Source organism: Rhinoderma darwinii, chromosome 13 (genome assembly GCF_050947455.1).
Source record: "Rhinoderma darwinii isolate aRhiDar2 chromosome 13, aRhiDar2.hap1, whole genome shotgun sequence".
NCBI classification, from domain to species: domain Eukaryota; kingdom Metazoa; phylum Chordata; class Amphibia; order Anura; family Rhinodermatidae; genus Rhinoderma; species Rhinoderma darwinii.
In genome coordinates, this window is record NC_134699.1 from 46,454,716 (window position 1) to 46,598,894 (window position 144,179).

General features: G+C 43.3%; 1 protein-coding gene, 1 long non-coding RNA gene and 1 other non-coding gene across 9 annotated transcripts; all 3 read right to left on the reverse strand.

Moving 5' to 3' along the window:
* Window positions 1-16,506: 16,506 nt before the first annotated feature.
* SEC14L1 (SEC14 like lipid binding 1) lies at window positions 16,507-94,512 on the reverse strand. Of its 6 annotated transcripts, none has more exons than XM_075846322.1 (19): window positions 94,420-94,512; window positions 83,628-83,719; window positions 78,662-78,754; window positions 63,505-63,654; window positions 59,801-59,932; window positions 59,261-59,389; window positions 58,941-59,175; window positions 56,981-57,090; window positions 56,673-56,862; window positions 55,017-55,105; window positions 54,255-54,325; window positions 53,587-53,758; window positions 53,366-53,500; window positions 53,134-53,268; window positions 52,727-52,978; window positions 52,463-52,641; window positions 51,575-51,676; window positions 37,215-37,323; window positions 16,507-16,601 (listed from the first exon to the last, which is right to left on the reverse strand). In XM_075846322.1, the coding sequence occupies exons 3-19, from the start codon at window positions 78,722-78,724 to the stop codon at window positions 16,578-16,580; spliced, it is 2,277 nt and encodes a 758-aa protein (XP_075702437.1). In that variant the 5' UTR covers window positions 78,725-78,754; window positions 83,628-83,719; window positions 94,420-94,512; the 3' UTR covers window positions 16,507-16,577. The 6 variants fall into 6 exon arrangements, with proteins under 6 accessions (XP_075702437.1, XP_075702438.1, XP_075702435.1 ...); XM_075846323.1 differs by lacking the exon at window positions 16,507-16,601 and adding an exon at window positions 18,131-18,151; XM_075846320.1 differs by lacking the exon at window positions 16,507-16,601 and adding an exon at window positions 36,763-36,961 and having other exon boundaries at window positions 37,215-37,320.
* Window positions 94,513-102,688: 8,176 nt separating this feature from the next.
* LOC142665420 (uncharacterized) lies at window positions 102,689-110,000 on the reverse strand. Of its 2 annotated transcripts, XR_012851499.1 has the most exons (5): window positions 109,911-110,000; window positions 108,423-108,467; window positions 106,707-106,751; window positions 104,018-104,589; window positions 102,689-103,538 (listed from the first exon to the last, which is right to left on the reverse strand). It is a non-coding gene; the product is annotated as an uncharacterized LOC142665420 (long non-coding RNA). The 2 variants fall into 2 exon arrangements; XR_012851498.1 differs by having other exon boundaries at window positions 102,689-104,589.
* On the reverse strand, window positions 109,732-109,874 carry LOC142666866 (small Cajal body-specific RNA 16). Its single transcript, XR_012851756.1, has one exon.
* Window positions 110,001-144,179: the final 34,179 nt, after the last annotated feature.

Genomic DNA, 144,179 nt, shown 5'->3' on the forward strand with positions numbered 1-144,179 from the left:
CTTTGGGAAAGAGGGGAGCTGCCCAAGGTCACAAGGAGGACAATGTGGGGGTAGAACCCACATTGTACAGAAGCGATTCCTGTGTTCAACTCAGATCACACAAGTTGAGAGCTAGCTGCACAGCAGCTTTACAAGCGTGCATTTTTCACATCTTTTAAAAACGGGTAATAGGACCTTCAACAACAAAAAACTTTCAATCACATTGGGGAAGAGGTGGGCAGTATGACAGTGTGGTGGCTTGGGGCTTAAAGAGGCTCTGTCACCAGATTTTGCAACCCCTATCTGCTATTGCAGCAGATAGGCGCTGCAATGTAGATTACAGTAACGTTTTTATTTTAAAAAAACTAGCATTTTTGGCCAAGTTATGACCATTTTTGTAGTTATGCAAATGAGGCTTGCAAAAGTCCAAGTGGGTGTGTTTAAAAGTAAAAGTCCAAGTGGGTGTGTATTATGTGCGTACATCGGGGCGTTTTTAATACTTTCACTAGCTGGGCGCTCTGATGAGAAGTAACATCCTCTTCTCTTCAGAACGCCCAGCTTGTGACAGTGCAGATCTGTGACGTCACTCACAGGTCCTGCATCGTGACGGCCACATCGGCACCAGAGGCTACAGTTGATTCTGCAGCAGCAACAGCGTTTGCAGGTAAGTCGATCTTACCTGCAAACGCTGATGCTGCTGCAGAATCAACTGTAGCCTCTGCTGCCGATGTGGCCGTCACGATGCAGGACCTGTGAGTGACGTCACAGATCTGCACTGTCAGAAGCTGGGCGTTCTGAAGAGAAGAGGATGTTACTTCTCTTCACAGCGCCCAGCTAGTAAAAGTATTAAAAACGCCCCGATGTACGCACCTAATACACGCCCACTTGGACTTTTACTTTTAAACACACCCACTTGGACTTTTGCAAGCCTCATTTGCATAATTACAAAAATGGTCATAACTTGGCCAAAAATGCTCGTTTTTTAAAAATAAAAACGTTACTGTAATCTACATTGCAGCGCCTATCTGCTGCAATAGCAGATAGGGGTTGCAAAATCTGGTGACAGAGCCTCTTTAAGTGCCTAGGTCTGGTTTGCTATGGAGTTAGCCCATGTCCCTAGGTTCAAAGCATCCTGCATGCTGTTTGTGTGGTAGATGGTGGTCTCCACACTTATACAAATTTGTTGCTTGTGCTTGGTGACGTTTTTCCAACAATTTTGGCAAGCGGCTGACGCTCAACAGGGCAATGCATTTCTCCTTTAAAAGGATGCCTCGCCTTGTGAACCTGCACTGGTGAAAGACTTTCAAAACTGAGACACAAAGAGGAGATTCTGGGGATAGAACCAACACGTCCCTGACACTTCTAGTTTGTTAGCAGAGAACATTACTAGTGTGCTACATCTCATGTTGAGAGCCAGCCACAAACTCTTCCAAAGATGACATGTTCTTACTCCTGATGGAAGTAATGATTTCATTTGGTCTTAAGGGGACAATAAAAGAGCCAGGATTCCACTGTGAGGTGGTGGTGTGATGATTAAGTGGTGTCTGAATGTTGGGAGTCTTCTGTGTAACCCCTGGTACTTTGCTGTGTTGAGGCAGTGCAGGTTGATTGCTGCTGTGTAAAGAAGTTAATTATGTAAAGAAAGTTACTAATACAGCTGTCTCTTTTGAGACAGCTGTATTTATATAGTAGATTATTACAGATTTCAGTAATATACTCATCACTCAAACAGTTATCATAATCCATTCCTACATAGGTCGAACTTTGGGAAAGGGGGAGCTGCCCAAGGTCAGTAGGAGGACAATGTGGGGGTAGAACCTACATTGTACAGAAGTGATTCCTGCACTCAACTCGGATCACGCAAGCTGTGAGCTAGCTGCACGGTAGCTTTACAAGGATGCATTTTTCACCTCTTTTAAAAATGGATAATCGGACCTTCAACAAGAAAAACCTTGGATGACATTGGGACGTGACAGCACTGTGGCTTGGGGGTTAACTGCTTGTAAAGCTGGAGATCCTGGAGATAGAACTCATATGGTCTGAAGATGACATGTTCTTATTCCTGCTGGAAGTAATGATTTCATTTGGTCTTATGGGGACAATAAGAGAGATAAATTTTTAATGTGAGCTGGTGGTGTGGTGATTAAGTGGCGTCTGAATGGTGGGTGTCTTCTGTGCAGCCCCTGGTTCAAGTCCTGAAGAGTGGATTGTCCAAAATGGTACTTTGCTGTGTGGAGGCAGTGCAGGTTGATTGTTGCTGTGTAAAGAAAGTTACTGATACAGCTGTATTTATATAGTAAATTATTACAGACTTCAGTAATATACTCATCACTCAAACAGTTATCATAATCCATTCCTACATAGGTGGCACTTTGGGAAAGGGGGAGCTGCCCAAGGTCACCAGGAGGACAATGTGGGGGTAGAACCCACATTGTAGAGAAGTGACTCCTGCACTCAACTCAGATCACGCAAGCTATGAGCTAGCTGCACAGCAGCTTTACAAGGACACATTTTTCACCTCTTTTAAAAATGGATAATCGGACCTTTAACAAGAAAAACCTTAGATGACATTGGGACGTGACAGCGCTGTGGCTTGGGGATTAACTGCTTGTAAGTCTGGAGATCGAACTCACATGGTGCGCACACATCGAATTTATTAGCAGAGATCTTTACCAGTGCGCTACCTCTGTTTTCAACTGTTGACAGCAAATTCTTCCAAAGATGAAATGTTCTTATTCCTGCTGGAAGTGACGTTTACATTTGGTCTTATGTGGACAATAAGAAAGTTGTGAGATCAACAAGAGCTGGTGGTCTGGCTCTTAAAGGAACAGTGTCATGGCAAATAATTTTTTTTATATGTTAAAGATGTTAGTGCTTTAATAAAAACGTTTTTATTCATTTGTGTGTTTGTGTTTTACTTTTTCTTATTTTTACACTTTTTCTTCCCTATGGGGGCTGCCATTTTTTGTTCCATTTCTGTGTGTGTCGATTAACGACACACACAGACATGGAGTACGGCAGCCACAGTCCCATAGGGACTGCGAACGGCTCCCGTCCCATTGACTGCCGTGTACGGCGTCTGTGTGGGAACTGCGCATGCGCCGCTCCCACACAGTCCTATTCGAAATTGGCGCCATCCGGCGCCATTTTCCTGTGGACCGGAAGTCGCGGCCGGACAGTAATATTACTACTTCCGGTCGCGGCTTCCGGACTTGTGCACATGGAACAGCGGCAGCAAAGGGAGCGGACGGGCCGGAGGGAGCCGCGGCGGCAGGAGCAGGTAAGAGATTTCAATGTATGTTAGTGTTTGTGTGTGTTTACTACTGTATGTAAACCTACTACACTGTGGGTTACCTCAAAAAATGGCGACACACAGTGTAGGAGGTTAAACCTTTCAAACCCCTCGTTTATCCCGGCACTAGCCAGGATAAAGGAGGGGGGGATGCTGAGAGCTCACTAGAGCGAGGGCTTTTAACCCAATGTTGCAATGCTGCAATTTTGGGAACTAGCTCCATCTAGTGACCAAAAATGGGTAGTATTATAAATTAGAATTAATTTATAATATTTCCTGACTATTTCCTGACTCGTGAAAAAAATAAAAAAAATTTGAACCATGTTTAATCACCCACACACTAAATGTTTAATTTTTTTTAAAAAAACATGTTTTTCTGGCAACACATTCCCTTTAAGCTGCACCCTAAACAGTGAGTGTTTTCAGTGCAGCCCCTAGTTCAAATCCTAAAGTGTGCCCTTCTCTGAAAGGGAGCTTTGCTGGGTGGTATTTATATTGGTGTGGAGGCAGTGCAGTGCTGCATAAGGAAGTTACTTATGCAGCTGTCTCTTTTGAGACAGCTGTATTTATATAGTAGATTATTACAGATTTCAGCAATATATTCATCACTCAAACAGGTATCATAATCCACTCCACCATGGGTGGCACTTTGGCAAAAGGGCAGCAGCCCAAGGTCACCTGAAGGACAATATAGGGATTGGACCCCACATTGTACAGAAGGGATTCCTGTGCTCAACACAGATCATGCAAGCTGTGAGCTAGCTGCACTGCACCATTACAAGGACACATTGTTCACCTCTTTTAAAAAAAGGGGTATGTGGACCTATAACAAGAAAAACTTTAGATCACATTAGGGAGGGTGGGGGCAATATGACAGCATGGGGGCTTAAGTGCTTAGGCCTTGTTTGCTATGGAGCCCATGTCCCTAGGTTCAAAGCACCCTGAGTGCCACTGGTGTGGTAGACTGCAGGCTCCTCACTTATAAGAGTTTGCTGCTTGTGCTTGGTTACATTTTCCCAACAATTTTGGCAAGAGGTTGACGCTCAACAGGGCAATGCATTTCTCCTTTAGGGTATGTTCACACGTAGTCAACAAAAACGTCTGAAAATCCAGAGCTGTTTTCAAGGGAAAACAGACCCTGCTTTTCAGACGTTTTTTTACCAACTCGCATTTTTCGCGGCGTTTTCACGCCGTTTTCGCGGCGTTTTTTACGTCCGTTTTTGGAGCTCTTTTCATTGGAGTCTATGAGAAAACAGCTCCAAAAACGTCCAAAGAAGTGTCCTGCACTTCTTTTTACGAGGCGTAATTTTACGCGTCGTAATTGCCGTACGACGCGTAAAATTACGCGTCGTGTGGACAATACAGCGTTATACCCATAGAAAGTAATGGGCAGATGTTTGACGACGTATTTGAGACGTATTTCCAGACGTATAACGAGGCAAAACACGCCTCGTCTACGTCTGAAATTTGGCCGTGTGAACATACCCTTAAAGTGATGCCTCGCCTTGTGAACCTGCATTGGTGAAAGACTTTCAAAACTGAGACACAAAGAGGAGATCCTGGAGATAGAACCAACAAATCCGTGACACTGCTAGCTTATCAGCAGAGAACATTACTAGTGCATTACCTCTGCTGCCAAGTGACAACCACTAAGGCTGGGTTCACACAACCTATTTTCAGACGTAAACGACGCGTATTATGCCTCGTTTTACGTCTGAAAATACGGCTACAATACGTTGGCAAACATCTGCCCATTCATTTGAATGGGTTTGCCGACGTACTGTGCAGACAACCTGTCATTTACGCGTCGTCGTTTGACAGCTGTCAAACGACGACGCGTAAAAATACAGCCTCGTCAAAAGAAGTGCAGGACACTTCTTTCAGACGTAATTTGAGCCGTTCTTCATTGAACTCAATGAAGCACAGCTCAAAATTTACGGCTGTCAGAGAAGCCTCGCAAAATGCGAGGAGGAGGAATTACGGCTGAAACGAGGCAGCTGTTTTCTCCTGAAAACAGTCTGTCATTTCAGCCGTAAAAGCCTCTCATCGTGTGCACATACCAAAACTCTTCCAAAGATGACAAGTTCTTACTCCTGATGAAAGTAATATTTTCATTTGGTCTTATGGGGACAATAAGAAAGCTAAGGTGCCAATGTGAGATGGTGGTGTGGTGATTAAGTGGTGTCTAAACAGTGAGTATCTTCTGTGCAGCTACTGGCTCAAATCCTGATGTGTGGATTTTCCAAAATGGTACTTTGCTGGGTGGTGTTTTTAGTGGTGTGGAGGCAGTACAGTGAGATTGTTGCTGCATAAGAAAGTTAATTATGTAAAGAAAAAGTTAATTCTGTAAAGAACGTTACTGTCTCTTCTTGTTGAAGGTCCGATTACCCTTTTTAAAAGAGGTGAAAAATGCATCCTCTTTTGAGACAGCTGTATTTATATAGTAGATTATTACAGATTTCAGCAATATACTCATCACTCAAACAGGTATCATAATCCATCCCTCCATGGGTGGCACTTTGGGAAAGGGGGGAGCCACCCAAGGTCACCAGGAGGACAACACAGGGGTTAGAACCCACATTGTACAGAAGTGATTCCTGTGTTTAACTCAGATCATACAAGCTGTGAGCTAGCTGCACGGCAGCTTTACAAGGATGCATTTTTCAGCTCTTTTAAAAACGGGTAATCGGACCTTCAACAAGAAAAACCTTGGATGACATTGGGACACAAAAGCACAGTGGCTTGGGCGTTAACTGCTCTTAAGGGTGGTGATCCTGGAGATAGAACTCACATGGTCCTCACGCCTCGAGTTTATTAGCAGAGATCTTTACCAGTTCGCTACCTCTGCTTTGGCAACAAATTCTTCCAAAGATGACATGTTCTTATTCCTGCTGGAAGTACCGTTTACATTTGGTCTTATGGGGACAATAAGAAAGCTTAGAGATCAGCCTGAGCTGGTGCTTAAAGAGGCTCTGTCACCACATTATAAGTGCCCTATCTTGTACATGATGCGATTGGCGCTGTAATGTAGATTACAGCAGTGTTTTTTATTTAGAAAAACGATCATTTTTATGAGTTATGACCTATTTTAGCTTTATGCTAATGAGTTTCTTAATGACCAACTGGGTGTGTTTTACTTTTTGACCAAGTGGGCGTTGTGGAGAGAAGTGTATGATGCTGACAAATCAGCGTCATACACTTGTAGGTGAGTGCTGTAGTAGTGGACAGTAGATACGACACCGATGTTGGGTTAACTTTTATTTTCCTGTAGACAATCAGAATCGGATCTCTTTCTCGGGATGAAACATTGACTTCAAATAACACAGACCCTCATAAATGGGTGCCGGTACCCGGCCATGAGGTAGCCACGGGCGGGAAGTTGGGACGTGGAAGTGCGCAGCTCAATGTCTCCCCGTGTGGGAAAGTCTCTGGTGCACGACTACGGGATTTGGGCCTCTGTGCTCGCCCAGGGGAAAAACAAGTCCGGTACCTGTGCTCCTCAGCGTAGTCTCCCTCGTCTTTGGGCTGCTTCCAAAGTCTGGCTGCTGCACCACCGCACTGCTGGACCTCTGTCTGGCTGAACCTCTGCACGGTTGGACCTCTGGACACCGCACTGCTGGACCTCTGTCCGGCTGAACCTCTGTCAGGCTGAACCTCTGCACGGCTGGACCTCTGGACACCGCACGGCTGGACCTCTGGGCACCGCACGGCTGGACCTCTGCACGGCTGGACCTCTGGACACAGCAATGCTGGACCTCTGCACGGCTGGACCTCTGGACACCGCACTGCTGGACCTCTGTCCGGCTGAACCTCTGGACACCACACGGCTGGACCTCTGGACACCGAACTGCTGGACCTCTGGACACCGCACGGCTGGACCTCTGGACACTGCACGGCTGGACCTCTGGACACTGCACGGCTGGATCTCTGCACGGCTGGGCCTCTACCGTTGGTGGCTGCTAGGCGGTTAATGCTGGTGGCTGCAGGGTTGGGGCTGAATACTCACTGCGGTCTCTTTCCTGGACAAACTCGTCCTGCCCGGGTCTCCTCCTCCTGCTGTGTCTCTCCTCTTTCTGCTTCCTGCCGCCGCTTCTCTCGGCTGCCGCTTCTCTCTGCTGCTGCCCCACACGTTCACCGCTTCTCTCCGCCGCCGCCACTCTGCTCTCCTCTCTCTTCCCTCCCTACTCTTACACTCCCGGTCGCGCGTCCCTCTCTCCTCTTCCTTCTTCGCGCACTTCTGACCACTTCTGGTCGCGCGTCACTTCCACTTCCTCCGCTCCGGACAGGTAAGTCCACGGTGGTGTCGACCACCCTTACACACTTCTCCCCATTCATTTACACAGCACATAGTAATCTTACTAGATCAGTATGTGCAGCCACATACACACACATTAATGTTAATCAAGTGTCCTGACAATGAATAGACATTACCTCCAGCCAGGACGGGATGTGTATTCAGAATCCTAACCACTTCTCTGCACTTCTCTGTGATTTACAGCATAGCAGGCGTAGTCTCGCGAGATTACGCTGTAAACTGTCATTTACAGCGAGATCTCGCTGTGCTGTGCTGTATTCTCACACAGACGCCTCAGAAGTGGTCAGGATTCTGAATACACATCCCGTCCTGGCTGGAGGTAATGTATATTCATTGTCAGGACACTGCAGTAACGTTAATGTGTGTGTATGTGGCTGCACATATCTATATTGCTATGTGCTGTGTAAATAAATGGGGAGAAGTGTATGATGCTGATTAGTCACTGATTGGTCAGCGTCATATACTTCTCTCCACAACACCCACTTGGTCAAAAAGTAAAACACGCCCAGTTGTCCATTAAGAAACTCATTAGCATAAAGCTAATATAGGTCATAACTCCGTCAAACATGATAGTTTTTCTAAATAAAAAACACTGCTGTAATCTACATTACAGCGCCGATCACATCATGTACAATATAGGCCACTTACAATGTGGTGACAGAGCCTCTTTAAGCAGTGTCTTCTGTGTGAACCCTGGCTTAATTCCTGAAGTGTGGCCTTGTCTGAGAGGATACCACGCTGGGTGGAGGTGGTGTAGTGAGGAGATTGCTGCATAAGAAAATTACTTATACGGCTGAACCAGTTCTCTTTTACAGAACATTATTGCAGATTTCAGCAATATACTTATCACTCAATCAAGTATCACCTTCCGTCACCCTGTAGGTGTTGCTCTATGGGGAAGGGGGAAAGCTGAATGTTGAGCACATAAGCTGTGAGCTCGCTGCTCCACCGGAACGCATTTTCACCTCATAAAAAAGTGCGGTGATCTGACATTCAACAGAAATCACTTTGGACCCAATCGACCGACGTGCTGTAATTGCAGGCACCCATTTCCCTTCCTCATCCCCTTTCACAGCCTGATAGATGTAAGTCCACCTACATGAGACATCTTGTAGGCAATGAACCCTTTAGGGAAAGTTCCGGGGACTGCAATGGACAGAGGAGGAGAGCTGAAAAGTTCATGAAATGCCCAGGGTTCCAGGATTGGTTACAGGGTGGTGCGAGGGGTATGGTAAAGTTAATAAATGTGAAGGTTCAAGTGCAGTTCCCCCTCTTACTTTCTGCTCCAATGAGAGGTACACCCACCCTCCCTCCCCTGTGGTTATTACGGTTTTGAGTGTGGTTATGTTCTGTGGTTTTTGGCGTTTTCTTCTGCTCTTTTTCTTGTTGCAGATGTCACAGCTGGCGGAGTTTTTAGCTATGAAGACAGTTTAGTATCCTACATGCCCGCTGGCATCTCAGGCTTTGGAACATTAAAGAGGATAAAGCCTTCAAGCGGATTCAATTTTATTTTATTATTCAAAATACATTGTTTTGAAAATAAAGCTGTGGCCACTTCTACTTCCCAATACAACGTGTCTTGGTTTTATTTTAGAATTAAGAGTTAATGAAACCTGGGTGGTATGATGGTAAGAAGGTGAATATCCTTGCAGTCTTGGGTACACACAATCCAGTCAGCACATCTGCCTCACCTGCTGCTGGATCTGTGCCAAGAGATCCTGTATTAGGGTATGTGCACACGATAACTGCAATTACGTCTGAAATTACGGAGCTGTTTTCAGGAGAAAACAGCTCCTGAATTTCAGACGTAATTGCACATACTAGAGTTTTGCGGAGCGTCTTTTACGGACGGAATTTGGAGCTGTTCTTCATTGGAGTCAATGAAAAACAGCTCCAATTACGTCCCAAGAAGTGTCCTACACTTCTTTTGACGAGGCTGTATTTTTACGCGCCGTCTTTTAACAGCGACGCGTAAAATGACAGGTCGTCGGCACAGTACATCGTAAAGCCCATTGAAAGTAATGGGCAGATGTTTGCCGACGTATTGGAGCACTTTTTTCAGACGTAAATCGAGGCGTAAAACGCCTCCATTACGTCTGAAAATAGGTTGTGTGAACCCAGCCTTACAGTGAAGCAAACACCAAACACTACTTCAAGGTTTTTTTTTTACATAATTTACCATAAATGTATGTAAGTCTCTGTCTGTCTCCATACCTCCCAAATTTCAGGTATCACAAAGAGGGACAACCGATGCTGCTCGCGTAGCACTGCACAGAAATTTTTCCTTTCAAGCCATGCCTCTAACCCCGTCCATACACACCCCATTCAGCCCACATAGTATCATGCTCCCATAGTTCCTCCCCACAGTATAATGCCCTCATAGAACCCCCCACACAATATAATGCCCCTACAGCTGCCCCCCACACAGTATAATGCCAAATAGCTGAACACACAGTATAATGCACCCTAGCTGACTCCATACAGTGTAATGCCCCATAGCTGCCCCATGCAGTATAATGCCCCATAGCTGCCCCATGCAGTATAATGCCCACACAGCTGCCCCATACAGTATAATACCAATATAGATGCCCCCGTCCATTATAATGCCCCATACAGAATAATGCCCCCATAGCTGCCCCATACAGTGTAATGCCCATTAGTTGCCCCCAAAGTTTAATGCCCCATACAGTGTAATGCCCCCTTAGCCGCCCCTAGTACCAATGCCCACATATAAAGTGGCAGTGCTCATGTAGATAGTGCCCATGTAGATAGCGCATTCTCCCCTGTAGATAGTGCCCATGTAGATAGCGCCACACACCCCTCAAATATAGTGCCACCCCCTGTAGATAGAACTACTTCCTTCTAGATGACGCTATCGGGGATTCCTCTAAGAGCGGAATCCCCAGCCAGAGAATCAGCCACGCTGTGGCTAGGGATTCCGCTCCAGGAGTAGCTCCTGATGTCACTGTCTATATATGGACAGTGACATCAGGGGTTCCATCTAGTAACGGAATCCGCGGCCAGAGCGTCGTCAACGCTCTGATAGGGGATGTCGCTCCAGAAGTAGCTCTTGACTTCACTGTCCATACATTTCACTCTGCTCTTCACTGACGATGCTCTCGTCAGAGACCCTGAGAAGTGTCAGAAGCGATGGACCATCACAGGGCAGTAAGGGAGGATGAGGGTGTGTGTCTCAGCCAGTAATTACCAACCGGGGCGTTGTCATAGCAATGCGCCCTTCTGTTCTCTGTGATTGGCTGCAGAAGCCACGTGGGATGAAACTTCATGAAAGGAGGCCAGCCTAGGTGGAAAACAGATGCAAAGCGTTGCTATGACACCAGATGGTAAGGATTAACCTAAAACAAAAAATATGTTTTTTGGTTTATTTTCCAATTTGCAATTTTTCTTGCAGAATTGCAGCTTTTCCGCCACAAATATTGCAACATTTGCAATTTGTTGCAGGTCTTACCTCCCTATGGCATTCAATGGGAATAATCTGCAACAAAAGAGCAGCGATTCTGCAGCATAAATTGGCATGTTGCGTATTAAAAAGTGTTTGAATAATGTTTGTTGAAATCTCATCCACTCCGCTACGACTGTAATACGCTGCAAATTTTCTGTAATGAAATCTGTTGTGGAAAATCCACAGTGTTATGCTATGTGTAAACATTCCCTAAGCATCCATCCAAAAAAATAAAGCTGCGTACGCTTTGCTGGAATATTTCTGTATGGAATTAGAACTATGTGCCCCAACAAGTCCTTTGTGGAAGTTTCTGTTCACATCTGCACCGTGGATATTGTTTATAATGGAAGCAACGACGCACTTCAAGATCCATCCCAGAACAGATACCAGCAGCTCCCCGATGGACTCCACTGACTTACAATGGGGTTCATCGTGTCTACCTAATTTTCCTGTGAAATTTGACGGAACTTACAGAGCCTCCAAGTTGGCATCCATTTGACGTATCTGTGGGTTGTTCCTGCACGATTCCATATAGAGTCATCCCGCAAAGACTGTCTGTAAGATTCGGAGGACGTAGTTTTAGTGATTTATACCAAGGTCCAATTGTATAAATCTCGGCCTGTCCTTAAAACTGAGGGGTGCCCTAAGATGTTATTGATTATGGCATTTGTTCTTATTCTGTAAACATTAAAAGGGACAATCCGGGCAAAACCCATCCAGTGTTATGCCTAGTGAGGGGGCGGTGCATGACACAGGGATTCTCTCTGTTCTTTCAGTCAATCGCCGCCCCTCCTCAGGTACTGCACACTGCATGTAATTTGACAAAAGAGCTTCTTTAAAATGTATTTGCTTAAGGGATTTATTGGATTGAATATACCACATATTGTAGTCTCTGTGGTCTTCACACATTGTTACATTACTGCCTGACATTTATAAATGTTTTATACTTTCAAAAATTACATCTAAAGGTTCACTCTTTTTCTGTGAAATGGTGAGAGTAAAGCAATGATGAATCACAGATGATTCTGTATTCCATTACAACATGAGGATTATATTACTATGTTTGTCTACTTTGATCCACCTGATAAAGAGGAAGAGAAAACGTATTGAATTCTAATATAATTCTGTTCGTCTAGAGCCGCCACGCTCCCTGTTATCTGGCTACATGGTAGAGTGATAACGGTTTATCTGACAGGAGCCTGCAGCTGCCTCATTATCCTCTCCTGCTCCTGAAAACAGTCGAAGCCCCTGATATAAGCCAAATGGGGGAGGGGAATAATCTTAAATTCAACCACTATCAGCAGGAGTAGAAGGCAAGAGTAAGGTACTAACACCAGCTATGTATCTACCATTTCTCGTGAAGTATGTATGTATGTATGTATGTATGTATGTATGTATGTATGTATGTATGTGTGTGTGTGTGTGTGTGTGTATGTATGTATATATTTATATATATATATATATTGATATGTTTTGTATTTAAGACAATGACTGTACAGTATTGTTATTAGAAGTGCCCCCTCTGCAGTGTGAATCTGTCAGCAGACTACACTCCGCAACATTTCAATCTCAACTGCTGCATTCCATATGGAGACGTTCACAAAACTGTCAGAAATACCCACTGTTTGCAAATTGACATAAACTCTGCCCCTTTTGCCTTCCAAGTTCACGGGACAGTCCTCCGTATGTGTGTGTGTATATATATATATATATATATATATATATATATATATATATATATATATATATATATATTATATGGCACTACATGTGGATTATTGGAATTCAAAAATATAAAGTGTATAATGCAGCCAGGGGTGTACATAGAATACATGGTCATGGACTCCCACCTTGTTGGCAGTAAGGCTGAACTGTAGTAATACAAGCAGCATAACTACATTTAATTGAGCATTAACCAAGGGAGGAATAATAGTGTCATATCAAATCTTCTGCTCAGAGAAGAACCCACTGACCACACCACTATGTCATTTCATCACGAAATAGAATAGGGAGAGTAAATGCCCTTTTAGACCAACCAAAAAATGGTTACGATTGAACGATTAGCGATTCGTTAGCGAGTCATTCCATAGCAAACGATCGTTATTTTATTTGCCACATCGTCATTATCGTTTAAATAGTCGTTATTGCGATCGGTGTTTACGTCGCTTGTCTGGCATCTTTTGCCCATTTTCACCTCAAGATAATAGAATATGTAGGTGTAGTCTTGCAGTCTACTTTTTCAGAAAGGTGTGAAAATGTTTTTTAGCGGAATTTAGTGGAATTGGACTGTGAAAATGAAAATCTATTTTTTGTCTGAAAAAACATAGAAATGTTTACTTTTTACAATGAATAAAGGAGAAAAAGAACCCCAAAATTTGTAAAGCAATTTCTCCTGATTACGGCAATACCCCATATGTGGTAATAAACTGCTGTTTGGACCCACAGCACAGCTCATACAGGGAAGGAGCACTGTTTGGCTTTTGTAGCTCAAATTTAGCTGAAATAGTTTTCGGGTGTCATGTTGCATTCGTATAGCCCCTGAGGTACCAAAACAGTGGAAACACTCCAAAACTTACCCAGTTTGAGAAATTACACCCCATTAGGAATCTTCCTAGGGGTATAGTGAGCATTTAGCCCCCATAGGTCGTTTGTTTATTTATTTATTTATTAGAATTACTAAGCACAGAAGTTGTCAAACCAACCTGATTTGTTTTTATGAAGAGATGAGCAGAAGCCTAGACAGAGGGGCCGCTGTGGATATATTGTTTTTGGACTTATGTAAAGGCATTTGACACTGTCCCTCATAGACGTCTAATGGGTAAATTAAGGTCTATAGGTTTAGAAAGTATAGTTTGTAATGGATTGAGAATTGGCTCAAGGACCGTATCCTGAGAGTTGTGGTCAATGATTCCTACTCTGAATGGTCCCCGGTTATAAGTGGTGTACCCCAGGGTTCAGTGCTGGGATCATTATTATTCAACTTATTTATTCATGATATAGAGGATGGGATTAATAGCATTGTTCAGTCTATGGAAGATGTTCGTAAATTACAAGCTGAAATGGACACACTAAGTGTTTGGGCATCCACCTGGCAAATGAAGTTTAATGTAGATAAATGTAAAGTTATGCACCTGGGTACGAACAACCTGCGTGTATCATATGTCCTAGGGGGAGCTACACTGGGGGAGTTACTTGTTGAGAAGGATATGGGTGTACTTGTAGATCATAGACTAAATAACAGCTTGCAATGTCAGTCAGCTGCTTCTAAGGCCAGCAATATATTGTCGTGTATTAAAAGAGGCATGGACTCGCGGGACAGGGATGTAATATTACCACTTTACAAAGCATTAGTGAGGCCTCATCTAGAATATGCAGTTCAGTTTTGGGCTCCAGTTCATAAAAAGGATGCCCTGGAGTTTGGAAAAATACAAAGAAGAGCAACTAAACTAATAAGAGGCATGGACTTGCAGGACAGGGATATAATCAAACCACTTTACAAAGCATTAGTGCAGCCTTCTCTTGAATATGCAGTTCAGTTCTGGGCTCCAGTTCATAGAAAAGATGCCCTGGAGTTGGAAAAAATACAAAGAAGAGCAACAAAGCTAATAATGGGCATGGAGAATCTAAGTTATGAGGAAAGAGTAAAAGAATTAAACCTATTTAGCCATCCCTTGTTTGAACTTGATGCACGTGTGTCTTTTTTCAACCGAACTTACTATGTAACTATGTAGCTCTGTTAACTTGATGACGTCTTCTTTTCCTTGGACGTGTGGATGCAGGAGGAGGTACAGCGGCCAGTACGACAGTAGAAATTTCAGCTGCATTTTCGTGAATAACGTCATTTTTTTGAGAAATGGAAGTCTGCAAAGTTTAGAAAATTTTCAGAATAGTTTTTACACATGACTCTGCAAACATAACAAAAAACATTATTCACTCTATTGACAACTTATTAGAGCCTGTTATCAGCGTTGCTAATCAGTTTATGGGTTCCATCGCAGCTTTCCATGGGAGGAACCCATGAACGGAAAAGCAAATGTAAACCATAGCTTCTGTTTGCATTACCATTAATTTCAATAGCAATGCTTCCATTTGTTTCTGTAAAGTTTCAGCATTTGTTTTCACGGAAACAACAGCATAGTCAACTGCCCTATTGTGTTGCCCCAAAAAACAAAACCTTATGGAATGAAAAAAAAACAAAAAAAACATTGGCAATGGAAGCATTACCATTAGGCTAAAATAAATTGGCATTACACCATTAGCATTGATTTCAATGGTAACGAATAAGTTGCAGATGGTTTCCGTTTGTCACTGTAGTGTAAGGTTTCCGTTGTTTTGCCAGAATCAATCGTGTAGTTGACTATTCAGAGGCCTTACAAAATAGTGACAAACGGAAAACCATTTGCAACAATTACGTTACCATTGAAATCAATGGTACTGCAAATGGAAAGCTATGGTTTCCGTTTGGTTCATGTTCATGGGTTCCCGTGACAGAAATGTGCGACGGAACCGTGACTCAGATGTGAACAGAGCAATACAACCTTAACATAACCTTAACAATACACTTACATGCAGACTATTGATGTTCTCCAAAGTTCCTGGATTGTCGTTACATGCATCTGCGATTTCTCCATTTGATAAAATAGTATGTGAAGACCTTGATACCTGTTGCTCCCTTGTGAATTCAAGTAGATGAAAGTACCACAAACTTGGTGTGTACACTTCATCCACCCCGACTCAAGATTTTTTGGATGCTTCAACTTTGTTGAGTTCATTTTTGTACACTGTGCGTATATTTTGAATTTTCCTCTTCACAAATGTCACGTCCGCCATTGGATAGTACTTTTGAGATATATCTAAAAGCTTTTGATAGGTCTCAGACATAATATATTATATATATTATATTTCTATTGCAATACTAGAGTATTTAAATTTTCCACAAACACGGCACAGACCGATAAGTTTCAATGAATTCTTTCATAAATTCCTTATTATGCTTTTCCATTGTAAGAGCTCAAAAGAAGATAGCAATTTATTCATTTCCATCAGGTAAAAATAATAATAAAAAAAAAATATGTAGCCAAAACCAAAAATGTTTTAATAAATCGCAGTAGGAGGGTACTTGTTTACATTTCCCAGCCTGTATAGGGTAATTGAAAGATCCATTCGAAATATAGAATTAAAGTTCGATATAACAATCGGCATATCACGATTAACCATTTACAACATTTGTAATGGCGAATATAAATACGCACTAGCCATACCTTTGGGTTTTGTAAGTGCTGAAGGGCTAGATGAGTATCCTCTTTGTTCGTAGCTTTCGAACGTGTATTCGCAGTTTCAAAGCCTCGTGAGGTTTATATACCCACGTGTTGCGTACGTAATTCCGGTTTCCTGAGACCAATAGAAGCAGTGTGTTGGTCCTTCAAATGTTTTATTGTTGCGCCTCACAGTATTCGAAACATGATTCGTTCTTTCTTTTGCACGTATGTCCGGTCTGTTCTAACCAATAACTGAATTTGGTGGGATGTTCAACAGTTATGGAACACACCTCTCTGAAAAATAAAACGCCTGCTGCTTTGTGGTTGAAAGACGAGTAATACCTGTTTACACTTGCACATATACTGACGACTAACTATTATATAATCGGTCATCCAAAAAGATGCAATCGCCGATTTACGAAGGATATATCATTAATCGTTCGATCGCTGACAGTGTTTACACCTAGACTGATTGATCACTTTTTGCTCAATTAAACGAGTATCTAGTCTTCTAAAAGGCCCTTTACTTAGCAAAATGTGCAAGAGTTCTTGCACAAATTGCAGCAAAAAAGTTAGATACTCTTTACACCTCACTTGGGAAAAAGGGCGTGGCTAAGAGGCATAAAATGCCCCCAATTATTTAACGGTGTGCGCTATTTAATCTTTGCAAAACATTGATAAGGTGACATAAGGAAAAGAAAACTCATGTAGCAAGATGCGCCAAATTTATCATACAGCTTGCGCCACTGTTATTAAGAGGTTGTCTGCTCTTGACTTTTTTTTTCTAAAGAAGGTCCCCTGATAATAAGCTGATCATAAGGTGTCCGACTTCTGGTACCCGCAGTAATTTGTTGGGAAACCTAGAGGTGTATAATTTTCTCCCCACTACTGGGGGAATTAAGAATTACACAGTTCTCATTGAGACTAATGACTGTCGGTGTGATGCGCGAATAGACCAAGTCTTCCAATGCTCTTTATAGCTGCTCTCTGTTCTGGCTAATAGAGGAGTGTCCTGAACGGGGGAATCCCCACTTTTAATTTTGAATTCCCTAAATAGGTATTTGCAAATGGGTCGTCTAAACCAAAGAACCTTTTTAAGGTCAATAAAGAATGGATAGGGCAAGTGATGGAAAAAATGTCAGTCTTTAATCCTTTTTCTCATTTACATATTAAAACATATTTTTGGTGACACACATTTTTAAAAACGATTGAAACACATGGAAGTTTACATCACTTGGTCAATCCATTTTGAACTGTGGTAAGAAAACAGACAGTGATGGGGGTCAGGAGTGAAAAAAACTGTGGTAAGAAAACAGACAGTGACGGGGGTCGGAAATAACCATGTAGCATTTTATATATTCTATATATGTATCATCGGGGCACTCCTGCTTAATAATCTATATAATACAAATAGATCAATAATAATGCATAAGGTCAATTTCTCTTTCAATTTTCTAGCCTTGGTTTTTCCTTTTCGGTGACATAAAACATCTGGTGGGAAATCATTACCACTAGCAGCTTTTTTATTTTAGACCATCGTCTTAATCCCATCTTTTATTTATGGTGTATACTTGGAAAAGACTGAATCCCTGTGGCATGGCACAGAAATGTAATGATTAAAAGATCTGTAAAGTTCCAAGTTCTCTGAAGATGCCTCCACTGTTTTTAAGCAGAACATGCCTAATTAAAACTTTGAATGGCTTCTGTCTAGAATCCAGGTCATGGCAAAGTCCCTGAAGACTGATGCCATTGATTTAAGTAAGAAACAAGACAATGTTCTGTAGTATGGGGCACTGAACCCAGGTTCCTGCTTCAATATAGAGGTTTCAGCATCAAATCTACCACTGAAAGACAAAGAAAGGGTAAGGCTGTGTCAATGAATCCGTGAAAGTTGACAAAGTTAAAGCTATCCACTGGGAAACCTTCGTCATGCGGTTTTCTCTGGGATCTGTTCTGCTTTCTTACTAATAAAAAATAAAAGGGGATATGATTTATTTAGAGTGATTATCTCAGGGCCTTCTGGGACTGGTTCCAGTATACGGGTGCCCTTATCAGGCAGGGAAGTTTTTTTTGTGAAGACCCTTCTTTTATCCAGAACTGATGATTGGAACGATCCCTTTGCATTTTGCCCATATGCCCTTCTACAACATATGCCAGGTCTGACCCATTATTATCTGTATGACAGTATTTTGGAATATAAAACGGTCGCACCCAATATGGAGGGAGCACACGTTTCGTTGTTTTTGCCCCACATACAGAAAACCATTGCAACAAAAAAAAGTGTCAGTTGGCACTGTATGAATTTTGTATGTATGATTGCCATTTTATGCTCCAAGTCTGCCCCAGAATACTGGAATATCCAATGTGCCCACAAGGGAGTCTGGTCAGTGGATCTTTGCCTTAATGAAAGTGTTATATTTCAGCAACATAGAACAAATAGAACAAAATAGGAGGATGGCAGGAAATTGTATACTGTCTGCGTGCGGTTAGACAGAGCCAGTCATATAACAGACAAGCAAGATCATACAGATGATGAGAATATCATATATAAAGCTTATGGACAGTCCTGGTCCTGGAATTGTTGACTCAAGAGACTCATATATACAAGGAGCCTTCTAGACGCTTCAGCTGTAATCCTAGCAAAAACAACGCTCACAGTATTTTGTGGAGTTACCTCGAAATACACCATAGCGTAAATGTCAAAATTCTTTCCAACTGATACAATAGAAACAAAAGGATATATAAGGAGTTTTGACATCTCATGAACACGTAGACAGAGCAAGCAGACAAGTAAAATAAATTTCCTTGAAAACGACATAAAACTTTGAAGTCTTTTTTTTTTTTTTTTTTAACTAAAACAATGTGTTTAGTGTAACGTTGTAATTGTTTTTTTTATTAAAAATTATTTTTACTTTTTGAGATGCAGCTTCTCTGTATCCTGGATACATAGAAGCTGTATCTTGCTTTAAAACCAGAGGCGTAGCGAGGGGTTTAGCAGAGGAGGGGAGAACCACATCTGAGTGGGCCCCAACCCAGTGGGCCCCCTAATGCATGTTTACATGCAAAGGCGCATCTGGCTTGGTCGTTTGCTGTGATACCCTATTTCTGTGAGCTTCCATAGAAGTGAATGGGTATTACATAAACAGCGTATCATGACGAGCTCTGACGCTTATGTAATTCCATTCACAGTATAGTGCCTCCCCGCACAGTATAATGCCCCATTGTGGCCCCCACACAGTATAATTAACCCTTTAGGGGCCCACACACAGTATAACTAACTCTTTAGGGTCCCCCACAGACTATAATGCCCCCATAGTGTCCATCATACCGTATAATGCTCCTATAGTGCCTCCCCACACAGGTTAATGCATTTATAGCTGCTCCCACACAGAATAATGCCCCAAAAGCTGCCCCACACAGTATAATGCCCCTATAGTTCTCCCCACCTAGTATAATGCCCCCATAGCTACCCCCACACAGGATAATGCCCCCATAGTGCCCATCATACCGTATAATGCTCCTATAGTGCCTCCCCACACAGGTTAATGCATCTATAGCTGCCCCCACACAGAATAATGCCCCAAAAGCTGACCCACACAGTATAATGCCCCTATAGTTCTCCCCACTTAGTATAATGCCCCCATAGCTACCCCCACACAGGATAATGACCCTATAGTGCCCCACACACAGTATAATGCCCTTATAGCTGCCCCCATATAATGCTCCCTCAGAGTATATTGCCTCCACTCAGAATAATGCCATATAGTGTCTAATGAAAAAATAAAAACTCACCTAACCCCGTTCCCACAACAAGTGGAGGAGAACCCTCTGCTCCTCCACTCTATGCAGTGCGTGGCTCCTTGCTCAAGCAATGGATTCAACCGTATCTGCATTCTGAGGCCACAGATACAGTTGAAACAAGGACACACCACCACTGGGGTATTGGCCCATCCCACCCCTGGACCCCACCATATCAGAGGGCCCGGGGCCACTGCCCCCCTGCTAGCTACGCCTCCCTTCAGGTCAGCAGGACTGATGGCTTCAGTGACAACGGTTCAGAGACAGGCAGGATCCAGTTGTTATCGATCACATCTAAGTTCATAACTCAGATGTGATCGATAACAGGTGGATCCCGCGTGACGCGGTGTCAACGAAGCCGTCACTTACACTGATCTGACGGATTCGGGTTTCAGCGAAAGATACAGCTTTTACATATCCAGGATAGATAGAAGCTGCATCTCAAAAAGTTACAATTATTTTTAATAAAAAACAATTACAAAGTTACACCAAACACTATAATACATTGTTTTAGTAAAAATAAAATAATCTTCAAAAGGTTTACATAGCCTTTAACTCCAGGAAATGCAAAGGGACAATAGAATAAGGGTAGATTCACATGGAGTTTTTGCATGTAGAATATCTGCCTCAAAATTCCGTTTGGAACGTTTCCGACGCGGTCTCCGCATAAAAAAACTTTGTGTAAACATACCCTTAAAGTCTATCTTATCTCCATATTTATTCTCTCTAAAGCTAGCCAAACACATTAGATAAAAGTCAGCTGAACCTGCCAATTTAGGCTAGCAGATGTCTTATCCTTTGTTGCACAAGAGATTTCCCTTTACCCATTGAAATAAACAAGTTGTTCTGCTCCTCTGACTGTTAAAAGAACTGTTCATCGTTTCGAAACAACCGGTTCAAGTAAAGACGCACCAAGATCCGGAAGACCCAAACATGCGAGTAATGATGAAAAAGCTTTAGATGTTCTGCTCACTGTACATGATAATCCTCATACGTCTGTCTCGAGTGGAGCACAACAAAATGATATCAGCGCCACATCAGTCCGTCAAATTATTATGACAGAAGAGTGGAATTTTGCCATACAATGATAACACGATTTGTGTTTTTTTACAGGTTCGGTTTTTGGACTACTTCAGAGCCGAGGACTACTTAGATTACAGCTTTTTTATTTTCAGTAAAATGGTAAGCGATGGTTGCGTGTGGGTTTTTTATTTCAATAAAATATTTTTCTATGTCCTTGTATTTTTTTTAAGCTTTATTACTACCGCCTTAGTAATGTTCGCTGGCTGATTGACAGCATCCATTACGAAGGCGGGGCTTAGTATTAGCCATTGCAGAGGCTAAGACTAACCCCCATTATTACCCTGGTACCCACCGCCACCAGGGGTACCGGGAAGAGCTGGGTAGGATACAGTACCCGACCATCTGTAGGGATGGTCGGGCACTGGGGCGGCCGCAGGCTGGTATCATTAGGCTGGAAAAGGCCAAAAACAGTGGCCCTTCCCACCCTGGTAATGCTGGGTTCCCCCCTACTTTTGATAACCAGCTAGCCAGCAGCAGCAGCCTAGCACCACCAGGGTGGGAAGGGCCACTGGGCCAATCTAAGCAAATTGCAACCGCTGCGACCCCTGTAGCAGCAGTCTCCTGGGGCACCGGGCCAAAGATCCGGGGCTTGGGCCCTGGAGGCCCGGTGCTAGCAACGCACAGGGCAATTATCAGCAACGAGCGTTCTATGAACAATTGTCTGCCCGATAATTTCCCAGTGTAAAATCCCCTTTATGTAATGAGATTACTGGCAAAAAAGATGCAGTAGCAAGTGGGGCACAGTGTTATAGAGGAGGGGGACGCAATTGAAGTAAAACAGGATTTTATAAAGAGGTGCCGAAGGTAGAACTGGATATTACAGTTACATAGTTTGTACGGTTTAAAAAAAGACACATGTCCATCAAGTTCAACCAAGGGATGGGAAAGGGGAAGTAAAATATTTCTACACATAGGAGCTGATATTTTTTTGTTCTAGGAAATTATCTAAGCCTTTTTTATAGCCATCTACTGTCCCTACTGTGACCAGCTCCTGGAGTAGACTATTCCATAGATTCACAGTTCTCACAGTAAAGAAGACTTGTCGCCTCTGCAGGTTGAACCTTTTTCCAGACGGAGGGAGTTTTACATGGAACAGGATTTCACCATATTTTTTGTATGTGCCATTCATATATTTATGTAAGTTAATCATGTCCCCCCTTAGTCGTCTCTTTTCAAGGCTAAATAGGTTTAGTTCTTTTAATCTTTCCTCATAACTTAGTTTCTCCATGCCCCTTATTAGTTGCTCTTCTTTGTATTTTTTCTAACTCCAGGGCATCCTTTCTATGAACTGGAGCCCAGAACTGAACTGCATATTCTAGATGAGGCCTCAGTAATGCTTTGTAAAGTGGTAATATTACATCTCTGTCCCGCAAGTCCATGCCTCTATTAATACACGACAATATCCTGCTGGCCCTTGAAGCAGCTGATTGACATTGCATGCTGTTATTTAGTTTATGATTTACAAGTACACCGAGATCCTTCTCAATAAGTGACTCTCCCAGTGTAGCTCCCCCTAGGACATATGATGCATGCAGGTTGTTGGTACCCAGGTGCATAACTTTACATTTATCTACATTAAACCTCATTTGCCAAGTGGACGCCCAAACACTTAGTGTGTCCAAATCAGCTTGCAATTCATGAACATCTTCAATAGACTGAATAATACTACATAGTTTGGTGCCATCTGCAAAAATAGAAAGAGTGCTATTAATCCCATCCTCTATATCATTAATAAATAAGTTGAATAATAGTGGTCCCAGCACTGAATCCTGGGGTCACCACTTATAATCAGGGACCATTCAGAGTAAATACAATCCTTGAGCAAATTCTCAATCCAATTACAAACTATACTTTCTAAACCTATAGTCCTTAATTTACCCATTAGACGTCTATGAGGGACAGTATCAAATGCCTTTGCAAAGACCAAAAACACGATATCCACAGCGGCCCCTCTGTCTAGGCTTCTGCTCGCCTCTTCATAAAAACATATCAGGTTGGTTTGACAACTTCTGTCCTTAGTAAAACCGCACTGGCTGTCACTTATAATACTATTTATTGTCACATAATTCTGTATATAGTCCCTCAATAGCCCCTCAAACATTTTCCCAACAATGGATGTTAAGCTTACTGGTCTATAATTACCTGGGGAAGACAAAGAGCCCTTTCTGAAAATAGGCACCACATTCGCCCTGCGCCAGTCTCTTGGCACTATACCAGTCACTAGAGAATCTCTAAATATTATGAAGAGGGGGACATAAATAACTGAACTAAGTTTCTTAAGAACTCTAGCATGTAACCCACCTGGTCCCGGGGCCTTGTGTACATTTATTTTATTTAGCTTGCACCATATCATCTAATTCAGTATATCAACTGATATATTAACAGCACTGGCACCGGCTACATCAGCTGCTCTTTCTTCTGTTGTGTATACAGAGCTAAAGAACCCATTTAGTAACTCTGCCTTCTCTTGATCCCCTGTCACCAACTCCCCATTATCACTATCTAAGGGTCCCACATGTTCAGACCTTGGTTTTTTTGCATTTATATACTTGAGTTTAATTTTAGTTGTTTATACTTGTCACCTATAGGAATAAATTTTGCACTATAATTACCCAAAGTAGATTTGAAAATCTCCCATTTATCATTTCTACCATTATTTGACAATAGTTCTTCCCAGTCTATATCCTGAATTGCAGTCCTCATCCTGGGGAAATTGGCCTTCTTAAAATTAAGTGTTTTTGCTCTCCCATCCTGTATGTATATGTATACAGTAAATAATTCATTGAGGCTTCACTGGTATAATATAAAGCAGGGCTTTTCAATCTTTTTCTACTGGATTCTTACCAGTCAGAACATGATGATTCCTGGGCCTAAACCGCCGTGTTCGAAGTCCATGTAAAAATGAAAAATATTGCCTTTCATTTGACTCCTGAAGCCTTTGGGCCCCCTCATTTATATAGTCCAACAAGCATTTAAATATTTTTTCATGATCAATAAACATTATTGTTTCTAATTTCCATAGACCGACTATCATTACAACCACCTGTTAAACTGGTATTGTTAATATTAATGGCTTATGGAGTGATCATTGACTAGGCCATTCATACATCTGTAACTAATCTACCAGCTATAGTCCAACATATGTAGCTATAATGGTGTGGTCCTAGATCTGTGTACATTATATTCCGAATATCCATCATTTCTGCTGCCAAGCCACTGGGGGAATTGCTATAGTTCCATGATGGAATTGATAAGATGTGACAAGTGACCTTTATAATGATAATTCTCAAAGAGACAGCTACAGACATATAATTATTAGAGTGCCCCAAACCATAGTAGACACCCGGAGAGATAGTGCACCATTCTTTACATGTCATTGTCAGAAGATAAAAAGGACACCCTGTATGTCAGACCTATACTGCACCCTTCCTGTGCTGGTGCATGTCACTGCTGGAGGAAAGAGGAAGTTCACATGCCATAAGCGAAGCCCTGCTGCTATATATAACCTGGAAAATTATGTTTATCAATGCACTGATCCACAAAATATTTCAAAATGAAAAATCATTATGTGTGTACAGTCTATTTATATTCAGATATTACACCACTCTCGGCTCAGAAACTGATAGCTTTTTTTTACCATTAAGCCATGCCTTTAATCATGCCCAATCCCTGTCCATACATGCTCATTACTCTTTGTGCCCCCACATAGTGCCCCCAGAAAGTTGTGCCCTCCTTTGGGTAACAAACCATAATAATGCATCTTTGTGCCCCAAACACTTTCATAGTGCCCTCTTTGTAATTCGCACAGTAATAGTTCACTCACACAGTGATGATACCTCCTTAGTGCCCCCTCACAATAATGATGCCTCTTCAGTGCCCCCATACAGTATCATGCCCCCATAGTGCCCCCATTCAGTATCATTCCCCAGTAATGCCCCTCACACAGTATGATGCTGCTATAGTGCCCCCACACAATATATTACCCCATAGTTCCCAAACACAGGATAGTGCCCCCATAGGTAGAATGGTGGAGCAGGGTGCCCACTGCTCCACTATTGTATTAAATTGTATCTGAGCCTGAGGAAACAATTGAAACCGGGAAATGCCGCAGGCATCCTGGGACAGCGCGAAGGGTGCACAATGTTTGGCAACTTGAAATTTTATGGTTTGGTTGGTTTTAATCTTTCGTTGAAGCATGTAGATGTTTTGGGCACACTTGGGCTCGGGGACCAGGGAGCAACTGCAGCCTCTGCACCCCCTATTGTTATATCCCTGAACCCTGGTTCTGCTGCAACTGAGTTCTCAAGATCTTGGTTCATAAGATCTAGCAGATAACACTGATTGAAACTGAAAGTGTAACTGATCACATGCCACAGTTTATCGCTCCTTCGGTTACTTCATAAATAACATATTAGTCATTTGACCTGTGTGTGCAGTGAGAATAGTACATTAGTATGCAGTAGAAGTGCGCATACACTTATTCTATGTAGTTGGAAGATGGCTCCTCAATCACTTTCTTATGTGTGCCCAACGTAACCTAATCTGATACAATTTATGGTTAACCTTAGGATACATTTTTCGTTTGCTATGTACTTCTAACATTTGGAGAATTCATCTATGCTTGTTGCTTTATTTATCAACAAAACTCACTTTACAAAGTCACAAACTACAAGCCATGTGCTCCTCATACATGAATAGGTTTCAATGTCATTGGTTTGCGCAATGTCATTTGGATCCTACTAAACATAAATTCCATATGTTTTATACGGCAATAAATAGCCTTGAGCTTTAGAGTGTTAAACGGTCTACATTTCATACCAGAATAGAAAAAAAGATTGAAAAGATGCCATAAAATATTCATATTAAATATGGCAATTTATTCTGTATCCCGGTTCTAATCATATACCAGGATACCTGGATCTATAACTAATGTAGGGGATGCTTTAAATGTAATGCCCTTCATACTTTTCATTAAATGGACACCAAGAGAGACGTTGGTCCCTATTGCAGTTGAATATAGTCTATTGGATTTAATAGTGCAGAATTCAGGAAAAATGAACAAGTTAAACAAAGCTGATAAGGCATATGGACAGAGGTTGTCCCTTGTCCTTATGCCCTAATCGGGGGGCCAGTCAGATGGGGGAATGTCAGGCTGGCCAAGGCTTCCAACTGCAAAATCACGGGTTGTCGGTGATGTAAAGGGGAAAAAAAATAATAAAAGATTGGTTGAAAGTTGGGCTACGGTGGGACATTTTTGGTGTTTTACCCTCTTGGTTCTTAAGTTTCTCCTGTGGGGCTTGGCAGGTGTGAACCTCAAATTAAATTTTAGAAATGAAGAAACACACTTGAGAACATGAGTATATCTGGAGAACACCTTTTGTGCTTCATAAAGATTCTTTAATCTTATGAAAGGTTTTTCTGTCAATATACTTTAGACATTTGCTAGGAATCCATCCAAAACTTCCATTTTCTCAGTGATATGTCTTTCTAGACTGGGAGTGTTTATCAGTCCAATGGCTTTTAAGGCCCTTTTACAACTGCTGATAATCGGCCGGTGCAGCGAGCGCCGATCAATGAGACATTGTTGATCGGCGCTCGTTTGTTCCTGTCACACAGAGCTATGGATGGGGACGAGCGGTCGTTACTCCGATCGCTTGTCCCCATACATTATTATCATGTCGGCAGCGCGCCCCTCTGTTTACACACCAAGATGTGCTGCCGACAACGATAATATATCAGTTTTTAAAAAACGATATGACCAGCAGATGATAGTGTTTGCTTGTTCATCTGCTGATCGTTGCCATTTACACAGGGCAATTATTGTCAACGAGCGTTCTATGAACGCTTGTCTGCCCAATAATCGCCCAGTATAAAACCCCCTTTAGAATCTATCACGAGATATACTGATCTCTGTGTTTCATTGTGCAGACTGTTGTACAGAGATGCACCTGGGAGTGCACAGTTAATAATTGCAGACATAGCAACGAGTCCCCAACTACTGGAGATTAGAGGGCTGCGATGGCTTTTCCAGCATTAGAGAGCGTAAGCAAAACATACACTCCGGCTAATTCTCAGAATTGTTCCAGATGGCTAACCCCAATGCACGCAGCATGAGCAGAAAAAAAGAAATACAACATGGCTTTGTAGAAGGCTGCTAATGTCTGTATCTGTGTTTCCTCAATACTGGCACAATATCGCATTAGAATATTAGTATAACAAATCCAATAGAGCCCCAAAATAGGGAAATGTTCTAGAAGTCGATGATTAAAATGATTGACTGGTACGAATTCTTAAATACCCTTTTAGAGAATTCTGAGTTAATAGAGGGGCACTTTATTAAAGGGAGGCAACAAAAGGGTTGTCTCACAAAGACAACCATTTTTTTACAATTTATTTTTATTTATTAAGTAAAGCCGGTCCGATGATCAGCGATCAGTTGTTACAGTGGTAAACTGCGGCCAGCCATACATTTTCAATGTAGCCAAATAAATGAATGTCTGTCCATGTAACACTTGGGTTTGCCAAAACAGAACCGATGATGATCAGCAGCGCTCCACTCTGGCTTGTAGAGGGGGATTCTGTGCGGACGGGCCCAACTATTTGACATCCATATAGAATGATGTTGCCTTAGTGACACCCCCTTTAACTAGGTATAGATTTAGTAGGAACCAGGCATAGGAATGTAGGTGGAAAATAATGATGACATTTAGAAATTTAGCATCTAATGGATCATTTTACAGTTATTGGTGTTGGGGTTTGTTATTTGTGAGACTCCCCTGAAGATTTCAGACCATTGGAAATGCAGTGTGTGGTCAAAAACTTAAAAGCATACCCATTAACATTCTAGCTTTTTACTTTTCACCATATATACATCGAGGTAAATGTACAAGTAATGTTCCATGTGTGCTCTGGCATTGCAATGGTTAATGTGTGGTACATGAGGTTTAAGTCTGCAGATGTTTCTTCTATCAGATGTAAATATGGACCTGTGATCCTTATACAGTGAACGATGACAGTGACAAAAGGTACAAAGTCCGCCAGTCTTTTCCTGACTATTCCGTCATTGCAGGGTGACCATCTGGGACTCCTCTCTCTACCTCTGCTGGGTCACACAGAAAGGATCATGTGCAAACATACTAAGGCTAAACTATCATGTCACCTCATTTATATTATACACCAACGTAGTCTGGAGTGTTGCGTTGCGTGAACAACTCAAATAAAGCCATAATCCTAATCGCAAGTTACTAAAGCTGCCCGTAGATGTACTGATTTTTATCAATGCGATAACATTTGATAGAAATCAATCTGCATGATATAATTTTAAATTGAACTATTGTCCTATAGATCAGAACTGTGGCTCTATTGAAAAACTATAACACCCAGCATGCCCATATAACAGCCCTTCTTCGTTTTGTCCGTAGCCTTTCAGCATTATACTTAGAAAATAGTCCCACAAAACAGCATACCCAGGGACTATTTTAGGTTCGGAGGGGGCCACAGGATTTATTTTTTTTTTTTGTGGGAAGGAGTGCGCCACTGTTAACAGGATTGGTTCTTCTCACAAATTTGTCTCGCTCCTTGCAACTAGATTGTAAAATATAGGGTACATGTCCGGTGTATAGAATGGACTAGACTAGATTATTCACAGGGCTAAGTAGGAAAGTTTAGAATGTGGCATAGCACTTAGATAATGCCGAATCAGTAGTGTCACATTACTATATGTGTATTCATGCCACATAAAAGTGCATTACTGGTAAACCCCGTCCAAAGAGTACGCAGTGGTATTAGTGATCTACAGGGATGTTACATTTATTAGCAGAACACTTAGCATCTTGTGTCTGGCAAGGTCATGCATCCAAAGGCCGGCCATTATAATACCTCTCAAAGTGGTTGTCAATGATTAGAATAAAAAGTGTTTTGTTTTCCTTTCAGAAACAGCGCCATTTTTTTCTATGGACGATGTCTAGTATTGCAGCTCATCCCCAGTCATGTGAATGGGACTGAGCTGGAATACCAAACACCATCCATAGAAAAGAGTGGTGCTGTTTCTGAAAAAAAATAATAATAATTCCCATACTACAGGCGTAACAAACCTTCACGGTATGTTCACACGGAGAGTTTTGAGCCGTTTTTAGGGCCGTAAACGTCCCGAAAAAGGGCTGAAAAATCGGAAGCAGAACGCCTCCAAACATCTGCCCATGGATTTCAATGGGAAAACCGGCGTCCTGTTTTCCAACGGGGCGTTTTTTACGCGGCCGTTTTTCAAAGCGGCCGCGAAAAAGAAGTGCATGTCACTTCTTCAGCCCTTTTTGGAGCAGTTTTTCATAAACTCTATAGAAAAACAGCTCCAAAAACGGCCGCTAAAAACTCAGTGAAAACATGACTTTGATTCACAAACGTCTGAAAATCAGGAGCGGTTTTCCCTTGAAAACAGCTCCGTATTTTGAGACGTTTTTTATTTTGTGTGCACATACCCTAAGTGTCATGTTTAAATTTTGCTACATCTGTACACCTTTCAGGTTGTGCCATGTACCTGTCAGGGGTCCTATGAAACACACTACTGGAGGACCCAATAAAGTTGATGATTGACCTTCATCCCATGCAAAACTGCAAAAGAGTTTTCCCGTGTCAAATGGCTGCTGCGGCATATTACACCAGCGGTGGGATACAAGAGACTTAATAAAACTAGGAAAACCCTTTTAGGGACCCCTTTCAAAAATGTAAATGTTTCGATTATCACAGCTAGAGTGCTATCATAGATAAACTACTGTATTATAACCCTGTGTAATTCTAGCAGCGTGCTTACATTCATTTACAGTATCTTAATTGTGTCGGCCTTTCTGGTTATTAGCAAATTAATCTACACATCTGACAACATTTAATAATCCCTTCTTCTAGCATAATAATGAGAACATCATAGCGAATGCCAGTCTCAAGGTTATCAATACACATGATCATGTAAAGGGCCAATAAAAAAAAGTGCCAATGCTGCGGCTGTTCAGTCATATATACCAACCTGGTGCCATCAGAACCATAGAGGTTACAGTGAGTTACTTCAATTATTTCTACCTTACGTCAGAAGTTCTGTCCTTACATTTCCTGACAAGTGCAGGAAATATTGAGATCTAGCAGGGGCGTAACTACAATTCGCAGGGTCCCATAACAAGGTCAGGAATAGGTCCCCAACCCTGTTGATAGTAAACTGGTGCAGCAGTTTAAATTTAAATATAGCAAATAGAAAAATCGCAAGCTTCAAAAAACGGTCCAAATGAACGCCACGGAAACCATTCCAAGATAGAGCATGATGGGGTTTTTTTTCGCAAGTGTACAAAAAATGGCCATAAAAAGAAAAGCCTCCACCTCACATTAAAATCAATGGAGGGAGATGACAAAGAGTTCTCAATCCAATTAAGCATCTGTAGGATGTGCTGGAATAACAAGATCCATTGAGGCTTAAACAAATATCCAGTCATAAGAAATTGATGGCCGAACCTGACAATAGGAAGACATCAGCCAACTGCCAAAAGATGAAAAATTAACCACTAGCCGACATTCTGTCAAACTGTATGTCATAGTCGGAGGGGGAGTGGGGAAAGATGGAGCGAGCTTACGGGCTGAACTTCGTTTCCAGCTGTTTAGCCACTTAGACGCCAAGGTCAATAGCGATCGCAGCATCTAAGCTGTTAGAAAAAAGACCTCTGTTACTTTTCTTAACAATAAAAAACAACATCAATTTGGTATCGCAAAAATTACATTCTTGCGCAGAATAAGGTTAACATGTAGTTTTACCACATGGTGAACGGCGTAAAGACGAAACCCAAAACACAATTGCGTTATCACTGTTTCTTTTTCTATTCCACCCCACAATGATTTTTCTTCTCCATTTTTCAGTGTATGATAAAGTAAAATAAATTCTGCTGTTAAAAATCTACAACTCGTCCCGCAAAAAAAAAGACCTTCATACGGCTCAGCTGATGGAAAAATTAAAAAATTATGGCTTTTGGAAAACAGGGAGGAAGAATTTAAATGAAAAACTAAAAAATGGCTGCGACAGCAAGGGGTTAACATGGGGAAATTCATCCTTTGATTCAAAATAGAACATGTTAATTCATTAATTGTTCCCTAGGTTACTAAGCAATACCATGTAAATGCATTTAAAATCATATGCAAGACATATGTATGGTTTGGCCTCCCCTGCCATTGTATGGCAACGGATCCGCAAATAAAGGAACGCACACGGATGCCTTCCTTGTGCGGTCCATTATTTAGACGGACCTATAGGCTACAATGGGTGAGACAGAACCTCAAAAACAGAGAGTAGTAGGACATGTTCTATCATATGCGGAACGAACAAACGGATCCGTGAAAATAACAGAAGTGGGCATGGTCCCATAGTAATGAATGGGCCACTGGGTCGCTGTGCTATTCGTTAAAAAAACGGATATCACATTGAAGAAAATCACTGAAGTGTAGTTGAGGCCTAAAGCTACATTCACACCCGCATGTCCGTTTTGCGTGTGCATATTTCCTGAATTTCATGTCCGTGTGCCATCAATATGCTTTGCTTAGGGCATCAGTGTGCTTTGCGTAGGGTATCAGTGTGCTTTGTGTGTGGCATCCGTTTTCAAGTCCGTGCAAGCACTTTTCTTTTTCTTTTTTTATTTCTCTGCATTTCTTAGCAACTGATGCGTGAAACACGGACTGCACACAGATTTCGTCCGTGTGCTGTCCGTGTTTTTCACGCCCCCTTAGACTTTAATGGTCGACCATGTCCGCAAAAACGCAGCAATATAGGACATGCAGTGAGTTTCACGCAACAGACACTCGCTGCATGAAAACTCACGCATGTCTGAATAGCCCCATTGAAGTGCATGGGTCCGTGTGCTGTCAGTTATTTCGACAGCACATGGACCTCGGACAGAACATGGACGAGGAACACGTTTGTCTGAATGAGCCCCTAAGGCTAGGGCTAGCCGCCAACTTTGGCCGCGACACGGTGATGCAAGGCCATAGAAAGTTAACAAGTTTCCACAACTGCGACACCACAGTCGCAAGGAATGCAAATACACTGGACTTCTTGCGATTGTGGTGTCGTGGCAACTTGCGGGTGTCAAAGTGACCACATTTACCTCCATTGCCTGCGATGCAAGCAGTGCGACACAGCAAACTTTGGCCGTGCGAACTGTGTTGTGGCCAAAATCACTGTGTAGCCCTAGGCTTAGGCTCTGTTCACAATGTCAGAGTTCTGCTCAGGATTTTTCTTTAGGCTGCTTACGGTGCAGTGTATATAATCTGTTAACTTTATTATATAGGTTATTACAGTTGTGGTGATACTAAATATGTATTGTTTTTTATGTTTTAATACTTTTATACAATAAAAGAATGTTATATATTTTGAAAAACATAACTTTTTTATTCTGTCGACGTAGCCGTATGTTGGCTTATTTTATGAAGGATGAGGTGTCGTTTTTATTGACACTATTTTGGGGTACATACAATTTATTGATTAAGGTTTATAAAACATTTTGAGGAGGAAAAATGGGAACAGAAAATTTGCCATAGTTTTTTGGTAAAGTATTATGTTTATTTTTTACACCATACGCTATGTGGTATAAATATGTTAACTTTATTCTACGTTCTTTGATACGACTGTGGTGCTACTAAATATGTATTTTTATAGTGTACTATTTTAAAATAATAAAATATTGATAGGGAAACAGACTTTTTTTTAATTAAAAAATAGTTTTAGTCACACTAGGGGACTTTTAATCTTTTGTTTGTATTTATAATGTCTTGAAATACTTTGTATTCTAAAGTGTTATTATTACATGTCAGACGATCTAACAATATAAAGATTATTATAGGGCCAGATTCACACCAGCGTGTTCGGTCTCTGATATATGGACCTTATGCCGGCAGTATTTCCCGGACCGAACACAGTGCAGAGAGCCGGGCTCCTAGCATCATAGTTATGTACGATGCTAGGAGTCCCTGCCTCGCTGCGGGAAAACTGTCCCGTACTGTAATCATGTTTTCAGTACGGGACAGTAGTTCCGCGGAGAGGCAGGGACTCCTAGCGTCGTACATAACTATGATGCTAGGAGCCCGGCTCCCTGCAGTGTGTTCCGTCTGGGAAGTATATCACGGACCGAACACGCTTGTGTGAATCCGGCCTTAAGGTGATTTATTTGTTTATTCATACCTGCAGTTGTAATAAACTGCATTTCCTGTCGGCAGTAGATGGAGAAGGAAATGACAGCTACCTTAGGCATATTTCTTCAGAATAGTTTTTATCACTATTCAGCCAGAGGCATAGCGAGGTGTTCTTTCGCCTGGGGAAAAGATTTAGTTTTAACCTCTCCTGCAGGACTTTTTGTCTCCGTGTTCTTCTGGCTTCTATTTGGTGCCCCTAACAACACACAGCACTAGGGGCATCGCGAGCCCTGGATTTTTGGTCCAGCGAGGTCTCAACGGTGCAACTACAGGGTGATAGTATTCTCCGTAGAACAGGTATGTGACCACTATATGGGCACTGTATGGTGATATTATTGGTCTTTGTGACAGCTATATCTGGTCATGGTGTGGAGGTTTTATTTGGTCCTTGTATACTGGTAATATTTGATAACTGCATGACGGTATTATTCAGAGAAATACTATTATTTTTCTAGACGTTTTTGGAGCTGTTTTTCTATTGACAATGAAAAACAGCTCGAAAAACGGCTCAAGAAGTGACATGCTCCTTCTTTTTACGGGCGTGGGGGGGGGGGGGCAGGGGGTGTTTCTGCACCATTTTTTCAAACAGCCGCGTAAAAAAACACCCCATCTGGACGAAATGCAGTTTTTCCCATTGAAATCAATGGGCAGATGTTTGTAGATGTTCAACTTCAATTTTTCTAGGCGTTTTTCAAGGCGTTTACGCCCCGAAAAATGCCTGAAAACACTGCGTGTGAACATACCCTCAGTGCTTAAACTATTCGGGTGCAGGGCTGATGTAAAGGATCTGCCAGGCACTGCGGGGTTAACTCCCAGAACTAATCAGTCAGCACCTGAGAATACATCCCTGAGACTGACTCCTGCTTCCACTATTCAGGCTGGCAGGCTTAGGAGTGGGAGAGCCTATCGTAACCTGGCCAGACTCAGCTAGCTCCCGCCCTCGGTCTATTTAAGCCTGCACTTCCTGTCCCTCGGTGCTTGTTATTGCTTTTGTTTCCTTCCTTGTGGTTCCTGGCCCAGCTACAGCTCCTGCTATTTTTGATCCTGCTCCATACCGACCCTGGCTTACCGACTACTCTTCTGCTTTTCGTTTTGTACCTCGCACACTCCTGGCTTGACTCGGCTCGTTCACCACTCTGGTTGCTCACGGTGTTGCCGTGGGCAACGGCCCCTTTTCCTTGCTTGTGTTCCTTGTATGTTTGTCGTGCACTTACTGAGCGCAGGGACCGCCGCCCAGTTGTACCCCGTCGCCTAGGGCGGGTCGTTGCAAGTAGGCAGGGACAGAGTGGCGGGTAGATTAGGGCTCACTTGTCCGTCTCCCTACCCCCTGCCGTTACAGCTGATGTATCTATGGATACAGATTTCCTTACAAAATAATTACCAAGGACAGTGTAGTGATGAGGTGGTGTATATAAGCCTATCGTATTCTGAATGTTATTTTATTGCTATGCTGTCCTCAATATATTTTTTTGGGTGTAGAGATTGGGGCAATGCCTTGGGTCCCATGCCCCTGATCTTTTTCAATTCTAGCAATGTCCCCTGGGCACAATCCCTGCCAGCCCTCCCTGGCTACACCCCCTGATTAAAGTGGTAGCAGTTAATACTATAATACTGCCCCCTATAGAGAAGAACATGGTGTTAATAGGGCAGGAGAATGGGGGCAGTATGGAGCTATTTACAAGGAGGGGCGGTGTGGTGCTATTTACAAGGAGGGGCGGTGTGGTGCTATTTACAAGGGGGGCTGTGTGGAGCTATTTACAAGGAGGGGCAGTGTGGGACTATTTACAAGGGGGGCTGTGTGGAGCTATTTACAAGGAGGGGCAGTGTGGGACTATTTACAAGGGGGGCTGTGTCGCGCTATTTACAGGGGGGGCTGTGTGTGGCGCTATGTACAGGGGGCACAAATGGCGCACGGTTACTGATGGGGCATTTTTATTGGGTCGAGCACTAAGGGATCATTATTAAAGTCTGGGACACTGTGGATTATGAGTTAGTTTAGAGGATGGGGTATAGGTGTGGAGGGTGCTAGAAAAGTGAGACGCCAACATGTCTGTGTGTCAAATTCTGCAGAGACAAGTCGTGGCTGGAATAAGTCGTCACAGTGGTCTGGGCCGGATGGAGAAAAAAAGGGAAAGTGAACGACTAATCAGAGAAAACATCACTTAAGTTAGCGGGGGGAAAACTACAAGCGATGCTGTGATTGGTGAGTCACTCCTAGAACACCGTACACTGCACAGTCAATGATTTTGTAATGTGTCAATAAAAATGTTGGTCTGTCTGGGATTTTTAGCTCAGCTCTCCCGAAATATCTGAAGTGGAGGTTGGCAACCCTGATTCCGAATAAAGTCTGATTGTAGGATAACCCCTTGAAGGAACCTCATCATTTCATGTTCTTTAAGTAATGAGATATTACTTTCTTTATAATACTGTATTCTGAGCCACCGTGATGGTGCCAAAATAAGAATGCCTTATTTGTAAAGCAAATATTTTGTAAAAGTATACTCTTACAGACGCAGTACCTTGGGATTATATGGTGACGTCAGATTACTAGGGTTTGTCGTGCCCTGGATTAAGCCTTTTAACTAGAACAAGGGAGCAGAATCGTGTCTCTGATACAATGCTTTTCCTGGAATTAATAGAACATTCTTGCTGTAATGATGTGCCCTATTACACATACTACAGATACGCCATTACCAGCCTCTTAATGCTACAGAATAAAGAAACATGATGCCAGGAATTACATTAGTAGTAATATCGAAGAAAGCGTCTCTTCCCCCATGCTCTGCTCCATGCACATTTTATGTGAGGAACGTGTCTTTGATGATTTGCTTATTATTGTATTTTGCTAGTGCGCTGCTGGACAGAGTATAAGACCAAATTCTAAACTGTATGTACTTGGTTTCATTTCACATCAATCTTTGGTAGGAAAAGAACCAACCACAAACTGTAATAAAGGGCTTCCTCACAATGAAAAACCCTGTCAATATACATTATTAGGGCATTTGGACATCATAGATGGCGGTCCACCGTTCATCCATACATTACATAGTGGGCCAATCATTTGACTGGTAGCCATGCAATACCACATTTCCCCTGCATCACTGCAGAGGAAAAGTATGGCCAGGTGTGGCTTAACCCGACTATAATAATGGAATGCCAGATAAGATCAATTGTACCCACAGTATTTAGCTGATCAGCATCCGACTACTATTTAAAAGCTATGTAAACTTTTGAAAGGGATTTTTTTTTAAATAAAAAGGTCAATCAGTGTAATTGGTGCAACTTTATAACCAGTTTTTATTAAAATTAGTTTTACTTTTTGAGATACAGCTGCTCTGTATTCTCTATACAGAGCAGCTGTATCATTCGATGAATCCTGTGATCTATACATTGCCTTTGACTACCATATAGAGAGAGGTCCCTGGGGTGTATATAGGGCCATGGAAGGCTAGGAGAAGGCGAATAAACCAGGGAAGTGGTAAACTATGGAAGTCCTGCCCAACCAGAATATAGCAAACATCTGGGCCTCCATCCTGGACACGGTCCCATCCTAATATAAACTGTAAAACGAAGAGACGATAAATCAAAAAATTATGACAAATCTGGTTAAACAGAGAACAGATCACATGTTACTCCATGTTAGCAATTTTCTCTGAATGTTTGTTCCACTTGATCACTCACATGAGAACATTAAATGCACAACCAACCAATTCTCCCATTGCATCACATTTTGTGCAATACCTGGCCTCTAAGGACCAATATGGTCGCCTGTCATGTTATTGGTAGACACTTACGTCATCTGATTTTTCTTACCAGGTCTCCAGACTTCAGATCTCTCTTTTTCTCTAAGGTTGCTCTCACAGTGCCGCAGTTATGGTCCGTGTTAGGTCCATATATTTCGTGGAAATAAAAGCAACATCTGCTAAAAAAAAAAAAAGGTGTCTCTTAACTGAAAGGGACATTATAGGTCAAGCATTTCAAATCGGAAGAATGTAAAGGGCATGGTGACAAAAATCTTTTCTGACATGTATCATTGTAGTGTATATATAGTATGCACATGAGTACAGTAGAATTCCTTGGTTTTAATGTACAGTAAGATATTCCATTGGTCATTATATTTTATAATGCGAGGCCCTTTAACCTTTGGCCATACCCACCACGAAATCAGTGAGGCGCAAAGAAAGTAGATGGCCATTTTTTTCTTTTTCTTTATCAACAATTTTTATTAGACTATAAAACAGCAAATAAGACATCATACGAAATTTCAAAACTTTGCACGCAGTGCAATAAATTCAAGGTGTACAAATTTACAAGTACATAAAGGTAGGAGGTATTCTCCCAAACATAAAAAAAAAATAAGAAAAGATTATGAATTATGAACAGCCTCTGCACAGTGGTGTAACTACCACTGTAGCAGCCATAGTGGCTGCTACGGGGGCCCGCGGCATGAGGGGGCCCGTGCCGCCAGCCAACACGGCCCCCTCATGCCCGGTGGCATCGTTAGCAGCCGCTATAGCTGCTGCAGCGGTAGCGAAGCCACATTCAATAGTATCTGCGTCCTTAGGATGCAGATACTTTTGTACACTACGGCAGAGCAGAGAGTTATCTCCCTGCTCTGCCATAGGCTACAGGCCACATTCGACCTGCAGCCTATCAGGCGCAGGGACAGGATCCCTTCTCATGCCGGCGTGATGATGTCACTTAATCACGCCGACCTACGCAAGGATCCTGTCAGCGTTGTGGAACAGCTCTATTCGTCGCAGGAACAGGGCCCAGGTGAGTATAATTTTTTGGTGTTTGGGGGGGGGGGGTGGTATACGGTGCTGCCTACAAGGAGGGCCTGTATGGCGCTGTCTACAAGGGGGCCTGTATAGCGGTGTCTACAGGGGGTTTGTATAGCATTGTCTACAGGGGGTTTGTATAGCATTGTCTACAGGGGGTTTGTATAGCATTGTCTACAGGGGGGCTGTATAGCACTGTATGGGGAGAATGTATGGCCCTGTCTACAGGGGGGTCTGTATGGCGCTGTCTATAGGGGGTGCTGTATAGCGCTGTCTACAGGGGGTGCTGTATAGCGCTGTCTACAGGGGGTGCTGTATAGCGCTGTCTACAGGGGGTGCTGTATAGCGCTGTCTACAGGGGGTGCTGTATAGCGCTGTCTACAGGGGGTGCGGTATAGCGCTGTCTACAGGGGGTGCGGTATAGCGCTGTCTACAGGGGGTGCGGTATAGCGCTGTCTACAGGGGGTGCTGTATAGCACTGTCTACAGGGGGTGCTGTATAGCACTGTCTACAGGGGGTGCTGTATAGCACTGTCTACAGGGGGTGCTGTATAGCACTGTCTACAGGGGGTGCTGTATAGCACTGTCTACAGGGGGTGCTGTATAGCACTGTCTACAGGGGGTGCTGTATAGCACTGTCTACAGGGGGTGCTGTATAGCACTGTCTACAGGGGTGCTGTATAGCACTGTCTACAGGGGGTGCTGTATTGCACGGTCTACAGGGGGTGCTGTATAGCACGGTCTACAGGGGGTGCTGTATAGCACGGTCTATAGGGGTGCTGTATAGCACTGTCTACAGGGGGTGCTGTATGGCAATGTCTACAGGGGGTGCTGTATGGCACTGTCTACAGGGGGTGCTGTATAGCACGGTCTACAGGGGGTGCTGTATAGCACGGTCTATAGGGGTGCTGTATAGCACTGTCTACAGGGGGTGCTGTATGGCAATGTCTACAGGGGGTGCTGTATGGCACGGTCTACAGGGGGTGCTGTATGGCACAATCTACATGGGGGCATTATGCACAAGGGAGGGTTGTGTGGCACCCTGGAGAGGGGGGCACAATCAAATGTTTTCTATAGGGCCCAGTGATTCCTAGTTAGACCCCTGCCTCTGCATCTTACTACAGCACACTTTAGATTAAGACTAGTGTATGAAACACAATAAATTCCCCTCCGAGAGTGCAGAAAGAGAACAAGGAAACTGCAGAGAGGTCCACTAACATAGTCACTACCAACGTCAGCAGGGATGAATCAGAACAAATCATAAGCAGATTCAGAATAAGAAAAACAACAACAAGAAAGACAAAAGAATAAAAGTCAGGTATCCACAAGCACAACTATTGTTTCTCAAGTAAATGTTGGAAGTGATTGACATATGGTTTTAGGATTAGAACCTACAAATAATAATAATCTTTATTTATATAGCACCAACATATTACGCAGCACTTTACAATTTAGAGGGAACATGAAACAAACAATATCAGACATTACATAGTGACAAAGTTAATTTACAATTCAAACCAGAGGAGTGAGGACCCTGCTCGCAAGAGCTTACAATCTATGAGGAAATAAGGGAGACACAAAGTGTAACAGTGTTTGTTCTGTACAATGGTCCGGCCATTTTTATACACATGCGGTGGTAACATAAAGCTGAATGAGCCGTCACCAGCCAGTATACGTGTATGACGGACATGAAGAGAAGGAATGTGTGGGAATCTTATTCTGATGACTAATCTAAAAGGGGGCCGTGGAAAGGAGTCAGATTAGGGAATGTTATAGGCCTGTCTAAATAGATGTGTTTTCAGGGCACGTTTAAAACTGTGGATATTGGGAATTAATCGGATTGTCTGGGGTAGCGCATTCCAGAGGACTGGTGCAGCACGAGAGAAATCTTGGAGACGGGAGTGGGAGGTTTGGATTATGGAGGATTTTAATCTAAGGTCGTTGGTGGAACGTAGAGCGCGAGTAGGGTGGTAGATAGAGATGAGGGAGGCGATGTAAGGTGGTGCAGCACTGGGGAGAGCTTTGTGGGTGAGAGTAAGGCTGGGTTCACACGACCTATTTTCAGGCGTAAACTAGGTGTTTTACGCCTCGATTTACGCCTGAAAAAATGGCTCCAATACGTCGGCAAACATCTGCCCATTCATTTAATGGGTTTGCCGATGTACTGTGCCGACGACCTGTAATTTTACGCGTCACTGTCAATAGACGGCGCGTAAAATAACAGCCTCGTCAGAGAAGTGCAGGACACTTCTTGGGACGTAATTGGAGACGTTTTTCATTGAATCCAATGAAGAACAGCTCCAAATTACGTCCGTCATTGACGCCTCGCAAAATGCGAGTACGAGCAATTACGTCTGAAATTCAGGAGCTGTTTTCTCCTGAAAACAGCTCCGTAATTTCAGACGTAAATGCAGTTATCGTGTGCACATACCCTAATAAGTTTGAATTTTATTCTGAAGGGGGTGGGCACAAAGAGCACCTACAACTACCATTAGATCGGGTGAAGGAAAATTAAGTGAGGAACAGATGGGAGAGAAGAGACAATTAGATATAAAGCAGATGTGCTGACATGCAATGAGCATATACTAGTATAATGTATAGAAATGAAGTAATAAACATAAATTGATACAGAGGAGGTATGTGGAGCACAATGTAGTGCAACAGAAGTGTGTGTGACAGTGGTATATGAAGAAGGCATGTGAAGCACACTACATGTAGAGAACATGTATGAGACATACAAACCAGGCAGTACAAGAGCAGAGGACATGTGGAGGAAAGAGAAATGAAGAAGTCAAGGAGTAGATACAGGAGTCACCTACAGCAGATACATTATAACAGTAGATGATAAAGGGACGTGTATGGAAAGAATATGACCTATAAGAAACCGGTATGGCAGAAGCAGATATGTGGTTTCTGAAAAGACAAACAATGCTTTATTTTTTATGAAGCTCAGAGAATGCGTTTCCACTACTCTGGAGATAAATTGTGGTGTGTTTTACACCACTCCAGGCTCGTACATGACCACTTGGCCATGAAAAAAACAATATTTTAAGCTCCCAATTGGCAGTTATTTTTGTGTTGTTACTTCCGGAGCCTAATAGACACTCGTATTTGGCTCTCTTGCCTGGCATACAATCCTGGCAATACATCATACTCTTAGGTAAAGATATTGTCATTGAATTACACAGTTGCTGCATATAATCCGAACAAACCCACATTTTTTTTTAAAACCGTTATAGGTTTCTCTCTGTAGACATAATTCGTGCAGAAAAATGAGACACTTGTCTTGTAAGTGGGTTAATACATGCAAAAAAAGACCTCGGCTTGAGATGGAGTTCATGCAGAAATTGCCATAGCAACTAACTGGCAGATACTTTTATGGGTAGTCAGATATAGTCCCAGGCGTAATTTCGTGAGCGCTGAAGGACCTTGGCTATTACTTGTCATTATCTGCTAAGACATGGTACAAAATGAAAGCAGCAAAAATAAAATCTTCTGCATTTCTGTTCTTTACACCAGTGACCAGAAGACCGCGTTTCTACAGCTTTATAATGACCTAAGGGAGTTGGTTTCCTTAGAATATAAGCTCTGCTTGTTTGTAATTTATTTTGAATCACTATATGTGGCCTGAAGATGAAGTACATACTGGAAAAATTTAAGAACTAACACAAGTCAGCATTACATGTCATATTCAGTTTGTACTGTATCACTTGCATTTTTATGATATGTGGTTTGATTTAGTTTATTGTCCCACTATATTATGTTACGTCTTTGGCTAATCTTACTCATAAAGTGTCACAGCGGTGGTCGCGGACCGCCGCTGTTCCTCAACTGGCGACGCCCGAGTCCACAGTCCGTTGTCTTCCTGCCAGCGTCTCCCTCCTAGGAGACGCCAGCACTCGAGGCCGGCTAGTCCTGCTCTCACTGGTAAGGGTCGCGCGCGGCCCCACAGGACCAGCGCGCGCAAATGTTTAAAGTTACCTAATCAACTCCTGCCCATCCTGGACTATAAGAAGGGCTCCACCCCTCCACTCCCTGCCTGAGCATTGTAGTCTTCCCATGTCTGTATTGCAAATGGTCACTTAATGTTTTCTTGCTCCCAGTCCCCTTGTCCTGCCTCCTATATCCTATGCTGTGCCTTGTTCCGAGCCTGTATAGTACCTGAGCCGTACCTTGCCTGCTCGAATACTCTACGTCGGCTGTTGCCTGTAATTCTGGATACCATCCGCCACGTCTGGTGCAACAAACCACCTCCAGCCCCATCTGTGCCAGAGCCCTTGCCGCCATCCAGACTATCCCAGGTACCCGTGTACTACACTCCTACCATAGACTTTGTGCGTAGACTGTGAGTTGGTCAGCTGTCTCTCCGCTACAGCAGAGTGGCCTAGTGGGTCCACATACCCCTAGATCATGTCAGTACGCTCAGGCCATGAAACCCGCTGGCCAGCCTAAGACCGCAGTTCAGACGATACAGACGGATATGCATGACTTACGGGCACGTCAGGATCAACTCCTTGAGGCTGTAAACTCCATCATGGTCCGACTATATCAACTCCCTGTTCCACCTCCGGTTCCTCCTCCAGCGACTGCTGCCGTTCCACTGCCCGTTACTCCTCCTGTTTGTTCCAGATCCAGTTTCACTGCCTCTCCCTCCTCGCTACGACGGTGACCCTAGAGCCTGTAGAGGGTTCATCAATCAATGCACCATTCATTTTAGATTATGAGCTCATCTCTTTTCCTCTGAGGAGGCCAAAGTAGCATTTATTATCTCACTCCTCGCTGGCAAGGCCCTTGCATGGGCGAACCCCATCTTAGAACAACAGGGACGTGAATTTTCGGACCTAGCCTTGTTCCTGCAGTCTTTCCGTGCCCTGTTTGAGGAGCCGGGTCGAACATCTTCTGCCGCAGCCACTCTGCTAAGCCTCAAACAAGGTTTGTGATCTGGGAAATTTGGAGGCCAGGTCAGCACCTTGAACTCGTGACGTTCCTTAAACTACTCCTGAACGATGTTTGCGGTGTGAAATATCCTGCTGAAAGAGGCTACTGCCAATAGGTAATAAAAATGCCATAAATGGTCTGCAACAACGTTAAAGTAGATGTACGTGAAGTTACATCAACAAAAACGCCAGGCTTTACGCTTCCCAGTAGAACGTTGCCCAGAGCATCACAGCGTCTCCGACAACTTGCCTTCTTCCCATAGTGCATCCTGGAGCCATCTCTTTCCTATCTAAGCCCCTGGTTGTCCACACGATGTAAAGGAAAATGTGATCATGTGCAGATCATGCCACCGTCTTCCATTGCTCCATGGTGCCGTTCAAATGCTCACATGCCCACTGCAGGCGCTTTTGCCGATGGACAGGCGTCAGAATGGTCACTGATCGGTCTGCGGCTACACAGCCTTATATCAAGCAAGCTGTGATGAACTGTGTGTTCTGACACCATGTTATAGCCGGCATTAACTTTTATTTTTTAAGTTGTGCTACAGTAGTTTTACTGTGGAATCGGACCAGACAGGCTAGCGGTGTTTTCCACACATATCAATGAGCTTTGGGCACCCATGTCGCAGGTTCAGCAGTTGTCCTTTAAGGGGTTTTTACACATGACGATTATCGGGCCGACGAGCGTTCATAGAATGCTCATTGCCGATAATTGCCCTGAGTAAAAAGCTTGATCAGCTGCTGGATGTGTAGTTTTAAAAAAGGAAAATATTATTATTGTCGGCAGCAAATGTCCCTGTGTAAACAGGGAGACGCGCTGCAGACATGATGATAATGTATGGGGACGAGCGATCGGAGTAACGAACGCTGTCCCTATCCATAGCTTCATGTGACATGAGCAAACGAGCGCTGATCAACGAGGTCTCGTTCACCGGCGCTCGCTGCACCGGCCGAATGTCAGCCACTGTAAGAGAGCCCTTAAAGCCCTTTTTCCAGGTACTAACCACTTAATACTGGAAACACCTCATAAATCCTGCCCATTTATATATGCTCTAACCCAATCAATCAATCAGCTATTTGACACTTGTCAAAGTCACTCAGATCCTTTCACTTGCCCATCTTCCAACACATCAACTTCAAGAACGGACTGTTCACTTGCTGCCTAACGATCACTACCTCTGCTACTGTAATGAGATAATCAATATCACTCTATAAACTTTGTAGAGGAACAGGGAATTGGTGCCTGCTCTCAGAGGCCAAGGGCTTAATTAAAGAGGACCTATCCCCAAATGTTAGATTTAGTAAAATTATAGCCCTACATTTTTATCTTTTAAAAAAAAAAATAATAGTTGGATACTGCCTGCAAAGGTTTGATCTATGTATAAGTGTTATACTATCCTGCTTTCAGGACAATACCTTACAAGTACATTACAAGCACATGCCAATCCATGAGTCAAACCACTCCTCCAGCGATGCATGGGCTGATGACGAGTCCTAGGAGTTCTCTCCATTATATCGCTTAGCTTAGGAGTCCTCTCTGTGCATTAGCATGCAGTGCTCGCAGGCTTACAGCAAGGAAATATAAACTATACACGGATTACTGCAGTTTGGGGTGGTTTTCAGAGGTAACAGAATCTCATTAAAGAGACTCGTCACCAGTTTAATAGCTCTCGATCTCCTACCTAATCTAATAAACGCTTTGATACTGATAACTACGGTTTTGTTTTTAAAAATGTTTATTAGTGACAAAGTTCTGATAATTTACACATTTATGCAAATTCCTTCTAAATGCCCAACTGGGCGTTTAATGTTTCGCCAAGTGGTCATTGTAAATAAAAGTATGATGCTGCCCAATCAGCGTCATACATTTCTCTTCATTCACGCCCAGCTTTATTCACAGCACAACGTGATCTTGCGAGATCATGCAGTGACATCACTTACTCCCGCAGATCCTTCACCGGCGCAACAGGAGAATAATCAGACATCACCCCCAGCCGTGCCAGGACGACTATCCTCCTCAGCAGCAGTCCTGGCATGGCTCGAGGCGATGTCTGGTCATTCTCCCATTGCTTTATATTATAAAATAGAAATAAAATATAGGACGTTATGGTAGCAGTAGTTTAGGTGAGCTGATTAGGTGTAGTTATTACCTACATAGGAAGGGCATTAGGGTAGCAGACTTTTAGGTTAGCCGATGTCAGTTTTGCAATAATAAAAAAAAAAATTACATATAGCATTTTAGCTTTACAATTTCTATAGGTAGTGTAAATTTGCTGTAGTATATTTCTTATACTACAGAGGTTTCTAAAATGGTGTTATATTTAGTGTCAGTTTGTTCCCCAAAAATTTTTTTATACAAAGTTTTTTCTAAACATTTTTTACTTTCGTCTTTTTGTTTTTATTCTTCAGTAATATTAAAATACACCTGTAAAAAGCACAACACACACAACCCACTGTGTAAAAATATAGTCAGTGTTACACGTGTCCAAGCACTACCCTACCCCTTAATAAAAATGCCCCAACATCCAAAAGGGTCTATTGAGCAGAGGCGGCATAAACCATCCTGGCCTCTGACCCGGATTCCGCCAGCGAGGGAGAATAGAAATTCGCCCCATAGATCTTGTCATCCTCTTCATCTAGTGATAAGGAACACCTGCAAAGGCGACCCAGGACATCAGCTGAGGCTATTGAGCGCCGCATCTGAGGGTTTAAACGGGTGAGATCGATACGAATATCGATCTCACACGTTCAAGCAGGGACGCCCCCAGCCCTGTTACCTCCAGTAGCTGAGAGGAGGGAGATTTGACAGCTCCCTGCTCTGTTTACTTATTCCGATGCAGCGCCGTAAAAAGTCTATTGCATCGGAATAAAGCCCGTTAGTGACCCACGTAAAAGCACTATGGGGTGGTCACTAACGGGTTAAGCGGTTAAAGCAGCAAATTACAAATTAAATATTACATTACCTTGTAACCTGTTCAGTCGATCATTGAAGCATGCTTAGATCATCACAGCTCATCCGTTTGAGTTACAGTGCTTTTACACGTTTTCAGCCAAGCCAAAAGTAAACGCACACAGATTACTGTCGATTGCAGTGCCGTCCCTGTACTTGCCATAGTTTCGAGTGGCAAGTACAGGTGCAGTATGGCAATTCGCAGCAATCAGTGGCTCAGTCGCACGTTTAATGGCAACCTTACAGACTTACTGCCCCTAAATCAGTACTCCTCCTATTCTCTCCTCTAATCTGATGTTAACAGGTCTGTAGAAACATGGTCACTGCTCCTACAAGCTGGCTAACATCAGATTAGAGGCGAGAAAAGGAGGAGGGAGAGGGCAGAGGGCGAGAAAAGGAGGAGGGAGAGGGCAGAGGGCGAGAAAAGGAGGAGGGAGAGGGCAGAGGGCGAGAAAAGGAGGAGGGAGAGGGCAGAGGGCGAGAAAAGGAGGAGGGAGAGGGCAGAGGGCGAGAAAAGGAGGAGGGAGAGGGCGAGAAAAGGAGGAGGGAGAGGGCGAGAAAAGGAGGAGGGAGAGGGCGAGAAAAGGAGGAGGGAGAGGGCGAGAAAAGGAGGAGGAGGGAGAGGGCGAGAAAAGGAGGAGGAGGGAGAGGGCGAGAAAAGGAGGAGGAGGGAGAGGGCGAGAAAAGGAGGAGGGAGAGGGCGAGAAAAGGAGGAGGGAGAGGGCGAGAAAAGGAGGAGGGAGAGGGCGAGAAAAGGAGGAGGGAGAGGGCGAGAAAAGGAGGAGGGAGAGGGCGAGAAAAGGAGGAGGGAGAGGGCGAGAAAAGGGAGAGGGCAGAGGGCGAGAAAAGGGAGAGGGCAGAGGGCGAGAAAAGGAGGAGGGCAGAGGGGAGAGGGAAGAGGGGAGAGGGAAGAGGGGAGAGTGAAGAGGGGAGAGTGAAGAGGGGAGAGGGAAGAGGGAAGAGGGGAGAGGGGAGAGGGGAGAGGGAAGAGGGGAGAGGGGAGAGGGAGAGGGAGAGGGAGAGGGAGAGAGAAAAGAGAAGTGAAGTGAAGAGAAAGAAACTGCCTGCTTGAGTCTGCTGATGCTGCTGTAATCACAGGACTTTATTAGCTTGCATTGTGTCATTCACATTCCCGGTCTGGTTAAAATATTCATTTTATCAATCTACTCCTGCAGTAGATGTCAGTCAGGAAGCAGTTAAAAGTGTTTTCCCATATTCGATAATCATCACCTCTCCACAAGAGAGGTGATAGATATCCATTATGGGGGGGGGGGGGAAAAAACCTTCAAAGGGCTGCAGTAATTAAGTTTCCTACTCTGCCTTTTACTGAAATTAATGGAATGAATAAAGCGAACAATATAGATAATTTTTTAGAAACTTTTTACATGGGAGGTGCATATCCTAACAGATTAAGACTTTCAAATGAAAAAGTAGATATCAAAATCAATATTTTTCCTTGGTCAGATGTTACAAAAAAACAAAAAACAAAAACCAGCCAGTTATTATACAGATTCAAGGTTTATTATTGTTAACAATTAAAAAAAAAAAAGCTTTGAAAAGCTACCTGTATGTTAAATTAATAATTCGAACAAAGCTTGAGGTCATGTCGTGTCATTACAATGAACTATGGTCACACACAAGAACATTCACACCCTTCTCAGAGAAAATAATTGTTGCAAGTGATATGCATAAGACAAGAAAGTAAAAGCATTGCAAGAGAAAGAACACAATCTTAAAAGCAGAACATTTGATAAAACGGCGGATCTGACCTGACATGATCAGATGCCCTTCACTTTCCAAGACCAAACACGCCCTAAGGATCTCCAATCCTAGCCTGTGTAAAGGTCCTCAGATATTTAATGCCTGGTGGACTGGAAAAAAAGGTGCAATGGGGTGGGGGTCTACACAGTATCCAAAGAACAAGGCACAGCCCTGTCCATCTGGGAAATAAGCCCTTATTTCCAGGATATTAGGGATAGCTTCACAATGCAAGGGGGGGGGGGGGGCAGAAAGGTAGGTGAAGGGTTATCATTGAGAATTACACTCATACCAGGGGCTATGTGGAACTTTGTTTTCGGTGATTGTTCATGGTAAAAAACAAAAGACAAAAAAAACCATTGAATTGTTGTGCATTATTTTAACCCATCAGCTATACCACACGCATAAACAACAATTGAAAGACAAGAGAAGTCCCTAGGAATATCTTTACAGCATCAATGCCCAACTGGCATTAATACTATCTATTGTGCAAAGCGACACCATTTTTCCCTTGAGACCAGACTGTCAACTACAGTCAGCCTATTGCGAGTAGAACAGTAGCAAACTAAAACGCGTAAGATGTGGAGGGGTCAGATCAGGAAATATTTCTAGTTGGTAATGTTATATTTATGATAAGGTTTCACTTTATCAGTGCATGCAGAGATTATCTTTAATCAATAAGGGGGCAGTATATATATATATATATATATCATTTTTTATTAATTTGTTTTTATTTCCCTTTTGGGCAGAAATCTTTAGGACTTCCTACAATTGCAACTCCCTAGATTGTCGGTTAAAATGCTATTTTTTGTCTTAAGAATATTTTTTGTAAAAAGCTCTAACATGCCCGTTTTAGTAAATACTTGCATACTTAAAAGTTTAAAAAAAAAAAGTGCTACAAAATGATTTTATGAACGCTGTACTCCTCCTACAAATGTAAGAATAAATTGACAACTGGGTGTTAACATTCCGCTTGTCGATAGTGTGCGTCTCTCCATAGTCTGACACAGTCAGCACTGATTGGGCAGTGCCAACGTAGAGAGATACGCTCCACTGATAGGTGGAATGGGAACGGCACAGTTGGCAAATTATTCCTACATTTCATGGAGGGAAACCAGAAACAGCACAGTGCTACGGTTAGTTATTTAATGGTGAATGCAAGAATTTACTAATACAGACAGATCAGTAAAGAGAGCGGTCTTCTAAGTAATTGTAGAACTGTAGTAAACTGTAGTAATAGCACACTTGGGCCTGAAGAAAATTTATACACAGAACTTTTTGAACACAGAGTAGAGTTCCTGCTCCAACTACAGCTTAAGGCCAGGTCCAGGGACCGGAACCTCCAAAATTGTAACCAGCACTAATGCCAAAATAAGAACCTACACCAGACATGACTGACGCAAGAGCTTAGGCCTGGGCTTAGGTCCTAGGCCTTTACGGCTCGAGACATATGGACATTGAAGGTAACAAAACTTGGGATCTCCTGTTCCCACATCTGGCCATTCATAGAGGGAGTTACTTGTCATGGCAGTTGATTTTCAAGTTAGAGTGGCAATCTTTCAATTATATCAAGAATATGGAATACTGAATGTAAATCTGTTAATCTAGCTAAGGCGATATCTAATTTAGCCGTTGTAAAATGTCACTATGACTTGACTACTGACCAAAAAGAGTAAAGGTCCTATTACACAGGCTGATTTTGGCCGGTGCAGCGAGCGCCGATTAACGAGACAGCTCGTTGATCGGCACTGGTCTGCTCCTGTCACAAGGAGATATGTATGGGGACGAGCTGTTGTTACTCCGCCTGTCTCCATCAGGTCTGCAGCACGTCTCCCTGTTCACACCGGGGGATGTGCTGCCGACAACGCTAATATTTCACTTTTTTCAAAACAATACGACCAGCAGATGATTGAGCGTTTGCTCGTTTATCTGCTAATCTCTGCCCTGGGCAATCATCGGCAACGAGCCTTCTATGAACGATCATCTGCCCGATCATTGCCCAGTGTAAAATCCCCTTAAACAAATTTAGACAGTCCTGTTGAGGGGCGTCAAGCATTGTGCGATAAATATGGTCTAATTTATTAGGATCTTTCTTTGCAAGCATATGGTGTCACCTCTGTAGCCCATCTGTAAATCAGATGGACTAGATTCCAATGCCCTAGGACGTCATCTTCTAAATACATGACTCATGCAATCTGCTAAAAGACGAGTGCTATGAAGATCATCTGTTAGTTCATGCAAGGTCTGAAAATGGTTGCCTACGCTGATACTCTGATAGATCACATGCATGCATTATTCTTCAGGGAGAGTCAATGCTCATTGTCTTGTCTATCTGGAAATACTGGTGAGAAACACCATTAACACGTCACTGCTAGTGAAGTTAGCCAACCCTAATCGCTATAAAAGTGCTCGGAAACGGCTGTGCAATAACCAAGTTATAGGATTATTCTACAAATACCACCATAGCATACGAAAAACATCAGGTCCTTTGCAATAGCCATTCTCGATAAGTGAGGATGAAATTTCATAGAGAATTTCATTTGAAGCTCCAAACTTTCCAGCCGGTGGAAAGTACAGTCTGCCTATTGCGTAAGAATATCACAACTAATAAATATCAGAGGATATGGTGAAGCAGTCGTGTGAGCAGTACATGCCAACTCCTCCGCAAGAGCGCAATAGAAAATATTTCCAAGACTGTTTTTGCCTTGCATTAATCAGGACGTCAACATTCTGCAAATCCCTAAAGCGTCATTCATGCTCTCAGGTAGAGTCGGAGCCCTCTGTCTCGATGGCAGCAGTTCCTACACCCTCCCGGATGAATGGGAGGCGCCAGGAGGGGGGCCAACGCAGAAAGACTGGGGGTCTGAGGGTGTAGAGCGTAGAAAAGTGCTGTCCCCAAAATGAAGGGGAGAGGCGCAGGAGCCCATCCGGATTTGCCTTCAGGTCTTGGGGATGAGTGAAAGAGGGGAGCACGGAGTCAGACAGAGGGAGGGGCTCTCTGCAACAACCAAAATGGAAGGAAAGGTAAAAAAAAAAAAAATAGGTAAGGGAAAGGGGAAACAAAGAAACAAAAATGAAAAAAAGTTATACAGGTTCTTAATAGTGGGGAATACAATGAAGGCGGAAAATTAACGTTTAAAAATGGAGATGCAAGAGCCCAGATGACCATGAATGGAAACACAGGACGGGCTGTGGAGCGGTGACAATGGAACGCATATGTGATGCACATGGAAAAAGAACATAAAGAAAGATTATTAGAAGTTCCTCAACAAATACTAACCAGTTATAAAAGGTATCACAGTCAACTAATAAGCTATGGGGGGGGGGGGGGGGGGGGGTCTATAATAACAAAAGGGTTACAGAAATCTGAAAGAAAACTAGACTCTATAGAACTTATAGAATTTAGGCTATAATAGGGGCACAAAATAGTATTACAATGCAGATACAATGGAAACTCACTGTTATGCAATCACCTGATACTGCACAGTTTTTAAACGGCCCAAAGAATGAAACAAGTTGTCCACAAAAAGCAGATATTACATTTATCATAGTGATGTGCTATCCAACAAATGGAGTAGGCCCTCAGAGTGTGAAGCAATGAGCAGCACCCATAGGTGAATGGGAGTAATGGTAAATGGTTATAAACTGCATCATGTACGGGAAAGGGTACAGTCTGTCAGTGAATGGAAGGTGGTGGACCTGCTTTATCAGGATTACTGGTGCAGATAAAAGTTCAATAGCCAGCTACCTGGACACCATGGAACTGGAGTGAGACTGGCTAGAGGAGGTGGTGGCAGCACTGAGTTGCGAAAAACCACTATGGCTCGATTCCAGGCTGGTCATTGAGCCCCTGAAAGAAAAGAAGAGAGAGACGGGGTGATGAAAAAAACAAAACAAAAAAAAACACAAAACATAAAAAGTACACTGCAAAATAAATTGTCTATATATAGTTTAACATGGTGTGTTTTTCCAACCCGATTATCCAATTGAAAATGGATGGGTAAGGTTTAAGCTACGGCCGTTACAGGTCCAGAGACAGTACCAGCGAAAGGTCCACCTTCGTAACAACCACATTTATATTTAGTGTTCTATTGCAACTAAAATGAGAAGTGAAGAAACGCTGAAAATAGTCCTAATTAAAATGGTTTGGTGTCTATAGCTCCTTCACAGACCTACAGATGTGGTCAACATTATTGGCACCCCTTAATATTAAGTAAACTATGTAAGAGGTCTTGAAATAAAGTGTTCAGTGAAACTGCCTGGATATAAAACTCATTTGTCTACAGCCTTTTGCATCACAGCATCAGAAGTTCGAAATGTGCGGAGGTGGAAAGAGGAAAATGGAGAACACGCTACAAAAGTGGTTTCATAACGTGGAAAAGAAACAATGTGAATGAGAGAGAGAGAGAGAGAGAGAGAGAGAGAGAGAGAGAGAGAGAGAGAGAGAGAGAGAGAGAGAGAGAGAGAGAGAGAGAGAGAGAGAGAGAGAGAGAGAGTGTGTGAGAGAGTGTGAGTGAGTGTGAGTGAGTGTGAGTGAGAGAGTGAGAGTGAGAGGTTAATGACATCCTATAACTAAATCATACATTATGTTGGTAAACACCTTTAACCATATTGTTGCCCAACTATAGAGTTATACCTGAAATCCTCAGAGCCAATGATCTCCGTGTAATACATGACTTTACACTTGTGTGAGGACACTTGTAAGGAGGCAAGAACATCATCCACACGTGGGAGGCTGCTGGTGGCACAGGCGGGCATGCTATGAAACTTCCATTGCAGGATGTAGAAACCCGGCCAGCGGGTCACATGGGAACCCTACGAAAAGGAGGTGGTTTATAAGCATTGGCACTAGAAAATTCAGGGGAAAAAACAACAAAAACTACAGGAATAATCAAGTTACCTGCACACTCTCTCCCTCCTTGCAAGTCAGTGGAGACTCAACCATGCTGTAATCCCGTCCCAGTTGCCAAGCCTTATCAATTAACTGTACATTGTTGCACACAGGAGATGTAATACCATGAGCGCCAAGGGTTTCTCGTTTGGGCACCTGTGGTGCCCTCTTCGAGTGGTAAATGTTAAAAATAATGTCTCCCTTACACACATCAAAGTCCCAGGTGATGACAGAAGAGGCATCTACGATCTGGATTAATATCTAAGTAGGAAAAAAAAAAGAAGGCACTTTGCTTCATTTCAATCTGTATGGACAACCTAGATTACAATACATTAGGTCATAGAAGGAAAGGAAAACCAATAATAATAGTATGTGACACTAATATAGATCCGGATAGTGAACCTCATCTGTCCTACCTCATGCGGTGCCCCCTTAAAGACACTGGCTGACTGGTAAATGGTTTCTGTCCACAATCGGATATCCTCGCTTTCAAGTTCTTCTGGGGTCCTGTACAGGGCTTTGGGAACCAGCCCACCTTCCGAGACTTCACACTGCAATTTGGAATTGAATCATACTTAGTCGTGTGGTTAGGCACAGGCAGTATGTAATATCTCCAATAATCTTATGTACGATTCCTCTCTTACTCACCAAACATTCTCCACCAAGGAAGTCAGGAATTACTTCTTTGTCAATATAATCAATTAATCCTCCAGGACCTTGATAATCATTTCCAGCATAAATAAGGAATTTCTTTCTAGTATTCTCATCTATGAAAGGACTAACCTGAAAAATGACAGAACACCCATATTATAAAAAAAAAAATACGGTGTTCTAAAAAATAAAATAAAAAAAAAAGGCAAAAAAATTACCAATGTCCACAGGACTGGGAACACTCTGGGAGCACGCAATATCAACAGTCGCCCCAGTGTCTCTGGATAATTGACTTCCACAACTTCAATGATACGTAGTAAAGCTTTGACACCTGGTCTCCACAAATGCCTCATATTTAGTCCCTCTAAATCCACCAAACATGTCCAGGAACTACAACAGAAATATAATTATACGTACTTTTACCAATCTGATGTCCCAGCACATAAATAAAAATAATGATTTCAGTCGGTTGTAAGAGCCGGACCAGAACTCGGTCAGTTATTCAGTCCAATGTAATGTAAATGCCATCCTTAATGTATTTTTATTTTTTTTATTGAGCAACAAAAAAAAAAACAAAAAAACAAAAACATATTTCATATATATATTTTACGTTTTATGCTTCGGAGCCCAAAGGCGCCAAGTAATTTTGGTTGGCCTTGATCCCTGCGGATCACATACACGACGTGAATACCATAAGTGCACAATATAGCCATCTAGTGGTCTTTCTACTTACTGCAAAAGTATATGGGATAATACAAAAGACTAGACTAAGAAAAGGAAAAAAAACAATGATACTTTTATAAGAGACCACCAAAGAGTTAAGGCCCCTTTACACAGGCCAATTCTCAGGGAAACGAGCGATCGCATTCACAAAAAAACAACTTACCTGATGGGTCTCCCAAATATATTGGTGTTTTCCTCACATCGCCTCAGTCCTTCCTCATTAATGGACAGCACCTGATCGTAAATTACAGGAGTTAAATAAATTAGTGTGTGAATACGAAACAAAATCAAGCTAAGCTACGGTCTATTCACACTGGAATCCGGGCTTTTTACAGGATCCATGATGGATTTATTTAAAGGGGTTGTCCAGGATTAGCAAAACAGCGCTACTTTCTTTCAAATAAAGAGCGACAGCGGTCTAGAGGTTGTGTGTGGTATTGCAGTTTAGCCCCATTCAATAAAGCGGAGTAACAATATTATACACAACCTGTGAACAGGCGAGAACACGGTTCCTGTAAAACGCAGCCGTGTTTTTCTAAGCCTGTACGATCCCTTTAACAGATCCTTACTGACCCCACTGGACTTCTACCGGGTGTTTGGCTTTTCTTTTTAGTAGCAGCAGCAATCTAGCATTCAGTAATCTGGCCATCAACAAATAGAAAACTGATGGAAAAGAACGCAAGTGTGCGGAGAGCTTGTGTAAATGAAATGGTAGAAACATATGTATCTTTCCTCTATATTAAAAAGGTCAAAAGCTTGCCCTGAAAATGCACAACTGCAACTTGCTAACCTGGTTCTGTCAGATTCTAATCACAGGGCTTGAGGGAGCAAAAAAAATAGGGGAGTATAGTAAGAACACTTTATCGACGTAAAATCAGGAAGTTTTGTCCTCGGTCTGTGTGCAGAAGAATCACTGTCCGCTTACGTGTCTGAGTAGAGACTCTTCACCAAGGGCTCGGACTAAACCCTTTGTGTCCATCTGTCCAAGCCTTAGAACATACAGTGGACGACCATCTGCAAGAGATAAGACATCAAGGAGTCAAGAAATACATCATGGTTTGGCAGACTACAAAGTGCAGATGCCCTTTCCTTCTGGGAATTAGTGGGGCTAGGTCTTGGCACATGGATCCCCACCCAAAATGTAAGAGGACACAGAAAAAAACGAAAATGGAAAAGCCCTTTAATTACAGGTTTAATAAAAAAAGATTATCTGCTTTTAGGACATACATATCATTCAACAGAAGGACTCCATAGCAGTAGTGTGTATGCATTGTATATTTTGCTTAACTGCTCGACAACCGCACGCTGTATATAAACGGCAGTCCGTCCAGGTCCTTAAAGCCTGCGCCAAAGCATATGCACAGCTCGGGCTTTAGCGGACTGCCTGAGCCGAAGCTGCCAGGGACCCTGGAGAGAAGACAGAAGTTTTTCTACCACTTTGGTCTTCTCTGTTCTCACGTACACTGCACTCACTGCGTCTCTGCCTCTTTTGTGCCCGGTGATCATGAGACCGGTCACACGATCACTGGGATGCCATTAGTGGACGGTTGTTACTGGATCTAACTAGACCCAGCACAGCCCGAATGGTGACAACAGTCACTATAACAGGGCTGACTTCCCCTATACTGGGGGCTACTGTGCAGCCCCAGTTACAGTGGAAAATTATAGCTTTAAACAAATAAGATGAAATAAAGTCCACCAATGGTCTTTTCTGACCTTTGGAGGACACACCATAATAATATAAAAAAAAAAAAAAAAACACAAAATACACACCCACCCCAAAAAAACCTCCCCCTACTCAATCATTGTCATAACGATAACCCTGACCCCATTACCCTAAAATAGACAATATATCAAGAGGCATTTTTTACTATAAAACTAAAAAAATCTTCAAGAGGAAAAATTGTGTATATAAAGATAAGAGCAGCCTGGATGGTTTCCGAAAAAAATAAAATAAAACCGCAGTAGTCATGTCGTTAGCCTAGCCAATAAAAAAAAATGTAGTAATTTAACGAACACATGCTAAAAATGGCTAAATGAGGTCTAGTCCTGAAGGCTCAAAATAGCTGTTCTGAAAGCAGCCGGCCATGTTTTTTCTATTCTCGTACAGCCCCTTTAAATGCTGGATCCGAATTCAGATTACTAACTCCATGTCTGCTTTCCAACTATGCAATTGTTCTTAAAAGTACTTTTAAATAATTGAATTCGGCTTCGTTCACATCTGCGCCAGGGTCCCGCTCCAACGTTCCGTCTGAGCTTACCGTCGGAATGGGACCCTGACTGACACAATCACCATTGATTTCAATGGCGACGGATCCGGTCCCAATATTTTACGTTAGTCTCAGTTGTGCAAGGGTTCCGTCGTTTTGACGGAATCAATAGCGTAGCCTATTCCATTAAAACGACAGAAACCATTGGCACCGGATCCGTCCCCATTGAAAATCAATGGTGATGAAAACCTTTGGTTTCCGTTTGTGTCAGTCAGGGTCGGCGGAATGCTCCGATGGAACGGGACCCTGGCGCAGATGTGAACGAAGCCTTACTCTGTATTGTACATGAAAGCTCCCTGCAAGGTACATACCTTTGTCATGGTGATGCCAGCCCCCAGCATAATAATCATGTAGAACCTGTGGAGGACTCCACGTGCTCAGTAGGTAGTCTACTTGATGTTGTTTTCGCCAGGTGAGCGATTGGCATAAGATTTCTCTAGATTTATCAATATTAAAGTCCCGTGCGCGCATGAACCTCAGAATGTGCTCATCTTTGGGAATCTATATAAAAACAGTATAAATATTGAATATGCTAAATAATCATATCCAACAAGGATGCAAATCAGCTTCATGACACCCTTCCATGTAACAATCTAAGAAGTGAAAATAAATCACTTACTTTGCCCTTATGAGTTTCTTGCAGCCACTGCCGCAGACGGATGAGGCAGCTTTCCTGTAAAGGTGTGAGGTCTCCCAGATAACGCTTGATGTAGTCTGCATCTAACTTATCTACATAACAAAAAACAGCAACAGACTAAGGAGATGATGGAGTACTAACCAGGTCAATCACCTGCCTCCCTAGTCTGAGATACAATACCCTTGATGTAGATACTCAAACGGTCAAATAAAGATCAAGGGTAGACCAATGTTAAAAAAAAAAAATCACGCTTTAAGTTTGACATTTTGCACAATGTACTTCACACAAAAAATAATTTATTGCTCGAAATCTTAAACATTGCAAATATTAAAAATTATTAAAAGGTTTCAAATACATTTTTACTTTGAGATATAGCTGCTTTGTATTCTGTAACTGCAACTTTCAAAATAGTTTTTTATTACTTTTTCAGATACAGTGCCTTTGTATCATGTATACAGAGCAGCTGTATCTAGCACTGAAACCTGTAGCTAAAACTGGTTCCGTGTCAGCAGGTCCTGCGAATCGAACTGCTATCGATCACATCCAAGTTCATAACTTAGATGTGATGGATTACAGGTGGATCCGAGACATGAAGGACCCGCTGTCACTGAAACAGTCAGTGCCGCTGACCTGACTGATACAGGTTTCAGTGCTAGATACAGCTGCTCTGTATACAGAATACAAAGCAGCTATATCTCAAAGTAAAAATAATTTGAAATAAAAAGTATTTTGAAAATTGCACCAGTGTTTTGTTTTTTCATTAAAAACACTTTCAAAAAGGTGTACATAGCCTTTAAACTCTCACCCGTGTTTTTTTGCCCGAAACCATGGCAAACAAAAAAAAAAAAAACACGCATTTTCACTACTATGTGTGAATCTAGCTGGACTGGTATGGGATCTGTGCAAATCCCACCTGACAGTGCTGCACATTCATTTCTAACGGAAATGATAAGACATCCATTTGGAAATCTATTACGCAGTGCTATACTGCGCCCCTCTGAACCACAGATTTGCCAAGTCTAATTAAATTGGATGTCTGGTGGCGACAGGTGGAGCACACACCTTATTGGGCAGGTTTCACTATTTCAGCTTTGACTAGTCTGTTGGCATGGTTTACTGCCCTCGTCCCCGTGTGACGGGTTTCATGCTTCAAGAAAGGTCGTGTCCACGCTTTATGTTCAGTGTAGAATATAAAATAGGTTTAGAATGACCTAAACTCGCTATTTATGCATTAAAGCATTGGAATAAGTTATAGAAAGGCATCTTTATCTTGACTTTTAACACATTAAATACACAACGGCAAGAAATGTGAAATTTACTTTTTCAATGGCTTTTGTTGGGTGATCGCACGCTGCAGCAAGTTATCAGTCTAGATAAACTTGGCTACATCTGTAAATAGCGATTTTTTTGTTTTTTTACACCACATATCCCTACGTTTTATTAAATTTGTATTGGCTAATAAAAACTTCTCAAGAATGCTAAGGCCCTGTTCACACTGAGTTTTTTGGCACGGAAACCGCTCTGCAAAACTCGTTAAAAAAACGCCCGAAAATGCCTCCCATTGATTTCAATAGGAGTTCGACGAGTTTTTTTTACCGCGAGCAAAAAAACCGCGTCGCGGTAATAAGAAGCAACATGACCCATCTTGAGGCGGTTTCCGCCTCCAAAACCCCATTTTAATCAGTCAGAAAGGGTATAAAAACACCTCGACGAGTGTCTTGACGAGTTTTTGTCAAACCACTGTGCAAAAAACGTCTGGAGCAGTTTTTGCAGGAGGAATTTTCCTCCTGCAAAAAACTCAGTGTGAACACAGCCTTAGAGTATTTTTACCCTGCTGAAAAAAAACAAAAAGACCTCTGACCACAGGCTAAGTTTATGGGAATTTCTTCAAGTCTAGGCATTTTCAAAGGTGGACTGAACATTTGAGGTCTCAAATACCCACCGTCTGGAGTACTGCTGAGCACCTCTGGAGGGCTGGACGATGTGGGAGGACCATCCCTGCTACTATGCCCGTCACTAAATGTTATGGTAGGTATATTTAGTGCAGGTGACACAGAATGAGTTGAGGTAGATGTCGGACACTCCTGCAGCTTCTCGGGGGCAGGAGTCCATCGAGGCAGCTGGGTAATGCCCTCATCCTCCATTTGCTTCAAGTAATACTCTATGATTTCTTTACCCTACAGATGAGAAAACCTGGTCAACGTCAGACGCACTGGTCCTTATAGTTTAACACCATAACCGCCATGATTGGTAGTCACTTGCCTTTTTGATATTGCTGGTGTACTGTTTCATAGCAATCTTCTCTACCGTGCTCTCAAAACCGAAGAAGGATTTGATGTCCAGGCTAGCAGACTGCTCAAAGCAGGTCCAGTCATCATTGTCAGGGTGTACCTACAGGTCGTAAAGGTGAAAAATGGTTTGATCTACATCACAGTTTGCATTATATATTGTAGCAAGAGAATTTTCAAGCGCATTCCGTATAAAATAGATTTCAATAAAACGTTACATAAACATGTCTGGACAAAATACGGGTACTGTACATGTCCGATATCACTTAAAAAGGGGCCAAGTAATAGAAGTAGTTTTCTTTTTCTCGTCCATAGGATTCGTATGTTATTGTAGTCCAGCCTCATTCACTTCAATAGGGGATGAGCTGCAATACCAGACACAGCCCATGAAAAAGAGTGGCGCTGTTTCAAGATGAAAAGCAGATTTTTTTTTTTGTCATATTGGACAACCCCTTTAAGTTTGTTACCCCCTAATAGTGTAGTCTTGTTGTGAAACTACCATGTGAGTACTTACAGTGTAACAGCAATACTCGTGGATTACAATACGGCTAGCAAATGTCTCGTTGTAAGCTTCAATATGCAGAGTGCGGTCTCGTCTGTTTAAGGAATTTTTTTGGATAAAGTATATGTAGTCTACTCCTGCGATCTAAAAAAACGAGAGAAAATATTTTTATGTACTTGAGTTATACATTATTTCACGGTTTAAGCTCCTCCAGGGTGGGAATTATATACAAGCCTTCCCAGAAATCCTCATTGGCCAACAGATGGTGGACATCGTACTGCAGCTCAAGCTACAGTTACGTGAAAAAGCCGGTGGATTTCTGCATTGATTACTAATAAAATGGTCTGATCGTTCTTTAACCCCGTTCCGCCATAGATTTAGACAGTGTAAATATAGACAGTGCAGTCAGAAGATGAGCCAAATTTATATCTTTGTAGTGCACGCTGTATGATAAATCTGGAGCATCTAGCTATACACTACTCTTTATATTACCTCTTGGTTGACTTTCTTTACAGCGGTGCATTTTAAGTCACGCCCTTTTGGTTAGATCCCACCCCCTTGTAGAGCGAGGCGCAAAAAGTGTCTAAACCCATAATAAATGTTGCGCACAGCATGTGCTACAGAATTCTGGCTTGATGTAAACCCAGGTCTTTAGAAATGCTTTTGATGCCTTTTCCAGCTTCATGCCTCTCTATAACCGGTCTACTGAGGTCTTCTGAAGGTGGTTTGCCTCGACGCATGGTTCACCCTAACAAATCTTTCTTGAGAAGAACAGATTTATTAGTAACAAGGCTTGTGTGCCTTTATTTATTTTTTTAAAGGTCATTTTATTAAGACCTCATAGCAAACAGTGGTACAAAATAGAAAAGTATAAAATAATGTTGCAAACCGAAAATAATACAGTAGTACCAAGTGTACAAGGTCAATTAACAAAAACATACGGATTATATACTGTATATACACATACATAGAAGAGTAGAAAAATCTTGCAGCACTCCAATGTGTGAAAAATGGTGGTTTTATTCAGACAACAAAATAGCGACGTTTCTGTCCAACAATAGGACCTTTATCATGCTTGATAAAGGTCCTATTGTTGAATAGAAACTTCTCTATTTTTGTTTTTATTAACTTGAAACTTTTTTTTAACACTTTTATTAACTTCTTTTTGTCCCACTAGGGGGACTTGACAGCCTGCACTTCTGATCTTTAATACATTGCACTAGCCACGTAGTGCAATGCATTAGAGCTGTCAGTCATTCACTGACAGCAAGCCTATTAGGTCCCATCTCTGCGTGAGGCGTAATAGGCTATCGTACGCAGCAGTCCAGGCCATCGTTAGGCCTCAGGTTGCCATAGCAACGATCGGCATCCTCGCGATCACATTGTGTCAATGCCCATCGCTGCAAACGACTAAGATGCCACGATCGCTGTTGATCGCAGCATCTAAGGGGTTAATGGCAGGGATTGGAGCTAGTTCCATTCCCTGCCGTTAAAGCACGGTGTCAGCTGTAACATACATCTGACATAGGCGGCTGATGGTGCAGGCTCAGATTCTGAGCCTGCGCCATCTTGTTACTGCGGCCGGACGCTTTTTAGGCCCCGCCTCTGGGCGGGACCTAGCAGGCATCCATACTTGGCAGACAGGGGGCCATTATTAGCCCTGGGGTCTGCCGGAGCAGTCATCGTTACAGTGCGAATTCATTGCGGAGTTCCGATCTGCTTGTAAACACCATAGATGCAGCGCTCGGTTTTGAGCTCTGCATCTAAGGGGTTAATTGGCCGGATCGGAAGCCAGCTCCGGTCCTGGCCTTGAAGCAGTGATCGCGTTAAGCTAATTACTGCTTTAAAACTGTGTTTGCAGACGTGTCTGCAGACACAGTACCCTGTTAACTCTATGACGTAATAGTCCGTCAGTTCGCGTTAACAGGACAACGTCTGTGACGTACTATTACGTCACATAGTGTTAAGGAGTTAAATGGTTAGAGAAATGGGGCAACCCCCTTCCCCTAGACTGCATCAAGGATTCCCAAATTAAGCGAATAGGCTCAAAAGAGCTACGGCATGGAAGACAGGAGTATTACGGTAACATATTCAAGTCCTGGTATATCTCCCAACACCCATCACGACAGGAAAAATCAGAATTTTCACAGAAGAGCAAAGTTAGGTACTCGCGCCACGATGTAGAGCAATTTCCCACCGTTATAGTCCCTTACAGCATAGGGATATATAGTAGCACAGGAGTAAAGAAATTATGAGTTGATGACGTTCCAACAAGGCAAAGACTTATTTTGGATTGTCGAGTAATTTTGCAGATCCATTGTGGAGCTCTAGTCGGGATTCGATGTGCACGTTCCACACAGAACACAGGAGAAAAGGCAGTATCTCCAAATGTTAACTTTAGCCAATTTTCCAAGAATGCAGCAGGGTCTGGCCTTTCCACACCTTCAGGCAGGCCGATGAAGCGGATGTTACATCGACGCAAGCGGTTCTCCAAGTCATCGACTTTAGCCCGCCATGTGGACTGTTGCGATTCTAAGTTGTCGACTCTCGATCTCAGGGGAGTCACATTTTCCAATTCAGAAATGCACCTCTCAGACCAAAGTCTGTCTGAAGGGCATCAATTTCCTCAGTTAGAACCTTATGAGATTCCGTGATAGCCGTCAGCACGTCCAGCATGAAAGGTTCAGGAAGGGAGTTAACCGGAGTGGAAGGAGGCGGAGGCCTCGGTGCGCGGGGCCCAGATGTAGGACCACTGGATTCATCCATCTCGTCTGTGATTTTAGATTGTTTAGAGGGGGCCCATTATGGGAGTACCCCGAGCAGCAGGGTGGTGCAAGAACGGAGAATCAATTCAGATCAGTGCACAGCCAAACATACGTCAATGAGACGCATGGAGGATCTTCCCTATGTCCATAATCATTTATGTCCACATTACATCTGTGCAATGTATAGAAGTACAGCCACTCCCATGCACAAAATGGTGTTCGAGTCTGCAGAAGCTTCTTTTGGCAAAGTGTCCTCTCCCAGGTTGTATGGGCAGGCTCTGAAGGGGCGTATGCAGGGCCCAGATTGTGGAACCACAGCGTTCTGTAGTTCCGGTATGGCCGGAAGTAGCGGCCGTCTAGCTTGTGCTACTAATCTAGGCTGGGGATCCTTTCCCTATACTAGGCCCGAATATCCGATGTCAACGGAATTAGGCCAGAAATGGCTCAAAATATGCCCCCCAATCGGCAGCAGTGCAGCCTCTGTAGCAGGAGAGAGGATGGAGCGGGATTGAGAGTGCCGTCGGCGGATCCTCCAGAGATGCGTCCGCTACCGCCGGAGTCCAGGCCACGCCTCCTTGTGTGCCTTTATTTAATGGCCAAATCCCCAGTGTAACCCACACTTCCAATCTCATCTCCTAAACTGAAACAACTTTTGACAATTAGCTCTTGGAGAAGTCCGTAACAGAGGTTCACTTAAGTTTTTTTCCTGCACGGTGAATGTTTAATCCCAATTATAGACAAACACAATCAGACTGCATTTTATTAGTAATGCATCAATCCAGGTAATTCCAAAGGGTTCATTCATTTTTTTTCTGGCAACTGTACATGTATTTGACCAAGCCCACCCGAGTACTATTTTTATTTTTTTATGAAAACGAAAGCTTTAAATAGTATGTTAACTTGAATAGTGGATTTTCTTTAGGCACTGATTAGAATAGGTGTTAGACTGACCTTTTTAAGAAGGCGTGGAGCATCCACATCCAGCTTGCAACGTCTTTCCACTGCATGTACTGCTCCGTCTTCACTGAGGAACTCGTTCATGATATCACTACCAACAAACATAGGAATGAGCTGACAAGTGGGGAAGCGACGTTCATAGGCCTGCAGAAGAGGGGGAGGGGAATAAATATTTTTAATAAATACAGTACTGAAAATTATAACATGTATCAGCTAAAATTCATTCAACGTTACAATTACAAGCAATGTTAGTTTTGCAAAATGGTATGTGGCATAAAAATAGTAAAACGACACCATGAACTTTGCAGAAGTACATTAACCAATTTAGTTAACTTCTAAACACACTGGAGAATTTATAGTGTTATGAAAAAATAATTTGTCCCCTTTTTGTAGCTTTTAAATTGAATTTCTGAAGAACTCCCTCAGACTGAAGTCATCAGTCTATGGAACGAGACGAACGTCTGAAATTTATCTGGACATTTTTGGCAACAGTACTACAGTGCTGTGAAAGACTATTTGTCCCGAGGCTTCGTTCACATCTGCGTCGGGGTTCTGTCAGACCTTTCCGGTCGGAAACAATAGCTTTCCGTTAGAATTACCATTAATGACAAACGGAAACCATAAGCAACGGAAGCATTACCATTGAAATCAATGGTAATGCAAACGGAACCTATGGTTTCCGTTTGCCTTTCCGATGAGGGGTTCTTCCGATGGAAAGGTCAGACGGAACCCCTCAATGGAAACCAACACTGATGTGAACAGGCCCTAAGCAAACTTATTTTTTTCTTAAAGTATAGGTCTACCTTTCCACAATTTCTTTTTTATTGATTCAATACATCTACAATAGAAGAAAAAAGAAAATAATATATTGAACCTTGTGTGTTTCTATAGTACTCGGTTGGTCTTTACATGGTTACAGACTATAAAACACTGTGTGGTCTCATTTCAGTCATGAAGGCGGATGGGGGGAAAATGTGTCAAAAACGGGTGCAAAGGAAAATTCATATAAAGAAATAAAAAAACTGAGTCAAGGCTATTTACAAAAGTTTCAGCATTTTTTAAGTAGCGTCACGTCACCCATTCAAATTATTGGGCAATCATGTAATACATAGCTGGGCCGAGTCCGCTAATTGTGGCTAATAGAGAGGGGGATATTGGTAATCAATGATATAGCTGGCAGACAAAAAAAAAAAAAAAATATATATAGATGTGACATGATAAACAGCTTACTTTCTAATTTAAAAAGCAAGTCTGGGGATCCTTGTCGTGGATTGCGAGCTTGCGTCCTTTTGGCCAAAATGATCACTAATACCCCAGGTATTTTTCATTATTACGTATATTCGCTTCTCTTGGACACAGCCGGGTCTTTGATGCTGGGAGAGCATGGTGTGTTGTCGTTTGGCTTAGCAAGCAGGGTAGCCCGCTCTATGAACTATCAAGGCGTCACAAATAGGCTTCTACCTGTCTATACACGGTGCGCCTCATGACTTACACACTATCCCTCCATGTTTCACACACTTGCACCCCATTATTCATTTTTGAGGCACTTTACTCATTACTGCCCCCTATATTTCACCTACATTATTACACTTGCACATACACCATTTATTATTTCTTACTACACATCCCATGCACCACACACTAGGGATGCACGGTGCATCGAAACTTCGATACCGTTTCGATACTGTGCATCCCTAAACTGTTCGATACCGCTATTTCCTGTATTTCGATACGGAGCTGCGCAGCCTCACAGCTCAGTATAGTAATACATGAATGTATGGGAGCGCGGCTGCGGCTGTGTAATTCAGCCACAGCCCCGCTCCTGAGTCATGATAAGTTCGCGGGGTCAGGATGATGCGATCAGCGCTGCACTAATGAGCGGCGGCACTGGAGACAGAACATGGCGGGCGCACTACACAACACCCCCATGTTCGGTCTCCAGTGCCTGAACTGCCGCTCATTAGTGCAGCGCCGGCCGCATCTCCTCATGCTGACCGCGCGCGCACTTCCTGTCAGGAGCGGGGCAATGGCTGTATTACACAGCCGCAGCCCCGCTCTATAACGGCGGAGATCAGAGAAACCTCTCCGCCGCTATTCCCCTGAATGCTGCGATCACAGCTGACTACAGCATTCAGGAGAAAATGAGCAGGGGGGATGCCCCTGGATCGCGTCACAGGGAATTCCTGTGACGCGATCGAGGGCCATACCATATATGGGCAGACAGCCCAGGGTCTATTGACGACCCCAGGGCTGTCTTACCATATTTCATGTTGTTAGGACATACCCAAGTATGTCCTAACAACTGCCTGTGTGCTATCTGTCCACAGGTTAATGTACTGGCACATATCTGATATATGTCAGTACATTAAAGTTTAAAAATAAAGTAAAAACAAAGTATTGTTACATTTAAAAAAAAAATACACATTCACCTTTTTTACAATAAACATTAAAAGAAGTGTCAATACATAAAATATACACATTCAGTATTGGCGCGGCCGTAATAACCTGCACAACAATTTTTTTGCATCATTTATGATGTGTACGCTGTAAAAAAATGAAACACGGCTTTCATTCACTTATTATTGTGGGGCGCGAGGTGCGATGAATTTAACCTCCATGTTCCTCACATTAATAGTAATTAACCCCATCATGTACCTCGCACATTAACCCATTATGACAGAAACATGATGGGATTAATTACTATTAATGTGAGGCGCGTTCAAAATTCATCACACGTCGCGCCTCACATCAGAAAACTGAAGAATTTTTTTATTTTTTATTACTGTTGGCAAAAGTATCGAAATTGGTATCGAAATCGCAATACTAAACGAAGTATCGGTATCGAAGTCCAAATTCTGGTATCGTGACATCCCTACCACACACCACTCCCCTCAAGACTAGTGGGAGTGGCTATTATTATTTAAAGCACCTGCTCACTCTCCTTCATCAGCGTTTCTGACCTGGCTGTGTCCATTTGTTAGTATGGCCTTTTTCGGTGTTTTTGTATATATGTCCCCTTGTTTTTATCTGTTTTGTAATTTAAAAAGCAGAAGACATGCAACCAAAGTCATAGGTTCATCTTTGATAAGAAGGCATCATTCCTACACACCAAGCCGGCTATCTTAGCTTTGATTCAGCTTGTCGCAATAGTACCAGCTCTTCTGGGAAGAAGACCAGTAGCTCTGCATCCAAAAGCTATTATTTGAAGAAGTCGATTATCCGTGCAGTTTCTATTGTCCCTATAAAAATGCTCACTTGGCCATGTTCACTATACGATGCTACAGCCACTTATTCTCCTTGACTGAATTGGGTCATTACAGAGGGATCGCAGCTGTACACCGCTTTGGGACACAAAAGAATGGAGGAAAGCGAGCAGTGTGTGATGACAGAAGGGAAAAGTCAATGACTGCTCCTGGGAAGAGTATTGTTATATAGAGGGATAGTACATTAGGCCACATACTTGACACCAGTTCTTTATAAAACACCCATTCATACAGTTGAGTAGTACAGTAACGGGTCTCAAAACCAGGTCCCGTGCTCAATGATTTTAATGTGCATATGGTTAAAAGCCATGTAAGCCTTTGAGAGGAATTTTATTTTTAATAAAAAGTTCAGTGTGATTGGTGCAACTTTAGAATTAGTTTTTATTAAAAAATATTTTGACTTTTTGTATTCTCTATACAGAGCAGCTGTATAGTTTGCTAAATCCTGCTCCTGTCAGGTTAGCGGGACTGACTGGTTCAGTGAAAGCGGGTCCTGCATGTCTCGGATCCACTTATCATTCAATAGATTACAGGTGGATCCTGCGGGTCATAGACACTCAGGACCAGCTGACACTGAACCCGTCAGGTTCGCGACGGATGTATTAAAGGCTTTGCAAAAGATACAGCTGCTCTGTTTACAAAATACAGAGCAGCTGTATCTCAAAACATAGAAATTATTTTTAATAAAAACTAATTATAAAGTTACACCAATCACATGGACCTTTTTATTTAAAAAAAATCCCTTTTAAAAAAGGTGTACATAGCCTTTAATGCACCAGTAAGAGAGAAAAGTGTTGAAGTTCTCCTTGCTTCTTATTTGCCCTAAGTTTAACCCCTTCCCTCTTTGGCCACTTTTGACCTTCCTGACAGAGCCTCATTTTTCAAATCTGACATGTTTCACTTTATATGGTAATAACTCCGGAATGCTTTTACCTATCCAAGTGATTCTGAGACTGTTTTCTCGTGACACATTGGACTTTATGTTACTGGCAAAATTTGCCCGATACATTCAGTATTTAATTGTGAAAAACACCAAAATTTAGCGAAAAATTGCAAAAATTAGCATTTTTCTCAATTTAAATGTATCTGCTTGTAAGACAGGCAGTTATACCACACAAAAATGTTGCTAACTAACATCCCCCATATGTCTACTTTAGATTGGCATCGTTTTTTGAACATCATTTTATTTTTCTAGGACGTTACAAGGCTTAGAACTTTAGCAGCAATTTCTCACATTTTCAAGAAAATTTCAAAATGCTATTTTTACAGGGGCCAGTTCAGTTGTGAAGTGGGTTTGAGGTCCTTAGATATTAGAAACCCCCAATAAGTCACCCCATTTTAAAAAATGCACCCCTCAAAGTATTCAAAACAGCATTTAGAAAGTTTCTTAACCCTTTAGACATTGCGCAGGAATTAAGGCAAAGTAGAGGTGAAATTTACAAAGTTCATTATTTTTTTCCAGAAATTCATTTTGAATCCATTTTTTTTGTACCACAGAAGGTTTTACCAGAGAAATGCAACTCAATATTTATTGCCCAGGTTCTGCAGTTTTAGGAAATATCCCACATGTGGCTCTAGTGTGCTACTGGACTGAAGCACCAGCCTCAGAAGCAAAGGAGCACCTGGTGGATTTTGGGTCTCCTTTTTATTAGAATATATTTTAGGCACCATGTCAGCTTTGAACAGGTCTTGTGGAACTAAAACAGTGGAAACCCCCCAAAAGTGACCCCATTTGGGAAACTACACCCCTCGAGGAATTTATATAGGGGTGTAGCAAGCATTTTGACCGGCCAGTTTTTTTGCAAAAATGTTTGGAACTAGGCCATGAAAATCTAAATTTTTTCAAATAAAATGTAGGTTTAGCTAATTTTTTTTCATTTCCACAAGGACTAAAGGAGAAAAAGCACCATAAAATTTGTAAAGAAATTTCTCCCGAGTAAAACAATGCCCCACATGTCGTAATAAAAGGCTGTTTGGACACACGGCGAGGCTGAGAAGGGAAAGAGCGCCATTTGGCTTTTGGAACTCAAGTTTAGCAGGAATGGTTTGCGGAGGCCATGTCGCATTTACAAAGCCCCTGAGGGGACAAAACAGTGGAAACCCCCAACAAGTGACCCCATTTTGGAAACTACACCCCATGAGGAAATTATCTAGGAGTACAGTGAGCAGTTTGACCCCACAGGTGTTTTACAGAACTTATTGGAAGTAGGCCGTAAAAATGAAAATCTACATTTTTTTAAATAAAATGTAGGTTTAGGTTTTTTTTTTCATTTCCACAAGGACTGAAGGAGAAAAAGCACCATAAAATTAGTAAAGCAACTTCTCCCGAGTAAAACAATACCCCACATGTGGTCATAAACGGCTGTTTGGACACACGGTAGGGCTCAGAATGGAACTAGCACCATTTGGATTTTGGATAGTGTCTGGGCGCCATGTCACATTTGCTGAGCCCCTGTAGTACTAGTACAGTGGAAACACCCCAAAATTGACTCCATTTGGGAAACTGCACCCCTGAGGAATCATCTAGGGGTATAGTGAAAATTTTGATCCCAAAGGTTTTTTCCTGAATTAATTAGAATTAAGCCATGAAAATGAAAAATAAATTTTTTTTTCCAACAAGATGTCGTTTTAGATCAACATTTTTCATTTTTACAAGGAATAGAGAAGAAAAAGCACCCCAACATTTGTAAAGTAATTTCTCCCGAGTACGGTAACACCCCATATGTGGTTATAATCAGCTGTTGACATATATGGGAGCATTCAGAAGAAAAGGAGCGGTATTTATCTTTTGGAGAATAGATTTTGCTGGAATGGTTTGCGGACGCCATGTTGCATTTGCAAAACCCCTGATGTACCAAACAAAAGTGACCCCGTTTTAGAAACTACACCGCTAAAGGCATTTATCAAGGGATGTAGTGACAATTTAGACTCCACAGGTGTTTTTTCAGAAATGAATACGCAGTGGATGGTGCAAAGTGAAAATTGCAATTTTTCCACTGATCTGCCCATTCACCACACAAGATGTTGTGCCCCTGGAGAATGTTACCCCATAAATTGTTAAGCGGGTTCTCCCGGGTATGGTAATGCCTTACTTGTGGCCATAAATTGCTGTTTGGGCACGCTGTAGGGCTAAGAAGGGAAAGACCGCCATTTCGAGCATGGATTTTGCTTGGTAGTTTTGTTTGAGTTTTGCTGGTATTCAGTTTATAATGTGGTGGCATATGTAATCTGTGCGGAGAACATCAGGGGTATATGTAAGCTGGGCGGAGAACATCAGGGTATATGTAATCTGTGCGGAGTACATCAGGGTATATGTAATCTGTGCGGAGAACATCAGGGTATATGTAATCTGTGCGGGTACATCAGGATATATGTAATCTGTGCGGAGAACATCAGGGTATATGTAAGCTGTGCGGGTACATCAGGGTATATGTAATCTGTGCGGAGTATATCAGGGGTATATGTAATCTGTGCGGAGTACATCAGGGCATAATAGGAGGGTATAATAATGGGGTAAATAATACAATTATCCATAGATGTGTGTTACGCTGTGAAGCGATCCGTTATGCGCAGGCCGGTGTCACACTGATAAACTGTTTTCTTTCTTATCCCCCTTCTGTAACGCTCTGCACCTTTTGGGGACTTTTTCTCCTTCGTAGTTTGGGAAATATTACAGGGAAAGTTTTGCGCTAGTATAATACGGGCGCCCTCGCTTCCAGCGGATGTGCGATGTCCCTTCCCTTTCCTAGTTCCTAAATACTAGGGCCCTGAAACTGAAGGAATGTTCCCCTCCGGCCTGCGCATTGAGATGTTTTTCCTCACCGCATTACTAGTGCCGTAACTTTTTTGGTTTTCAGTTGATTGGGCGGTGTGCGGGCTTGTTTTTTGCGAGACGGGCTGTAGATTTCATTGGTACCATTTTGGAACACATACGACTTTTTGATCACTTTTTATTTCATTTTTTGGTAAAGGAAATTACCAAAAACAAGCAATTCTGGAATCGTTTTTTATTGTTTTTTTTATCGGCATCCACAGTGCGCCCTAAATTACATGTTAGCTTTATTCTGCGGGTCGATACGATTACGGCGATACCAAATTTATATCGTTTTTTTTATGTATTGCGGCTTTTGCACAACAAAATCACTTTTTTTATAAAATCATTTGTTTTCTGTGTCGCCATATTGTAAGACACATAACGTTATTATTTTTGCGTGCACAAAGCGGTGTCAGGGATTATTTTTTGCGGGACGGATTGCCGTTTTTATTAGTACTATTTTGGAGTAAATGTGTCTTTTTGATCACTTTTTATAGCATTTTTTGGAAGGAGATGTGACCTAAAAACAAAGATTCTGGCGTTGTTTTTCATGTTTTTTTTTTACGGCGTTCACCGTGCGGGATAAATTACATAACAGTTTTGTAGTTTGGGTCGTTACGGACGCGGCGATACCAATTATGTATAGTTTTTTTAATTTTTACGGTTTTTCCCATAATAAAAGACTTACTATGGGAAAAAAGTCAGTTTGGCTTTATTTTTATTTTAAATGTGTGTGTTTTTATTGTTTTACCACATTTTTATTAACTTTTTTTTACTTTTCTGACTTGTCCCACTAGGGGACATGAGGGCCTGATGCCCCGATCGCTACTCTAATACACTGCACTACATACGTAGTGCAGTGTATTAGCGCTGTCAGTTATTCACTGACAGCAAGCCTATGAGGACACGCCGAAGGCGGGTCCTCATCGGCTCCCGTACAAGGCAGACTCGGACGCCATTTTCTGGCGTCAGATTGCCACAGCAACCCAGCGATTGCATCACTGGGTTGCCGATCGGGTGAAAAACCTATCAGATGCTGCGCTCTATTGAGCGCAGCATCTGAGGGGTTAATCTGCCGGATCGGAGAGTAGCTCCGGTCCTGGCAGTTACAGGAGGGTGCCAGCTGTATAATACAGCTGTCACCCCGCGGTGATGGTGCCGGCTCTGCTTCTGAGCCCGCACAATCACTGCGCCGTACATGTACGGCGCTTTGCGGGAAGCACCTCCCGACAGCGCCGTACATGTACGGCGCATGTCGGGAAGGGGTTAACGGCAATTCTGCCTGAGTAATGAAAGACAGACTGGTCACTAGGGATGTGCTGCCTGACGGCTCAACTAAAAGCACAGTGGTCATTGGGCTGTGAATCCTTAGTAACCAGAATGATTTAACGGTTTATACCAATGCGAACATTAGCAGCAGTCAGAATTATTCATCCATATTTTTCTTCTTCCTGCAATCCTATTACCATTCATCTGTCAAACTAGTTGAAGTGTTTTCATTCTCATGCCATATGTCAGGGCATAGCCTATTAAAAAAAAAGAAAAAAGAAAAAAAAGAAAAAAAAAGGTATGCTCAAGTGAAGTTATAAGCGCAAATTATATTAATGGATTCCACTGCCTGAGGACAGCGGAGCAACAACCAACCGTTCATCGGAGGGAGCGCGACTAACTAAAAACGCTTGGGTAATCTTGTGACCCAACTGTATACAACCTTGTGAAACTTTGGCAATATTAAACGCCTTAAAACTACAAAGCTGCCTAAAACGTTGATTGGGACATCAGTTATGCAAACGGCCTGGATAAGTTAGGACAGTAAAAGGGTCACGTTGTGGAGTGAAGTACGAGTATTCATAGATATGGTACAGAGAACCTGAACTTCTTCCACATAGCCTGAAAGAGGAATCAATAAACTAGACCAGTCTAAAGAGGAAGAAAAAAAGAAAAAGAAAAAGAAGTTCTGCTTTTATTTAGGCTGTGTCTGGTATTGAAGTTTAGCCCCTTTAGACAAGTCTCAGAAGCAATGATAAATTAATAATTTTGTTGAAAAAGATGATCACGAACATTTATAGCGTTAGGGTTAAAAAGGGAACAAAGGACCGGTTTGGGTTGATGGATATTTGTTCTGGTGGTTTGGGTCTTGTTTTATAGTTTTTTTCTTTCAGTTGTTACGGATTTAAGAACTTTAAGAAGGACCTGCTCACTAAAGACATGCCATAAATGTCTGATAGGTGGGGTCCATGCACACAGTACAGTAATAGCATTTTATATGTTGGCTTCTTCACATAGAATAACCAGCTGCATCGGGTGCGGACATAAGCAAAACGCGTGTTTTTTTTTTTTTTAATCCTTTGGAAAATAAGGATAAATGGATGAGAGTCTTAAACCCGCCAGTACCATAATTCAGACAGCAACATCTTGAGTTCGGTCGCTTTCTACAAAAATATGGGCCACAATTCAACTCTCCATGTTAAAGAAAGCATTATCAAGTGTCAACGCACTGCGAGTCATACAAGGTTTTTGCCCTGGTTTTACACGGTTGTAATTTGTACCAATTGACAAAGATATTTCTAGGAGAACGAACAGAGTACAACTGCCAATTCTTGATTTTGAACCTGCCCTATTAAGCTTGAATTGTGATGTATATGGAGTCCAGACTATGTGCTTCTGCTTTCCATGATCTGTTTTGTATATCTAAAAATCATCCCGCTCATACAGTACCACGTGAGGACTGCTCTGCTCCACTTAAAACATAGCAAGATAACATAGCCATGTGGAGAGCGGAAAAAGTAAGAACAGTTTGGCAGCAAGATCAAGCTCAACAATATTAACTATAATCTAGATTTCCTTTTTTTCGAACAGACCGATAAAACTTGACTAGGAGGTAGGTCTAGTACGGACGTCCCTCCACATATTCAAGATATTGGGCATCCATTTACGCATAATCTTTGAATGGTACTGAACAGGTTAAGTAGTTCACTTCCCATGTTTACCAGAAGAGTTGCCGGAACCACGGCGGAGCGTACAATAGAGCGGTCTCAGAGGAGCCCTCATGCAGGAAGTCCGTGTTCTGCTTGTGTTGTCAGTCGGCTGAGCTTTCCCCATCAGCCTGACCCACCCGATACTTCCTGCTGTCAGCACATTAGTGTAATAATAGTGACAGCTCGTATAATGTGGTGCCATAGACTGCAGACTGATGCTTTCAGCTCTCCACTACATGCAAATTATTTATGAAAGCTAGAGTAGAGAAGAAACGGGAAGTGTCACCCATTCACCACCCTATAAAAAGTGACAACATATTTTAGAGGCAGATCTAACATTAGATCTCCAACTGGAAACGGACGGCCCCAAGTGCTAAAGAAGTATCTACACTACAGAAGTCAGCAATGACTGGGGCAGAAATGCCTGAATAGCCTTCCAGAGAAGATCCCACAAATGTCTTCCCAATGATGTCCCTTACAATCTTGTGTTCCTACACATGTCCCCCCCCCCCCCTAAACTCGCATATACCAAAGGTATGCGGCAAAAAGGGAAACACACACATATACTGCTAAGGTGTGTAACATTAAGGCCATGTTCACACGCCACAAACTTGCCATAAGCAAATCCACAGTGGATTTCTAAAATGTTAGATGCGTCTTGCATCTCCTACACTGACTATACATGAATGCGGAGGTCGGGGGCCATAGCTGTTGGTCAAACGAGTGTTCAGTGAACAACTGCCTTATGTGAATGGCCTTCCACCCATATGGATGAGATTTTCTGCAGCAATTCCATTACGTGTGGACAGCAGCAAAAAAGCGGATGATATTTTAGAACTCATGCCCACGCTGCGGAAAATAAATGCAAATTAATAACTTGACCTGCGGTGCGGAATTTAATTCCGCAGCACGTCAATTTATGCTGCGTTTTGTTGATTTAATTTAATTCAAGGGGGAAGCAAAACCCGCAACAGAAAGCCAAGTGTTGCGACTTTTGCGGTGTAATCGCAGAGTTTACGCCGCAAAAAAACAAAACAAAAACGCAACTGCAGGAGAAAAATTCATACTTACCCAGAACGCCCTCCTTCCTGGAACCGATGTGAGGAGTGAGCGCTTTTTTTACGCATCAGAATTTTCGTCCGAAAAAACAAAACCACAATGTGGTACGATTTTTCGGACTGAATATCCTGCGGGTTCTAGGTCGGACACCTTGCGTGATTTTTACGCAGCATATCAGACCCGTGGGAACCCAGCCTAAGAGTATCCCCATTTAGTGAAAGTACAGAGCCCCTTTAATGAATGAATCTATATTACCGTACTTTCAAGATGCAATTTTGGTCGAGTGAATGGTCTTTTGTCAGACTGTCTGCCTGTTACAAATGATACAAGACAGGGGTGCCCACTCTCGCCTCGGTTATATGTTTTGGTTGTGGAACACCTGGCGGTTTCACTGCGGAATAACCCCAGCATCAATGGCATTTGTGTTGGTGCACAGCATCACAAACTCGCACTCTATGCTGATGATCTCCTCGTGTACATCACGACTACTATGATTTCCTTGCCATCTTTGACTGGGGAGTTTGAGCGGTTTGGTCATTTGAGTAATTTTAAAGCTAATTACTCTAAATCGGAGGCGTTGAATAGATCTCTAGACATCCCTCTAGCTGCTCATCTCGCTCGGGTTTGCCCTTTTAAGTAGCAATCCACGTCCTTAAAATACTTTGGAATACATATCCCCAGACATTTGTCTGACTTGTTTACCATGAATTACCCTCCTGTCCTACAGCGTACATTACGAGAGTTGGTGGCGTATGGGGGTGGGCGCATGTCGTGGTTTGGGCGTATTAACGCAGTAAAAATGGATATATTGCCCAAATTTCTGTACATATTTCAGACTGTCCCTATTGTGGCTCCTGCGTCCTTCTTCAAGACCTTACATAGTGCCATAACCAAATTTGTGTGGGGCTCCACTAAGCCTCACATTATTAGATTTTCTGTCCTTAGCCGGCCTAAAGTAGAGGGGGACGCGGGTTTGCCGGACTTTAAACGTTGCCATCAAGCTGCGATACTCATGAGATTGGTGGACTGGTTCCGCTCAGATGCGGGTAAGCAATGGATGCGCATTGAGAAAGGTATGTCCTCTCTTGCATTGTCCTCTTTGCCTTGGTTGACTAGCTCCCAGCGACCAACGTCTTCTCTGGATCATTGGTGCTTTGGGCCTTGCTCACCGTCCGGGTCCTTTGACTCCTCTTTTTGATAACCCTTCCTTCCCTCCGGCGGTGGGTGTGGACACATTTCTCTGTTGGGGGAGACAGGATGGCGGATACTTGGCTCAGACCCTTACACCTGATGGTGCAATTTTGTCGCTTACTGCTGTCTCTGAGGCCCTGCCCAGGGAGACTATCAATATGGTGGTCCTATTTCCAGCTGCGTTCATATCTCTCTTCCATGGGTTATTGTCTTGTGTTGCTACAGGATAAGACTCCTTTGGAACATTATCTGGCCTTGACTTCTGCTCCTTCTCATATGCTGTCCCATCTACATGGGATCCTCCGACTTGGTTACTCTTATTCTCAGATGGCGCTCACCACAGCTTGGGATGAGGAAATGGGGGTTCGACACTAAGGAGGATTGGGGGACTTCTTTCTTCTTGGCTCATAAGTTGCCGACTTCCTGTTTTGCTCAGGAGAAAAACGATAAAATACTTACCAGATGGTACCGTTGACCTTCCTTTTTACATAGGATATTTCCTGACGTGTGGGCTGATTGTTGGAGGTGTGGGGAGGCTCCAGGAACTATGTTGCACATTTGGTGAGATTGCCCCAAGCTCCGTCCCTTTTGGGGAAAAATTTTTGACCTCGGAAACAAGCTTTTTGACACTGACGTTCCTACCTCGCCTTCTGTTGGATTGCTTTCCAACGTTCCTGCATCACTCCCACACCTCAAAAAGGGCGTCTTTAGGCATTTTCTGACTGCAGCTAGAACTGTAATACCACGTCACTGGAAGTCCATTCATGTGCCTTCTTTGCAGGAATGGGTAACAAATGAATGGGATTATGAGAATGAAGGAGTTGATGTCTGCTGATCGGGGTAAATCCAAGATCTTTGTTCAAACTTGGTCAGTGTGGTCAGGGTTTCTGGGTGGTGCTGATCTGCCTGTCTGGTTGGATCGCCTCTTTTGAACGCTCATATCGCCAACCCTGTGTGCTTTTGTCAGTTTGTGCTTCCTTCTGTTGTCTTGTGTAACTTTGTGTTGAAATTACCACTTAAAAGGTCATTACTACTTGTTTTTTGGGACAGGTTTTCTCTACATATTACACTACTTTCGATTTGGTTATTGTGCTGTTACTTGCCATTAGATGTTATTATTTCATTCCTTTTTTATTTTTGGATGTTTGGGAGGCTACCTCCTACCATTGTTAGGTCTCTAACATTTTCTACAGCTTGAATTTATTGCACTGCGTGCAAAATGTTGAAATCTCGTGAGAGGTTTTATATGCTCGGTTTTATAGTCTAATAATATTGATAAAGAAAAAAAAAAAAAAAAGATGCAATTTTGGCATATCTTTCTTGAAATTATTTGATTTGCAAAGGCAGGAACATAATGAGATTAGAAATGATAAACTACATTCGATCCCTGGGAACAAAAAAACTGCACCCATAAAATGCTTTCCCACTGGATTGTAGCAGTCATGTGACCTCGCCCATTATTCAGAGGGTGCTTGTGTGCGGGCTCGCCAGGAAGCACAGATGGAAGTATTCGGAGAACACGCTGTTCTGGTGAGTGCTTTCAGAGCAGCTGACATGCATTGGTTTCACAGAGATAAAGCCGACCTCCCACATTCCACATCCTGAGCCACCCACAAACATTTCCAGACTGTGAAGACTTTTCAGTAGTCACTATGAAGAATCCCACATACTGTAATCTCAACTGTAAAAAAAAAATTACATGCGTGCAGGGCTAATTACGTTCATGAATAGCAATGAGTAATGAGTGTGCCAACATGACGATCACACATAACAACCTAGACCTGAGCGAGTAATATTAACTCTATGATGCGCGTACATCCAATAGTCCTCGAAAAAAAAAAAAAATAATCTTAAAAGTGGAATGCGGGACAACTGGAAAAGCTCCGTTGTTACTCCAGTCCAGGATGATAGGAATGACTGCTCTGTACACATTGAGAGACTAAACTGAAACTATGCATGATTAACACACTATAAGAATAGAGAAAGCATCAACATAACCAGCCCTAAAATGGAAAGATGCAGCTACATAGACAAGTTTGTAGACATATCTCCAATTATAGGAGTTAAACGGCCAACGAGACGACAAATGTGTGCCAGAAAAGAGAAATACATACAAAGGAGCGGCAGCGGGCTACAACCGGGCATAGGAAAGGGAAACCCGTCGCATCTCAGTAGGCGCCCCAGTTGGTTCACGAAGCAGTATTACTAAATATGCCCCAATAATAGCTCTTGTAGTCCCATTAGGACATACTGTATACTATATGCACTATAGTAGGCCATAGGGACATCATGGGGATGATGATGATAAATGACTGCATACAGTAAGATCCGTTTTAAAATACAAAAGACGACAAATCTAATAGAAAGCAGAAAAAAATGTGGACATAATCAAAATCTAGTTTAGAAACACAGCACATTTTTCTGGCACCTAGAAGATCAGCATATATGAAAATCCCATTGCTAGAGCTGCAGGGGATTTTCATAGCCGATTATTACAGGAAAAAAAAGCCCCGCGGTCTCAAACCCAAGTGTAAAGCTTTGCAAATCTACTTTCCTGGCTGAGCGCTGGATTTACGTGACATCAAAGCAGGCAGATCTTGCATGTGGACCCTACAGGCCTGTGTTATTTTGAACTGGGAAAGAAATCCTCTGGCCAGATCCCAGAAAACGCTAATACGACGTGTAAATAAAACATACATTAATGTAAGGAGCCGAGCGAATCTGCAGAACGGTTTGATACGAGTACATAGAGATAGTGAACGTCAGCTGCTCGCCCCTCCGAGGAGAGGACAGGCTTCATTAAAGGAATTGTATCATATGATAAGTAGATAAGCGGGAAAACTTACAGCCATAATTAACTCAAAGCTGCGTTTATACACCCGGACGGGTGACTGGTATTTCTGCACCATGGTGACCAGGTCTTGTGAAACGTCAGAAACCTACAGGAAGAGAAAGAGACGTTACAATTGTGTAAGAAATTTTTACTATACCTTTTAGGCTCTGTTCACATCTCGTTTTGTGCACACGTTTGTGGTATACGGCGACGAATACGTTTTAAAAGTTACAAAATCATATGCATTTGTAACATACGCTAACAGTATTTTCTTTTTGTGTAGTATACATCTCTATATGTTTGTGTAGTATACGTCTCTGTATGTTTGTGTAGTATACGTCTCTGTAGGTTTGTGTATGTTCCAACTTCTAAAAATGTATACTTGCTTTGTTCTTGAGCCAAATCAATAAAGCTTTGTAAAGTCAAAAAATAAAAGGAAGTAGCAGGGAACGGCTGCAGTGTTTTTTCGCGCCAGTTCTGAGGGGCTGGGCAGAGGGAGGCACGGTTTTGTCGCACAATCTTGGCGATTTCCTGTACATGGTAACAAAAACATAATTACGTTTGACGTAAGCAAACGTAGGGTTTAATTTTCCATAAGTCGTCCATACGTCGCCATTGACTTTAATACAAATAAAAATGTATACGTTGATTTCTATGAGGAAAAAGAAAGCCATGAGGAAGGACGTGTTGAACGTCTGAAACGCGTAGGCACCTATCTACCCATCTCTAAACACCACACTCGGGATTGATTCTGTTTTAATATCCCAATAAAATTGGAACCATGTTCTATTTTAAATGATTGCGCTGGATCCTCTACTTTTGTTCGTTTATCTCTGTTGATTTCTATGGTTAGGATGGACACCCTAATAGTGCAGCGCATACGTTCTATCCCCCTCCCCCCAAAAAGTGTAGTTGAAATTGTATACATATTTATTTGTATTGAAGTCAATGGTGACGTATGCAATCTTATTGTATACGTAAAACGTATACGTTTTAGTCACCATATATGGGAAATTGCCCAGATTATGAGATAAAACAATGCCTTCCCTGCCAAGCCCCTCAGTACCGGCGGCTGAAACCCTGCACCCACTCCCTACTTCTTCCTTTATAGCTTGACTTTACAAAAGTTTGATTTAGCTCAAGAACAAAGTAAGCATATGTTTTTAAAAGAACGGACACAAACATATAAAGACGTATACTACAAAAAGACGTAGGCATAGGTTACAACTGCATATGTTTTTGGAACTTTAAAAACGTATACGTCGTCGTATACCACAAACGTGTGTACAAAACGGAGATGTGAACCAGGCCGTAGACTATGCTTTCCAGGGCTTTGAAAAAAACAAAAAAAAAAATAGAACGTAAACACAAAACGTATGCACAAACTGCACTATTAAGGCATCCGTCGTGACCATAGAAATCAATGTCCACGCTGTGGTACGCGTTTTTTCTTGTCAAAATATGCACATCAGACATACAGTAAAAACAGGACGTGAACTCAGCCTAAAGACGTTCAAGCTGCTAAAAAAGGAAGTGAACCCTTTAGAATTACCTGGATTTTGAATTAATTATTGATAAAAACGTGGTCTAAATGTTATGAAAGTCACAATTATAGACAAACACAATCTAATCTAATAACACACAAACCGTTGTACTGTCCGTGTGTTACTGAGCACTGTGTGTAAACATCCACAGTGCAGGGAGTCTTTAACCCCTTAATGACCGGGCCATTTTGCCCGTTAATGACCAAGGATTATTTTTTGTTTTTTCACGGTCGCATTCCAAGAGTCTTAACTTTTTTTTTTTATTCCGTCGACAAAGCCGTATAAGGGCTTGTTTTTTGCGGGACGAGTTGTATTTTGTAATTGTACCATTTTTGGATGCTTATAATATATTGATTAACTTTTATTAACTTTATTTTAGGAGAGAATTGAAAATAAGCAGCTATTCCAGCATTGATTTTCACGTTATAAATTTACGCCGTTTACTATGCAGCGTAAATAACATGTTAACTTTATTCTATGGGTCGGCACGATTACGGGGATACCAAATATGTAAAGGTTTTATATGTTTTCCACGTTTGCACAATTAAAAGCCTTTTAGAAAAAAATTACTTGTTTTTGCATCGCCGCATTCCAAGAGCCGTAACGGTTTTATTTTTCCGTCGATGTGGTCGTATGTGGGCTTGATTTTTGCGGGACAATGTGTAGTTTTCATTAGTACTATTTTGGGGTACATAGGACTTATAGATTAACTTTTATTTTATTTTTTATGGGGGGAATGGGAAAAGAGAGAGAATTTTGCCGTTGTTTTTTGCGTTTTCATTGGACGCCGTTCATCCGGCGGTTTAATTAATGTGTTTATTTTATTGGTCAAGTTGTTACGATCGCGGGGATACCATATATGTGTATGTGTGATTTGTTTTGACAGTTTTACTAAATAAAACCACTTTTTGGGCCAAAAATGTAGTTTTATTTGACTTTGTAATTTTTTTTTCACAAACTTTATTTAACCGATTGTCATTTTCTTTTAAGTCCCATCAGGACACTTCACTATGCGATCTGTTGATCGCATATATAATGCTTTGGTATACTTAGTATACCGAAGCATTATTGCCTGTCAGTGTAAAACTGACAGGCAACCTGTTCGGTCATGCCTCCGGCATCGCCTAACAGGCAGTTGTGGAAGACAGACCTGGGGGTCTTTGTTAGACCCCCGGCTGTCATGGAAACCTGACGGCGACCCGCGATTTGTTTGCGGGGGCGCCGATCGGGTGACAGAGGGAGCTCCCTCCCTCTGTCAAACACATTAGATGCCGCTGTCACTATTGACAGCGGCATTTAATGGGTTAAACTGCCAGAATCGGAGCGCGCTTCGATTCCGGCAGTTGCAGCAGGAGCCAGGCTGTGTATAACAGCCGTGCTCCTGCCGCTGATCGCGTGGGTACAGTGACAGTACCCGCGCCATCACAGGACGGATATATCCGTCCTCCTGCGCGAACTAGCAGCTGCTGAGGACGGATATATCCGTCCCTCGGCGTTAAGGAGTTAAAGGCCTTTTTACACAGGCCGATGAGCGGCCGCTGATCGGCGCTCGTTTGCTCCTGTCACACGGAGCTATGGATGGGGACGAGCGGTTGTTACTCCGATCGCCCACAGACTAGTCTATGGAGGGATGAGTGACACGCAGTAAAATAGGACATGTCCTGTTTTTCAACAGGCCGTTCATACGCTCCATTGAAACAACGGTCGCGTGAACAGCCTCATTGAAATACATGGGTCCATGTGACAGCCGTTGTTTTAATGGCCGTCACACGGGCAAGATTCACGTTCGGGTGAATGAGCCCTCAGTGTGAACCATACCTTGAAGCAAGCAACTTTCAGAAAGCGTGTTAGGGCTCATTCAGATGGGTAACGCTCTTTCATCAGCTGATCGTATCGTTTTAAATACTGAAAATATTATCTTTGTCGACAGCACATCTCCCGCTGTAAACAGGGAGATGCGATGATTAAATGATAGAAATGTATGGGGACGAGCGATCAGAGTAGCGAGCGATCAGAGTAGCGAGAACTCGTCCCCATGAATTGTGAAAGGAGAAAACAAGCGCCGATCAATGAGCTGTCTTATTGATCGGCGCTAGTTTAAACAACCCAGGTCGGGCCATGTAAAAGTACCTAGTTAGATTAAGTGTCCCTGGACCCAAACATAGAAAGTTATCTGACAAGACCTGAACCAGCAGGCTATCAAATCTACGGCACCAAGGAAACAGCACAGCTTTCTATGTTATTCCCCTTCTGGCTGCAGCGTAGGTGGCCTGAATGTTCTCATATAACGGTATCTCGGTGATTAACATGGGCTCTAAAAGAAAGCGGAATTTGTTTCCATATCTCTAGTAAAGTACATGGCGTTCTGAAAGCCTTTCATGAATGTTTCATTCCTGGCTAAAAGCTTTTCCTTTCTAAATCTCAGGATTAGCAACGTTGCACAACAGTTTTATATAGAAAACTGAACTGGAAAACCATTGACTCAGAAATATAACTAAAGGGGATTCAGGTGGAGCAGATAACCAGTAAGGGCTCGTTCACATCTGCGTTCCAGGTTCAGTTGTTCTGCTCCTTCATACAAGCAGAGCAACGAGAAAACCGGAAGCTCTGGATCCGCTGCAGGACAGAAAATAAAGGCGTCAGAGGTAACCAATTGACTTTATTGTTTTCCAATTGGTTGTCATCATTTTGAAGGTGGTCTGGAAAAAAAGAGCGGAAATCGGTGACGGAGGCCCCTAATGGAGTCTCGGAAAAAGGTGGCCTCTTAGGGCAAGTACAAATGTATCACTTTTTTTTTTTAAATGGGTGCACTTCTGCTACAATTTATAAAAGCCTTTTCACATAATACAGTGAAGACCGCAGTTTTAAAGGCAGGATTTGCTTTTTTCATATAATCAGTTTTAGGAACATTTACTAGAACTGCTTGCTTAGGGCAAAAAAACAAAAACGCACTAAAACTGCTGCTTTACTGCTTATTTATTTTCCCTGATGCGGTAATGGTGTTGCCTCCTTTTAATGCCTCTCCATTCTCACAATATCTGCTTGCGGTCATTGAATAAAGACCGTTTACTAAGGGCCTGTTCACATCAGCGTTGCCCTTCCGTTGAGGGGTTCCGTCAGGTTAACCCTTCAACACAAAGGCAAATGGAAACCTAAGCTCAGCGGAAAGGAACGGTGATGTGAACACAGCCTTAGAAGGACATGGCTTGGTGCCACGTGCCCCAATGGGAACAGTGGACAAAGACGGCCATGTGCACTTTCCTGTGGAGAAGATTAAACAAATGAATGTCAACACGCACTTGCAAAAAGAAATTTGCCATATTCAACATCTTTGGTGCACATCAACCAGACTCTGAACCCCCAGCCCCAAAACAATACCCAGACTAACTCCAGCATTGGAGCCTTTAATGAGCAGTTACCATTGACATATCTTACCTAAAAGAAAGAAAAAGGAAAGCGAGCAGCGTTGTGGACTATATGGAGGCGACGCACAGCGCTCTACAAAGTGCAGGGTTCATGTAAAACATCTGCGAAAGAGAGAAAGAGAATAACATTAGTGACATCATACGGACTCTCTCTAGCTTCCAGGCAATCCGTGTGTTGTGGACGACTATTCACACGTGACATGCACCCTACCCAGAACACACACACAGCTGCAGCTCCACCACCCCCATCACACACACAGCCGTCCTCAGGGAGTCGTGCACAAATAAGAGAGAATCCATGGCCAAAACAACAATCTGTATCAGAAACGTATACAACACTACTTATGTAAAAGTCTGGTCACACTGGTCAATGGAGGTGGCAGACCTATCAGACTGACCGTTATGATCGAAGATTCTGTAAAAGGAGGCCATAGGACCCATGCACACAACCGTGCCCGTAATCTCAGTTCGTGATTACGGGCCCGGCCGGCCAGCCCGAACTCCCATTATAAAAGTATGGGAGTACGGTCGGTAAAATAAAAAAATAGGACATGTCCTATTTTTTACGGAAGGTTTCTACATCACTGACACCTTCCCGTAAATACACACTGTCGGCCATAGAAATGAACGGGTCTGTAATTACGGATGAAATCTAAGGTCGTGTGCATGTGGCCTAAAGGTGATGCATCAAGACACACTGGCTCCAGTAGGTCAGTAAGGGAAAATGGAGCTCCAATGTGTGAGTGTAGACCACCCTCCAGTGAGAGATTGAGTTATCCACATTCATTACCATCTTGTGTAAAAAAAAAAAAAAAATCTCTTTTCCAACTAAACGTTTACCACAGTCCAGCGGGCTAGATTAAGGCCTCATGCACACGACCGTAGCCATGTGCACGGCCGTGATTTTCGGGTCGGCCGGCAGTGGACTGTCACCCGCGAGCCGCCCGCAAATCGTGGGCCGTGCACATGGCCCCGTCCATTATTTTCTATGAGCCTGGACCAAAGTATACGGCCATAATGAAACATGTCCGTTCTTGCTGCGGTCCGGGCTCCTGGGCCATGCACTGACCGTGGAATATAATGTATATAAGTGCCCCGCATATAATGTATAGAAGTGCCCCGCATATAATGTATAGAAGTGCCCCGCATATAATGTATAGAAGTGCCCCGCATATAATGTATAGAAGTGCCCCGCATATAATGTATAGAAGTGCCCCGCATATAATGTATAGAAGTGCCCCGCATATAATGTATAGAAGTGCCCCGCATATAATGTATAGAAGTGCCCCGCATATAATGTATAGAAGTGCCCCGCATATAATGTATAGAAGTGCCCCGCATATAATGTATAGAAGTGCCCCGCATATAATGTATAGAAGTGCCCCGCATATAATGTATAGAAGTGCCCCGCATATAATGTATAGAAGTGCCCCGCATATAATGTATAGAAGTGCCCCGCATATAATGTATAGAAGTGCCCCGCATATAATGTATAGAAGTGCCCCGCATATAATGTATAGAAGTGCCCCGCATATAATGTATAGAAGTGCCCCGCATATAATGTATAGAAGTGCCCCGCATATAATGTATAGAAGTGCCCCGCATATAATGTATAGAAGTGCCCCGCATATAATGTATAGAAGTGCCCCGCATATAATGTATAGAAGTGCCCCGCATATAATGTATAGAAGTGCCCCGCATATAATGTATAGAAGTGCCCCGCATATAATGTATAGAAGTGCCCCGCATATAATGTATAGAAGTGCCCCGCATATAATGTATAGAAGTGCCCCGCATATAATGTATAGAAGTGCCCCGCATATAATGTATAGAAGTGCCCCGCATATAATGTATAGAAGTGCCCCGCATATAACGTATAGAAGTGCCCCGCATATAACGTATAGAAGTGCCCCGCATATAACGTATAGAAGTGCCCCGCATATAACGTATAGAAGTGCCCCGCATATAACGTATAGAAGTGCCCCGCATATAACGTATAGAAGTGCCCCGCATATAACGTATAGAAGTGCCCCGCATATAACGTATAGAAGTGCCCCGCATATAACGTATAGAAGTGTCCCGCATATAATGTATAGAAGTGTCCCGCATATAATGTATAGAAGTGTCCCGCATATAATGTATAGAAGTGTCCCGCATATAATGTACAGAAGTGTCCCGCATATAATGTACAGAAGTGCCCCGCATATAATGTACAGAAGTGCCCCGCATATAATGTACAGAAGTGCCCCGCATATAATGTACAGAAGTGCCCCGCATATAATGTATAGAAGTGCCCCGCATATAATGTACAGAAGTGCCCCGCATATAATGTATAGAAGTGCCCCGCATATAATGTATAGAAGTGCCCCGCATATAATGCATAGAAGTGCCCCGCATATAATGCATAGAAGTGTCCCGCATATAATGCATAGAAGTGTCCCGCATATAATGCATAGAAGTGTCCCGCATATAACGCATAGAAGTGTCCCGCATATAACGCATAGAAGTGCCCCGCATATAACGCATAGAAGTGCCCCGCATATAACGCATAGAAGTGTCCCGCATATAACGTATAGAAGTGTCCCGCATATAACGTATAGAAGTGTCCCGCATATAACGTATAGAAGTGTCCCGCATATAACGTATAGAAGTGTCCCGCATATAACGTATAGAAGTGTCCCGCATATAACGTATAGAAGTGTCCCGCATATAACGTATAGAAGTGTCCCGCATATAACGTATAGAAGTGTCCCGCATATAACGTATAGAAGTGTCCCGCATATAACGTATAGAAGTGTCCCGCATATAACGTATAGAAGTGTCCCGCATATAACGTATAGAAGTGTCCCGCATATAACGTATAGAAGTGTCCCGCATATAACGTATAGAAGTGTCCCGCATATAACGTATAGAAGTGTCCCGCATATAACGTATAGAAGTGTCCCGCATATAACGTATAGAAGTGTCCCGCATATAACGTATAGAAGTGTCCCGCATATAACGTATAGAAGTGTCCCGCATATAATGTATAGAAGTGTCCCGCATATAATGTATAGAAGTGTTCCGCATATAATGTATAGAAGTGCCCCGCATATAATGTATAGAAGTGCCCCGCATATAATGTATAGAAGTGTCCCGCATATAATGTATAGAAGTGTCCCGCATATAATGTATATAAGTGTCCCGCATATAATGTATAGAAGTGTCCCGCATATAATGTATAGAAGTGTCCCGCATATAATGTATAGAAGTGTCCCGCATATAATGTATAGAAGTGTCCTGCATATAATGTATATAAGTGTCCTGCATATAATGTATATAAGTGTCCTGCATATAATGTATATAAGTGTCCTGCATATAATGTATATAAGTGCCCCGCATATAATGTATAGAAGTGTTCCGCATATAATGTATATAAGTGCCCTGCATATAATATATATAAGTGCCCTGCATATAATGTATATAAGTGTCCTGCATATAATGTATATAAGTGTCCTGCATATAATGTATATAAGTGTCCTGCATATAATGTATATAAGTGTCCTGCATATAATGTATATAAGTGTCCTGCATATAATGTATATAAGTGCCCTGCATATAATGTATATAAGTGCCCTGCATATAATGTATATAAGTGCCCTGCATATAATGTATATAAGTGCCCTGCATATAATGTATATAAGTGTCCTGCACTTCTTTTGACGAGGCTGTATTTTTACGCGTCGTCGTTTGACAGCTGTCAAACGACGACGCGTAAATGACAGGTTGTCGGCACAGTACGTCGGCAAACCCATTCAAATGAATGGGCAGATGTTTGCCGACGTGTTGTAGCCCTATTTTCAGACGTAAAATGGTTTTCTTGGAGCCACGGAGGATCTATGTATTTTAGCCATATTACGGCAGTGTGAAAACCAGTGTGAAAACCAGCTACAAGGCAGGAACATACATGCAGTTTTTGGCGCAGTCTTTCTTCCACAAACATTGATACTTTTGTCTATGGGTGGTGCCTGGTATTGCAGTTCAAGCAATAGTGACTTGAGCCATGCTCCGAGGTGTAAGATTCCCATAATAAATCAGGGATATTCTCGCTCTTTCTTGCTTTTCAATTCGCTCTTACATAACATGGGCAAATTTCAAGTGTACGTTAGGGCCTGTTCACATCAGCGTTGTTTTTCCATTTATGGGTTCCGTTGCAGCTTTCCGTCGGAGGAACCCATGGACGGAAAGGCAAAACGGAAACCATAGATTCCGCTTGCATTACCATTGATTTCAATGGTAATATTTCAGTTTCAAATTGTATCCGTTTGTTTCCCTTCTGTAAGGTTTCCGTTTTTTTTTAGCGAAGACTATAACGCTGTTCCTGCTAAAAAAAAACAAAAACATGGAATCTTACGAAACAAACTATTTGCAACGGAAGCATTACCATTAAATTCAATGATAATGCAAACTGAAGCTATGGTTTCCATTTGCCTTTCTGTTCATGGTTTCCTCCGACGGAAAGCTGCAATGGAACCCATAAACGCAAAAGCAACGCTGATGTGAACACAGTCCTACTGACTTTTCCAATACCCCAAAGGAAAAGATCTAAATACCCGGTGGCAACAAAGAACACAAACCATTCTGTGTCAACATGTACAGTAGATGTAAGTTAGACAACCCCCAGGAGACAGGGTATGAATTTGCCCAGAAATTGCTGGTGTCCAACTTTTGGGTAATTTTCTATTGAGGTCTATGCAGCTTCTTGTTCATTGGCTACTTTAAAAAAAAAACAAAAAAAAAAAACTTGCCTGTAAAGTTTACAATGTTTAGTCTAAAATAATTTTTCTACTTCATTGCTTACAAGTAGACCCCAAGATTTCTGATAACTGGAGAATGAATATACCACAGACAAGAAAGCATCTATACAATACTTCATAGACCATGATGCAAACCCTTAAAGGGGAACGATCCGCAAGATGAACGAGCAAACGCTCAATCATCTGCTGGTCGTAACGCTTTAAAAAGTGAAATATTATTGTTGTCGGCAGCACATGTCCCTGTGTAAACAGAGGGACGCGCTAGATCCCAAAGCCTAGAGCATTTTGCCAGTCGTTGTACTACAGTATTCTACCTTACCACGAAGAGATAACCTTTAGCATTGTAGCTGAATATACCGGGTTATACATCAACCTATACAATAGCACAGTGGCCGTCTACAACACACAAACCATGGGTAATAGCAGTTGTATAACGTCTAGCTATTCTAACATTTCCCAAAGGAAGACTTTCTTCTATAAGCTGATCCGGTGCCAAGCAGTAACATCTGAAGACACGCATCAACGGACCTCAAAGGAAAGGACGTACGGGAAGGCACCACTAGATTTTTTTTTTTTGTATGGTACATTGGTTCCCCCGACTCCTGGAACCTGTCCAGTCCGGTCATAAATGATTAGGCTTTAATTAGTTAGAACACCATGAAAAAAAACAAAAAACCAAGAGTTGTACTCCGCATATGTACGGTACTAAGACGCACTGCAGCGGCAAACTTCAGCTCTGTTCACATCTGCATTGGATGCTCCATTTCGGATCCTCGGTCGCAGATTCCTTCGTTTTTTCATGGGATTAATAACGCTGCATGCAGCCCTATTTTACCATCAAGCAACGGAATCCTTTGCAGAACCTGACGGACCGCACTATAGGTAAACAGAGTCTATCAGGCGCCGCTGGTGTCCGTCGTGCGACGGAACCGACACAGCATCGTGGCTTTCGCCACCATAAAACAGAAGATGCCACACAGATGTGAACATGGCCTTATTTATAAATCCAGGGACTTTTTATTTATTTTTAAATGGGACTGAAGTTTCTTAAAGGTGCTCAGTTTAAAAACGGTTTCATATTCTGGAACCCCTCAGATACCCGGGGTCTTGCTGATTGAAGGCTTTACAAATTACTTATTTGGGAGGATGAGCCACAATTACTTTTCTACAGAGATCGCACAACATTTCCATACACTCTATGTGGATGTAATTATACAATTCTCCTACAGCTGACAGCAACTCCCCGCGTCGAAAACCGCTGATCGCCAGGGGTTTTAGAAGCGGACCCAACTTCAAAAAGAGGGCAACTCAATGACTGGTGTATGGATTAATCTAGCCTTTGTATACTTATCAGATGTCCTAGCTATAAAATAAGACAAATCCGATACATATTCTACTGTTTGATATGTGAGAAACTCAGGTATATGTTAAAAGGGGTATTCCGGTTACAGCAAGATACACCCTATCTATAGGGTAAGGGGTAACTTGGTGATCGATGGGTGTTAGACAGCTCGGACCCCCACCGTTTACGAGAACGGGGGTCCCAAACCCCTCGTTTGAACAGAGGGAGAGGGAGGGAGAACAGATGAGTTTCTGAGTTGCCGATTTTGAAGTCTTTTGTCTCGATGTCTTAATTACGTTGCAGGCGCAGTTGTGTTGTCGGAGTAGACTGACATGAGAACCCCTGAGAAGGAGACTTGCAGCCATTAATGTCTCCAGTACCGCCCGGAGTTCCATGAAGATTGAAGAGTGTCGGCTTTTTTCTTAGTGGCCAAATTCACTGAAATTGTGGTTGTAAAATTGGAAACCTTAGATACTTTTAGTAAGTTGGCTGCATTGGGATATGGTAGTAGTCCGCAGGCCGACCGTTGCCATCATATAGTCCTGCTCGATTAAGGGTATGGTGGATTTTATCGACTCCATCTTGAACATGTGAAGTGCTACTTATTTGTTTAGGCGTTTGAGATTTATTATTATCCCGTAAGCTCCACCTAATTTTTGGACTAAAAACACACGAGAATCGTGCCCTTGCCCTCTCTCTTTTAGTGGAACAGGAGAAATTACTTTTGGGAGTAGTATTTTTTTCTTTTTAGTGCTAATTTAGGAGTAACTGATGGAAGCAGAGTAGTGACCATCTTTGAGTAGGGTAGGCGGAAAAATCTATTTCGAACCCCTGAGAAATTGAATTTAGGGTTGATTGTTATTTTCCACCATTTGTGTGTGAACCTTGAAATCCTGCCCCCACTCTTATGGCGTCATTGTCCATTCCGATTTTGTTTCTGGTTGAACAGAATATTCCAGCCCTTAGCCCCTTTGGAGTAGCGCCATCTGCCCGATTTCCCTTTGCTTCGATAATTTTGTTGTGTGTTCTGAAAGGGCTATCTTTTAAATATTTTTAGGCTCTGGAAGGCTTTTCTTATCAGCTGCTTTCTCTATCATAGTATCCAGCTGTGGCCCAAATAGGTATTCACCCTGGAAAGGAAATCTGCAGAGTTTGGTTTTTGAGAGGGGATTCCCCTTCCATATTTTTAGCCATAAGGCCCTTCTAGTTGGGTTGGATAAAACACCTGCTCTAGAAGCAGCGGAAGAATCAGTCTGAAACCCAGTTGCAATAGAAAGAAGAGGGATGGAGGCAATAATATCCGCTCTAGCTGTGCCCACCCTTAGGTGAGACTCTAGCTGGTTAAGCCATCTATACATAGGCCTGTCCACACAAGTGGCACTGATGTTTAAGAAGCGCAGTGGATGCTTCCCAAGCAAGATGTCCGCTTTGCGATCTAAGGGATCGTGAAGAATCCTCAAAGGGGAGCTAGGGTTTTTTTCACCACCCTGGCCACCTGAACATTAATTTTGGGAACTTCCATCCATTTAAATTGATCCTCATCCAAGGGAAAACGGTCACGAATTTCTGCAGGAAGAAAAAATTGTTTCTCAGGAAATTTCCATTCATCCATGATTAACCCTAGGAGCTTCAGCAAAAACACAAAGACCCTGGTAAGAATCCCTGCTAACCTACATAGAAAGTGCTACCAGGAGTGGCAGAAATCCTCCCTCCTGCATGCCCTAAAAGGGACGGGAAAAACATTGAGTATCGGGAGGGGGCGCTATTTAACCTGTTGCCATTTCCTGTCCCTATTAGAGGCGGAGCCCCAACCTCCCGTGGTGCGGTCATGGAGAAGTTGAGAAAAATCTATTGCATAAAAGCAGAGGTTACATATACAATGCCTCAGTGGTCCCCAAATTAGGGAGAAGCTTTAATTCTGACGTGATCAAGGGATTCCTGAGGACCCTTTACAGTTTATTAATAATGTTGTTGGACATCGCCATCGGATAACGATCCGTGGCTCCGCAAGTTTCCACATTTTACCCTGCAATCCACGAGATTCCCAACATCGGTCGGTGGTGACATGGACCTTCCTGTTGAGAAGGTTGATCATGACACCAGTCTATGCAGGACAACAAGGTGAAATGAACTAGAGGAAACCAGTGTGGAGAAACTCTGAGAACATATCTAAAGAGCTGGCACCACCCAACCTAACAAAAACTAGTTTACCAACATTCAATTCTGGACATATTTCAGGGTGTGAGCCAAGTTTTGAAGTATATGCTCACATTTAAACACAATTCTACAATTGAAATATAGATAAAATCTACAAATTAAAAGTTGAGAAGCCTTGTAAATACAATTGATGTGTAGTGCTGATGAGTTACATTAACAATTTTACAGGCTTCAGAGCTGAAATCTCCAATAATTCCTTGTTCTTGCGATTTTCATTCTGGAAAGTATAATCTTTACGCTAGACGTGTAGTAACCTGAAAAGTAAAGGCATTTTTACACGGGCAGATATACAGGCGGACGAGCGTTTGTACGAACACTTGTTCCCGATCATCGCTCGGCCTAAAAATTGCCGTGATCAATTGACAAACAAAGTCAAAGTCTTGCTTGTTGGCTGATCACATAATATGCGGCCCCAAAAAAATGATGGTTCGTCAGCTGCACATCCCCCCGTGTACACAGGGGGAGGTGTGGCCAACAACATGCAAACAGTATGGGGATGAACGACCGTATTAACGAACGTCCATCCTCATACTCACAATCATTGTTCCATAAACGTAGCAAACGAGCGCCGGGGGGGGGGGGGGGGGGTCCGACAACTTGTTGACAATTTCCAATAGCAACCATCAACGGTGGATACAGCCCTGGACTGGAATACAATCTATAGGTCGGGATCAACACTACGTATTGTATGTGCACACACAAACTCAAAAACGTCTGAAAATACTGAGCTGTTTTCAAGGGAAAACAGCTCCTGATTTTTAGACGTTTTTTAAGCCACTCACGATTTTCGCTGCTTTTTTCACGGCCGGTTTTGGAGCTTTTTTCAATGGAGTCAATGAAAAACGGCTCCAAAAAAGTCCCAAGGAGTGTCCTGCACTTTTCAAAACGGCCGCGTAAAAAAACGCCCCATCGAAACTGAACACCGTTTTTCCCACTGAAATCAATGGGTAGATGTTTGGAGGCGTTCTGCTTACGATTTTTTGGCTGTTTTTCGGGCGTTTACTGCCCGAAAAACGGCCGAAAGTGAACATACCCTAAGGAGTAGCTTCACCCGTGATAAGCCACCGATGAACGTTGGATTGTATATTGAAGAAATGGAAATACAGAATTACCCTAATACAATATTACCATAATGACTCTTTATGAATAAGATCCAATATTGGCACGCTAGACAGAGGCCGGTTTCCCGAAAGACTTATTGATTATAGCAATATACTTGTGAATTATTACATATGCAATTTCCTAATATACGAGCATCTAGCCTGTCAATGGAATGAAGACAACGTTATACGTATAGAATAAACTCGCAGCGCCCCCTCCGATAAACCAGCGCTGATTGAATACTTTCCTATCATTTCTAAGTAATCGTGAAAACCAAGTGATTTGTATTAGTCACAGTGACCTACAAAAGGAAGATATAGCGGCTGCTCAGTGACTACGGAATGGCACATCGTGGCGACAACTACCACCAACAAGCCAATAACTTCCCACATGATCAATCACCCGCTCACTGCATTGGTTTTGGACTGCCCTCCTGGCCCCGGAACACGAGGGCGGCACCACCATAATCCACATACAGCAGATCTCACCTTACCATAAACGGCCCGCAGGGACAGATACTCTACATACACACCGGACATGGAAAATGTGGAATTCAAGACAAAAATGGCGGCACAGGTTGTAAAACAGATTGTTGTTCTGTCCTTTACCTTAGGAAACTGTAAACCACGTATAACGTTTAGGCTTCGTTCACATCTGCGTCACGGCTCCGTTCGTGGGTTTAGTCAGATCTTTCTGTCTGGGGAACCCATGAACGGAAACCAAAGCTTTCGGTTTGCATTACCAGAACGGAAAAAGATCAGTGAACGTGTAGAATTTTTGTTCCATCTCTTGGTTGAACTTGATGGACATTTGTCTTTTTTCAAACCGTACGAACTGTAACATTGATTTCAATGGTAACGCTACCGTTGCGAATGGTTTCCGTTTGTCTCCGTTCCATAAGGTTTTTAGTTTTTTTGGGCAGAATCAATAGCGCAGTCGAAACCTTTACGGAACGGAGACAAAAAAGAAACCGTGAAATCAATGGTAATGCAAAGGGAAGCTATGGTTTCCGTTTGTCTCAGTCAGGGTCCCGTTCTGACGGGAAGCTCTGACGAAACACACGGTGTGTGTAATATATATATATACACACACACACAATATAGTGTAAATAATAAACACACACACTGGAATGTGTGTTATTTACACTATAATATTATATATAAATATAAAATACACACACACCAGACATTTATAAACAGCTTTACATGCCCCGTATACATCTGCACACAGCTCTTACTCTATTATATAACCCCCACACAGGCGCTGCCGTACAATCACGGGCCTCTATTTAACGGCAAAGTTCGTTCCATACATCACCACAACAAGCGCTTGTAATCCAGTCTCACCTTGAAGCTTCTGCGGGTCCGTGTCCACCCCGCCGGGCTCCGGTCCCGCTGTGCTACCGGCCACCAACAACTCAGACCTGCGCCTGCGTCAAGCCGTCAGAGAGTGACGTCAATAATTAGAATTCTGCGCCCCGCCTCCTCACTTCTCCGTTCTCCACATTCCATGGCCAGCAGACGATGGGAGGAGCCATAGGTAGCTCGTGGCCCCACCCAGCGTATGACGTGTAGGGTGAATTTATGGGACTGGGGTTTGAGGTGAAAGGTGTTGCAGGGCCGTATTTATACGTATCTGTATTCCGGATCTGTATTCACTCTGACGTGCCGAAGAAATACAGATTATAGCAAGGTCGGCTCCAGTAGCCAGTAACCTATGCAATAATGTCGCCAATGATGGTTTTTTTATGTTTTCTTTGTAGAAAATTATATAAATATATTTTCCTGTAATTTTTACCAAAGAAAACAACAAAAAAAGAAGCCGCATGTGAACGTTGCCAAAGAGAAGGAAGGCTGTATGCCACAAAGTTAATAATTTAACCCTTTTACTGCTGGAAAATATAGGTTCTGTACTTGTTTGGATAGCCGGATTTTTTTCCCCCTTTTCACATTCATAGCCATAACTTTTTTTATTTTTATGTCAACGTCTCGCGATATGGAGTCTTTTTTATTAGATGAGTTGTAGCTTTTTAGGTGCAATTTTGCCTGACACATAAGAAATGGTTTAAAAGGTTTTCCCATCTCAGACATTTACGGCATGTCCGCAGGATACGCTATGAATTTCTGATAGGGAGGCCGGTCCTAGTCGGGTGGGAACACCCCTATAAGGGAATGGAAGAAGTCAGTAATACTGTAAATTGCCGCTACAAGTGTGTCAGCGTTTGACGGTACAGAGTAGTAAAGTGAACGATGGGACCAGGCGCTGGTGCGAGCGCTGCTTCCCCTTCAAAACAGCTGATCTTCGGGGGTGTCGAGAGTCAGACCCCCACCAATCAGATATTGATGGTTTATCTTGAGGATAGGCCATCAATTACTTCTCACTGGAAAACCCCTTTGGCTTTTCATGTCAGTCTCTAACCTGTCCTGCTTCTTGCTGGTTCTAGTGCTATATATCCCGCTGGGGCTGCTGCATAGCAATAGTCTGAATCACGCTTTTGTGACACGTTTTTTTTTATTTGAGTCAATTAGGATAAGGCTGGGTTCACACGACCTATTTTCAGGCATAAACGAGGCGTTTTACGCCTCGAATTACGCCTGAAAACACGGCTCAAATACGTCGGTTAAACATCTGCCCATTCATTTCAATGGGTTTGCCGATGTTCTGTGCCGACGACCTGTAATTTTACGAGTCGCTGTCAAAAGACGGCGCGCAAAATAACAGCGTCGTCAAAGAAGTGCAGGACACTTCTTGGGACGTAATTTGAGCCGTTTTTCATTGACTTCAATGAAGAACAGCTCCAAATTACGGCCGTAATTGACGCCCCGCAAAACGCGAGTACATGCAGTTACGTCTGAAATGCAGGAGCTGTTATCTCCTGAAAACAGCTCCGTAATTTCAGCCGTAATTGTCGTGATCGTGTGCACATACCCTAAGGGTCTGTTCACACGCTTAACAAAAAACGTCTGAAAATACGGAGCTGATTTCAGAGAAAAAAGCCTCTGATTTTCAGGCGTTTTTGAAGCTGAGAATGAAATTTGGAGCTTCTTTTGAGGCTTCTTTTCAGACGTTTTTTGAGGCGTTTTTCATAGTGTTAAATGGAAAATCAGCTCCAAAAAACGCCTCAAGAAGAACAGAACATCGTAATTCCCATTGAAAGCAATGGGCAGATGTTTGTAGGCGTATAATCCAGCGGCTGTGTGTTTCAGACGTAATTCGAGGAGTAAAACGCCTCCATTACGTCTGAAAATAGGTCGTGTGAACCCAGCCTCACCCTGTGTCACTCATACTGGCACCAGAACTTCCTGTATGATGAAATTGCATGGACTGTTCCACACACACTCCCCATGGGCAGTCGAAACAGGGGCCCGAAACCCCCCCCCCCCGGAAGGCCCTCACATACTATGGGACTTAATTGTATCCACGTCCTTAGGACACGGATTGACGGCACTGGCGGGGCAACGTAACAATCGGCACTGTGGCACTATCTAGATGAGTACTGTAGCACTACTTACATGGGCAACGTAGCACTACCTACACGGGAACTGTGTGTGGCACTACCTACATGTGTACTGTCGCACTACCTATATTGGCACAATGTGTGGCAAAAGCTACATGGGCACTGTGTGTGGCACTATATACGTGGGCAGTGTGTGGCACTATCTACAAGGGACACTTACACTATCTACAGGGGGCAGTGGGAGGCACTATCTACAAGGGGCACTGAGTTTGGCACTATATCCACTGGTTTTTACCGTAGCGGTAGTGGTCGACACATATCCACTAGCCTAGCCCTTTTTTTTTTATTACAGCTTGTAATATTAAGGGTTAGGCTGGTAGATAAATGCCAACCAATACTCATAGGGTAAAAACCAGAGGGTAGCGGGAGCGTAAATAACTTGGTTTGAAAAGTATGCATTTGGAAACCCCCCTTTTTACCTCGGCCGTAAAATCATAAAATAGGACATGTCCTATTTTTTACGGATGCTTTCTATGGCACGGACCCCTTCCTGTAAATATACGGAAATGTGTCCGTTGGCCACAGAAGTGATTGGTTCATTATTTTGCGGTCGCGTGCATGGGGCTTAAGGCCTTATTCACGCAAATGTATTTCTTGTCCGTGTGCTGCCCATACGAGACAATTAGGATATTCACACATCTGTTTTTTTTCCGACTGAGCGTGTGTCTGTGGCATGAAACTTACAGCATACCCTACGCTGGGCTGTTTTTGTGGACCAGACCAGCCCACTCATGTCTATGGGTCCGTAAAAAACCCCAGAAAGCAAACGTACGACATCCGTGTGCTGTGTTTTTCATGGATTCAATGCTAAGCAATGCAGAAAAAAAAAATTGCGGACAAGAAAAACAGATGAAATGCGAATGAAAAACGGTCTGATTTTTGAGGATGCAAATCGGACCTGCTCGTGTGAATAAGGCCTTAAAAATTTAAAAGATCACAGTTAGCCTCACTCTATACTTATAATCAGGGGCGTAACTAGGAAAGACTGGGCCCCCTAGCAGACTTTTGACTGGGGCCCCCACCCTTGTAGATAGTGCCTTTTTTACAGCCCCCCCCTTGTAGATAGTGCCTTTTTTACAGCCCCCCCTGTAGATAACGCCATACAGCTCCCTCTGTAGATAACGCCATCCAGCCCCCCCTGTAGGTAACGCTATACAGCCCCAATCCCCCAAAAAAATCCGACCTACAGTGTGTCCTACAGAAGACATGTATCCCCTATCCACAGGATAGGGGATACATGTGTAATCGCTGGCAGCGATAGAGAGAACGGGGGACCGAAAGTCCCCCGAAGTTCTCCATGACTAACCTCTGACTTCCGGCGTCTGCGCAGCTCAATAAAAATGAAAGGAGCGCTGGTCACGCATGCGCACAAGCGCGACCCGCGCTCCATTCATTTCTACGGAGCTGCCAACACAGACCCCGGAAGTCCGAGGTTTGTGATGGAGAACTTCAGGGGACTTTCGGTCCCCCGTTCTCCCTATCAATGCCAGCGATCACACATGTATCCCCTATCCTGTGGAGATCCTGTGGATAGGGGATACATGTCCTGTGGAGAGGGGGATACATGTCCTGTGGAGAGGGGGATACATGTCCTGTGGAGAGGGGATACATGTCCTGTGGATAGGGGATACATGTCTTTTGTTTAATGGCAGAGCAGGGAGATACCTCCCTGCTCTGCCGTAGTGTTTAGTGGCGTCGCGCTGTAGCAGCCGTAGCGGCTGCTAGCGGAGCTTCCGGCCCTGGTGGGGGCCCGTGCCGGCGGGCGACACGGGCCCCCTCATGCCCCGTTGCAGCCGCTACGGCTGCTACAGCGGTAGTTACGCCACTGCTTATAATCCATTATATTATTTGAAGAACAGAGGGAAGGAAAATCACACTGCTCATATGATGCTGTGCTTATGGGATTGATAGCAAAGCACAGAGGAAGAGAAAGCAAGATGGCGTCTGATCAGATGCAGACAGAGGCCAGACTGAAGAGAAGCAAGTACAAAATAGAGTCAGGGGTGGAGTAACGGAAAGTTGTGTTTCAGCTGGAGTTCTTTAGGGTAGGAACACACACGGCGTAAACACTGCGGATATTCCGCAACGGATTAATTGCAGAAAATCCGCAGCGTATTACAGTAGCAGCAGTGGGGGTGAGATTTCAACAAATCTCGTCCCCACACTGCAGAAAAATGCCGCCGAAGTAACGCACATAAATTGACCTACGGTGCGGTTTCTTTAACCGCAGCGTGTCGATTAATGCTGCGTATTCGCAGCTCTTCTGTTGCGGGTTTTCCCATTGAATTTAATGGGGTGCTTAAACCCGCAACAGAGTGGTGTGTGTTGCGATATTTGTGACGGAATCACAGCGATTTTGCCGCAAAAATCGCAAGTAAGAAAAAAATAAAATAAAGTTATGCTTACCCAGAGTTCCCTGTTTCTTCTCCAGTCCGGCCTTGATGGATGACGTAGCAGACCATGTGACCGCTGCAGCCAATTACAGGCTGCAGCGGTCACATGGCCTGCAACGTCATCCAGGGAGGCTGAAGCGGACGTCTGAGGACGGAGGGGGTACGTATGTGCAATAATTTACGCAGCAGAATTTTGGACGGCATTCCCTGCGGTGTTCAGGGCAGATACGCTGCGCAGCTTGACGCAGTGTATCCGCCGTGTGCGTTCCTACCCTTAATGGGGCAAAAAAGCTCTTTAATGGTAGTTGCTGGCTCTGTCGAATTTACATTCCTATTGCTTTGGCATAAACAATTGCGCTAGAGTGCCTGGCGGGTGTAGCCTGAATCGGAATTGAATTGATGTAAGCAGTGATAGTACATTGAGTTTGCAGGAATTTACATAAAACATGAAGGAATAGGAAAAAGCTGAATTCACAAAGCCTATGCGCATTCTAAAACCTAGGCTATATCTCATCACGGCAAAATGGTTTTTTTTATCGCTGCTTTTAATGCGTGAAAGGAAATAGGATTCTCTATGGAATCCTATTCCTGGCAATGCTGCAGTTCTCATCCTTTTTCCTGTGAGCACCATATGCTGCCAACTGCAAAACCACATGGATTTCACCAATGTGGTAACTGTATAAGGATATGTTTACACGGCCTATTTTCAGCCGTTTTTCGGGCTGTAAACGCGTAAAAAAACAGCCGCTAAAAAGAAGTGCAGGACACTTCTTGGGACGTTTTTCAGACTATTGAAAAAAGCTCCAAAAACAGCCCGTAAAAAACACAGCAAAAAACGCGAGTAGCACAAAAAACGTCTGAAAATCAGGAGCCGTTTTCTCTTGAAAACCGCTCCGTATTTTGAGACGTTTTTGACTCTGCGTGTGAACATACCCTAACTCTCCACGATGTAGTGCATGGACATAGCCGGAATGAGTATTCAGCTATCTAAGGGCCTGTTCACATCAGTGTCGGCCTTCCGTGCATGGTCGACTACGCTATTGTTTCCGCTAAAAAAAGCAGAAACCTTATGGAACGGAAACAGACGGAAATCAATTGCAAACGGAAGCTATGGTTTAGCTTTCCGTTCATGGGGTCCTCCGACGGAAATGTCTAACGGAACCCATGAACGGAAGCCCGATGCTGATGTGAACACAGCCTAAGGGATGCACACGACTGTAAGAAAAAACCTCCGTAATTGCGGGGAAATATGGAGCATGTCTTACTTTTTGTTTTTTTGCGGGCCGTGCTCCCAAACTTTGTATGGGCGCACAGCACGAAAACGCGGCCTGCGGGTTTCGGCGGCCGGTCGTGCTCGCAATTGCAGGCCGTGATTACGGGCACGGGCGTGTGAGGCCTAAGGCCCCACGCACACGACCGTATTTTCGTCCATCCCGAAATACTATCCATAAATACGGACCCCTTGGCATCCGTATATGCGTAGCAACGCTTCCGTAAATACAGACGGTATAGCCGTCCGTATTTACGTAAGCTCCCATAGATTTCAATGGGAGAGTCCTTGCCGTAATTACGGACAAGAATAGGACAGGTTCTATAATTTTTTCAGCACGGACACCCATCAGTAAAACTACTGAAAGGTGTCCGTGGCCAGTAGAAATGAATGGGTCCAATTACTGATGAAAAATAGTCGTGTGCAAAGGAGCCTAAGGGTGCATTCACATTTATCAGTTGAATCAGTTTTTTCCGTCTCTCAAGTGATTACAACTTGATCGTTTTTACGGTCATTTTGCATCCGTTCCGTGACTCCATTTTAAAAACGGATGAATTTCATGTGTAGATATTGCCACCCAGTGGAGACGCTCCTGACGTCAATGTACATATATAGACAGTTGGCAACGCTCTGGCAGGAGATATCGCTCCTAGAGGGAGCTACAGTGGCACTAAATTCCACTCCTGCACGGCAGCACCCGGCGTTGAACTTGTGAACAATACATTATATAATCTCTCCAAAGGAGACGGCACAGCAAACCGCTAGTTGCCACACTTACATTAACATTGGTCAGTATTTTTAAGCTAAAGCAGAAGTGGGTCCATAAGAGTGAAGAGTTGCACATCTTTCCCTCGTAGTTCTTGTGCGTGGATTTCACTTCTGGTTTTTACTTCAAATACAAAATAGTGACTACTGCCACGTGACCGAGATCTAAGGGTATGTGCACACACACACTAATTACGTCCGTAATTGACGGACGTATTTTGGCCGGAAGACCCGGACCGAACACAGTGGGGGGGGGGGCAGTAGTATACAGCATGCAGTTTAACCACAAATTCCTGCATTTATTTCTTGCGTGGGCCCATGCTCGTACAGCTGAAGAATATGGTTTCAAAGTGCTTCACCTGTAAGCCACATAAAAAAAATCTCCTGTCCTAAACCTGCAACAATTCACAGTAAAATAGTCTAGAGAGTGGTTCATAAATCCTGCACGGAGAGCGTTGCATTGAGACAGTACTCACTTATTCTGTACTTAGAGACTCTGTCACCACATTATAAGTGGCCTATCTCCTATATAAAGAGATGGGTGCTATAATGTAGGCGACAGTGTTTTTTTATTTTAAAAAAACAAAAAAAAAAAACGTTTTCACCACTTTTAGTGATTTTAGATTTATGCTAATGAGTTGCTTAATGCCCAAGTGGGCATATTTTTACTTTAGACCAAGGGGGCGCTGTACAGAGGAGTGTATGACGCTGACCATTTTTTTTCTCCCATCTCTGTATGTGTCGATTAACGACACATACAGAGATGGAATACGGCACATACATCCCCATAGAGAATGCGAACGGGAGCCGTTCCATTCACAATGGTGTACGCCGTCTGTGTGGGAACGGCGCATGCTCCGCTCCCACAGTCCAAATGGAAGGTCTTCGGCCGAGCACCATTTTCTTGTGGACCAGAAGCCGCGGCCGGACAGTAAGATGACTACTTCCGGTCGCGGCTTCCGGACATGTGTTCTGAAGCAAGCACGAAGAGCGGAGGGACCAGCGGCGGCAGGAGCAGGTAAGTTATGTTTGTGTTTTAGTGTGTGATTACCACTGTATGTAAGCCTACTACACGGTGTGTTCGCTCAAAAAAAATGGTGGCACATAGTGTAGGAGGTTTGAACATTCAATCCCTTCCTTTCTCCTGGCACTAGCCAGGATAAGGGGGGGGGGGGGGATTCCATGAGATCACTAGAGTGTGTGTGTTTACACCAAATTTGCAGCATAAAGCAATGTGGTTGCTTTACCACATGCCAATGCAGCAATTTTGGGAATTGCTCCCTCTAGTGACCAGCACTGGGAATTATAAATTAGAATCTATTTTATATTTCCTGACTTGTGAAAAAATTAGAACAATGTCTAATCATGTATATAAAATAACGGTTTAACTAAAAAAACAAACAAAAAAAACCACATTTTATAGCGACACATTCCCTTTAACAATACAGAACTGTTTAGACAGTGAATAGACATTCCACGGGATGTCTATTCACAATCTCTGCACTTCGTTACTCTGTGGTAGTTACAGCAGAGGAAGCGTAATCTCACGAGATTACGCGGTAAATGACAGGTTACGAGATCACGCTTTCTCTGCTGTAACTACCATAGAAACAGTAAAACTCTCATGAGTTGCAAAATGACTAGAAAATATAGTAAAGACATTGACAAGGTTAGAAATAATGAGTTTTATTTGAAATAATAATTTTCTCCTTCAAACTTTGCTTTGGTCTTGGAATGCTCCATTTGCAGCAATTACAGCATTGCAGACCTTTGGCATTCTAGCTGTTAATTTGCTGAGGTAATCGGGAGAAATTTCACCCCATGCTTCCAGAAGCCCCTCCCACAAGTTGGATTGGCTTGATGGGCACTTCTTGCGTACCATACGGTCAAGCTGCTCCCACAACAGCTCTATGGGGTTGAGATCTGGTGACTGCGCTGGCCACTCGATTACAGATAGACTACCAGCTGCCTGCTTCTTCCCTAAATAGTTCTTGCATCATTTGGAGGTGTGCTTTGGGTCATTGTCCTGTTGTAGGATGAAATTGGCTCCAATCAAGCGCTGTCCACAGGGTATGGCATGGCGTTGCAAAATGGAGTGATAGCCTTCCTTATTCAAAATCACTTTTACCTTGTACAAATCTCCCACTTGACCAGCACCAAAGCAACCCCAGACCATCACATTATCTCCACCATGCTTGACAGATGGAGTCAGGCGCTCTTCCAGCATATTTTCAGTTGTTCTGCGTCTCACGAATGTTCTTCTGTGTGGTCCAAACACCTCAAACTTCGATTCGTCTGTCCATAACACTTTATTCCAATCTTCCTCTGTCCAATGTCTGTGTGCTTTTGCCCATATTAATCTTTTCCTTTTATTAGCCAGTCTCAGATATGGCTTTTTCTTTGCCACTCTGCCCTGAAGGCCAGCATCCCGGAGTCGCCTCTTCACTGTAGATGTTGACACTGGCATTTAGGTTTCTAATACATAGGCCCCTCAAAGCCACTTCAGAACTGAACTGGTACCTAAAAAAAAAAAAAGGCTTTTGAAATTCTTAATATGAGAAATTGCGGTTTGTGTTCTAAGCCTTGAAACGTCCAAGAATAAAAGAATGTTCAAAAACCGATGCCAATCTAAAGTAAACAAATGGGAAATGTGAACTAGTAACTATTTTGGGTGGTATAACCGTCTGTTTTACAAGCAGATGCATTTCAATTCTGAAAAATGCTATTTTTTATAAATTATCTAAATTTTGCAATTTTTCACCAACAAACACTGAATATATCGTCCAAATTTTACCACTAACATAAAGCCCAATGTCTCACGAGAAAATAATCTCAGAATCGCTTGGATAGATTTAAGCATTCCGACGTTATTACCACAAAGTGAAATATGTCAGACTTGAAAAATGGGCTCTGAGCCTTAAGGCCCAAACTAGGCTGCTTCCTTAAGGGGTTAATCTTTTCCTTTTATTAGCCAGTCTCCGATATGGCTTTTTCTTTACCACTGTGCCCTGAAGACCAGCATCCCGGAGTCGCCTCTTCACTGTAGACGTTGACACTGGCGTTTGGTGGGTACTATTTAATGAAGCTGCCAGTTGAGGACCTGTGAGGCGTCTATTTCTCAAACTAGAGACTCTAATGTACTTGTCTTGTTGCTCAGTTGTGCAGCGGGGCCTCCCACTTCTCTTTCTACTCTGGATAGAGCCTGTTTGTGCTGCCCTCTGAAGGGAGTAGTACACACCGTTGTAGGAAATCTTCAGTTTCTTGGCAATGTCTCTCATGGAACAGCCTTCTTTTTGAAGAACAAGAATAGACTGTCGAGTTTCACATGAAAGCTCTGTTTTTCTCGCCATTTGAGAGTTTAATCGAACCCACAAATGTAATGCTCCAGATTCTCAACTAGCTCAAAGGAAGGTCAGTTTTATAGCTCCTCTAAACAGCAAAACTGTTTACAGCGGTGCTAACATAATTGCACAAGGGTTTTCAAGTGTTTTCTAATCATCCATTAGCCTTCTAACACACAACCGGCATTACAGTCTGAAGGGAAGGTGATTCCATGTGCAGATCTCACATCCTACAAAGAGAAAACAGGAATATAAGAACCAAGGTAACAGACAACAGCGCGCCCATAAAATAGGACTACCACCAGGTAAAAGTGACAAACGGCGAGGTCAGATTTACCTTAACCCCTTCGGGACTGACTGATTTTTCAAGAGCAATAACTTTTTTATTTTTTGATCAACAGAGCGGTGCGAGGGCTTATTTTTTGCGGGAGGAGTTGTAGTTTATTGGTAGCATTTAAATTAGCATATAATGTACCGGAAAAGTGAAAAAATTATTTGCGGGCTAAAAATGGGACAAACTGATTCCTCAATTATTTTTTGGGTTTAGTTTTTACAGCTTTAAAGGGGCGGTAAAAAACGACAGCTTAGCTTTATTCTGTGGCTCAATAAGATTACGGTGATACCAAATTTATATAGGTTTTTATATTTTACTACTTTGAAAAAAAAAAAAAAACCGCTACACAAGTAGTTGTCGCCGCATTCTGAGAGCCACCATTTTTTTATTTTCTCATCGATTGAGCAGTTTGATGCCATATTTTTTATGGGACGAGCTGTAGTTTTTCTGGGTACCATTTTTGGGTACATACAATTTGAAACAATTTTTTCTTTTTTTACCCAAAAAAAAACTGCGATTTTGTCATTCTACATTTTTTTTATGGCTGTCACTGAGCGAGTTAAACACTATATTCTAATAGTTCGACTGCAAATTCTGTTTTTTACCTTGCTTTAAAAGGAAAAAAACAAAATGGGAAGAGAGGGGGGGGGGGTTTCAAACTGCATTTTTCTTCTGCGAAAAACTAAATTTCACTTATTTTATTTTTACACAGTTTATTAGCCCCTCTAGGGGACTTGAACCAGTGATCTTTGGTACAAGACACTGCGATACTAGTGTATTGCAGTATATTGCCACAGGCCGGTTTGAGCTCACTAGGGTTGCTAAAAAATTAAGTACAATTATTTAAAGATTAAAACTCAGATCACCCTCTTTTCCTAGATCACAAAAAAATAAAACAAACACATTCGGTATCCCCACATCCAAAGCTGCACAAACTGTAAAAATATTTTTCCAATACAGTAAATGGCGCAATAGGGGAAAAAGGCAAAATGGCTGAATTGCAGTTTTTTTTTGCCACTTCAACACCCAAAAAAAAAATAATGAATAAAGAGTGACCGTAATGCCAGACACTAAAACATAACAAAAAGCTATTTGGTATCACCGTGATGGTACAGACCGGCAGATTAAAGGCAACGTGTCATCTTCACTGTACAGTGAACACCGTAAAAACGAAACCCATGAGAAAATGGTAGAACTGCTACCCCCCCCCCCCAAATCTTTTTTTTTTTCCTGCTTGTACATCACATAATATTAAATGTTAACATTTGAAAGTACAATTTGTCCCGTAAAAATTAGGCCCTCGTGAGTCAACGAAAAAAATAGAAGTTACGTTATGAAGAGGAGATCACTGCTAAGGTGTCTTTTTGGGTGAACATGTCAATGAAAAGATTTTAGATGTATTAATAAAAAATGGAAAAACTTTACCTGTCCTGTAAAGCATGGAGGCAAAACAGCGACTTTAGGCTTTGTTCACATCTGCTTCCGGGCTCCGTTCAGGCAATCAGTCTGCGCTTTTCGTCAGGGGAACCCATGAACTGAACCCTGACACCATAGGTTTCCATTTGCATCAGCATTGATATCAATGGTGACGGATTCAGTGCCAATGGTTTCTGCTTTCTCCGTTGTGCAAGGGATCAGTCTGACGGAATGAATAGCGCAGTCAACTGCGGCATGGATTCGGACAAAACGATGGAACCCTTCAACAACTGAAATGGAAACCATTTGCACCGGATCCATCGTTCCAACGGAAAGCCTGAACGGAGCCCTGACGCAGATGTGAACGAAGCCTACAATGTCTTCACTCGAGAACTCGACCACTTCAATCTGCACAGATAGAGGAATTCTGTAGGCCAACACTACAGAGACATCCAAGACTGATCAAGGGATCACTGCGCCATGTCAACCTTTTTATGTAGCATTCCAACTTGAGGGAAGTCTACAGTGATAAGATTCCCTTTGTCTGATGGAATGCATGAGATTACACCAGTACTTGCACTTGCCATCATGACTTACCATGGGCAGACCTGCAGTATGAATCTAGTAGTCCAATGTAGTCATCTGTAATATATAAGGAGGTTAGCATAATGGACCTAAGGGATACAATACAACACCCCAGCTGGAGAAGATATTTAAAGAGGCTCTGTCACCAGATTATCAAATCCCTATCTCCTATTGGATGTGATCAGCGCTGCAATGTAGATAACAGCAGTGTTTTCTTGTTTTTTTTTTTTAAAACGATAATTTTTGCCCAAGCTATGAGCAATTTTATATTTATGCAAATGAGCTTTTTGCAATGGACAACTGGGCGTTTTCTCCTTTTACTAACTGGGCGTTGTAAATAGAAGTGTATGACGCTGACAAATCAGCGTCATGCACTTTTCATCGTTCCCACACAGCTTTTCACTGCAGACACAGCGTGACGTCACCCACAGGTCCTTCAACCTTGGCGTCAGAGGGTACAGTGCAGGGTACGTGCAGGTAAGCATAGCAAACTCCCTAGAGACGAGCATATTAACCTTTTGGACGCCTGGAGCCGATGTATCTTCTTTGTCCGATGACAAGGTTGAAGGACCTGTGGGTGACGTCACGCTGTCTGCTGTGAAAGAAGCTGGATGGGAATGATGAGAAGTGAATGATGCTGATTTGTCAGCGTCATACACTTCTATTCACAATGCCCAGTTGGTAAAACGAAAAAACACGCCCAGTTGTCCATTGAAAAGCTCATTTGCATAAATATAAAATTGCTCATAACTTGGGTAAAAATGATCGTTTAAAACAAAACACTGCTGTTATCCACATTGCAGCGCTGATCACATTCAATAGGAGATAGGGCTTTGATAATCTGGTGACAGAGCCTCTTTAAAGCAGCCACATGGACATAGGAAACCTCAGTCAGAAGACTATTGTCAATGGAGGACGCGCTGTTCTCCACCTCTCGCTTTATATCATACTACTACTACTTATGAAGAGGAGATCACTGCTAAGGTGTCTTCTCAATTTGTGACGTCTGCAATTCATTTTCTTTTTAATATAGGTGGCGATAGGGAAAAACAAACTTACATTTTTGGTGAAAATGTAAATGAAAAGATTTTAGATGCATTAATAAAAATGGAAAAAACTGTACCTTTCCTGTAAAGCATGGAGGCAAAACAGCAACTTTAGGCTTTGTTCACATCTGCTTCCCGGCTCCGTTCAGGCAATCCGTCTGCGCTTTTCGTCAGGGGAACCCATGAACTGAACCCTGACTGAAACACAGAAACCATAGGTTTCCATTTGCATCAGCATTGATATCAATGGTGACGGATTCAGTGCCAATGGTTTCTGTTTGTCTCCGTTGTGCAAGGGATCAGTCTGACGGAATGAATAGCGCAGTCGACTCCGGCATGGAATCGGTCAAAACGACGGAACTCATACACAACGGGGACAGACGGAAACCATTTGCACCGGATCCATCGTTACGACGAAAAGCCTGAACGGAGCCCTGACTCAGATGTGAACGAAGCAGACAATGTCTTCACTCGAGAATTCGACCACTTCAATCTACACAGATAGAGGAATTCTGTAGGCCAACACTACAGAGACATCCAAGACTGATCAAGGGATCACTGCGCCATGTCAACCTTTTTATGTAGCATTCCAACTTGAGGGAAGTCTACAGTGATCAGATTCCCTTTGTCTGATGGAATGCATGAGATTACACCAGTACTTGCACTTGCCATCATGACTTACCATGGGCAGACCTGCAGTATGAATCTAGTAGTCCAATGTAGTCATCTGTAATATATAAGGAGGTTAGCATAATGGACCTAAGGGATACAATACAACAGCCCAGCTGGAGAAGATATTTAAGCAGAATTTCTATAGAATAGCAGTTTGAATAGAGATGGCATTCAGTATGTTTGCCCTCTGTTAGGGCTCATTCACACGAGCACGATTCTCATCCATATGCTGTGCGCTGAAACGAGTGTCTGTTGCATGAAACTCACTGCACGTCCTATATCGGTGTAATTCACACACCTAACTGCCCATTGAAGTCAATGGGCGAGCAAAAAGCAGACAGATGTGCATCCGTGATTTACGCATAAATCAAATTGAAGAAAAAAAATAAAACGTGCTTGCGAGTGTGAATGTAGCCTAAAGGTCAGTTTTGACTGATGCAACGAGCGCCGATGAATAAGACAGCTCGTTGATCGGCGCTCAATTCACAAGGAGCTCGGATGGTGACGAGAGCTCGTCCCCGTACATTTCTATCATGTCGGGAGCGCGTCTCCGTTTATACATGCTGCCGACAACCAGAATATTTTGAGAATTTATAAACGATACGATCAGCAGATGAACGAGCGTTTACTCCTCTGCTGATTGCCGCCCTGTTTACGCAGGGCAATTATCGGGAAGGCGCCCTTTGTGAACACTTATCTGCCCGATAATTGCCCAGTGTAAAGAGGCCCTAACACTATAGATTTGTCAGCCCTGGAACTTTACACAAGGAAGACTTCCCTTATGAAATCTACTGCGTACCACCAGGGAGCTGGGAAGGAGGCAACCCCTGCCCAAAAATACCATGCCCTCTGCCAGAGTGAGGACTAGAGCTTTTCAGTCAGGGGGGACGTTTGAACATGGTGCAGAGCATGTAACAGCAGACTACATACAGCACTGGTCACACGGCAGGGACATGCGTTTCTAGCGGACTTTACATGAGGTTATTATGTAACAAGTCTCAACCTGGCTCTAGTCATTGAACCAGCGACTGCCACCCTACACATAGTCAAGTAGTTTGTATTCTAAGGGCTCGTACTCCAGCTGTTGTGAATCTAAATCTCCCTTTATTACTCCAACCAGAGGCATGCTGGGAACTGTAGTTTCACGACAGCAGGAGCGCCGGAAGTTGCTGAGCCCGATGCCACAGGATGTGTTGGAGAAGTTAGGCCCTGAAATCAGGACCCCGCCGTATTGTTCAGCGGTCACCTGCAACCCCCGAGAGCCATGCTTAGCGTCACAAGATTGGGCGCCCCCATCCCACCCCCTGCCCCCACACAACACCTGTCCGCAGTATCATACATGAGCATAAGACACTAGGATATGCCCACACCTGTTACTGCCCAGGGATTCACACCTGGATGATTTCTCTAGGTCCGAGCGAGGCCGCCTGGTACCTCAACCAGGAGCCGGAGCCTAGACCACACTATAAACTAGACACCCGCGTCAGCAGTACATCACCTCTCCAACGACACCACGGCACGGCCTGAAAACAAACTAGCGGGGAAGCCGCTCGCCTTTATAAGATGGACTTAGTTCTACGTCATCACGCAGACGCACACAGCAACCAATCATAGCGAAGAAGGTGGCAGCTGCGCATTTGTGGCTGTTTCCGCTAGTCACGTGTGTCTTCATAACGAGGAGACGCTTGAATCACGTGGTTTAGAAAAGGGAGTGGGGGATGGTTTATGAGGCATATATGTGGTACATAGAATGAGGAGTGTAGATTATTAGTCTGTCCATATCATATTTATGTTAATTGTGTATACACCACGTGTGGTCCCTGCATCTGACATACACCAATGTATATGGCTGTAATACGCTAATGCGCATGACTAGAAATCTGTACCTCCCAACCATCCCTGATTAAACAGGACAGTCCCGGAATCCGGGAAGTGTCCCAGGTGGTCAGTGGTATGTCCCGGGATACCTCCCAACTTTCAAGTAACGCAAAGAGGGACAACTGCCACGCATTGCGGCAAATTTTTTACCTTTTTAGCCACGCTTCTAATCCCACCAAATCCCCGCCCATACACACCCGATTCGGCCCACACAGTATAATGGCAAATAGTTTCCTCTTTAGGGTATGTTCACACGGCAGCGCCGATACGGCTGAAATTAAGGAGCTGTTTACTGGAGAAAACAGCTCCGGAATTTCAGACGTAAATTGCTCGTACTCTTGTTTTTCGCGGCGGCAATTACGGACGTAATTGGAGCTGTTTTTCCATTGGGTCAATGGAAAACTGCTCCAATTACGTCTCAATAAGTGACAGGCACTTCTTTGACACAGGCGTCATTTTTACGCGCTGTCTTTTGACAGCGGTGCGTAAAAAAAATGACCGTCGGCACAGAACATCGTAAAACCCATTCAAATGAATGGGCAGATGTGTGCCGACGCTTTGGAGCCGTATTTTCGGACGTAATTCGAGGCTAAAACGCCCGAATTACGTCCGTAAATAGGGTGTGTGAACCCAGCCTTACAGTATAATGCCCCCACAGCTGCCACCATGCAGTATAATGCATCCATAGCTGCCACCATAAAGTATAATGCCCCTATTTATGCACGCATACAGTATAAAGCCAACACAGATGCCCCAATACAGTATAATGCCCACACAGATGCCCCAATACAGTATAAAGCCAACACAGATGCCCCAATACAGTATAATGCCCACACAGAGTCCTCTTGCAGTATAATGCCCACACAAATGCCCCCATGCAGTATAATGCCCAAACAAATTCTCCCATACAGCATAATATCCCCTAGCTGGTCTGATACAGCATAATCCCCACACAGATACCCCCATACAGTATAATGTCCTTATAGCTGCCCCATACAGTATACTGCCCTTATAGCTGCATAGCTTACCCATAAAGTATAATGCCCCCATAGACGCCCTCATACAGTATAATCCCCCGTAGCTGCTTTCAAAGTATAATGCCCAATAGCTGCCCCCATACAGTATAATGCTCCCTTAGCTTCCACCATACAGTATAATGCCCCCATAGCTGCCACTATACAGCATAATGACCCCTTAGCTGCCCCCATACAGTATATTGCCCCATACAGTATAATGCCCCCTTAGCTGCCCCTAGTGCCAGTGCCCACATATAAAGTAGCAGTGCCTTTGTAAATAGTGCCACAGTGCCCATGAAGATAGTGTCACCCCCCTGTAGATAGCGCTACCCCCCCCCCCTGTGGCCATTGGGAGTCCCGCTAAGCACTGAGCCCAGGGAAGCCCTTGACGTCACTGTCCGTATATGGACAATGATGTCAGGGACTACTCATGGAGCGGAATCCCCTGCTAGAGCATTGCAGATTCCGCTCCCAGAGGGAACACTTGACGCCACTGTCCATATACGGACAGTGACGCCAGGGGCTCCTCCTGGAGCAGAATCCCCAGCCGCTCCTAGAGGGAGTCCCAATGGCGCTATCTACAGGGGGGGGTAATGCTATCTACAGAGGGTGGTGGCACTATCTTCAAGGGGGTGTGGCACTATCTGCATGGGCACTGTGGCACTATCTACAGGGGACACTATGGAGGCAGCTATAAGGGCATTATACTGTATGGGGCAGCTATGGGGGATTCTGCTGTATGGGGCAGATATGGGGAATTATGCTGTATGGGGGATTTGGTTTTGGCATTATACTGCATGGGGGCATCTGTGTCGGCATTATACTGTATGGGGGAATCTTTGTTGGCTTTATACTGTATAGGTGCTTCTATGGAGGCATTATACTGTATGGTGGCCGCTATGGGGCATTATACTGTGTGGGGGCTGTTATTTGGCATTATAATGTGTGGGAGGCACTATGGAAGCGTGATACTGAGCAGAGCGCTAGTATAGGCTCTGCTCCGGGACTCTGTGGAATTCCCTGACATCACTGTCCATACGTCGACAATGTCAGGGGCTTCCCCAGAGCAGGAGTCCCAGTGATGTCAGGACCACAGCTGGAGTCCCAGGAAGAGCCTACTAGCGCTCTGCCCGGGACTCCAGCTCTGGGGTTGCCCCTGACAATTCTGTCCATATATGGACAGTTATGTCAGGAGCAGAGCTGGAATCCCAGGCAGAGTGCTAGAAGCGGATCTGCTCCGGGACTCCAGCTCTGGGCAAGCCCCTGACATCACTGTGGCAGCATGTACGGGGGGCACTGTGGCAGAATGTACGGGCGGCTCTGTGGCAGCATGTACGGGGGGCTGCCCAATCTTGATATGTGTGTCTGCCAAACGCTGCCAACTGAGCCTCCGGACTGCATTTAGCGACACTTAAACTGGATTGTTGAAATAAGCATGTGTAGAAATCTTTCACATTTTAAACCTAGCGGTATTATTATAGTAATGTAGTATTAATTTTATAGTAATGTACTATTATTATTATTATTATTATTATTATTATTATTATTATTATTATTATAGTAATATAGTGTTATAGTAGTTCAAATAAGTAATTTATTAACAATAATTTTGTATTGTATCAAATTTGAAAGTAATGCGGCCCGTCAACTTCCCATTTTTTCTATATGCGGCCCAATTACCCGGCCGAGTTTGAGACCCCTGCTCTATGCGATACTTGAAAGTTGGGAGGCGGTGACCAATAACTGAGGTTTGTTTTTTTTAATTATATGGAGCCATAGCGACTCTGTATTACACCAATTTGACGATTGCATTACCCTTAGGCCGGATTCACACGAGCGTGTGCGCTTTGCACGCGCAAAAACGCGGTGTTTTGCGCGCGCGAAAGACACTTGACAGCTCCGTGTGTCAGCCCCGTGTCATGCACGGCTGCGTGCTTTTCGCGCAGCCGCCATCATTATGACACTCCGTTTGGATGTTTGTAAGCAGAAAAGCACGTGGTTCTTTTCTGTTTTCATTCATCCTTTTCACAGCTGTTGCGCGAATCACGCGCCTCCCATGGAAGTGCTTCCGTGTGGCATGCGTGATTTTCACGCACCCATTGACTTTAATGGGCGCGTGATGTGCGAAAAACGCCCAAAGAACGGACATGTCGTGACTTTTTCTCAGCGGACTCACGCACCGTAAAAATCACGCACATGTCTGCACGGCCCCATAGACTAATATAGGTCCGTGTGACGCGCGTGAAATTCACACGCGTTGCACGGACGTATATCTTGTTCGCCTGAATAAGCCCTTAGGATAAAAACAAACTGCGTTCAGTGAAACGTTGCAGAGACAATGTACAGACATATGATAGTGCCTGCCTATACAGCTGTGTACGTCTGTGCTTTTAACCCCTTAATGACCTTTCAGTTTTTGCCCCTCTGCCTTTCAGCAGCCATAACTTTTTTATTTTTTCATTGACGTGGATATATGAGGTCTTGTTTTATGCAGGAGATATTGAATTTTTTTTTGGCGGTCTGGGGGTAGAAAAAAGTTACTGTGTAAGATATATAATTTATTATTTCGGCATGAATATTGGAAAATGCAATTTTCAGCATTGTTTTTTTGTTTATTTTTTTATCCCATTCTTGTTTCACGCTAAATAACCTGTTAAATTCGTTTTTCAGGTTATTACGGTCTTGTAGATACCTAATATGTGTAGGTTTTTTGTTTGTATGTAATGTTTGGACAATAATATTTATTTTATGCTAAATATTTACTTTTTTATGGGTTTGTTTATTTTTTTATTTTGTTGTTACATTTTTTTTATTTAAAGAGGCTCTGTCACCAGATTTTGCAGCCCCTATCTGCTATTGCAGCAGATCGGCGCTGCAATGTAGATTACAGTAACGTTTTTATTTTTAAAAAACGAGCATTTTTGGCCAAGTTATGACCATTTTTGTAGTTATGCAAATGAGGCTTGCAAAAGTCCAAGTGGGTGTGTTTAAAAGTAAAAGTCCAAGTGGGCGTGTATTATGTGCGTGTATTATGTGCGTACATCGGGGCGTTTTTAATACTTTTACTAGCTGGGCGTTCTGATGAGAAGTATCATCCACTTCTCTTCAGAACGCCCAGCTTCTGGCAGTGCAGATCTGTGACGTCACTCACAGGTCCTGCATCGTGTCGGACACATCGGCACCAGAGGCTTCAGTTGATTCTGCAGCAGCATCGGCGTTAGCAGGTAAGTCGATGTAGCTACTTACCTGCAAACGCCGATTCTGCTGCAGAATCATCTGTAGCCTCTGGTGCCGATGTGTCCTCGCTCGTCTGACAAGATGCAGGACCTGTGAGTGACGACACATCGTGATCTCTCGAGAACACGCTGTGTCTGCACTGCCAGAAGCTGGGCGTTCTGAAGAGAAGTGGATGATACTTCTCGTCAGAAAGCCCAGCTAGTAAAAGTATTAAAAACGCCCCGATGTAACACACACAATACACGCCCACTTGGACTTTTACTTTTAAACACACCCACTTGGACTTTTGCAAGCCTCATTTGCATAACTACAAAAATGGTCATAACTTGGCCAAAAATGCTCGTTTTTTTAAAAATAAAAACGTTACTGTAATCTACATTGCAGCGCCTATCTGCTGCAATAGCAGATAGGGGCTGCAAAATCTGGTGACAGAGCCTCTTTAATCCCATGAAGGATTAACTTTATTTATAACTTTATTTTTTGCTTATAGTGTATTAGCATACTCATGTATACTATTACATTACACTGTGTCACTATGACACAGGCTGCTGTTGTGCCCTAACAGCAGGCATACTGAATAGACAGCCCTGGGTTCCTTTCTAGGTCTGCAGAGGGTTTCCCCTAATCAACGATCACGTTTCCAGTGACGCGTTCGAGGAGGGGAGTCCCCTTTGATCATGCTGCGGTCATGGACCGCGATGATCAAAGGGTTAAACAGCCGGTGTCGAGTATTTCCCGATCCCAGCTGTATTTAGGAGGCAGCTCTAAGTTCAGGAGCTTAGCTACAGCTTCTGCTTAGAAGAATAGTAATCTTCTGAGCACTCAGAAGCCTCTTCAACGGCGACTCCAAAAGACAGCGGGCAGTCGTTAAGGGGTTAAATACAGTTAGGACTGTGGGATCCTGATGCATCCTGGCCAAACGCATGACAGAAGGATATCCTTTTAGCACACTTTTTCATATAGATTGGGAGATTTGCGTGCTATAAGTAACTTAATGGACCCGACTAGCCGAGACTCCGCAGAGGCGTAGCTAGGGGTTTATCACAGGGGGAGGTGAAACACATCTGAGTGGGCCCCAACCCAGTGGGCCCCCCATTGCATGTTTACAACTGCAGAGCTGCATCTGGCAGGGTGAGACTTACATAATCAACATAGTGTTGTAATCTCCGTGGCTGCGGGCTGTCAGCTCCAATCCCCTCCTGACAGCCGCAGCCACGAGTCAGCAAGCGCTGGCCCCAGCCTCCTCGTCAGGAGACGCCAGTGCTCGCATCCACTCACCTCAGCCGGATCCCGTAGGGTGCGCGCGTTCGTGCCCGCTCTTATAGGGGCAGCGCGCGCACCGGAACTTTTGATGAACTTTGACCCGTGAGTACCCTGGACTATAAGAGCGGTCCAGCCCCCTGCTTCTATGCCTGAGCGTTGTTGATGTTTTCTAGTTTGTCTATGTGATAGCCTCCTAGTGTGTTTCCTGTACCTGTACCTGTCCCTGTACCTGTTCCAGTTCCTTGCATTCCATACCATCCTGGTCTAGCACTGTGCTGTGCCAAAGTCATGTCGTGCTGTATCCACGTCTGACCTGCCTCACCTCGCCTGACGTCTACCTGCTGCCTAGTCCCAACCGAGCCTGCCCTGCTGCTGTCTGAGCTGCCACAGGTACCAATACGAACTATAGACTTTCACCTGCTCCCTGTTGGCCAGCTGCCTTACCGCCAAGGCGGTACGGCCCAGTGGGTCCACAGACCCTTCGTGACAGTACGCTCAGGCCACGGACCCCGCTGGTCGATTCAAGACCATGACGACGTCACAGGAGATGCGAGCGGATATGCTGGACCTCCGGTCTCGACAGGACCAACTCCTCTAGGCGTTGAACATCCTTCCACGTCGGCAGGAGGCCCAAGCTGCTGTTCCTCCTACTACACCTCTTGGCAGTGTTGACCCGCATGTTTCTTTGCCACTTCCTGACTGCTATGATGGAGAATCAAGTACCTGTTGTGGATTTCTTAATCAATGCCAGATCCACTTCAGCCTGTATAGTAGGACATTTTCGTCTGATGGCGCAAGGGTCGCTTTCATCCTTTCTCTCCTCACCGGCAAGGTTGTTGCATGGGCGAACCCTATCTGGGAGAGACAAGGACTAGAGACTCGTGACTTCCCAGCCTTCCTCCGGACTTTTCGCATGGTGTTTGAGGAGCCTGGATGGGTCTCATCTGCAGCGGCATCTTTGATTAACCTACGCCAAGGAGCCACCTCCATGAGTGAGTACGCCATCCACTTCCACACCCTGGCGGGAGAGCTGTTATGGAACAATGAGGCTCTGGTGGCTGCATTCTGGCATGGACTGGCTTCTAGAATTAAGGACGAACTTGCCGCTCGAGATCTTCCGTCTACCCTGGACGACCTCATCCTTCTGTCTGCCCGGATTGATATATACGGATCCGAGAACGCCTCCAAGAGGTTCGACGGGAGGGAGTCCTTCCCAGTTTGGCTCCTACTTTGCAGCAACCCCTGCTGTCCTCAGATGTCGATCCTCCTAAGGAGTCTGTGATAATGGACCAATGTAAGTTATCCATCCAGGAGAGACGCACATCCTGACTCTGTCTTTATTGCGGCCTCGGTGGCCATCTTGTGCGCCTACAATGAGAAACTCCATTTGTTTTGTTGAGAGGAGACCTGAATGTACATCTTCTTACAAAATGTTGGTAAGAGATCTCTTGAAGGGGATGTTTGGATCAGTCTCCAATTTTATGTAGGTAGTGGTATTAGGCATGGCCTTTATCTCACATTCATATAGTGCGTTATCTAAAATAACCACTCATCCGAATTTGTATGATGCTCGTACAATAATATTGCAATTATCCTTAAAAAGTTTTAAAGCCATTTTTTTTCTCATTTGGAAAGATTTTGCCTGTTGCTATTGTTTTGTCTACGAAGTGATTGTAGGTCACGTTCCACTGCCGCTTGGAAAGAGTCCAATTGCAGAAACCCTGGACTGCATAGGATAGAAAGAAGGAATGGATATTGCAGTTCTGTCCGCTGTACTGTGTATCAGACTGTGGTCCTTATGTATTTGGTCCCGTAGACTCATTATATGTAAAATGGACCATTGATTTGAATGTGCCGAGTCAGGATAAAATGTATACTAGAAATTGTGACTTTTGGGCCCTTTTGCGACTTTTCTATGTCAGACAACTGGCGTAGAAATGTTGATAATTTCCCCATACATGAATACTTATGTAACATTTTCTGAATGACAGGGTGATCGTGTGAGTGAAGCAGCAGGACCTTGTTGGTGACACTGAACAGGGCGTATGAGAGGAGCTGTGGGCAGCACTGGAGAGCTGGCTTAGGCTATGTTCACATCTGCGTCAGGGCTCCGTTCCGACATTCCATCGGAGCTTTACGTCGGAACGCAGCCCTGACTGACACAAACGGAAACCATAGGTGACGGATCCGGTGCCAATGATTTCTGTTTGTGTCAGTTGTGCAAGGATTCCGTCCTTTTGATGGAGTGAATACGTCAAAACAACGGAACCCCTGCACAACTGACACAAACGGAAACCATTGGCACTGGATCCGTCACCATTGAAATCAATGGTGATGGATTTCATCACCTATGGTTTCCGTTTGTGTCAGTCAGGGCTCCGTTCCGGAACATCGGAACGGGGCCCTGACGCAGATGTGAACGAAGCCTTAAGGCCACATTCACACGACAGGGTTTCCCGTCCGGGTGCCGGCCGTTCATAAATCGGCCGGCACCCGGCTGCATTAGGAATAATAGACCCCTAATGGGGCTATTCACACGACCGATTTTTTGACGGCCGGGAAGACCAGCCGTCAAAAAATAGGACATGCTCTATTTTCGGCCGGGGTACCCGGCCGCCCGGCTCCCATAGAAGTCTATGGGGCCGGGTAAGACACGGCCATCACCGGAATGTGTCCCGAGTGATGGCCGGGTTTTCCGTGTCTTGTGCTCTATCTCCTCCTCAAAGCGCAGAGTGCATGTGAGGAGGAGGAGTTGCTGCCATTCGGACGAATGGCTACGCTGTACACTGTGTGGCAGGGCCGGGGTGTACAGCAGGTGGAAGGGAGCGCTGCGCTGGCTCCCTTCCCCTGCTTGTTAAAAGCGCCCTGGCCCGGCGACTCCTTCCATGACGCCGCTAGCAGCTGCTGCTGCTGCGGCTGCTACTACTGTAGCGACGCCACTATAGCAGAGCAGGGAGGTATCTCCCCGCTCTGCTATGTGCTAGCCCCACTTTAGCTACTTGAAGGAGCGGAATCCCCGTGTTTTCGGGGATTCCGCTCCTGGACAGAGCGCTTGATGTCTCTGTCCATATCTGGGCAGTGACATCAGGGGAAACTCCTGAAGCGGAATCCCCGAACACATGGGGATTCCCCTTCAGGAGTTGCCACTGATGTCACTGTCCAAATCTGCCCGGCCCAGAACGGATGCAAAACTTTATGCAAACCGGCCGGGCAAAATGGCCGATTTTACCGGCCGACACTCGGGCTCGGGCGGGACCCGGTCGTGTGAATCCCGCCTTAGAGGTCTGGATTGGCTTGTGTGTTGGAAAGCAATTCCTACGACAGATTGGAAAATACAGAAAACCATTACAGCTCCTCCTACTGACAGTCCTCCTCAGCAACACAATTGATAGGGGGGACTGATCAGCATAAACTCACAAAAGACAATACAAGGTGAATCTGCTGTACATTTTTCTATTGTCCCTTTGTCATCTGCAGCTATGGGATGTCACAAGAAATGTGAAAATGCACAAAAGACCCTTGGCATCTATTGTAAGTATAGCTGCAGGCAAACAAATGGTCTTTTGTGCACTTTCACACTTCTTGTGACACCCTAGAGCTGCAGATGACAAAAGGACAGTAGAGCGACAAATACTATAGCAGCTCCAGGCTGTTTGTGTAGTCATGCTGATCAGCGGTGATTTATGGCATCACTTCTACCTGGCAGTCAGACTATAAGACACAGGCCCTTTATAGCATGATTTTATAGGCTACATTTACACGAGCGTGACAGATTTTTACGGCGTTCACCGTCCGAGTTAAATAATGGTATATTGTAATAGTTAAGACTTTTATAGATGCAGCGATACCAATTTTGTTTATTTTTTACATTACTTTAGAGGAAAAATGGGAAAAGGTTTTTTTTAACTTTTAAAATAAGACCTTATACAGCTATGTCGACGCAAAAACAAAAAAGTTATAGCTCTTTGAATGAGACGATGGAAAACCGTAAAAAATGGCTTGGTCATTAAGGGGTTAAGGACATGCCCAATTTTGGCCTTGAGGACAGAACATTTTTTTTATATTTCCCTCTTTGCATCCCGACGCTCATAACTTTTTAATTTTTTGTACGACGTGGTTGTTTGAGACTATGTTTTTGGCGGGACGAGTTGTACTTTATGTAGGTACCATTTTTTGGTACAAATACATTATCGTTTAATTTATATACACTACCGTTCAAAAGTTTGGGGTCACCCAGACAATTTTGTGTTTTCCATAAAAACTCACACTTATATTTATCAAATGAGTTGCAAAATGACTAGAAAATATAGTCAAGACATTGACAAGGTTAGAAATAATGATTTTTATTTGAAATAATCATTTTCTCCTTCAAACTTTGGTTTGGTCTTGGAATGCTCCATTTGCAGCAATTACAGCATTGCAGACCTGGCATTCTAGCTGTTAATTTGCTGAGGTAATCGGGAGAAATTTCACCCCATGCTTCCAGAAGCCCCTCCCACAAGTTGGATTGGCTTGATGGGCACTTCTTGCGTACCATACGGTCAAGCTGCTCCCACAACAGCTCTATGGGGTTGAGATCTGGTGACTGCGCTGGCCACTCCATTACAGATAGACTACCAGCTTTTACCTTGTACAAATTTCCCACTTTAGCAGCACCAAAGCAACCCCAGACCATCACATTACCTCCACCATGCTTGATAGATGGCGTCAGGCACTCTTCCAGCATCTTTTCAGTTGTTCTGCGTCTCACAAATGTTCTTCTGTGTGATCCAAACACCTCAAACTTCGATTTGTCTGTCCATAACACTTTTTTCCAATCTTCCTCTGTCCAATTTCTGTGTGCTTTTGCCCATATTAATCTTTTCCTTTTATTAGCCAGTCTCAGATATGGCTTTTTCTTTGCCACTCTGCCCTGAAGGCCAGCATCCCGGAGTCGCCTCTTCACTGTAGACGTTGACACTGGCGTTTTGCGGGTACTATTTAATGAAGCTGCCAGTTGAGGACCTGTGAGGCGTCTATTTCTCAAACTAGAGACTCTAATGTACTTGTCTTGTTGCTCAGTTGTGCAGCGGGGCCTCCCACTTCTCTTTCTAATCTGGTTAGAGCCTGTTTGTGCTGTCCTCTGAAGGGAGTAGTACACACCGTTGTAGGAAATCTTCAATTTCTTGGCAATTTCTCGCATGGAATAGCCTTCATTTCTAAGAACAAGAATAGACTGTCGAGTTTCACATGAAAGCTCTCTTTTTCTAGCCATTTTGAGAGTTGGATCGAACCCACAAATGTAATGCTCCAGATTCTCAACTAGCTCAAAGGAAGGTCAGTTTTATAGCTCCTCTAAACAGCAAAACTGTTTACAGCGGTGCTAACATAATTGCACAATGGTTTTCAAGTGTTTTCTAATCATCCATTAGCCTTCTAACACAGTTAGCAAACACAATGTACCATTAGAACACTGGAGTGATGGTTGCTGGAAATGGGCCTCTATACACCTATGTAGATATTGCATTAAAAAACAGACGTTTGCAGCTAGAATAGTCATTTACCACATTAACAAAGTATAGAGTGTATTTCTGATTAATTGAATGTTATCTTCATTGAAAAAAAGTGTGCTTTTCTTTCAAAAATAAGGAAATTTCTAAGTGACCCTAAACTTTTGAACGGTAGTGTACATTTTTATTTTGGCAAAAATGCAGAAAAAAAGCATTTTCTTTACACCATACACCGATCATCATAAATAATGTTATACATTTGTTGTACAGGTTGTTACAGTCGTGGCGATATCAAATATGTCTATATTATTTACAATTTTGGGACATCTATTCGAAAAAGTTTATTTATTGTAAAAAAAATGTCTGTTTCAGTGTATTTTTTGAACTATTTTTTTTTTATTTAACATAATTTTGTTTTAAAATTAATTTAACTTTAATTTAACTTTTTTTTTTTAATCCCATAGAGGTATTTTTCATTTCGATTTATATTTTTTAACTGTAATATACTGGCATGTAGATATATGCCAGTACATTAGCCTGTGTACTGATTGTACTCAGTACGTCCTAACAACAAGAAATATGGTCATACAGCCCTGGGATTCTCGTCCTGTGTCGGCAAGTTGTTAAATTGTGGATAAACATTAAAGGTGTACCATCAAAACAACCCCTTTCTATATGCCCTATCAAAATTGCGCCCCACCCCACTTGGCCCTCCTCTATCAGTCTCTAGAGCGTATAGACAGAGCGATTTGAAATACTACCACGTCTGACCTTGCAGCCCCTTACCCCTCATGCACACGACCGTTTTGCCACTCGGGCCATTTTTAACATCATCCAAGTGGCATCCGATAGTCTTCACGGACCCATTCTCTTTAGCGGGTGAATTGGGTCCGTGAAAACTGATCCGAGGTAAGATAGGACATGTTCTATCTTTCCTGGGATCACTGACGGGACTCGGGCAGCGCACACGGACGTGTGCATGAAGCTTTACAGATCTGTTGATGGCTGCCATTTCTCTGCCTACAAAGCAGAAATGGCTCTGGTAAAATAAGGCCAAATAAAATGTGTTGCATCAATAACAGGAATTAGGATTACTAATCTATCTGGAGGAGGTGGTCTTGGGGCCCAAGGCTGTTCAATTATCCTGTATTCCTGAGCATGTTTTCAATACTTAATACTTTTAATACATATTTAATGGTTTGGATATTGCTCTGTCAGAAAAAAAAAGTAGTGTAAGTTTTCTTTGTTGTTTAAGGCACATTGACCCCCTAGCTATAGTCAACAGGTAAATCTTAAAATGTAGGAATTGTAAATCAGTTTCTTGAATTGGCTTAGATGTAGCTAAGAACAACTGAGACACATGTTAACCAGAGAATTGGACTGATGGAAACTCCATAGATACATTTTTGCCTGTGCATCGTTAAATAAAAGAACACTTAAAGGGGTTGTCCGAGAATTAATGAATAAATAAAAGAAAATCAGACATAATATAGTGCATGGCAACGCTGTTTATAACAACGCTAGAATCAGCCCTGTATCTTATATGGATCCAGAGATCCCCCATTCATTTCTCCAATGGCTCTGCTAGATTTTATTTAGGCTGGCAGCCCACGGAGCGTGTCATTTGTGCTGCAAATCCTCCCCTCTTAAGTCATAGCTTGTATAGGCAGATCATTCTATTTCACTCCCCCTGCCTCCTCTCTAGGAGCTCTACAAATGTCACCATTATTTGTCTTTTTAGAGGGAGAGCCCAGCCCTATATAACTCAAGAAGAGGGAGAGCCTGCAGCTTACACAGTAAGAGGTTGATCAGGAGAGGGGAGAGCTCAACACTGTATGTAAGCAAAGCTGTATGCAGGCTCTCTCTTCACCTGACTCTCCTGTGTGTTTTTTATGGTGTGAGTCTCCATCCACACTATAAGCCGTGTTACCAAATAAAAGTTTCCTCTCTACTTCTTTACTGACAAGCAGAAAAGGCATTTTCTATTGGCTGGTGCCAGTTGGAGAGTGGAAATGAGCATGTTCCCCCTCAGTCAGCTCAGTAGGAGGATGTGCACATGTACAGATTGAACACCAGGGGCACCATAATAATGAAGTAAAGAGAGTATCGTGCAACTGGAGAATTTTTGTATCATAAGGTAATCTGCAGAGGGTACTGTGGCATGATCTACACATGAAATTCATCAGTTTTTAAAAAGGACAGTGAATATCAGATGCAAAACAGGTCACTGTCGGCCGTCAAAAATGGAAAAATGGAACGAATACAAAACAGATGCAAAACGGCCGTCAAAAAACATTTTTAACGGCCGACACCTAGACCTTGTCGTGTGAATAGAAACAGATATCCTAGCATGGTGTGTGGTTGGGTGTTTAGGAGATGCGGGGTGGGATTGGGTAGCTGTCAATGCGCCAAAAACTTCAGCTACTCCCTGAAGTTAGGGCTAGTGTTTGGCGTCTTTGCAGGTTCACAAGGCTGCTTCAAAGATCTGATCTGAGGTGGGGTGAGTGGACAGCAGCTGCCTTCTGGACTCTCAATCTCAGCGCTGGCCTCGGCGCTGCACTGAATATTACACACGTGACATTACAATATGTGTGTGTGTCAGACTTCAGTGTAGCGCCGAGGCCAGAGCAGAGAAGAGCCCTTGCATGTCATGATCACGTCATAAGTTTTGTGAAATGACAAGTACACAACATGTGTCTAAGGGGCCGTTCACATACATTCGTTGCCCCTATCAATTTCCCTCCGGCGTGTTGCAGAACAGCCGGAGGAAAACTGATGCTAGAACGGATCCCATAGCTTTCTATGGGATCCGTCCTGGCACCAGGGACATCAGTTGTGGCTCCGTACAGCGCTGGACCTGTGTGGGAGGCGGATCCAAAAACTTATCTGCAGCGTTTTTCGGTCCGGCTCCCAGGGGAGTCCGGCGCCGAATCCTATCTATTTTAACTGTGGCCAGATGTACGCCGGGTGCTGCCGCATCCACCTTCTGGCAGCACCCGGCAGGAAGGCGGCCGGGGGTATGTCCCACTGAGTGGAACCTTATTCTAAAGCAGGGAACCATCAGCTCCTTGCTTTAGAATTAGTTCAGAGTGGCTCCTCTGCTTGCCGAGGACTCCCCGGGCACATCGCTACTTTGAGGGTTGTGCTCGGGGAAGCCCTTGACGTCTCTGTCCATATATGGGCAGTGACGTCAGTGGCTACTGATTGAGCAGGATCCCCGTTGCCGATGATCTGGCCAGGGATTCCGCTCCTAGAGGAAATCCCTGAGGTTACACTTTGTGCCTTCTTTATTTCCTCATAGATTGTAAGCTCTTGCGAGCAGGGTTCTCACTCCTCAGGTTTGAATTGTAAATTAGCTTTGTCACTATGTAATGTCTGATATTGTTTGTTTCATGTTCCCTCTAAATTGTAAAGTGCTGCGTAATATGTTGGCGCTATATAAATAAAGATTATTATTATTATTGTCCGTATATGGACATTGACATCAGGGACTCCTCCTGGAGAGGAATCCCCGGCCAGAGTCGGCACTCGGAGTGCTGAGGTGCACAATCTACAGGGGAGACTGTGTGGCGCCATCTACAGTGGGCACTGTGTGGCGCTATCTACAGGGGGACTGTGTGACAAATCTACAAGGGGTACATTATATACAGAGGGTGTAAAGGATCTGGCAGACACAACTTCTGTGTCAACGCCCATAGGTAATCAGTCTGCACCTGCTTCTATGTCTGTGAGACTGACTCCATCTTCCACCAACCAGGATGGCAGGCTTAGGAGTGGGAGAGCCTATCACAGCCTGGCCAGACGGAGCTAGCTCCCGCCCTCTGTCTATTTATACCTGCCTTTCCTGTTCCTCCTTTGCTTGTGATTCTTCTCTGTTGGTTTCCTGGCCCTGCTGCAGCTTCTTGAACTACTGATCCTCTGCTTGTGATTGACCTTGGCTTTTCTGACCACTGTTCTGCTCTGCGTTTTTGTACCTCGCTCATCTCCTGGTTTGATTCGGCTCGTTCACCTCGCTTGTTGCTCACGGTGTTCCCGTGGGCAACTTCCCCATTTCCCTGGCTTCTTTGTACCCTTATCTGTTTGTCTGTCGTGCACCTATTGAGTGTAGGGACCGTCGCCCAGTTGTACCCCGTCGCCTAGGGCGGGTCGTTGCAAGTAGGCAGGGACTGAGTGGCGGGTAGATTAGGGCTCACTTGTCTGTTTCCCTACCCCGACATTACAGAGGGCACTGCGGCATTATCTACGGGGGCGGGAGAAGGAGAGCCCTGACATGGTATACAACAAGTATCCGATCGATCATGTATCCAATCTATCACAAACTATGCACCACTCTGATAAAATCGGCACATTTTCAGACCCTAGACTTTTTGGAGGACCATTGTGGTAAAAACTGATGTTAAAAACGGATGGTAAAAACCGATGACAACTAATGACAACTGATGGTTTTGTTGTAAAAATCTAGAAAAAGCCTGATTGCAAATGATAAATTTTTGCATCAGTTTTTGCATCAGTTGTAATCACTTGAGACAAAAAATCTGATGCTGATGCAACTGATATATTTGAACGCACCCTAAAGACCTGTTCACATCAGCGTTAACTTTATGTTGAGGGGTTCCATCGGAGGTTTCCGTCGGGTTAACCCCTCAACAGAAAGGCAAACGGAAACCTTACTTTCCATTTGCATCACCATTGATCTCAATGGTGACGGAAACCTTGTTAAATGTTTCCGTTCGTCACTGTTGTGACAGGGTTCCGTTGTTTTGACGGAATCAATAGCGTAGTTTACTGCGCTATTGTTTCCTCAAAAAAAAACGGAAACCTTACGGAACGGAGACAAACAGAAACCATTAGCAACAGAAGCATTATTATTGAAACCAATGGTAATGAAAACAGAAACTATGGTTTCCGTTTGCCTTTCCGTTGATGGGTTCCTCCGACGGAAAGGTCTGACGGAACCCTTGAATGGAAACCGAACGCTGATGTGAACAGACACTAAGAAAGGCAAAAATTGTAGCAGCTCTATTGGACTTGCATTGGTGCAGTACTTGTATTGGTGAAGCAAGATGTAGGAAGGCTGCATAACTGACTTACATAGCCCCTTGAGCCTAAACAGGAAGGGGCGTAGTCAACAAGATTTAACTTTTACCTAAAATAATAATATTAACGATAATAATTATAATGTGGCTCGTTTGAGATATAGTGAAACATAAACCTTTCTCAAAGTCACTTGGGAATATCAGTTATGGGGGATGAACACTAGATGTCACTGCTAACATGGCAAAATGCTTAATCTTCAACTAACTTAGATGCGTCACATAAAACTATTTATAAAATAAAAATGTTTGTATATAATTCATTTTGTGTTTTATAATTTTTCTATATCCCAATATCCCTTTTGATTACGAGCAATAAGAAATACATGGCCTTGGAATGTCTGACAATTTCTGTCCCTTCTATGAGTAAATAAAAGACCCAACCTCACAAATACCAAAGAACCCATCTTAACTATTACCTAAAATAAAGACCAGGACGGCGTGACTTTGGATAAAATGGTCACAGCAGCTTTTTTATTTATTAATAAAATAACCGTTTTATATATACAAACAGTTATATATATATATATATATATATATATATATATATATATATATATATATAAAAAAAAACATATAAATATATAAACCATTATATATCATAATTGATTAACTATTAACAATACAGGAAGGGGTCTTTGAAGTCACCATTTTTACTCCATTTCAACATCAGCACCACCTCTCTGCCCTCAGCCGCATATAGCCGATTCAGGGGCTCTCCTGCTGAATGTTGCACCAAAATTATCGTCGCGCTGAGACCTCCGCCCAGTAGGGACATACCAGTTACCATATAGGTACAACATTTTCGGACTCCCCAAACTTGCGATGGGTCCTCCATTCTCCTATAAATGTACCAGCTTCAAAGACCCAGTTCCCACCACGAAGCCCAAGCAACGGAATTGCTTTTTCCACACCGTCCAGCAATGCCAATGCCCATATGTCGGTGCCAATGTCGTTCAAATGAACGCCATCTGAACGCAAATGCGCGCGAGAAGGGACTTCTAAGTCCCGATGCCTGACCACTACCCCGCCATTACGTTCCACAAAGCGCGACACCTCTCTATTAACTTTAACGCAGGCTTTGTTGAGCCTGTCTACAGATCTCGCGTATCTCCAGGAGAGCAAGGCAACAATGTCCTACAAAACCAACACCAAGTGCGGGAAAGATGACCAAAGGCGCAAGAGATCACACTTAATGTCCTTAATCAACTCTCTTGATGCCCGGACACCTAAATCATTCACCCCCCCCCACATGAAGGACCAATACATTTGGAGGTTTTTCCAATTAAGCATGGAAGTGCAACTCGGGCATAACCCTGCTCCACAGCATACCTCTCACACCGATTCAGTGACAGAAATTTCGTCCCTAGAGAGGCCCAACTGCCGGCCTGATGGTCTCACGTCTGCCCTCAGAGCTCCCCAGTAGACGTAGGCGTGCCCTAGCACCCATATCAGCAAATGCGGTCCAAATCAGCAAAACAAACAAAATGAAGATACCAAACCACCAAGCATACTTACAGCAAATGTGGACGCACGTAAGAAAGATAGCGACATGACTGCCATCTCCCAATCTTACGCACAACTTCCTCCACCATGAATGGTGAGAAGTGTATGACGCTGATTGGTCAGTGTCATACACTTCTCTTCACAACGCCCACTTGGTCAAAAGTTAAAAAACGCCCAGTTGGGCATTAAGAAAGTAATTAGCATAAATCTAAAATTGCTCATAACTTTTTCAAAATAATTTTTTTTTTTGTTATCTACATTACAGCGCCGATCACATTATGTAGGACATAGTGCACTTATAATGTGGTGACAGAGCCACTTTAAAGGGCATTTTTTTATTTTTTATAAAGAAGTCAGTCAGTGTGTTTGGTGTAACTTTATGATTAGTCTATATTAAAAATTATTTATTCCCAGTTGCTAAACGACGGGCTGATTGCCGTTAAACCTTCCTACTTCAAGCAAATATATAGAGGAAGGGATAGTGTATAAAATATAACAATGGCTATTGCCACACTATCTGTCAAGCCGTGAGGCTCTCTATCTCCCTGATGAGCCAGTACAATTGGTGAAACGCGTAGGAGCATGAACTGAGTTAGAATACGGTCTTTATCGTAGGGACAGGTTCCAGAAACAACCGGGTCGTTCTTTTTAGAACAAGTGCCCGTCTTGTTGTTACAGTGAGGGTAATCTTAGATGCAAGGGACAGATAGAAAACCATTGTGTTACTTAACTGATCCTGAGTAAGCCTGCTTAATATGAATCTGGACATTTAAAAAGCACTGGGCAAATTGAAGACTAGAGTGCTGCATATGCTACTTGTTTTATAGCACAATCTTAACACACATTGTTATCCCATTTTATATGGATAAATAATTAAAAGTTATATTTTATACACTATCCCTTCCTCTATATATTTATTAAAAATTTGATTTACTTCTTTAGATAAAGCTGTTCTGTATTCTCTATACAGAGCAGCTGTATCTTTAGTTTTGACCTGAATCCGTCAGGCCCGCGGACCTGACGGGTTCAGTGTCAGCGGGTCCTACGTGTCTCTGAGACACAGGGTCAACCTGTAATCTATCATATCTAAGTTATGAAGCCATCACTGAAGTCACTGAACCCATCAGTGCTGTGGACATGAGGGGAACAGGATTTAGCGCTACATACAGCTACTCTGTATAGAGAATACAGAGCAGAGGTATCTAAAAAAGTAAAACACATTTTTAATAAAGACTAATTATAAAGTTACACCAAACACACTGACTGACATGTTTATTAAAAAAATATATATATGCCCATCAAAGGTTTACATAGCCTTTAATATCTATCAACTTTTTATTCAGTGATAGCTAACATTGAATATTTGTGTGTAGTTTTCAGTTCGATTTTTGCAGTGTAGAAAAAAAAACTGCCAATCAAGCAAATGAACTTAGATCTTATTGTGGCTTTTATTCTTTTTAATGGCATACGTGAATATTTAAGTAAGCTGAGCTGCGGTGTGTATTAAGGCATTGATATGCCAATCAGACTGTTACTCACCTTTCCCATTTCCAGACGCAGGTCTCAGCTGGCAGCCGACGTCCTCCTCCCACCGTGCCCAAACGCATCATTCCTTACTCCAGTGTGGTCCTCCTCGTCAGGATGCAGCTTCCTGCTTTGTCTCTTCTTCGCCTAAAACAATGTGTGTCCGCTGTCGATCAATACGCCATCAAGTTTTACACCCTGGTGTTGGAACACGCTTGAACAATGAAGCCCTGGTGGCGGCCTTCTATGAGGGATTGTTGGGCCATAAAAAAGATGAATTGGTGGGTAGTGATTTTCTCCAGCACTGAATGATTTAATTCCTCTGGCTACCAAAGTTCGCTTTCAGGAGAGATCATAGGAAAAGTTACATGCCCATCCCTTTTCCCATCTGATCACGACTTTCAGCAATCTTCCAGCCACAGTATCAGATGAACCCATGCAGTTGGGTCATACTGCGTTGTCATCTGAAGAAAGAACCAGATGGTTGACTCCAAGGCCTAGGTGAAAGTAGGGAGAGCACCTTGGGCCCGACCCTGCCATTCTCCAAAGATAAATTTCTTGTACCAATAACTCTAACCTTTAAGTGCCATAGAAAATCCTCTCAGGCCTCTGTAGACTCTTGAGCCGCAGAAAACTTCCTTGAACATTCTCTAGCCCTTAAGCTTTAGATTCCTCTCTTGTCTCTTCAAAGACATCTATGTCTCAATTCTGTTAATAGATCACTCATTCCGCAGGGTCACATCTGTAAGGGTATGTTCACACGCAGTGGCCAAAAACGTCTGAAAATGCAGAGCTGTTTTCAGGCGAAAACAGCTCCTGATTTTCAGACGTTTTTGTAACTACTCGCGTTTTTCGTGGCGTATTTTACGGACGTTATTGGTGCTGCTTTTCAATGGAGTCAATGAAAAACGGCTCAAAAAACATCCCAAGAAGTGACATGCACTTCTTTGACGCGTGCGTCTTTTTACGCACCGTCTTTTGACATTGACGCATAAAATATCCTTAGGGTATGTTCACACGCACTGTTTTCAGACGTAATTCGGGCGTTTTACACCTCGAATTACGCCGAAAAAAACGGCTCCATTACGCCTACAAACATCTGCCCATTGCTTTCAATGGGTTTTACGATGTTCTGTTCCCACGAGGTGTAATTTTACTCGTAAGGACACCATTTATCAGTGCGACACTGGCCTGTGCAGAAAGGATTGCTTCACAGCGTAACACACATCTATGGATTATTATATTGTTTTTTTTACCCCATTATTATACCACCTGACTATGCCCCTGATGTACTCTGCCCAGCTTACATATGCCCCACATTATAAACTAAAATACCAGTAAAACTCCAAACAAAACTACTACCAAGCAAAATACACATTTCAAAATGGCGCTCCCTCCGTACTGAGGCCTACAGCGTGCCCAAACAACCGTTTACTTCCACATATATGGCTTTGCCAAACCAGGGACCACCCTTTTAACAATTTTTGGGGTATGTGTCTCCAGTGGCACAAGCTGGGCATAACATATTTACCACTGAAACAGCATATCTAGGGAAAAAGTGTAATTTATATTTTGCACTAATTTATGGAAAAGACCTGTGGGGTAAAAATGCTCTCTACACCCTTAATTAATGCCTTGAGGGGTGTAGTTTCCAAAATGGGGTCACTTCTCAGGGATTTCTTTTATTATTTCGCATCAGAGCCCCTGCAATTGAGAACCAATACTTTATGTCACCAAATTGGGCCTCAATTTCACATGGTACACTTTCACTCCTGATCCCTGTTTATCGTCCAGGCAAAAAGATTAGGGCCACATACAGTGTGTTTCTAAAACCTGGAAACACAGCATAATAATTAGAGAGCTGTCTTTACATGGTGGCACAAGCTGGGCACCACATATTGGCATATCTATGGAAAACTTTCCATTTTCACTCTGCAATGTTGAGTGTACACTAATTTAATTAAAACACCTGCGGGGTTAACATGCTCACTACACCCCTAGGTGAATACCTAGAGGGTTGTAGTTTCCAAAGTGAGGTCACTACTGGGGGGTTTCCACTGTTTTGGTCCCACAGGTGCTTTGCAAATGTGACATAGCACCCAGAAACCAATCCAGCAAAATCTGCACTCCAAACGCCAAATGGCGCTCCTTCCCTTCTGAGCCCTACTGTGTGCCCAAACAGCAGCTTATGACAACAAATGGGGAATTTCCATACTTGGGAGAAATTTCTTTACAAATGTTGGGGTGCTTTTTCTCCTTTTATTTGTTAAGAAAATTAAAAAATTGTAGCTAAAATTACGTTTTATTAGAAAAAAATCAACATTTTATTTTCACTGCCCAGTTCTAATAAAATCTATGAAACATCTGAGGAGTCAAAATGCTCAATATACCCCTAGATAAATTCCTCAAGGAGTGTAGTTTCCCAAATGGAGTCACTTTTGGGGAGTATTCACTGTTTTTGTCCCCCAGGTGCTTTGAAAATGCAACATGGTGCCTAGAGACTAATCCAGAAAATCTGTGCTTCAACAGCCAAATGGCTCTCCTTTTCTTCTGAGCTCTGCCGTTTGGCCAAACAGCAATATATGACCACATATGAGGTATTTCCGTACTCTGGAGAAGTTGCTTTACAAATGTGGGGTTCTTTTTTTCCTTTATTTGATGAGAAAATGAAAAATTTTGAGATAAAGCTACATCTTATTGAAAAAAAATGAACTTTTTTATTTTCACTGCCCAATTCTAATAAAAACTATGAAACACCTGTGAGGTCAAAATGCTCACTACACCCCTAGATGAATTCCTCAAGGGGTGTAGTTTCCTAAATGGATTCACTTTTGGGGAGTTTCCACTGTGCTGGTCCCTCAGGGGCTTTGCAAATGCGACATGGCGATGATAAACCAATCCAGCAAAATCTGCGCTCCAAAAGCCAAATGGCGTGCCTTTCCTTCTGAGCCCTGCCATGTGCCCAAACAGCAGTTCTTAACCACATATGGGGTATTTACATACTCTGGAGAAGTTGCTTTACAAATGTTGATGGCTTTTACTTTGTGGAAATTGTTGTTTTTTTTTTTAGCTAAAACGACATCTTATTGGAAACGAAAATAATAAAATCTATGAAACACCTGTGGGGTAAAAATGCGCAGTACACCCCTAGATGTTGTAGTTTACAAAATGGTTTCTTCTTTAGGGGGTTTCCTTTGTTTTGGCAACACTAGACCTCTTTAAACTTGACATGGTGCCTATAAATATAATCTAATAAAAAGAAGGCCCCAAAATCCTCTAGGTGCTTCTTTGCTTCTGAGGCCTGTCGGTATTGCGGCCTCGGAGGCCATCTTGTGCATCTGTGCCCCCAAAAGCCCCAGAGCCTAGGGTTGGTTGGAGAGACAACTCTGGGTGAAGAAGGACTTTATTCTAAATTGTCCATCCCCGTGACCATAGTGTCCGGCGAAAAGACGCACCGGGTCTCTGCCTATCTGGACTCTGGCTCTGCAGCTAACTTCATTCAGAGAGACCTGGTGGATCTTCTCCAGTTGCCCACAACCCACCTGGAGAGGCCTTTGATCATTGCCTCGGTGAATGGACTGCCTCTCTCAGAACCGATTGTAGCTGTGACCAAACCACTGAAGCTCCCTTCATTCCGAGCTCATCTCGTTTTTTGTCCTATCCACGGCCTTCAATCCTGTGCTGCTGGGCCTACCCTGGCTCCGACTACATGACCCAGTGCTGGACTGAAACTCTGGAGAGGTTCTCCAGTGGGGTTCTATGTGCCCCAACCGCTGCCTGGGGCAGATCCATCTGACCCAGCCTCCCCAGTCTCAGTCATTGGCAGGATTGCTTTATCACTATTCACAGTTTGTGGATGTTTTCAGCAACCACACCGGGTGTATGACTGCCCTATTGAACTGGTTCCTGATGCATCCCTTCCCCGTGGAAGGGTATACCCTCTCTTCTTGCCAGAGAATCAGTCTATGTTCGCCTATATTAAGAAGAATTTGGAGAGGGGCTTCATACAAAAATCCTCCTCCCCGGCCGGGGCCGGGTTCTTCTTCGTAAAAAAGAAGGATGGATCTCTTGGACCCTGCATCGACTAACGGGGTATGAACCAGATCACGGTCAAAAATAGATATCTGTTGCCACTGATTTCTGAACTTTTTGACCGCATACAAAGAGCCAAGATTTTTTCTAAGCTAGACCTGCTTGGGGCATACAACATAATCCCGATTCGCCGGGGTGACGAATGCAAAACGGCATTTAATACCCGAGACGGGCGCTATGAATACCTGGTGATGCCCTTCGGTCTATGTAATGCTCCCGCAGTCTTCCAAGAGTTCGTTAGTGACATCTTCCGTGACCTCCTCTATGTCTGTGTTGTGGTGTATCTCGATGACATCTAAATTTTTTCTCCAGACCCGACGACTCATCAGAGACATGTCCGTCAAGATTTGCTGCGATTAAGGTAGAATCGACTGTATTCCAAGCTGGAGAAGTGCGTGTTGAGAGAAATGCTCTACCCTTCCTGGGCTACATCATCTCGGATCAAGACCTCAAGATGGATCCTGAGAAGGTAAAGGCCGTCCTGGAATGGCCACGTCCTCAAGGCTTAAGGTCCATACAGCGTTTCCTGGGATTCGCCAATTTCTACTGGCAGTTCATCCCAAACTTCTCCTCACTGACAGCTCTCATCTCTGAGTGTGGACTCCAGAAGCGGAATCCGCATTTATTAGCCAGAAGAGTGCCTTTACGTCAGCCTCTACCCTCCATCATCCTGATGTATCTCAACAGTTTTCATTGGAGGTGGACGCCTCCTCTGTTGGTGCTGGCGCACTTCTGTTACAAAGAGGTATAGGGCAAGGCAGTGGTATGTGGCTATGACTCTAAACGTTTCTCTTCCGCAGAGCGGAACTACTCGATTGGGGAACGGGAGTTACTGGCCATCAAATTGGCCCTGGAGGAGTGGAGACATCTACTAGAGGGCGCAGTTAATCCCATCCTGATATTTACTGACCACAAGAACCTCACCTAATTCCAGACGGCCCAACGACTGAACCCCCGTAAAGCCAGGTGGCCGCTGTTCTTTGCTGGGTTCCAGTTTGAGCTCCACTACCGCCCTGCCGACAAGAATGTGAGGGCTGATGCCTTGTTCAGGTCGTTCAAGACAGAGGACACCATGGAGTCTCCACAAAATATCATTGATCCGTCCTGCATTATCTCTGTGAAGCCTCTGCAAGTAAGAGACATCCCTCCGGGGAGGACTTTTGTGCGCTTGGCCAACAGAAGGAGAATCCTTCGCTGGGGACACAGATCCAGACTGGCAGGTCACGCGGTTGCCCGTAAAACCAGAGACCTGATTGCCTGTCATTTCTGGTGGCCCACGCTGCCCAAAGATATCATGGACTTTGTCTCGTCCTGCACGGTGTGCGTGGCTAACAAGGTTGCTCACTCCAAGCCTGCTGGCCTGCTCCAGCCGCTGCCTGTGCCCAATGCTCCCAGGCAGCATAAAGCAATGGATTTTGTCACGGACCTGCCTCCCTCTGCTGGTTGCAGTACGCTCTGGGTGGTGGTGGACCGATTCTCGAAGATGGCAAATTTCATTCCGCTAACCGGTCTACCTTCTGCTTCTCGACTGGCCAACCTCTTCATCCAACACATCTTCCGCCTGCATGGCTTACCTCTGCATATCGTGTGAGATTGGGGGGTTCAGTTCATCTCGAAATTTTGGAGAGCCCTCTGCAAACTCCTTGATGTAAAGTTGGACTTTTCCTCAGCCTACCATCCCCAGTCCAATGGCCAAGTCGAGAGGATCAACCAGATCATGGAGAGCTATCTACGACACTTCATCTCCAGGCAGCATGATGACTGGGTGCAGCTTCTTCCTTGGGCCAAGTTCTCCTATAAAAATCACACAAGTGAGTCCACTGCTTCTACACCATTCTTTATTGTCTACGGCCAACATCCATGAATTCCTCTCCCTGTGTCCGCTACATCCCCGGTGCCTGCAGCTGGCTGCATTCAGGGACTTCCTACAGATCTGGCAGCAAAACTGATCCGCTATTCTGCAGGCGGTCGACCGCATGAAGCAAACGGCAGACACAAGGAGGAGAGCCTCCCCAGTTTCTCCCGGGTACCAAGGTCTGGCTGTCCTCACGGAATATCCGGCTGAGGGTGCCATCATGCAAATTCTCTCCCAGGTTCCTCGGACCCCTTGAGATCCTCCAGCGGATCAACCCGGTCTCTTATAAGCTTCGGCTGCCCGCTACCCTAAGAATCCCCAACTCCTTTCACGTGTCTCTTCTGAAGACTGTGGTCCTGAACCACTACTCTAAGACTCTTAGATCTGCAGTTGCCCCAAGCGGTTCTGCCGATGTATTCGAGGTCAAGGAGATCTTGGACTTCAAGAGGAAAAGAGGAAAAGCCTTTTACTTTGTGGATTGGAATGGGTTTGGTCCAGAAGAGAGGTCCTGGGAGCCAGAGGAGAACGTCAAGGCTCCTTCCCTCATTAAGAAGTTCCTCTCTCATTCTGGCCCCAAGAAGAGGGGGTGTAAGATGGGGGATACTGTAACGTCTGCGGTCGCAAACCGCAGACTCCTATCATCCTGCAGCTGTCTTCCTCCCCAGAGATGCCAGCACATGCAGCCGTCCTGTCTTGCAGTGACCACTAGGGTGTGCGCTCGAACTCATAGCTGGCCTTAGTGGGCCAGAGCACACACATGTTTTAGATTGACTGATTGCTCCCATGATCACCCTGGACTATAATGGCCCTGCCCCTTCCTTCATTGCCTGAGCGTTGTTGTGTTTACCCATGTTAGTCCTTGCAAATGGTCCCTTAGTGTTTTCCAGTTCCCAGTGCTACCTTGTTCCTGTGCCATAGAGCGTTGGATTCGTGTTGTGTCATATAATACACCTGCTGTATTTCACCATGCCTGGTGTCTGACTGCTGCCAAGGTCCCATCCAAGCCTGCAATCGCTACTGTCTGTATTGCCACAGGTACCCTGATTCGAACTATTAATTTTGCCTTGGTATCCTGTTTGGCCAGTAAAATTACCGTAAAATTGCCATAATTGCCCACACTCACGTTCTACACTTTCCATTTTGTTTTAGTAAAATATATTTAAGATAGTGTTATATGTATGACAAGCAGTAGAAAAGCTGTGAAAATTCAATGTGCAATTCCAAAAGAAAACTAGATAAGAATACAGAGAAGTACTGTCCCATGAAGTATTAATAATGACATCTCAAGGTCGGGGGAAGAAATCTCCTAATGCATTCCTCTGCACTTGTTGCTTCAGAACAGTGTGAGACTCTTGATGAGGCCGTCTCGTCTGTTCATCTATTTTTCATTATTTAAGAAATAGACGTTCTCTATTGATCGTCTGCAGTATGTAATACAACAAAATCTCTCTTTGTTGGATGTAATTTGTGATTTTTTTTCGTATGCCCGGCTTTATATCCCTCTATGGTCCCATGCACATGATCGTGCCCTTAATCACAGTCCGTGAGTACGGGTACGGCCGACCGCGTACAGTCACCCGCATTTGCGGGCCATGCTTCCGTTACAAAGTATGGTGGCATGGTCTATAAAATAAAAAAATAGGACATGTCCTATTTTTACGGAAACTTTCTATGGCCCAGACACCTTCCCGTAAATACACGGGAAGGTGTCCGTCGGCCACAGAAATGAATGAGTCCGTAATTACAGATAAACTCTACGGTCGTGTGCACGGGACCGTAGGATTTTCTCTTTAGCCTGTTATTGTCAATTATGTTTATTCTTATATCATGATCATATGAGAACTATGTTCATCAGTTGTTAACTCTACATTGATCGGTATTCATATTTATGACTTCTGTGGTATGAATTTTCTGTGTTGATTAAAGTATTGCTATAAAGAATGAATAATTAATGAGATTATGCTCCTACACATTGAAATATATTAACCCTTTCAGGACCGAGTTTTTTTTGGCCTTGATGCGCAGTGTAAAGTTTATTCTTTGGAATGCTGTATTCTGAAAGTGTCTTTTTAAATGTATTTCTTAGTTTACCCCCAAATGGTTTATGGGACACATAGGGCATTGTTATGTTTTAAAATTAGAGGTATCTTGTAGGTCTTATTCAGTGAAAATTAATGGCACATACAAAAAATATGGTGAAATCCTGTTCCTTGTAAAACCCCCTCAAAAAACAAGGGGGCACTCCCTCCGTCTGGAGAAAAAAAGGTTCAAGCTGCAGAGGCGACAAGGCTTCTTTACCGTGAGAACTGTGAATCTATGGAATAGCCTACCGCAGGAGCTGGTCGCAGCAGGGACAGTAGATGGCTTTAAAAAAGGGTTAGATAATTTCCTAGAACAAAAAAATATTAGCTCCTATGTGTAGAAATTTTTCCTTCCCTTTTCCCGTCCCTTGGTTGAACTTGATGGACATGTGTCTTTTTTCAGCCGTACTAACTATGTAACTATGTAACTATGAAAAATGGTCAAAATGGGCAAAAAATTAATCTGTCCTTGTAATGCATAGACATCCTGGGCCCTTAGAGAGAGAGAAGCTCTTTGTCCTGAATTAGAAAGCCTTCTCTATTTATTTCCCATCTGAGATATTTATGGCATATCCACAAGGTATGTCATAAATGTCTAAGGCCTAATGCCCACTTCATTCTTTTTCTTCAGGGTGCTAGCCGTTTTTCTGACGGCTAGCACCCTGACCCATTCATTTCAATGGGGCCATGCACACTTCGGTTTTCTTGATGGTCCCGTTGCTCCGTTCCGATCAAAAGTAGAGCATGCCCTACTTTGGTATGAGATTCCGTGACCGTGAGGCCCATGCAAGTCAATGGGGCCGTCAAAAAAAGGCATCCGTGTGCCGTCCGTGTGTTACGGAGCTGTTGCCTAGCAACGGCCGGGCGGGCAGAAGTACATTACAGATATATTACACTGATCGGCAGCCACTTGTCTCTATCAATCACTGATAGAGAAAAGAGGCTCCTGATTAAAAATAAAATAAAAAGCAGTTCATACATACCCGGTCGTTGTCTTGGTGACGAGTCCCTCTTCGTCCTCCAGTCCGACCTTCCTGTATGACGCGGCAGCCTGTGATTGGCTGATTGGCAGTCACGTGGGATGAAGCGTCATCCCTGGTGGCCAGCCTTCTGACGTCATCCTGACGTGCGTGACTGCCACTACAGCCTGTGATTGGCTGCAGCGGTGACATGGGATGAAACATTATCCCTGGAGGCCGGACAGGAGGAAAGTAAGTATCAACTTATTTTTTTATTTCATTAAAATTGTATTTTCCGAGCGCCGAGCATGGTAATGTCCAGGGTGCTGAAAGAGTTACCGCCGATCAGTGCAGCCCATTAACTCTTTCAGCACCCTGTACAGTGACTAGCGCTGGACAACCATGCTCTTTCAGCACCCTGACAGTACTATGCTCGGCGCCCGGAAACGGAAACACGGAGTGCACACGGCCGCTAAAAAGGGGAAAAGGAACCGTCAAAAACGGTGTTGGACGTGTGCACGAGGCCTAATAGATGCTAGTCCCAGTTCTGGAACTCACACCTATATTAGGCCTCATGCACACGACCGTAAAAACACCCGTTATTGTGGGTCGTAATTACGACCCGCAATAACGGGCCCATAGACTTCTGTTAGTCACGGGTACCTTCCTGTTTTCTCACGGGAAGGTGCCCGTGCCGTTAAAAAAATAGAACATGTTCTATTTTTTCATTTTACGGGCCGTGCTGCTATACTTTATGATGGGAGCACGGCTCGCAAAAGCGGCCGGCTGCCCGTGGCCGGCCGTGCTCGTAATTACGAGCACAGTCATGTGCATGAGGCCTAAAGAATGGGGTTCTCCCAATACCCATCCCGATGGGGGAGGCGACTGCCAATTCCAGGCGGGGACTAATTCGAGAGGTGTCTACACATGCGTGCGTCTCTCTCTATTATATTCTATAGGAGTTACGGAAACAGTCGAGCAGCGTTTGCTTGGCTGTTTCTGTAACTTCTTTACCTCTCCACATACTCCCTGCCTGGAATCGGGGGCAGCTTCACCTGGCGGGACAGGAATGAGGTGACCCCCAGTCTCAATATAGGTGTGGGCCCCAGAGCTGGAACTCGCATCTATCAGACATTTCTGGCATATCCTTTGGATATACCAGAAATGTCTGTGATGGGAATAACACTTTAGCTTTAAAGTCTCCAATAGGTTAAATAGGTTTATATTAGGGAAATACCATATGTACAATTTCTTATAGGTGTTTTCCTTCCTTACACATTTATGGCAGAATATGCCATAAATGTCTGATATGTGGGGGTCTCACCTGTGGGACCTCCATTTATTAATTCAGCTGACAGGCAAATTGCTAGACAACAGCTACATCCAAGGGGAGATAGTTTCCCCTTAGACTAACATGGAGAGAGCGTCTTGCAGTTACCTTGTTATTCAATAAGCCATTATTAATGGTATCATCTGGCTGAATGGGCGTGAGGGGACCCCTATCCTCCCAATAGGAGGGGACCCCAGTGTCAAACACGGGTGCCTTGGTCCCACCAGGAGAATTGTTTCTGTAGGGCCCCTTTTAACAATATGCCCATATTACCTGTAAATATTTAGGCATCATATACACAAACATTATGCCTAACATTACTGTATTGTGCACTGCACTTGGGGTGCCTTATATCAGAGTACGTTTTTCCCTTAAAGAATTTTTTGGGATTTTAATTTTGATGGCCTATTCTTAAGCTGGCCATACACTTTAGATAACTGTCAGGCAAACAATCGTTAATCAGAAAGCTATCTTTCTGGACTCCGAGCGTGCATGTGTTTTCAAAAGGAAAAAGGGAGAAAGCCGCTCACAGTGGGTTATCTACTACCAAACAAAAGGATCGGGCATGTTAAAATTCAACAAGCTCGACCCTTCTCTTCCTGACGTCTGCTATCGGGGGAGAGTCGGGACGCCGCTATACACATTAGCTGGTCAGACCCAATAACAATCGGTGGGCTCGGCCGACATTCAGCTAAGAGAGAGGGAAACGAGCCTTACTCCTCCCTCTTCCCTTCAGCTAAAGTCAGCGTTGATTGGGGGAGCAGCAGTCAGCAGGGACTACAGTCTGCACCACTAATCAGCAGGGAAGTTGCTAGGGTCTTAAAAGATTATGGGCACAAGACTAAATGCATATGCTTTGCCCCTCCCCCCCCCCCCGAATTTTTTTGTTATTGAAGACAGTATAGCAATAAAACATTTTTATCCCGCAGTTCATCATTACACTTTCCCTGAAATATATCTTTATAATGAAAATCAATGCTGTGGGGCCTTGAACCTGTATCTATAGATACATCAGCCCTGCCCCCAAATAATTTGCCCTGTCATAAACACTAATGTACAATGCATTTGGAAAGTCTTCAGACCCTTTCGCTTTTTTCACATTTTGTTATGTTTAGGCCTTGTGCTAAAATAAAATAAAAAAAATCAACTTTTTCCCCATAATTCTGCACTCAATACCCCATACTGACAAAGTGAAAACAGAATTTTAGACATTTTTGCACATTTAGTAAAGGTGAAAAATGTACGTTTTTCCTTTTCAATAAATTAGCAAAAAGTACTAACTTTCTGTTTTCACTTTGTCATTATGGGGTATTGAGTGCAGAATGATGGGGAAAAAGTAGATTTTTTTTATTTTAGCACAAGGCCCCAACATAACAAAATGTTAAAAAATGTAAAGGGTCTGAAGACTTTCCGAATGCATTGTATGTATAATATACAGTGCTGTGCAAAAGTTTTAGGCAGTTGTGGAAAAATGCTGCAAAGTAAGAATGCTTTCAAAAATAGAAGTATAATAGTTTTTTTTTATCAATTAACAAACAAAAAGTGAATAATCAAAAAATAATCTTAAATCAAATCGATATTTGGTGTGACCACGCTTTGCCTTCAAAATGGAATAAATTCTTCTAGGTACACTTGCACAAAGTCATAGATTTTGTAGGATTATAATCAGGAGTATGATTAACCGGTTATACCAAACAGGTGATAATGATCATCATTTTCATATGTAGATTAAAACACAGTCATTAACTGTAACAGAAACAGCTGTGTTATACTGCATTAGCAAGATCTCTCCCAGGCAAACATTTTAAAGTAGACTGGGGTTTCAAGATGTGCTGTTCAAGCTCTTTTGAAAAAGCACAAAGAAATGGGCAACGTTGAGGACAGTAGACGCAGTGGTTGGCCAAGGAAACTTAGTGCAACAGATCAAAGACACATCATGCTTACTTCTTTTCGAAATCAGAAGATGTCCAGTAGTGCCATCAGTTCAGAACTGGCAGAAGCCAGTGGTACCCAGGTACTTCCATCTACTGTTTGGAGAATTGGTCTTCATAGAAGAATTACGGCCAAAAAGCCATGCCTACTAGGTGAAAACAAGGCCAAGAGACTCAACTATGCATCAAAATATAGAAACTGGGGTGAAGAAAAATTGCAGCAGGTGCTCTGGACTGATGGTTCAAAATTTTAAATATTTGACTGTAACAGAAGGCAGTTTGTTCGCCAAAGGTTGCCACGTGATACTGCACTTGATAGAATAGGGACCCACGAAAAGAGGTCGCCATGAAGTGGCAAGTGGGCTTATAGAATTTGATCAAAATGTTTACTAAGTAATTGTTCACCTGTTTTGCCTTTATTGCTGCTATTGCTTGTCTTTGATGTATTCTCTCCTCTTTCAGACCCCTGGGTGCACGACTCTAGAAATTGCTGGCACCTCTCTATTTAGGCTAAATATGCGGCTCGCTGGGACCGAGTGGAGTGGCGACTGGTTTACATCTCTACTGATCCAGAACTTTCTACTAGACACAGGATGAGTACCTCACATACATTGACACCTGACAATTATCACACGTCACCGCATTTAAAATTCCTCTCATGGAACGTTACAGGCCTAAACACGTCTCTGAAGAGATAGAAGGTGCTCAACCATCTCAAGAGACTCTCCCCAGATGTTATCTTTCTGCAGGAGACTCACTGGAGACTGGTTACCCAAGGGAAATTGACGGCCCCCTGGTTGGGCGAATGTCATTCCGCCTTGCACTCTTGCTCTTCGAGAGGGGTGGCTATTCTTTTTAGAAAAACCCTACAATTCAAGCTAGAACAATCCATTAGTGACCCTCAAGGCAGATATATTATCTTGCGCATCACGGTGGAAGGCACTCCCTATTTATTGGTTAATGTATATGCCCCTAATCAGGACCAACACATATTTTACACAGAGGTTCTTCAGGTAATTCTGGGTCTCCTACACTGTGACTTAATAAGTGGCCGGGACTTTAATCTAGTCCAAAATGTCTCTATGGATCGCTCCCCACCAAACCCTCAATCCCAAATGGCTGCTTCTTCCTTAGAGTTTTTTGTCGACTCTCTTAATTTGTGTGACCCCTGGAGAATAGTTGACACGGGAGCTAGGGAATATACGTGTCATTCGAGTTCACATGGCAGATTTTCTAGAATAGACTATTTCCTAATTTCCACCTCATAGTTTGATTCCCATAATAATTCCCGAATCTATTACTATTTCGGACCATGCCCCGATTACCTTGACTATGGCCTTGTCCTCCCCAACTGAGAGATCTAAATTTTGGAGAATTCCTGTCTACCTGACAGATTCCCCTGAGTTCCAACAATACCTTCAAATGCACTGGGGTAATTTCTTAAATGACAACATATCTCAGTCAGATGATATCCCTCTATTGCGGGCTGCATCGAAGGCTGTGACGCGGGGACATGTCATCAGTTATCTGTCTCGGAGGCGGAAATTACGAAGAGATCATTTCACTGCCCTACATAATACTATATTATCGACCCAAAAGACCCATGCAAATGATTTTACTCCTGGAAAGTCATCTAGCATAACAGACAGCTAAGCACCTCTTGGACACCTTCATCCATGATTAATCTCACTGGCAGGTGAGAAATACAGACAATAAGTTTTATAGATGGGGCAATAAGACAGGTAAACTCCTGGCCGCACTTACTAAACAGAGACACCCCTTTAAACCTATCCTCCCCTTGCTTAACCCCTCCACGAAAACTATTTCCACAGACCCTACTGAGATAGCACAAATTTTCACAGAATACTATGAGGATCTTTATAGGGCCACCCCGACTTCTCTTTCTGACGTAGATTTCTTTCTGGACTCGGTACGTTTTACCCACTCTCTCTTCAGAACAACAGGTTTTGTTGAACTCTGAGATAAAGGAGGAAGAGGTGAGACATGCAATTTCTTTGACCTCTAATGGGAAAACGCCGGGTCCAGACGGATTCTCAGCAGAATATTACAAAATGCTAGGCCCCCAAATTGTACTGCTCCTGACGAGTCTGATTAATGAAACCGTCATACATAATAAGCCCATTGACCGCTTTACAGAATCTCACACAGTGCTTATACTGAAACCAGATTAAGACGCCCTAATCTTATCGCCCGATATCACTACTAAATCAAGATTCTAAACTTTTGGCTAGAATATTGGTGGACAGACTCCAGTGATTTCTCCCCGGTCTCCTCTGCGAGGCCAAGACTGGGTTCAGGAAGGGTAGGACCAGCATAAAAAATATTAGAACGGCAGTGGCTGCGACTGTTTTGGCACAGGACCCAGCACAACCGGTCACCATGCTCATGAGCCTGGATGCCGAGAAGGCCTTTGACACAGTGGCATGGCCTTTTATATTACAATTACAATTGTACAATTACAATTTGGAACGGTTTTCTCTCAATTTATACAG

What these genes read in the sequence shown, in the direction of transcription:
- SEC14L1 (XM_075846319.1), bottom strand. Translation starts at nt 78,724, where the DNA reads ATGGTGCAGAAATACCAGTCACCCGTCCGGGTGTATAAACGCAGCTTT. An exon ending in GCTTTGAGTTAATTATGGCT is followed by an intron (nt 63,655 to 78,661) that starts GTAAGTTTTCCC and finishes CCTCTTCTGCAG; the next exon opens with GCCTATGAACGTCGCTTCCC. An exon ending in TTAAGGGGGCACCGCATGAG is followed by an intron (nt 52,979 to 53,133) that starts GTAGGACAGATG and finishes TTTCCTACTTAG; the next exon opens with ATATTAATCCAGATCGTAGA.